The 142,319-nt window shown below is 44.7% G+C and overlaps 10 protein-coding genes, 2 non-coding genes and 1 pseudogene across 15 annotated transcripts; 5 read left to right on the top strand and 8 right to left on the bottom strand.

Moving 5' to 3' along the window:
- Window positions 1-67,900: 67,900 nt before the first annotated feature.
- TRNAD-GUC (transfer RNA aspartic acid (anticodon GUC)) lies at window positions 67,901-67,972 on the top strand. The gene has a single exon. It is a non-coding gene; the product is annotated as a tRNA-Asp (tRNA).
- Window positions 67,973-74,515: 6,543 nt separating this feature from the next.
- Window positions 74,516-78,451, bottom strand: LOC125539861 (uncharacterized). Of its 2 annotated transcripts, XR_015617462.1 has the most exons (4): window positions 77,615-78,451; window positions 75,982-76,253; window positions 75,727-75,860; window positions 74,516-75,185 (listed from the first exon to the last, which is right to left on the bottom strand). XR_015617462.1 is itself a non-coding variant. In XM_048703396.2 (2 exons), the coding sequence occupies exon 1, from the start codon at window positions 78,271-78,273 to the stop codon at window positions 77,605-77,607; it is 669 nt and encodes a 222-aa protein (XP_048559353.2). In that variant the 5' UTR covers window positions 78,274-78,451; the 3' UTR covers window positions 76,120-76,253; window positions 77,599-77,604. The 2 variants fall into 2 exon arrangements, 1 of the variants encoding a protein (XP_048559353.2); XM_048703396.2 differs by lacking the exons at window positions 74,516-75,185; window positions 75,727-75,860 and having other exon boundaries at window positions 76,120-76,253; window positions 77,599-78,451.
- LOC147986921 (uncharacterized) lies at window positions 74,638-75,066 on the bottom strand. The gene has a single exon (XM_087542207.1). The coding sequence runs from the start codon at window positions 75,064-75,066 to the stop codon at window positions 74,638-74,640; it is 429 nt and encodes a 142-aa protein (XP_087398333.1).
- Window positions 78,452-80,957: 2,506 nt separating the features above from the next.
- Window positions 80,958-84,528, top strand: LOC125539860 (uncharacterized). Its single transcript, XM_048703393.2, has 6 exons — window positions 80,958-81,281; window positions 81,373-81,584; window positions 81,701-82,018; window positions 82,094-82,168; window positions 82,671-82,745; window positions 83,804-84,528. Exons 1-6 carry the CDS (start codon window positions 81,080-81,082, stop codon window positions 84,347-84,349), a joined length of 1,428 nt encoding a protein of 475 aa, XP_048559350.2. The 5' UTR covers window positions 80,958-81,079; the 3' UTR covers window positions 84,350-84,528.
- A 4,123-nt stretch (window positions 84,529-88,651) lies between these two features.
- Window positions 88,652-89,618, top strand: LOC125539862 (uncharacterized). Its single transcript, XM_048703397.2, has one exon. The coding sequence runs from the start codon at window positions 88,798-88,800 to the stop codon at window positions 89,458-89,460; it is 663 nt and encodes a 220-aa protein (XP_048559354.2). The 5' UTR covers window positions 88,652-88,797; the 3' UTR covers window positions 89,461-89,618.
- Window positions 89,619-95,324: 5,706 nt separating this feature from the next.
- LOC147986920 (uncharacterized) lies at window positions 95,325-96,917 on the top strand. The gene is made up of 2 exons (XM_087540196.1): window positions 95,325-96,251; window positions 96,369-96,917. Exons 1-2 carry the CDS (start codon window positions 95,325-95,327, stop codon window positions 96,915-96,917), a joined length of 1,476 nt encoding a protein of 491 aa, XP_087396322.1.
- A 3,034-nt stretch (window positions 96,918-99,951) lies between these two features.
- LOC147986919 (uncharacterized) lies at window positions 99,952-101,603 on the bottom strand (annotated as a pseudogene). The gene is made up of 2 exons (XR_015615444.1): window positions 100,206-101,603; window positions 99,952-100,087 (listed from the first exon to the last, which is right to left on the bottom strand). The product of XR_015615444.1 is annotated as an uncharacterized LOC147986919 (transcript).
- A 2,614-nt stretch (window positions 101,604-104,217) lies between these two features.
- TRNAD-GUC (transfer RNA aspartic acid (anticodon GUC)) lies at window positions 104,218-104,289 on the bottom strand. Its single transcript has one exon. It is a non-coding gene; the product is annotated as a tRNA-Asp (tRNA).
- A 2,776-nt stretch (window positions 104,290-107,065) lies between these two features.
- On the top strand, window positions 107,066-112,397 carry LOC125539863 (uncharacterized). Of its 2 annotated transcripts, none has more exons than XM_048703399.2 (11): window positions 107,066-107,270; window positions 108,002-108,113; window positions 108,510-109,320; window positions 109,431-109,483; window positions 109,692-109,769; window positions 109,862-110,160; window positions 110,474-110,924; window positions 111,020-111,319; window positions 111,459-111,638; window positions 111,732-111,823; window positions 111,917-112,397. In XM_048703399.2, exons 1-11 carry the CDS (start codon window positions 107,176-107,178, stop codon window positions 112,119-112,121), a joined length of 2,676 nt encoding a protein of 891 aa, XP_048559356.2. In that variant the 5' UTR covers window positions 107,066-107,175; the 3' UTR covers window positions 112,122-112,397. The 2 variants fall into 2 exon arrangements, with proteins under 2 accessions (XP_048559356.2, XP_048559355.2); XM_048703398.2 differs by having other exon boundaries at window positions 110,471-110,924.
- An 824-nt stretch (window positions 112,398-113,221) lies between these two features.
- LOC147986918 (uncharacterized) lies at window positions 113,222-114,346 on the bottom strand. The gene has a single exon (XM_087540195.1). It carries the CDS (start codon window positions 114,074-114,076, stop codon window positions 113,441-113,443), a length of 636 nt encoding a protein of 211 aa, XP_087396321.1. The 5' UTR covers window positions 114,077-114,346; the 3' UTR covers window positions 113,222-113,440.
- A 1,597-nt stretch (window positions 114,347-115,943) lies between these two features.
- Window positions 115,944-118,894, bottom strand: LOC125527807 (anthocyanidin reductase ((2S)-flavan-3-ol-forming)-like). The gene is made up of 6 exons (XM_048692319.2): window positions 118,660-118,894; window positions 118,336-118,502; window positions 117,931-118,131; window positions 117,684-117,843; window positions 116,251-116,470; window positions 115,944-116,163 (listed from the first exon to the last, which is right to left on the bottom strand). The coding sequence occupies exons 1-6, from the start codon at window positions 118,781-118,783 to the stop codon at window positions 116,016-116,018; spliced, it is 1,020 nt and encodes a 339-aa protein (XP_048548276.2). The 5' UTR covers window positions 118,784-118,894; the 3' UTR covers window positions 115,944-116,015.
- Window positions 118,895-121,247: 2,353 nt separating this feature from the next.
- Window positions 121,248-124,034, bottom strand: LOC125527806 (anthocyanidin reductase ((2S)-flavan-3-ol-forming)-like). Its single transcript, XM_048692317.2, has 6 exons — window positions 123,818-124,034; window positions 123,419-123,585; window positions 122,306-122,506; window positions 122,028-122,187; window positions 121,658-121,874; window positions 121,248-121,557 (listed from the first exon to the last, which is right to left on the bottom strand). The coding sequence occupies exons 1-6, from the start codon at window positions 123,939-123,941 to the stop codon at window positions 121,410-121,412; spliced, it is 1,017 nt and encodes a 338-aa protein (XP_048548274.2). The 5' UTR covers window positions 123,942-124,034; the 3' UTR covers window positions 121,248-121,409.
- On the bottom strand, window positions 123,947-125,145 carry LOC147986917 (uncharacterized). The gene is made up of 3 exons (XM_087542206.1): window positions 124,693-125,145; window positions 124,574-124,661; window positions 123,947-124,020 (listed from the first exon to the last, which is right to left on the bottom strand). Exons 1-3 carry the CDS (start codon window positions 125,143-125,145, stop codon window positions 123,947-123,949), a joined length of 615 nt encoding a protein of 204 aa, XP_087398332.1.
- Between the last annotated feature and the right edge of the window lie 17,174 nt (window positions 125,146-142,319).

The raw sequence follows: 142,319 nt of genomic DNA, 5'->3' as shown, positions 1-142,319 counted from the left end.
TAGGGTGAGTAGGGAGGCTTCCTCTCATGGATTATACCATGTTCCGCACAAAACAGATCAAATTCATTGGAAAAATACTCTCCACCATGATCGGACCTAAGCCGTTTAATTTTCCGATCAAGTTGGTTCTCTGCCTCAGCTTTATAGTTTTTAAAGAAAGTCAAAGCCTCATCTTTTGATTTCAGAAGATACACATAACAATATCTAGTGGAGTCATCAACCAACGTCATGAAGTATCTCTTTCCACCTTTTGTCAACACGCCATTCATCTCACAAAGATCAGAATGTATAAGCTCTAGTGGTGCCAAGTCTCTTGCCTCTGCAGTCTTATGGGACTTGCGAGGTTGCTTAGCTTGCACACATACTTGGCACTTGGAGCCTTTGACAGTAGAGATTTTCGGAATTAAATTCATATTGGCTAACCGCGTCATGCAACCAAAGTTAATATGACAGAGTCGTGAATGCCAAATATCAGACTCATTATTGTGGCAAACATTATTAATAACTTTAGTGCAAATATCTGACAAAGATAGGCGGAACAAGCCTCCGCACTCACAGCCTTTTCCAACAAACTGTCCACACTTAGAAATTACAACTTTATTGGATTCGAAAACCAACTTAAAACCATCTCGACATAAACGGGAACCACTAACGAGATTTTTATTGATGGACGGCACATGATGAACGTTCTTCAGACGCATAGTCTTCCCCGAAGTAAACTTCAGATCGACCATACCAACACCTCGAACGATGGCATGTGACCCGTTCCCCATCAGCACGGGTGAAGTCCCTGTTTCCTGGTAAGAAGAAAACATGGAGGCGTCAGCACAAACATGTACATTGGCACCGGTGTCAATTAACCAATCAGGGGATTGAAATACTGAAAGGATGGTAGGAAAAATACCGTACCCTGATTCCTTCATATCAGTATCACTGATGACAACATTAGCGGACTTCCCGCTCTTCTCATGTTCACGCTCCTCAAAGCGGTTAGGACACTTCGGAGCCCAGTGATTAGGATCACCGAAGACATGGCAAAGTCCCTTCCCCTTCTTATGAGAATTCTTCTTGAAGTTGATAGAATGTGATGGCTTGTTCTTTGTATCAAACTTGCCTTTGCCCTGAGTTTTGTTCTTATTGTTTTTGAACTTGTTGGGCTAGGAGTTCTTCTTCTGTACCATGTGGGCACTAGAACCTCCCTCAGCAACTCGAGCACGTGTGTCCTTTGCTCTCGCCTTCTCTTCAACATCAAGAGTACCAATGAGATCCGCAACGGAAAACTCCTGTCTCTTGTGTTTCGGGGAAGTAGCAAAATTGTTCCACGAAGGTGGAAGCTTGGCAATGATGCCTCCGGCAACAAATTTGTCTGGCAACACACACTTGAAGTACTCAAGTTCTTTTGCGAGCGACTGTATCTCATGAGCCTGCTATACAACAGGGCGCTCATCAGTCATCTTGTAGTCATAGAATTGCTCCATGACGTACAACTCGCTGCCGGCGTCTGAGGCACCAAACTTGGCCTCGAGCGCAGCCCACATGTCCTTGCCGTTGTCAAACGACATATACGAATCCACAATGGAGTCATCAAGAATACTCAGAAGAGCGCCTTTAAAGAGGGTATCGATCTTCTCAAAAGCTTCCAGTTGTGCTGGATTAAGATCGCCCTCAGGCTTGCCCTTGGTGGCATCATAGCAGCCCATGGTCTGAAACCAGTAGACTGCTCTCGTGTGCCATCTCTTATATTGCGCCTCTTAAAGGCAGGCGGCTTCAGATGCGCAGCAAAACCACTCGGAGTAAATTTCCTATAATCTGGTTTTTGGATTGTTGGAAATATGAGTAAATTACTACGAGATTTAATTCGAATAAATAGAAGATAAATCATGACCACAGCAGCAGAGATTAAACTAATCATGCGAACTAGCATCGCAGATGAACATATCACATCTAGGGCACATACTAGAAGCATGAATTCTACCACGATCTCGAACAGGAAGGATAGAATCACATACGGTGCAGCGGGTGCAGCACCGCCGGTGTTGACATTGTCGCCCATGTCGTCGAGGACGAGGTTGCCGAGGTCAGGGAAGAAGTCATTGTTCGCGAAGTCGTCGCTGCCAGCAGTCGCGCGAGTGCGCTCCCCAAAAACCTGATCGCCCCTCTCCCGTACAGGATCACGAGAGGCGGGGTTCCGGAGGCCTGCTGTCCCTTCTCGCGGTGCACGCCGGAAGGAGGGATGGAGAAGACTTGCTTGGCGGTGCAATGATCTGGAACGGTGGTGAGAAACCATACGAAGCGGCGGTGGCTAGGGTAGACGTCTGCCTGACTATATAGTGCGGGCCGGGTAGGTCGTGGGAGTAAACCCAACGTCCGAGTCGTCACGATCCAAAAGAATCGGAAACGGTTTAGTAATCCGGGTAGGTGGTGGGAGTAAACCCCATGTCTGAGTCGTCACGATCCAAAAGAATCGGAAACGGTTCAGTAATTACGCGTCCGTTAATTATTAATTAATGACTCATTAATTTTCCCATGCAACAAAAATATAGACAACGTGCATAGCTCTCTCCTCGGCTCGGCTCAATCCCGCAACCCGCGGCGCGTCGTGATGAGGCGTGGTGTGGCGTGGCGTCGCGAGGCGAGCGAGGAGGAGAGCGCGCGTGTAGGTCTCCTCTTCTCATGCTCATACAAGTGGTGGAAGAGCTCACCTTATAAAGAGGTGCAACTCTCTCTCTCAACTTCCGGGGTGGGACTAAACTTTAGCCTCACTCACTCCACTCACATGTGTGCATGAATGGGCCAAGAGAATTTCAGAATTTTAGTTGGGCTTTGGGCCAAAGGCCTACTAGCAAAATTCCAACACGAGCTCGAAGGTAAACGACGGGGGAGGCACAGGGGAGAGCTTCACGGGGCAAAGGCGACCAAGGGAGCGTAGAGAGAAGGATCCGAACGCCATTAATGCCTTGTCGGTACTGTGCATCCGTGGGCATGCGGCATTTTTGCGTCGGTGAGCAAGCGGGCGGAGGGGGAGAGGGGTCCAGGTTATCGGCGACGACGAGAGGAAGACAATGGACATGCTCACGCGCGCTAAGACAACGAGAAGGGAAGGGCCCCGAGCACAAACGACGTTCTGGTCGCGCACACTGCATGCCAAAGCGGTGGTCACCGTGTGCACTGGTGCACACAGTGGCACACGGCCAGCCAAACAATGTCTGGGGGCTTGTCCTTCCCGGGGAGGTTGCATCTGATGTGGTAGATTGGTTAAAAGTGACACGGTCAAATGGCAGTAAACTTTGAGGAGCACTGGCGATCCACAGGAGAGGGATTGGAAGCAATGGAGTCGTCTGGTAGATTTAGGGTAAGAAGGACTTACATCCTCGTAATTTTGAGAAGAATTGGACCACTAATTAATATAGTTGCTTTACAACTAAGTAATCTGGTCCAGAATGAAGATCATGATGATGCTCTCAAATGGAGAAGCCACTTGAGCTGAACTTTGGCAAGGCAGGCTTATTTGGCCATATGAAGATGCTGCAAAAGGTTTCATACCAATTGAATAAACCAAAATGGTACTTCCTTAACAAACATTTCCACTGACCAGAAACTTGCAAAAATTCTAGATGACAAATGGCTTGATGAAACATGCCCAAAATGGGTGGAGGTAGGTTATATGGATAATAGAAGGCCTAGAAAATTTGGCAGACATAATGGAGCAAGATACAATATACTTGCTTCACAAACTGAAAGTTTGCACAGAATCAAAGAATTGATGGTGAGCTCACATGGAGGCATGAAATGAGCTCTACTTTGGTGGAGAGTGATGATTTGGTGATATGAAGGGGCATGCAAAATTTCAACTCATTTGGGTATTCCTAGCTTGTATTTCCTTCACAGCCAGTTCCCTCAGACAGGAACTTTGGAAAAATCATAATTAAATAATTACTAGGCAAATCAGGTTGCACTTTGGCATGTGGCAATGATATGGATATGAAAAGGTGTCCAAGGAATTTGGGGTCAATTGGGAAAAGATAAATGACACTTGCTTCACATTCTGCCATTTAGGGCAGAATAGGAAATGAATTATTTGAGCATGATGGGGAACATGGAAAATGAAATATTTTGCCATATTTGAGAAAGATGTGACCCAAAAAATTTATGAGAATTATTTGGGAATTTTAGGAGTGGTGGAAATAAAGGTTGCTTCACAACCTAGGGCAAATTAGGTTATTCCTTTAATAGAAAAGGAATATTCCCAATAAAAAGAATATTGGGATTTGGGCTAGTATGAAACTGACAGGGTCTAGGGAAGGATTTGGGTATGACAAGCCACTCTGGAAACAAAGAAGAGGGCATCTTCTTCAGTTTCCAGACCACAAAGCCACGGAAAAAGAAAACTCAAGCAAAAACCTCAGAAAAACAAAAGAAAAAGAAAGGGCCAAAAATTAGGCTGTCGCAGATGGGGCCCTTAGTACGGTTCAGATTTAACCATTTAGCAACAATATCGCCTAAACTGAAAGTGGTGTCCTGAAACAAGGCATGACACAAAATAACAATATCAGGGGCACTAAGGTTTCCACAGTTCCCGCGACCAATTAAGCATCTACTAGCAAATATTGCGAAGTAACGTAGAACAGGAAAATGTATGCTAGTGATTCTCGCATCGGAAACTTTCCTCGTTTCCCCTACAGCAATCATTTCAATAAATCGCTCCACATCAATACGATGTGGTTCATCTATGCTGCCCTCAAAGGGTATCAAACAGACCCGGCAAAAATCATAAAGTGACATCTCCTTATGCTCATCATATAAATAAAATTCCACTGAAGGTGGTGATCTTCTAGCATGGAAATGAAATTTTGCACAAAGATATTAGTGAGTAAGAGGTACTGTTCACGCTAGTCGTGGAGGAAGGCGGTGAGGCCTGCATTCTCAGCCAAATGATAAAAATCTTCATGAATCCCAGCTTCTCTCAAGAACTCATCACAAGGCCATTCACATGGCCGAACCTCCGCAGTACGAGGGAGATTATACTTGGGCTTCTTGTTCTCTTCACTTTGCTTATCCTTCGAGCTTCGGCTCGATGAGCCCCTCAAAAATCTCTTCAGCTTTTTATGAACATTTCTGAAATTTTTAGTAACTTCAAATAAAAGTGAACCAAACTTAACAAAATTGATAGCAACTACTCCTACAAGTGCCTAGAGGCCATATCATGCATTAAAACTACTTTTGACCACATAAATTTGACATGCAAGCTCAAGAACAGGGTCACCTAAGAAGCAAAAATTTGCAATAAATAAAGCACTAGAACAAAAACTAATTGGACCATTGGAGGAGTCACATACCAAAGAATAATCCCCCAAAGCAGTTTTGTGAATGGAGCTTTGGGCAAGGAGATCGAAAATGGCAGCAAGAAGAGCTAGAACTCGGGTTTGAGCTGGCTAGTGATTTTTTTGGGAGGAAGAAGGAGTGTGTGGTGGCTGGAATAAGTGGAGGGCCCACATGGGGTCCACGAGGCAGGGGCGTGCCCAGGGGCTGGGCACGCGTTCCACCCTCGTGGGCACGTGGCTGCTCCCCCTGCTGTGTTCTCAGTGCCAGATGTTCTCAAATATTCTAGAAAAAATCATATTTAATTTTCAAGGCATTTGGAGAACTTTTATTTTCGGGGTATTTTTTTATTGCAAGGATAATTCAGAAAACAGACAGAAAATACTATTTTTGCTTTATTTATTTTAAACTAAATAACAGAAAGTAAAAAGAGGGTACAGAGAGTTGTGCTTTCTAAGTTCATCCATCTCATGCTCGTCAAAAGGAATCCACTAAGAAGGTTGATCAGGTCTTGTTAACAAACTCATTTTGAATAACATGAAACCCGAGAAATTTCGAATAACACTAGGTTACCTCAATGGGGATATGCACATCCCCAACAATAAGAACATCATATTTCTTCTTTACGGTAGGAAGAGGAAATTCGAAACCTCCAATAGTGATTGTTGAAATTTTTCCAATAGAATTGATATTGTGGACTTGACGTTGTTTCCTCGGAAAGTGTACCGTATGCTCACTACCATTAACATGAAAAGTGACATTGCCTTTGTTGCAATCAATAACCGCCCTGCAGTATTCAAAAAGGGTCTTCCAAGAATAATAGACATACTATCATCCTCGGGAATATCAAGAATAACAAAGTCCATTAAAATAGTAACGTTTGCAACCACAACAGGCACATCTTCACTAATATCGACAGGTATAGCAGTTGATTTGTCAGCCATTTGCAAAGATATTTCAGTAGGTGCCAACTTATTCAAATCAAGTCTATGACATAAAGAGAGAGGCATAACACTAACACCGGCTCTAAGATCACATAAAGCAGTTTTAACATAGTTTCTTTTAATGGAGCATGGTATAGTTGGTACTCCTGGATCTCCAAGTTCCTTTGGTATTCCACCCTTAAAAGTGTAATTAGCAAGCATGGTAGAAATTTCATCTTCCGATATCTTTCTCTTATTAGTAACAATTTCCTTCATGTATTTAGCATAAGGGTCCATTTTAAGCATATCAGACAAACGCATGTGCAAAAAGATAGGTCTAATCATTTCAGCAAAGCGCTCAAAATCCTCATCATCTTTTTTCTTGGATGGTTTAGGAGGGAAAGGCATAGGTTTCTGAACCCATGGTTCTCTTTCCTTACTGTGCTTCCTAGAAACAAAGTCTCTCTTATCATAACGTTGATTCTTTGATTGTGGGTTATCAAGATCAACAACAGGTTCAATCTCTACATCATTATCATTGCTAGGTTGAGCATCAACATGAACATCATCATTAACATCATCATTAGGTTGACGTTCATTACCAGATTGTGTTTCAGCATCAGAAATAGAAATATCATTGGGATTCTTAGGTGTGTCTACAACAGGTTCACTATAAGCATGCAAAGTCCTATCATTTTTCTTTTTCTTCCTCTTAGAAGGACTAGGTGCATCAATATTTATTCTCTGAGAATCTTGCTCAATTCTCTTAGGATGGCCCTCAGGATACAAAGGTTCCTGAGTCATTTTACCACCTCTAGTCATAAGTCTAACAACATTATCATTTTTCTTATTATTTAATTCATTGAGCAAATGATTCTGAGCTTTAAGTACTTGTTCTACTTGAGTGGTAACCATAGAAGCATGTTTACTAATAAGTTTAAGTTCACCTTTAACACTAGCCATATAATCACTCAAGTGTTCAAGCATATTAGCATTGCATTTCAATTGTCTACCAACATAAGCATTGAAGTTTTCTTGTTTAACCATAAAGTCATCAAACTCATCCAAGCATTGGCTAGCAAACTTAGTAAATGGGATTTCACATTTATCAAATCTATAGAGAGAATTTACCTTTACTACCTGTGTCGGGTTATCAAGACCATGTATTTCTTCAATAGGTGGTAAATTCTTAACATCTTCAGCTTTAATACCTTTTTCTTTCATAGATTTCTTTGCCTCTTGCATATCTTTAGGACTGAGAAAGAGAATACCCCTTTTCTTCGGAGTTGGCTTAGGGGTTGGTTCAGGAAGTGTCCAATTATTTTCATTAGTCAACATATTATTCAATAGCAATTCAGCTTGATCAACGGTTCTTTCCCTGAAAACACAACCAACACAACTATCCAGGTAGTCTCTGGAAGCATTGGTTAGTCCATTATAAAAGATATCAAGTATTTCATTTTTCTTGAGAGGATGATCAAGCAAAGCATTAAGTAATCGGAGAAGCCTCCCCCAAGCTTGTGGGAGACTCTATTCTTCAATTTGCACAAAATTATATATTCCCCTTAAGGCAGCTTGTTTCTTATGAGCGGGGAAATATTTAGCAGAGAAGTAATAAATCATATCCTGGGGACTACGCACACAACCAGGATCAAGAGATTTAAACCATGTTTTAGCATCACCCTTTAATGAGAATAGAAATAACTTAAGGATAAAATAATAGCGAGTTTTCTCATCATTAGTGAACAGGGTGGCTATATCATTTAATTTAGTAAGATGTGCCACAACAGTTTCAGATTCATAGCCATAAAAAGGATTGGATTCAACCAAAATAATTAACTCAGGATCGACAGAGAAATCATAATCCTTATCGGAAATAAAGATAGGTGAAGTAGCAAAAGCAGGGTCATATTTCATTCTCGCATTCAAAGATTTTTCTTTAAGCTTAGCTAATAATTTCTTAAGATCAGATCTAAAATTGCAAGCTAAAAAGTCTCTAGCAGTTTTTCATCCATAACATAACCCTCAGGCACAACAGGCAATTCATATCTAGGGGAAGAATCTTCATCACCACTTTCATCAGTATTATCAGTTTCAATAATTTCATTCTCTCTAACCCTAGCAAGTTGTTCATCAAGAAATTCACCTAGTGGCATAGTAATATCAAGCATAGAAGTAGTTTGATCATAAGTATCATGCAAAGCAGAAGTGGCATCATCAATAACATGCGACATATCAGAATGAATAGCGGGAGTAGGTGTCACAAGTTTACTCAAAATAGAAGGTGAATCAAGTGCAGAGCTAGATGGCAGTTCCTTACCTCCCCTCGTAGTTGAGGGAAAAATCTTGGTTCTTTGATCTTTCAAGTTCTTCATAGTGACCAGCAGATATAAATCCCAAGTGACTCAAAGAATAGAGCTATGCTCCCCGGCAACGGCGCCAGAAAATAGTCCTGATAACCCACAAGTATAGGGGATCGCAACAGTATTCGAGGGTAGAGTATTCAACCCAAATTTATTGATTCGACACAAGGGGAGCCAAAGAATATTCTCAAGTATTAGCAGCTGAGTTGTCAATTCAACCACACCTAGATAACTTAATATCTGCACCAAGGTATTTAGTAGCAAAGTAATATGATAGTAGTGGTAACGGTAGCAAAAGTAATATTTTTGGTTTTATAGTGATTGTAATAGTAGCAACGGAAAAGTAAATAAGCGAAGAACAATATAGGAAAAGCTCATAGGCAACGGATCAGTGATGGATAATTATGTCGGATGCGATTGATCATGCAACAGTTATAACATAGGGTGACACAGAACTAGCTCCAGTTCATCAATGTAATGTAGGCATGTATTCCGAATATAGTCATACATGCTTATGGAAAAGAACTTGCATGACATCTTTTGTCCTACCCTCCCGTGGCAGCGGGGTCCTATTGGAAACTAAGGGATATTAAGGCCTCCTTTTAATAGAGTACCGGACCAAAGCATTAACACATAGTGAATACATGAACTCCTCAAACTACGGTCATCACCGATAATGGTCCCGATTATTGTCACTTCGGGGTTAATGAATCATAACACATAATAGGTGACTATATAATTGCAAGATAGGATCAAGAAATCACATATATTCATGAAAACATAATAGTTTTAGATCTGAAATCATGGCCCTGGGGCCCTAGTGACAAGCATTAAGCATAGCAAAGTCATAGCAACATCAATCTCAGAACATAGTAGATACTAGGGATCAAACCCTAACAAAACTAACTTGATTACATGATAAATCTCATCCAACCCATCACTGTCCAGCAAGCCTACGATGGAATTACTCACGCACGGCGGTGATCATCATGAAATTGGTGATGGAGGAAGGTTGATGATGACGATGGCGACGGATTCCCCTCCCCGGAGCCCCGAACGGACTCCAGATCAGCCCTCCCGAGAGAGTTTAGGGCTTGGCGGCGGCTCCGTATTGTAAAACACGATGAATCCTTCTCTCCTATTTTTTTCTCCCCGAAAGCGAATATATGGAGTTGGAGTTCAGGTCGATGGAGCGTCAGGGGGGCACGAGGCAGGGGGGCGCGCCCAGGGGGGTAGGCGCGCCCCCACCCTCGTGGACAGGGTGTGGCCCCCTGACAAGGATTCTTCTTCCAGCATTTTTTATATATTCCAAAAATAATCTCCATTGATTTCCAGGTCATTCTGAGAACTTTTATTTCTACACAAAAATAACACCATGGCAATTCTGCTGAAAACAGCGTCAGTCCGGGTTAGTTCCATTCAAATCATGCAAGTTAGAGTCCAAAACAAGGGCAAAAGTGTTTGGAAAAGTAGATACGACGAAGACGTATCAGTAGCCTCTTTGGATAAGTAAGAATGTCAAACCCAACGATGAGCTAAAGGTAGAACAAATATTCCCTCAAGTTCTATCGACCATCGATACAACTCTACGCACGCTTAACATTCGCTTTACCTAGAATAAGTATGAAACTAGAAGTACTTTGTAGGTGTTGTTGGATAGGTTTGCAAGATAATAAAGAGCGCGTAAATAAAAAGTAGGGTCTGTTTAGATGAAGACACAACTAAGTTAGTTTTAGTAGAGAGCTTGTTGTCACACAATAAAGTTATTTGTCCCTAGGCAATCAATAACTAGACAAGTAATCATTATTGCAATTTTATTTGAGGGAGAGGCATAAGCTAACATACTTTCTCTTCTTCGATCATATGCACTTATGATTGGAACTCTAGAAAGCATCTACAACTACTAAAGATCATTAAGGTAAAACCCAACCATAGCATTAAAGTATCAAGTCCTCTTTATTCTCATACGCAAACAACCTACTTACTCGGGTCTATGCTTCGGTCACTCACGCCACCCACCATAAGCAAATCATGAACATATTGCAAACCCTACAACAGGGATCCTTCACGCCTGCGCGACACGGAGAGCACCATAGGACAACACCAATAATAAAACATGCAACTCAAACCAATCACGATCATCAATTAACCCATAGGACAAAACGGATCTACTCAAACATCATAGGATATCCATACATCATTGGGAAATAATATATAGCGTTGAGCACCATGTTTAAGTAGATATTGCAGCGGTTAAAAGAGGGGTTACACCGCTGCATAGAAGGGAGAAGAGTTGGTGATGATGGAGGTGAAGTTGTTGGTGTAGATTGCAGTGATGATGATGGCCCCGGCGGCGTCCCGGCGCCACCGGGAGAGAGGGGGAGAGAGCCCCCCTTCTTATTTTTCTTATTCCTTGACCTTCTCCCTATATGGGAGAAGGGTTTCTGTTGGGGATATTACTATCAGCTGAGACCCGCTCAGGAGGGGCCGGGTCAGCCTTAATGGCGGGTTACCTAAGAAGCCCAATATACAGTCAAGATGATAGTTTATTAGTATATATAGAAAGCCCAAAGGCCTTGAGCCGGCTTAAAAGCCCGTTATTGTAAACCGCCATAGGAGCGGAAAGACTTGTAAAGAAAGGCATGTAGAGGAAGTCACCGAGCCGGACACGATTATGAGCTGGCCGGGACTCTGTAGGCCACCTGGCGTCAACCCGTGTATATAAGGGGACGACCCGATGGCGGTTTAGGGCAAAAAAACAACAAGTCGATAACCAAGCCGACGAGTTAAGCCTCTTGGTGATCAAAACCTCAGCAATACCAAACCCAACTAGACATAGGCTTTTACCTTCATAGTAAGGGGCCGAACTAGTATAAAACTCTCTCGTTTCTTTTGTCCCGATTAACCCCTTTAAGCTTCCTAGTGCGATGGCCCTACGACTAAGTCCTTGCTCTAGGACATCTGCCATGACAAAACCACAACAGTTGGCGCCCACCATGGGGCCAGCGCACGGTGGATTTGAGTTCTTGAAGGGCAACTTCGAAGGGCTCAAGGGATACGCTGTGGGCCGGATGACCAAGAGTCATCGCGGCAAGATCTATATCGACGACGAAGGCTGGGGCCCCGAGGCCGGCTCAATCGAGTACGGGTACCGGGTCCCCTTCGGCGGAATCCACATCTTCATCGGCCGGATCAGCGAGTCAGGCCCTAAGCCGGATGTCCACACCGACCTCATCGAAACGGCTCAGTGTGCCGGGTCTGCCCATGTTCAATCTGTCGTGAAGCATGCCTTCGTAGGCTGCGTCCATGGCAATGAATACTCCAAAGGATCGATGGAAGGCGGGGAGACGGCCATCTGCTCTGATACTGCATCTTCAACGGGTGAGACAGATTCATTGTACCAACTGCAAAACAGCATGCTCAGGGGCTGTTCCGATGGCAGCAGTATTCCGGACCCCCTTGAGCCGCCGAATTCGGCCGGAGTCTTCATGGCAGGGACACAGCCCGGACAGAACTCCACCGCAGCGACAGCGGCGACCACCGGGTCGGCAGCTGCCGGGTCAGGAGACCCCGTGCGCCCCCCGGCTTAGGTTCTCATGGACCTCATGGATAAACTGACGACTCTGTTAACCGCTGCGGTAGAGCCGGCGAATAAAGCCCAGCATGACGCGGAAGTGGCATGCGTGCGGGAGGAGATGGTGCAAGCTAAGGAAAATTTGGCTGCGGAGGAAACCCGGATGGCAGCAGAACGAGAAGCTTTGGATGCTCGTGCTCAGCAGCTTCAAGCAGAAACATTTCGGCTCTCTGTGGATCTCAATGCATCAAGCGAAGTCATGAGGAGGAGGCGTCAGAAAACTCAGTCGCGTCTGCCTCTAACACTGGATCCGAGGAATCTATTCCATACACCCAGAGCTAGAGGGAGCAACCCGCCGGAGGTAAACCGGGTCGAGACGCCCGGAGCACCAGTTCAGCCACGCACCATGGAGCCGCCGCGCATGAATACAGCTCCTCCTCGTTATATATCAACACCCCCGGGTCACTTCTCCAACCCCATGGAGAACCTCATTGCGGCGTCGGCTCGATTGGCAGCTCTCCCGATGGAAGGTGACTCGCCAGCAGCAATTGAAACCCAGAGGGTAAGAGAACTACTTTAGACAGCTTTGGCCCAGCAGGATGCCTACTCCTACAGCCGAGACGGGATTCATTCAACCCCTCGCCCAAGCCGGAGCCCGAGTTATAGTAGGCGCATGGAATCTGCAGAAATGTCAAGTAATGCTCAACATCTCGACCGGCCATATAGGTATGAGCCGGTGCGGGCTGGAGCTCTTAACTTGGCGGATCAGGAGAGGATTCGTCAAGAGGCGGAACAGGCGGCTCAGATAGCAGCAGAGCAGGTGGCTCACCAAACCTTTTCGGCTTATCCAGCGACCTCAGTTGAGGCAGGGGTGGCTACAAGAACTGGGGGCGTACATTGCCTGGTCCCAGCCATACGCAATGAGCGGTTGCCCAAAGATTTCAAGGGACCTCGTAAGGTGCCTAACTACACGGCTGACTTACAGCCGGGGGCTTGGATTGAGAGCTATGAGATGGCTATGGAGCTATTGGAGGTTAGTGATGCTGCAATGGCCAAGTATTTTACCATGATGTTAGATGGAACGGCTCGGACCTGGTTAAAAGGATTACCACCCAACTCCATCGGCTCATGGGCAGAGTTAAAGGAACGGTTCATCCAGAACTTTAAAGACACGTGTAAACAGGCAATGTCGATTGTGGATCTGACCATTTGCAAGCAAGAGGATGGAGAGTCTATAACCCATTGGGTGCGCCGGGTCAAGGAGATAATACATTCATCTGATAAGATGGATGCCGGCTCGGCAGTTTTGATGTTGGAGAAGAATTGCCGTTTTGAGCCTCTGAAGCAGATGTTGGGGCGGCTTAAACGTGACTATAATGACATGGGAACGTTGATGGCGGATCTTGTCAAGTATGCCGATTCTGACACCACCAAAGACCTGGCATCTGACGAAGAAAAATCAACGAAAGGAAAGAAGAACGACAAAGGTCACCAGCACAACCCGGCAAATCAAGGAGGTAATAAGCGTAAGGCTGATGAGTTTGTTGCTAATACTAATGCGCAGGGTGGTAATCAGCGGTGCAAGGGCAGACAACCCCCTCGATCGGGCGGGTCAGGCCCCACCCTTGAGCAGTTGTTGAATGAACCTTGTCCAAAACACGGCACCCGAGAGAAGCCAGCCACCCACTTGTGGAAGGATTGCACGATCATGAAGGAATTTAAAAATTCAAACGCATTTGATGGGGGTCACGGCCCGGGTGGCGGCCCAGGTGGAGGCGGCTTTCAGGGCCCGGGCGCCGGTTCAAGCGGAGGAGGTTTTCATGGTCAGGGACATCCCGGTCACCAGGGAGGATATAATCAGCAACACAACCAAGGGAATCAACAGCAGCAACAATCCGGCTATCAGAGCAACCTGAAGCAGTTGAGTAGCAGACAGTATCATGTCTTTACTACCAGTTTATGTAAGAGAGACCAGAAACTCCACAAGAGGGCCGTCAATGCCATTGAACCGGCAATCCCACATTATCTACATTGGTCGGAGCAGCCTATTGTGTGGAGCAGAGAGGATCACCCGCCCCGGGTTGATAATCCGAGTCACTTGGCTTTGGTAGTGGCACCTTAGGTTGGTGGGTACAAGTTTACTAAGGTACTCATGGATGGAGGCAGTAGCATCAACATCCTTTACTATGAGACGTTCCGCCGGATGGGATTGACGGATAAAAATCTTAAACAATTCAACATTGTTTTTCATGGTGTAGTACCCGGTAAGTCGGCATACCCAGTTGGTAAGATCGAGATGGAGGTAGCCTTTGGGGATGAGTATGAATCCAGGGCAGAAAAATTAACCTTTGAAGTGGTTAAGATCAAAAGCCCATATCATGCTCTGTTTGGGCGACCAGCTTATGCCAAGTTCATGGTTCGGCCGTGTTACGTGTATTTACAGCTCAAGATGACGGGTCACAAGGGCACCATTACAGTCCATGGGAGCCAGAAGATCGCCTTGGAATGTGAAGAGGGGATGCTACCTATGCTGAATCTGTTTGTGCAACAGAGGAGTTGAAATTTTACAAGGATCATGTTGACCCGGCGGACATGACGTCATTAAAGAAGCCAACAACAGAGCATGAGCCGGAGTTAAGGTTCAAATTGGCGGATGACACTAAGATGGTTGACTTTGTGCCTGGCGATTCATCCAAACAGTTCATCATCAGCGCAAACTTGGATCCGAAATAGGAAAGCGCGCTCATCGAGTTCATCCATGAGAACCGGGACATCTTTGCATGGAAACCTTCAGACATGCCGGGTGTCTCGAGGGAACTCGCTGAGCACACTCTTAATATCGATCCAAAGTTCAAACCTGTCAGACAGTTTCTTCGCCGGTTCAATGAAGAAAGGCGCAAGGCCATTGGAGAAGAGGTGGCCCGGCTCTTGGCGGCCGGGTTCATTGTGGAGGTCTTTCACCCAGAATGGTTAGCTAACCCGGTGCTCGTGCTCAAAAAGAATGGCACCTGGCGTATGTGCGTGGATTACACAGATTTAAACAAGGCATATCCGGCTGATCCTTTTGCTCTTCCCCGTATTGATCAGATCATTGATGCTACGGCGGGTTGCGCATAGTTGAGTTTCTTAGATGCGTACTCCGGGTATCATCAGATTAAGATGGTAGTCAAGGATCAAGAGAAGACAACATTTATAACTCCTTTTGGGGCTTTCTTCTATGTGTCTATGCCTTTTGGGCTCAAGAGTGCTCAGGTGACTTACCAACTGTGTGTGTAGAATTGTCTTCATGATCAAATTGGGCACAATGTTCATGCCTATGTGGATGATATAGTAGTAAAGTCCAGGGAAGAGGAAACCTTGGTCACAGACTTGAAAGAGACTTTTGATAATCTTTGGGTTTACAAGATGATGCTTAACCCGGCCAAATGTGTTTTTGGAGTGCCAGTCGGCAAACTTTTGGGTTTTCTGGTGTCCAACCGAGGTATTGAAGCTAACCTGGAGAAGATCAAGGCAATTACATCCCTGGCTAAACCAACCTGCGTCAATGATGTTCAATGACTGGCGGGTCGTGTGGCTGCTTTGAGCCAGTTCATAAGCCGGCTAGGGGAGAAGGCTATGCCTTTGTATCAGTTGATGAAGAAATAGTTGTGTTTGTTTGGAGCGATGCTGCGAACGCCGCTTTTGAGGATCTGAAGGCGCAATTGGCTGAGCCGCCGGTCCTAGCTGCTCCAATTGAGAAAGAGTCGCTACTGTTATACGTAGCTGCCAACTCACAGGCCGTTAGTGTGGCTATGGTGGTAGAGCGCAAGGAGGCTGGCAAGGAGCATCCGGTTCAGCGGCCGGTTTATTATGTCAGTGAAGTGCTAATTGAGTCTAAGCAACGATATCCACATTGGCAGAAGCTTGTTTATGGGGTGTTCATGGCAAGCCGAAAGCTTAAGCATTACTTTCAAGGACATCCAATCACTGTGGTTAGCTCTGCTCCTTTGGGAGACATTATTCAAAACAGATAAGCTACAGGGCGAGTTGCCAAGTGGGCAATTGAGCTTGGGTCTCATGGGCTGAAGTATGTTCCACGCACTGCGATTAAGTGTCAAGCCCTGGTTGACCTCATCAATGACTAGACAGAGATGCAGATGCCAGAAGAAAAGCCGGACAACACATATTGGACTATTCATTTTGATGGGTCCAGGCAATTGGAGGGCTCGGGGGCTGGAGTTGTATTAACTTCCCCACGAGGTGATAAATTTTGTTATGTGTTATGATTGATGTTTCCGTGCACTAACAACGCAGCAGAGTATGAAGCATTGCTCCATGGTCTTCAAGTGGCAAAGGAGATGAGCTTGAGCCGGGTCAGATGTCTTGGTGATTCAGATCTAGTGGCTCAGCAGGTGTCTGGCAAGTGGGATTCCAAAGACCCTCTCATGGCGGCTTATCGCCGAGAGGTCGACGCTGTTGCAGGGTATTTTAAAGGTTATCAGGTGGAACACATTGACCATCGAAAGAACGAAGCAGCTGATGGTTTGAGTCGGCTGGGGTCTCAACGTAAGCCGGTACCACCCAACACCTTTTTAGATGTTTTGCATAACCCCTCTGTCAAGTTGCCCACAGAAGAAGATTTAGCTGTTCCTGACCCGGAGGCGCAGTTGGTGGCGGCTCTTCATGTCATCCCAGATTGGACGGTGTCGTTCTTGGATTACATGACCCGGGGAGAATTGCCAGTAGATGAGACTCTGGCTCGACAGATAACCCGGCGGTCCAAGTCCATGACGATTTCGGATGGAGAGTTATTTCATCGCAGTGTTTCCAGAGCGTTTCAACAGTGTGTTTCCCCGAAGAAGGTCAAGAAATCCTTCGTGAGATCCATGAAGGTGATTGTGGTCATCACGCCGGGTCAAAATCCTTAGTGGCCAAGGCGTTTCGCCACGGTTTTTACTGGTTGACGTCTCATGCTGATGCGGAAGATCTGGTCAGTAGATGTGATGGATGTCAGAAATTCGCACGACGAGCGCATGTGCTGGCTCAAGAGCTCTGGATGATTCCAATCACTTGGCCGTTTGCAGTCTGGGGGCTTGACATGGTGGGGCCTTTCAAAAGGTCTAAGGATAAGAAAATGCATCTCTTGGTGGCTGTTGATAAGTTCACAAAATGGGTTGAGGCGGAGCCTGTGAGTAAGTGTGATGCAGCCACGGCGGTTCAGTTCATGAAGAAAATAATCTTCCGTTTCAGTTTTCCACAGAGTATTATCACAGACAATGGCACCAATCTATCCCAAGGGGCTATGGAAGAGTTTTGTCAGCGAGAGCACATCCGGCTTGATGTTTCTTCTGTAGCTCATCCCCAGTCCAATGGTCAAGCTGAGAGAGCCAATCAGGAAATTCTGAAAGGGTTAAAACCCCGGCTTATGGTTCCTTTACAGCGAACGCCGGGTTGTTGGGTAGAGGAGTTGCCTTCAGTGTTATGGAGCATCAATACTACACCCAACAGGTCTACGGGTTACACACCCTTCTTCATGGTTTATGGGGCAGAAGCAGTATTACCCAGTGACATCCGTCATGACTTGCCCCGCGTGGCGGCTTATGTTGAAGCTAACAATGAAAAAGCCAGACAGGATGCGCTTGACTTGTTGGATGAAGAAAGAGACTTAGCAGCAGCACGGTCAGCAATCTATCAACAGGACCTGCATTGTTATCACAGCCACCGGGTTAAGACTAGGACTTTTCAGGAAGGCGACTTGGTGCTCCGGCTCATCCAAGATCTTTCAGATGCACACAAGTTATCCCCACCTTGGGAAGGACCCTTTGTGGTCAGTAAAAATTTAAACAACGGGTCTTACTACCTCATTGACATTCGAGAGCATGCAGACTCACGTAAGTCGGAAGAGGAGACCCGCCGGCCGTGGAACATTGCTCAACTTCGGCCGTATTATACCTAAGCCACCGGCTCTCATCATGTACATACGTTCATCTTGTATATACGATGATAAGCAATAAAGTAAGACCATTGGTCTCTTTTCTTTTCAAAGATTATGCATCTTTTATTACTTTTTCACAAATGACTATTAAGGAGCTGATCATATTTGAATCAAGTTTAACCTTTTCTAGTCCGGCTTATGATCGTATTCGAATCTAGCTGTAAATATCATGGTCACTTGGGGGCTTCCTGTTCAAACATAGGTCATATTCGAACCAAAGAGAACATAGCTGTCGTAACCCTTTTGATCGGCTCAAAGCCAAACTCACTTGGGGGCTTCTTGATCGTATCCGAATCATAGCTTAACCCCTTTTGAGCCGACTTGGATCTATTCGAATCAGGGTCGTTAAAAACCTCTCAAGGTCATTTGGGGGCTTCCTGTTCAAACATAGGTCGTATTCGAACCAAAGAGAACATAGCTGTCGGTACCCTCTTGATCGGCGCAACGCCAAAGCCACTGGGGGCTATATTGTTGTATTCGAACCTTAGCTTAACCCCTTTGGTCCGGTTTACTGATCGTATTCGAATCAGAAACCCCCAATCTTTTAAATACATAGTTAAAATTATGTTTGTTATCTGTTGCTTGCCTTTGAGTTTTTGTTGTTTCAATATTACAAATGAGATGGCCTGATTCTCTTCGCCGGCTCAATTATTGGACAACACAGCCGCCCGGGTTATCCAAACCGGTGGTCTAAGGATCCGAAGGTACGAGCTACTGAGATATGATGATTATTGAATGTTCAAGGAGTCTTAACTTTTATATTGAATTCTCAAATTCATCACCCGGGTTATTTAAACCGGCGATCTAAGGACAAGGTATGGTTTTACTTACACACGCTTATCGGCTGCGTTAACTTCAGAGTTGGTATTAAACCTTATCCTTTATTTATATTTGTCTCTGTTCTTTGAGGTGCAGATACGAGTTGTAAAAGAGGTGTTTCAACCCAGTTGTTTCTAAACCGCCTTGCCAGGCCTTTTCTTTTTTCCTTGTGTTCACAGGAACAGAGTTTAAACATTTAAAGACAAGCATTAAACGAGGCATAAGAAAAGCATTAAAGCATTGGCACCCGGAAGCACAGTTTCACATAGAAGTGTTTTACGCGCGATGGCATAAGAAGACATACGGTGTTTTTAGCAGCTAAGCTATTACAAGGCTTTCTAAAGCCCATGAAGATGATCATTGTCCTTCCCTCACCGGTTCAACATCTTGAATCTGCTGGAAGTTGGGTTTTGACCAGTCATAGCCGTTCATGGCGACAAATTCAGCTTCGTCATCAATCAGGCCAACCGGATCAACTTCCGGGGAAAATGTGTCTTCTCTCAGTGGTGGGATCAAGTCGGTTACTTTATAGGAAGGAGGGGCCATCTTCTTATTTTCATTATCAAAACCCGGTTGATACTTGTCCACATTGGTATCATCTCCAAGGCTAGTCGCCTGAGGCCGGACTTCACGGACGCAGGCTATAAAGTCATCCTGATCAAAAGGAGACACGTCCTCCTTCATGATAGGATAACCTCTTGCCACGTCTGCCGGGTCTAGATCTGGTACCCAAGCCGTGGAGCAGCTTAGGGCAGTCAATGCTCCGGCTCGTGCATAGGAGCGCTTCACCTCTTGGAATCTGGCAGGGAGAATGGAGAGCTTCTTCAAGACATCACTGATCCGGTTAGACCCTTGATTAGTAGGAGAGATGGTAGCCAGAGCTCGTTGTGCACCGATATACAATTGTGCAGTTAAAGTGTACACGGCTTTCATCTTAATCAACGGGTCTTGGTTTAGATTCTTACTTCGCGGACCTACATGCAGTTTTCACAATCAGTTGACAGATCATATTCCGGTTTGACAAGAAACACATATGAAAGATCAAATCAGGAAGCTTACCAAAGATAGCAGCGACCATCTGAGACACCCGGCCTTTTAAACCGTCCATTTTGGTTAAAATTTCCTTCAGAGCTGTTTCGGCTGTCTCAGCTCATCGGGTCAGAAGTATCTTCTCATCTGCCCAAGTTTTCTCTTTGGAAGCAAAGTCGGTCTTCAACTTCTCCATTTTAGAAAGGCTTATTTGCAGTTGGGAGGTGGAAGATTTAATTTCTGATTCCTGGTTCGCTAGCCGGGTCTTTGTATCAGTCAATTGGGAGTTCAGTTCAGACAATGCATTCTGTGAAAACATTCAGATAAATCAAGACTTGGTTTCAAATTCCAGTATCCAATTTCAAGATTCAAGTCTCAAGTACTTTATGAATAAACCACTTGACACTTGGGGGCTAATGTATGGTAAATCAAACTTTTATGACTCTACCAACATATTTGAAGTCCCAAGTCCTTTACAAAGTAACGGCACTTGGCACTTGGGGGCTAATGCATACAGTTTAGCAAGTTTTTCAAGTTTAAACCGGAGTGTTAAGTATTTTGAAGGCGGTTTTAATTCTAAAAGTACCGATTCATTAATGCTCAAAATAAACCGGTCCTTGGGGACTATGGGTCAAGTTTTGTTTCTATCAGGCAATGATTCAGAGGTAAAAAGTCTCGGCTTATATTTTAAGTCTACAGGTTATTTCGCTTCTCTCATAAAGCTGAAGACTTGGGGGCTGAAGGAATATTGGTAAACCGGAAATAACATACCTCATACTTCAACTGAAGTTGCTTGACCATCTCGATCTCAGACTCACGACTGGAGTGGACATGACTGAGATAGCCGGATAAGATATCACTGGCATTAAGACGGTCGTAGTTGGCAACATCAAAGCGAACCTTTTGCCTTTCCAATGCTTCCTACTTAGCTGTGCACTTAGCTAACACCGTTGGGTTCCCCGGCTCAATGAAGCGACTCCCAGTAATTTGAACATCTTGAACACGTGGAGACGGCTGGTCAGTTGAGCTTGACGGTCCAACGGTGGAAGGATTCATAGTGGTGTTGTCAAGGGACGGCTCTGAAGGATTTGCTTCATTCATAGGCGGGTCTTCGGGGGTGGCAGTTAATGGAGAAGGTGGCCTAGCCGGTTCAGATGCTGGTATTGGCGGGTCTTCCGCCGGTCTAGCCACCTTTGATTTCTTGGATTTAGCCTGGCCACTAAAGAATAAAGAATAATATAGTAGAATTGTCAGCGTTAAGATACAATTGAGCAACCTGGAAGAAAGGAAAAGTTCTGATTACCCAGGAGCAGTCCTGAAAGCCGGCAATTGTGTTTGAGATGAGTCATCTGAAGAACGAGACACCTCCTGAAAGGATAAAGGAAAGAGTTAAAAGAAATGTAAGGAGCCGGATACATCAAAACGGGTTAAAGACAGTAATAATTAAACCTCGTTCGGGAGTTTCCGAGGGGTCTGTTGAAGGACAACAGCCGGTTCATCCTCAATTCCAACTTCACGGCGGCTTTCATGTTGCTCCTTTTTCAAATGAAAGTTGGGATCCAAGTGAGCTAAAGGGTTAGAAAACCTTACTTTACGGATCACTCGACGAACTTTGTGTCTTGATAAGGGCTCTGAGTCAGAGGAAATAATAGTTACCTCTACTTCCTCAGCCTGACTGGCCCCAGTGTCATCCTGGTAAGGATCAGTGTCAATAAGAGTGTTAAAAAATTGGCCAAGGGAGTCAAGGGCTACGTCCGAGTCAGACGAGTCGTCAAGCTTCATTAAATCTTCAGCAGTGGTTTTCTTCTTCTTCTTCTTGGATTTCCGGGCTGTTTTCTTGGCGTTCATGGCGGCGAGTTTCGCCTTCTTGGCAGCTTCGTGGTCATATTTCACCTTCTAGAAGTCAAAATTGACCTGTAAAGACAAGAAGAAAGATCAGTATTAAGTACTAATAGCTGGGCGAAACACAAAGAAAAAGAGATCAGAATGTACTTACTTCTGGTACCCGATTAATTTTGCAGAAGGGACTTAACCCAACAATACTGCAATCTTCGTACTTCCCATTTACCAAAAGGGTCGACATCGAAACAATGTCTTCTTCGGTGAGTTCAACTGAGCTGTGACGAAGAGGGTGGTCCGGGCTACCGTCATATTCATACATCAGTTGAGATCGACGACTTAATGGGATAATCCGCCATGAGATCCAGCAACGGGTCAGATCTACTCCGGTTAGACCATTACCCAATAAGCCATTGATTCTTTTAATGGAGGGAAGAAGCTTCCTACGTTCAGCGACGGTATGCTTATCCGGAAGGGTGAACTTGGAGTCAAGACGGCTAGGCCGATAACCCAGCAGAGGCTTCTCATTTGCTGGAGAAGTATCCTGACAATAAAACCAAGTTTGGTTCCAATCTTTTGGGTGGCTCGGTAAGACGATGAGAGGAAAAACAGCACCCTAACGACGCTGAATTGAAATGCCTCCAAGTTCTAAGCTAGAACCGTTGGTGCATTCATTCTGGCGATTCAGATAAAAGTACTCTCTAAACAATTCTACGGTGGGCTCTTGCTGAAGATACGCCTCACAGAGCACTTGGAAGTTACAAATATTGGAAATAGAGTTTGGTCCAAGGTCCTGAGGATGGAGTTTGAAAAAATGAAGGACCTCTTTGAAGAATTTTGAACCGGGTGGTGAAAATCCCCGGTTCATGTGGTCAGTAAAGATAATCACTTCTCCATCTTTCGGATTGGGACGTTCTTCCTTCGGGTCAGGAGCACGATAAGACATGACATTCTTTGAAGGAAGAAACCCAACGATGAAGAATTCTTTTAACCGTTCCTCAGTTACGAAAGAAGGGACCCAATTATAGACGGTCGGTGACTTCAACGGCATGATGAGCACCGAACTGAAAAACAAATAACAATATGGCGATTCAGTCTATGGTTAATTATAAAGCAAGTAATGGCGGTTTAACTAAGGGCTAATGGTATATAAGGAAAAGAAAGCCGGAGTGGTAAGCCGCCATAACTACAGATTTTCTCAGAAGGCAGAATTCAGTTAATTGTTGGCATAAACAAGTTCCACCAAGTTCTTATTATCATTTTGGATCAAAGGGCTGTTTCAAAAAGGGAAATATTCTAGACCTAAAAAACATAGTACAGAGGAGTTCCTAGACTATAACGAAGCATCTGTACAGGTAAAAGGGATCTACTGATATCAAAAATGAATGCCAAACAGCTACCGCACGAGTTATATCTCTTTTCTGGATCAAAATAAGTTGCGGAGAAGATCTACAAGATGGCCCGTGATGAACAGATGAAGAACGCTAAAGAACTCGTGAAACCTAGAAACGGATCTAGGTGCGGGAGAGAGGAAAGCTTACAGGAAGCAGGCCTGCCGCGAAAAGTCGTCGCGTTCTCTGGATGAACTCAGGGTGATGCAGTGGCCAAGCTTGACGACGACGATGAGAGTTGCGGCGACGGCGGAGCTCAAGCAGCGACGGAGGTTGCGGAGGAAGAAGATGAGGAAGAAAGGAGAATGAGAAAGACTTAAGTTATGCCTATTTATAAGGGAGTGCGCGAACAGGTGGGTGCGAAAATCGAGGAGACCCAATAATGATTATCCAACTGAACAGACGCCTCGATTCCTGGAAAGCATTAAAAATGAAAGATCCGTTGGAAGATGACACCATGAAAGTTTTTTGTGTTTTAAAAAGATGACGTCACGGCGGGTTAAGGAAATTTTCAGACAGAGGATGGATTCTGCCTAAGTATTGAAGATTGACAAAGAACAAAGTTCAAAGTCAACCTGGGGCCTAATGTTGGGGATATTACTATCAGCTGAGACCCGCCCAGGAGGGGCCGGGTCAGCCTTAATGGCGGGTTACCTAAGAAGCCCAATATACAGTCAAGATTATAGTTTATTAGTATATATAGAAAGCCCAAAGGCCTCGAGCCGGCTTAAAAGCCCGTTATTGTAAACCGCCATAGGAGCGGAAAGACTTGTAAAGAAAGGCATGTAGAGGAAGTCACCGAGCCGGACACGATTATGAGCCGGCCGGGACTCTGTAGGCCACGTCGCGTCAACTCGTGTATATAAGGGGACGACCCGGTGGCGGTTTAGGGCAAAAAAACAACAAGTCGATAACCAAGCCGGCGAGTTAAGCCTCTTGGTGATCGAAACCTCAGCAATACCAAACTCAACTAGACGTAGGCTTTTACCTTCATCGTAAGGGGCTGAACTAGTATAAAACTCTCTCGTGTCCTTTGTCCCGATTAACCCCTTTAAGCTTCCTAGTGCGATGGCCCTACGACTAAGTCCTTGCTCTAGGACATCTGTCGTGACAAAACCATGACAGTTTCCAATCTGGTCCATGGCCTCCATGGCATGGGAGGGGCGAGAACCCCTCCGAGATTGGATCTGTCTCTCTGTCTCTCTCTGTTTCTGCGTTGGTTGATTCTGCCCTTTCACCCTTTCTTAAATTCCCGGAGATCCGTAACTCCGATTGGGCTGAATTTTGGACACGATTTTTATCCGGATATTGGCTTTCTTGCAGCAAAAGAAGGGCACAAACCGCCTTACGGGGTGGCGACGAGAGCCCAGGGCGTGCCTGACCCCCTGGGGCGCGCCCCCTGCCTCGTGGCCCCCTCGGGCATCGTCTCGTGTTGATTCTTCTTCCCAAAAATCACATATATTCCAAAAAAATCACACCATTTTTATCCCGTTTGGACTGCATTTGATATGGATTTTATGCGAAACAAAAAACATGCAACAAACAGGAACTGGCACTGGGCACTGGATCAATATGTTAGTCCCAAAAATAGTATAAAAAGTTGCCAAAAGTATATGAAAGTTGTAGAATATTGGCATGGAACAATCAAAAATTATAGATATGACGGAGACGTATAAATCACCCGCCGCGTCCGCCACCGGTTAGTGCGTATTTTTGTGATTTTTGCGAGCGGTATAGTTGATTGACGCGCCGGTATGCATGTAGATGGAGTTGAGCCCGTGCGAGAAATTCTTGCTCTCTGATTCGTCCGATTCGGACGACTCGGATGTTGAGACCATGCTTGCGAACTTTCGGCAGCAGACATTGGTCATGGCACTTGCCATGAAGGAGCACAAAGACGAGAACCGGAAGAGGAGGCGAGCATCGACCGTCTGGCGTCTTTGCATTCCTCGGAATCGTCATCTTGGGAACGAGATGTTGATGTAAGACTACTTCACGGAGAATCCTACATATCCACCGCACCTCTTCCAGAGAAGGTACCGAATGCGCCGATCCCTGATACATCTCCATCGTATCTACTTTTCCAAACACATTTGCCCTTGTTTTGGACTCTAACTTGCATGATTTGAATGGAACTAACCCGGACTGACGCTGTTTTCAGCAGAATTGCCATGGTGTTATTATGTGCAGAAACAAAAGTTCTCGGAATGACCTGAAACTCCACGGAGCGTCGTTTTGGAAATAATAAAAAATACAGGCAAAAGATCAAGACCAGGGGGCCACACCCTAGCCATGAGGGTGGGGGCGCGCCTGCCCCCCTAGGCAGCCCCCTACCTCGTGGGCCCCCTGGAAACCCTCCGACGCCAACTCCAACTCTATATATTTGCTTTCGGAGAGAAAAAAAATCAGAGAGAAGAAATCATCGCATTTTACGATACAGAGCCGCCGCCAAGCCCTAAAACCTCTCGGGAGGGCTGATCTGGAGTCCGTTCGGGGCTCCGGAGAGGGGGATTCGTCGCCGTCGTCATCATCAACCATCCTCCATCACCAATTTCATGATGCTCACCGCCATGCGTGAGTAATTGCATCGTAGGCTTGCTGGACGGTGATGGGTTGGATGAGATTTATCATGTAATCGAGTTAGTTTTGTTAGGGTTTGATCCCTAGTATCCATTATGTTCTGAGATTGATGTTGCTATGACTTTGCTATGCTTAATACTTGTCACTAGGGCCCGAGTGCCATGATTTCAGATCTGAACCTATTATGTTTTCATGAATATATGTGAGTTCTTGATCCTATCTTGCAAGTCTATAGTCACCTAATATGTGTTATGGTCCGGCAACCCCGAAGTGACAATAATTGGGACCACTCCCGGTGATGATCGTAGTTTGAGAAGTTCATGTATTCACTATGTGTTAATGCTTTGGTCCGGTACTCTATTAAAATGAGGCCTTAATATCCCTTAGTTTCCTCTAGGACCCCGCTGCCACGGGAGGGTAGCACAAAAGATGTGATGCAAGTTATTTTTCATAAGCACGTATGACTATATTCGGAATACATGCCTACATTACATTGATGAATTGGAGCTAGTTCTATGTCACCCTAGGTTATGACAGTTACATGATGAACCACATCCGGCATAATTCTCTATCACCGATCCATTGCCTACGAGCTTTCCATATATTCTTCTTCGCTTATTTACTTTTCTGTTGCTATTGTTAAAATCACTACAAAATACCAAAAACATTACTTTTGTTATCATTACCTTTTGCTATGGTTACCACTACTATCATATTACTTGGCTACTAAATACTTTGCTGCAGATATTAAGTTTCCAGGTGTGGTTGAATTGACAACTCAGCTGCTAATACTTGAGAATATTCTTTGGCTCCCCTTGTGTCGGATCAATAAATTTGGGTTGAATACTCTACCCTCGAAAACTGTTGCGATCCCTAATACGTCTCCAACGTATCTGTAATTTTTGATTGCTCCATGCTATATTTTCTATTGTTCTGGACATTATTGGGCTTTATTATCCACTTTTATATTATTTTTGGGACTAACCTATTAACCAGAGGCCCAGCCCAGAATTGCTGTTTTTGCCTATTTTAGGGTTTCGAAGAAAAGGAATATCAAACGGAGTCCAGATGAAAGGAAACCTTCGGGAACGTGATTTTCCCACCGAACATGATCCAGGAGACTTGGACCCTATGTCAAGAAACAAAGGAGGAGTCCACGAGGTAGGGGGCGCCTACCCCCCAGGCGCGCCCTCCATCCTCGTGGGCCCCATGTTGCTCCACCGACGTACTCCTTCCTCCTATATATACCTACGTACCCCCAAATGATCAGATACGGAGCCAAAACCCTAATTCCACCGCTGTAACTTTCTGTATGCACGAGATCCCATCTTGGGGCCTGTTCCGGAGCTCCGCCGGAGGGGGCATCCATCACGGAGGGCTTCCACATCAACACCATAGCCTCTCCGATGAAGTGTGAGTAGTTTACCTCAGACCTTCGGGTCCATAGTTATTAGCTAGATGGCTTCTTCTCTCTTTTTGGATCTCAATACAATGTTCTCCCCCTCTCTTGTGGAGATCTATTCGATGTAATCTTCTTTTGTGGTGTGTTTGTTGAGACCGATGAATTGTGGGCTTATGATCAAGATTATCTATGAACAATATTTGAATCTTCTCTGAATTCTTTTATGTACGATTGGTTATCTTTGCAAGTCTCTTCGAATTATCAGTTTGGTTTGGCCTACTCGATTGATATTTCTTGCAATGGGAGAAGTGCTTAGCTTTGGGTTCAATCTTGCGGTGTCCTTTCCCAGTGACAGTAGGGGCAGCAAGGCACGTATTGTATTGTTGCCATCGAGGATAACAAGATGGGGTTTTTATCATATTGCATGAATTTATCCCTCTACATCATGTCATCTTGCTTAAGGCGTTACTCTGTTTTCATGAACTTAATACTCTAGATGCATGCTGGATAGCTGTCGATGAGTGGAGTAATAGTAGTAGATGCAGGAAGGAGTCGGTCTACTTGTCTCGGACGTGATGCCTATATACATGATCATACCTAGATATTCTCATAACTATGCTCAATTATGTCAATTGCTCAACAGTAATTCGTTCACCCACCGTAAAATACTTATGCTCTTGAGAGAAGCCACTAGTGAAACCTATGGCCCCCGGGTCTATCTTCATCATATTAATCTTCCAATACTTAGTTATTTCCTTTGCTTTTTACTTTGCTTTTATTTTACTTTGCATCTTTATCATAAAAATACCAAAAATATTATCTTATCATATCTATCAGATATCACTCTCGTAAGTGACCGTGAAGGGATTGACAACCCCTTATCGCGTTGGTTGCGAGCAGTTATTTGCTTTGTGCAGGTACTAGGGACGCGCGCGCAACCTCCTACTGGATTGATACCTTGGTTCTAAACTGAGGGAAATACTTACACTACTTTGCTGCATCATCCTTTCCTCTTCAAGGAAATCCAACGCAGTGCTCAAGAGGTAGCAAGAAGAATTTCTAGCGCCGTTGCCGGGGAGGTTCGTGCAAGTCAAGATTTGACTCCCGACAACGAGCCATTTCTGGCGCCGTTGCCGGGTAGTCTACGCAGAAGTCAACATACCAAGTACCCATCACAACCCTTATCTCCTGCATTACATTATTTGCCATTTGCCTCTCGTTTTCCTCTCCCCCACTTCACCCTTGCCGTTTTATTCGCCCTCTCTCTCTATCCTCCCTCTCTTTCTCTATTTGCCTCTTTTTGCCCGCTTGCTTTTTGATTGCTTGTGTGTTGGATTGCTTGCTTGTCGTTATGGCTAGTCCTCTATCCTCTCTGTTATCTCCTGAGAATGAAGTTCTAAATTTTACGCAAAGGGAGGGAGAAAATCTAAAAGACGCTTGGTATAGAATTTGCAATGCTCAAAATAGATCTACCAGGAAGCAATCTACTTCCGTTCTTCTTCGCAATTTTTATGTAGGCCTTGCTCCTTGGTACAGATATGTCCTTGATACCATTATCGGAGGGAAATTCTTGGGTAGCCACACTTTTGATTCTTATAATGCTATGATAGATTTATTTGGCTCACCACCTCTTTTGGTTAATGGAACTGTATTAACTTTGGAGCATGTAATGCAAAGGCTCAAAATTATTGAAAATAAGATTGCTACCGTAGAATCGAATGAAAATTTGGATAAAAAGATCCACAACCGAATCTCTCAATATGGATCTAAAGTAGGAGTCACTTTGAAAAATATTAAAGAGAAGGAACCCATAGTTAATGAGAAAATAAATCATGATTCCACTAGGATCGATAAACATGAAGATATCATTACCAACTTGGGAACCGCTTTTTCTTCCGTAAAGAATACTCCAAGTCCTCCTACTAAAATCGCCAAGCTTCTGTATGTTCCTAAAAATAAGGATGAATCCTTTAGTAAGGAAACTGCGGATCTCAAATCTATAAGTATTCATCCCAATCTTGTTGCTATCATTAAGGAACCATTTGTTACAAATGAATTTTTCGATCTTGTGCCTAAAAGTTTGATAATAACTAAAAAGAAAGAAATTCCTAAAGATGGTAGATGCCTCATTGAAGAATTACCAACCAAAGATGGCAATACCTAGATCTATCCTTGCTTTTTATGCCTAGCTAGGGGCGTTAAACGATAGCGCTTGTTGGGAGGCAACCCAATTTTATTTTTATTCCTTGATTTTTTTTCTCCTGTTTAGTAATAAATAATTTACCTAGCCTCTGTTTTGGTTGTGTTTTTTGGGTTTAATTAGTGTTTGTTCCAAGTAGAACTGTTGGGAAGAGTTGGGAAAGTCTTGATATCTTGCTGTAAAAAACAGAAACTTTAGCGCTCACGAGAACTGCTGCCATTTTTATTTGGAAAGTGATATTTAGTTAATTTTTTTGAAGATGATTAATAGATAAATTACTCACGTCCGTAAATTTATTTTAGAATTTTTGAGGTTCCAGATCTTGCGCTAGCTACAGATTACTACAGACTGTTCTGTTTTTGACAGATTCTGTTTTTCGTGTGTTGTTTGCTTATTTTGGTGAATCTATGGCTAGTAAAATAGTTTATAAACCATAGAGAAGTTGGAATACAGTAGGTTTAACACCAATATAAATAAATAATGAGTTCATTACAGTACCTTGAAGTGGTCTTTTGTTTTCTTTCGCTAACGGAGCTCACGATATTTTCTACTTTAAGTTTTGTGTTGTGAAGTTTTCAAGTTTTGGGTAAAGATTTGATGGAATATGGAAGAATGAGTTGCAAGATCCTAAGCTCGGGGATGCCCATGGCACCCCAAGATAATCTAAGGACACCTAAAAGCCAAAGCTTGGGGATGCCCTGGAAGGCATCCCCTCTTTCGTCTACTTCTATCGGTAACTTTACTTGGAGCTATATTTTTATTCACCACATGATATGTGTTTTGCTTGGGGCGTCTTGTATTATTTGAGTCTTTATTTTTTAGTTTACCACAATCATCCTTTCTGTACACACCTTTTGAGAGAGCCATCCATAATTTGGAATTTGTTAGAATACTCTATGTGCTTCACTTATATCATTTGAGTTATATAGTTTTGCTCTAGTACTTCACTTATATCTTTTAGAGCACGGTGGTGGATTTGTTTTATAGAAACTATTGATCTCTCATGCTTCACTTAGATTATTTTGAGAGTCTTAAATAGCATGGTAATTTTCTTAAATAATCCTAATATGCTTGGTATTCAAGAATAGTAAAAACTTTCTTATGAGTCTGTTGAATGTTATGAGAAGTTTGATGCTTGATAATTGTTTTGAGATATGAAGATGGTGATATTAAAGTTGTGCTAGTTGAGTAGTTGTGAATTTGAGAAATACTTGTGTTAAAGTTTGTGATTCCTGTAGCATGCACGTATGGTGAACCGTTATGTGATGAAGTCGGAGCATGATTTATTTTTTGATTGTCTTCCTTATGAGTGGAGGTCGGGGACGAGCGATGGTCTTTTCCTACCAATCTATCCCCCTAGGAGCATGCGCGTAATACTTTTCTTTGATAACTTGTAGATTTTTGCAATAAGTATATGAGTTCTTTATGACTAATGTTGAGTCCATGGATTATACGCACTTTTCTTCCTTCCACCATTGCTAGCCTCTCTAATACCGCGCACTTTTTGCCGGTATCATACACACACCATATACCTTCCTCAAAACAGCCACCATACCTACCTATTATGGCATTTCCATAGCCATTCCGAGATATATTTCCATGCAACTTTCCACCGTTCCGTTTATTATGACACACTCCATCATTGTCATATTGATTAGCATGATCATGTAGTTGACATCGTATTTGTGGCAAAGCCACCATTCATAATTCTTTCATACATGTCACTCATGAGTCATTGCATATCCCGGTACACTGCCGGAGGCATTCACATAGAGTCGTATTTTGTTCTAAGTATCGAGTTGTAATTGTTGAGTTGTAAGAAAATAAAAGTGTGATGATCATCATTATTAGAGCATTGTCCCAGTGAGGAAAGGATGATGGAGACTATGATTCCCCCACAAGTTGGGATGAGACTCCGGACGAAAAAAAAGAAAAGAGGCCATAAAAAAGAGAGAAAAGGCCCAAATAAAAATGAGAGAAAAAGAGAGAAGGTACAATGTTACTATCCTTTTCCACACTTGTGCTTCAAAGTAGCACCATGATATTCATGATAGAGAGTCTCTCATTTCGCCACTTTCATTTACTAGTGGAATTTTTCATTATAGAACTTGGCTTGTATATTCCAATGATGGGCTTCCTCAAAATGCCCTAGGTCTTCATGAGCAAGCAAATTGGATGCACACCCGCTGAGTTTCTTTTGTTGAGCTTTCATATACTTATAGCTCTAGTGCATCTGTTGCATGGCAATCCCAACTCACTCACATTGATATCTATTGATGGGCATCTCCATAGCCTGTTGATACGCCTAGTTGATGTGAGACTATCTTCTCCTTTTTGTCTTCTCCACAACCACCATTCTATTCCACCTATAGTGCTATATTCGTGGCTCACGCTCATGTTTTTTTTGAATATTTACTGTAGAGCAAAGCTCCACAGCCCTTTATTATGGAAAGAAGTAGCAACTGTACAAGCTAGGGAAAGTTACAAGGAAAAAAGGAAAAAAAATACTCACGCTCATGTATTGCGTGAAGATTGAAAAAGTTTGAGAATGTCAAAAGTATGAAACAATTGCTTGTCTTGTCATCGGGGTTGTGCATGATTTAAATACTTTGTGTGGTGAAGATAGAGCATAGATAGACTATATGATTTTGTAGGTATAACTTTCTTTGGCCATGTTATTTTGAGAAGACATGATTGCTTTGTTAGTATGCTTGAAGTATTATTATTTTTATGTCAATATTAAACTTTTATCTTGAATCTTTCGGATCTGAATATTCATACCACAATTAACAAGAATTACATTAAAATTATGCCAAGTAGCATTCCACATCAAAAATTCTGTTTTTATCATTTACCTACTCGAGGACGAGCAGGAATTAATTAAGCTTGGGGATGCTTGATACGTCTCCAACGTATCTATAATTTTTTATTGCTCCATGCTATATTATCTACTGTTTTGGACATTATTGGGCTTTATTATCCACTTTTATATTATTTTGGGGACTAACCTATTAACCGGAGGCCCAGCCCAGAATTGCTGTTTTTTCCTATTTTAGGGTTTCGAAGAAAAGGAATATCAAACGGAGTCCAAACGGAATGAAACCTTCGGGAACGTGATTTTCTCACCGAACATGATCCAGGAGACTTGGACCCTACGTCAAGAAACAAAGGAGGAGGCCACAAGGTAGGGGGCGCGCCTACCCCCCCCTCCCCAGGCGCGCCCTCCACCCTCATGGGCCCCCTATTGCTCCACCGACATACTCCTTCCTCCTATATATACCTATGTACCCCCAAACGATCATATACGGAGCCAAAACCCTAATTCCACCGTCGTAACTTTCTATATTCACGAGATCCCATCTTGGGGCCTGTTCCGGAGCTCCACCGGAGCGGGCATCCATCACGGAGGGCTCTACATCAACACCATAGCCTCTTCGATGAAGTGTGAGTAGTTTACCTCAGACCTTCGGGTCCATAGTTATTAGCTAGATGGCTTCTTCTCTCTTTTTGGATCTCAATACATTGTTCTCCCTCTCTCTTGTGGAGATCTATTCGATGTAATCTTCTTTTTGCGGTGTGTTTGTTGAGACTGATGAATTGTGGGTTTATGATCAAGATTATCTATGAACAATATTTGAATCTTCTCTGAATTCTTTTATGTATGATTGGTTATCTTTGCAAGTCTCTTCGAATTATCAGTTTGGTTTGGCTTACTAGATTGATCTTTCTTGCAATGGGAGAAGTGCTTAGCTTTGGGTTCAATCTTGCGGTGTCCTTTCCCAGTGACAATAGGGGCAGCAGGGCACGTATTGTATTGTTGCCATCGAGGATAACAAGATGGGGTTTTTATCGTATTGCATGAATTTATCCCTCTACATCATGTCATCTTGCTTAAGGCGTTACTCTGTTTTCATGAACTTAATACTCTAGATGCATGCTGGATAGCGGTCGATGAGTGGAGTAATAGTAGTAGATGCAGGAAGGAGTCAGTCTACTTGTCTCGGACGTGATGCCTATATACATGATCATACCTAGATATTCTCATAACTATGCTCAATTATGTCAATTGCTCAACAGTAATTCGTTCACCCACCGTAAAATACTTATGCTCTTGAGAGAAGCCACTAGTGAAACCTATGGCCCCCGGGTCTATCTTCATCATATTAATCTTCCAATACTTAGTTATTTCCTTTGCTTTTATTTTACTTTGCATCTTTATCATAAAAATACCAAAAATATTATCTTATCATATCTATCAGATCTCACTCTCGTAAGTGACCATGAAGGGATTGACAACCCCTTATCGCGTTGGTTGCGAGGAGTTATTTGCTTTGTGCAGGTACTAGGGAAGCGCGCGCAACCTCCTACTGGATTGATACCTTGGCTCTCAAAAACTGAGGGAAATACTTACGCTACTTTGCTGCATCATCCTTTCCTCTTCAAGGAAATCCAACATAGTGCTCAAGAGGTAGAAATCCCCTATACTTGTGGGTTATCAAGACTATTTTCTGGCGCCATTGCCGGGGAGCATAGCTCTATTCTCTGAGTCACTTGGGATTTATATCTGCTTATCATTATGAAGAACTTGAAAGATCCAAGAACCAAGATTTATCCGTCAACTACGTGGGGAGGTAAGGCACTGCCATCTAGCTCTGCACTTGATTCACCTTCTGTTTTGAGTAAGCTTGCGACACCCAAACCTGCTTCTGCCATTCATTCTGATATGTCGCATGTTTTGATGATGCCACTTCTGCTATGCATGATACTTATGATGAAACTACTTCTATGCTTGATACTACTGTGCCACTTGGTGAATTTCTTGATGAACAACTTGCTAGGGTTAGAGAGAATGAAATTATTGAAACTGATAATATTGACGAAAGTGATGATGAAGACTCTCCCCCTAATAAATATGAATTGCCTATTGTTCCTGAGGGTTATGTTATGGATGAAGAAGCTACTAGAGCTATTTTAGCTCGAAATGATAGATATGATCTAAAGAGGTTATTAGCTAAATGGAAGCAGCAATCCCTTAATGCTAGAATGAAACCTGACCCTGCTTTTGCTACTTCACCTATCTGTGTTACTGATAAGGATTATGAATTCGCTATTGATCCTGATATAATTACTTTGGTTGAATCTGATCCTTTTTATGACTATGAATCTGAAACTGTTGTGGCACATCTTACTAAATTAAATGATATAGCTACCCTGTTCACTAATGATGAGAGAACTCGTTACTTTTATATCCTTAAAATATTCCCGTTCTCATTAAAGGGTGATGCTAAGATATGGTTTAATTCTCTTAATCCTAGTTGTGTGCGTAGTCCCTAGGATATGATTTATTACTTCTCTGCTAAATATTTCCCTGCTCATAAGAAACAAGCTTCTTTAAGGGATATATATAATTTTGTGCAAATTGAAGAAGAGAGTCTCCCACAAGCTTGGGGGAGGCTTCTCCAATTACTTAATGCTTTGCCTGATCATCCTCTTAAGAAAAATGAAATACTTGATACCTTTTACAATGGACTAACCGATGCTTCTAGAGATTACTTGGATAGTGTAGGATCGAGAGTATGTCTAGAGGGGGGTGATTAGGCTACTTGACCAAATAAAAACTTAACCTTTTCCCAATTTTAGTTCTTGGCAGATTTTAGCTATTTTAGGACAAGTCAAGCAATCATCACACAATTCAAGCAAGCATGCAAAGAGTATATTGGCAGCGGAAAGTAAAGCATGCAACTTGCAAGAATGTAAAGGGAAGGGTTTGGAGAATTCAAACACAATTGGAGACACGGATGTTTTTCCCGTGGTTCGGATAGGTGGTGCTATCCTACATCCACGTTGATGGAGACTTCAACCCACGAAGGGTAACGGTTGCGCGAGTCCACGGAGGGCTCCACCCACGAAGGGTCCATGAAGAAGCAACCTTGTCTATCCCACCATGGCCATCGCCCACGAAGGACTTGCCTCACTAGCGGTAGATCTTCACGAAGTAGGCGATCTCCTTGCCCTTACAAACTCCTTGGTTCAACTCCACAATCTTGTCGGAGGCTCCCAAGTGACACCTAGCCAATCTAGGAGACACCACTCTCCAAGAAGTAACAAATGGTGTGTTGATGATGAACTCCTTGCTCTTGTGCTTCAAATGATAGTCTCCCCAACACTCAATTCTCTCTCACAGGATTTGGATTTGGTGGAAAGAAGATTTGAGTGGAAAGCAACTAGGGAAAGGCTAGAGATCAAGATTCATGTGGTAGGAATGGAATATCTTGGCCTCAACACATGAGTAGGTGGTTCTCTCTCAGAACATATGAGTTGGAAGTGTAGATGTGTTCTGATGGCTCTCTCCACGACTGAAGAGGAGGTGGAGGGGTATATATAGCCTCCACACAAAATCCAACCGTTACACACAATTTACCAATCTCGGTGGGACCGAATCAACAAACTCGGTCGGACCGAAATAGTAAACCTAGTGACCGTTAGAGATTTTCGGTGGGACTGACATGCAACTCGGTAGGACCGATATGGTTAGGGTTAGGGCATAACGTAATCTCGGTGAGACCGATTACACAAACTCGGTGAGACCGATTTGGTAATAAGCTAACCAGAGGGTTGGTCAGGCAAACTCGGTGGGACCGATTCGCTCTTCTCGGTGAGACCGAAATGTTACGAAAAGGAAACAGTGAGTTTACATTGCAATCTCGGTGGGACCGATCCGCTCTTTCAGTGAGACCGAAAAGTTACGAAAAGGAAACAGAGAAATTGCAATCCCATCTCGGTGAGACCGAGATCCCTATCGGTAGAACCGATTTGCTTAGGGTTTGGCAATGGCTATGACAAGTGAAACTCGGTGGCGCCGGGTTGAAAGAATCGGTAGGGCCGAGTTTGGCTTTGGGTTTAGGTCAAATGTGGATATGGGAAAGTAGCTGAGGATTTTGGAGCATATCATTAAGCACATGAAGCAAGAGGCTCATTAAGCAACACCTCATCCCTCCTTGATAGTATTGGCTTTTCCTATGGACTCAATGTGATCTTGGACCATTAAAATGTAAAATGAAGAGTCTTGAGCATATGAGCTAGAGCCAATCCTTTATCCTTAGCATTTTGAGGGTTCCACTTTCACCATCCATGCCATGCCAATCATTGAGCTTTCCTGAAATGATCATCTCGGAATAGCATTAGCTCAATGAGCTATATGTTGTTATGAATTACCAAAACCACCTAGGGATAGTTGCACTTTTAGATAGTTGTGTTGGTTCTGTTTTCAGGGAAAGAACACCGGATGAAGCTGAAATTCTGTTAAATAATATGTTGACTAATGAAAATAATTGGACACTTCCTGAGCCTATTCCTAAACCAACTCCGAAGAAGAGAGGTGTTCCATTTCTCAGTCCTGAAGATATGCAAGAGGCAAAGAAATCCATGAAAGACAAGGGTATTAAAGTTGAATATGTTAAGAATTTACCTCCTATTGAAGAAATACATGGTCTTAATTTACCGCATGTCGAAGAAATGCATAATTTTAATCCATCTCCTATTGAAGAAATACATGGTCTTTATAACCCGACACAGGTAGTAAAGGTAAATTCTCTCTATAGATATGATAAAGCTGAAATCCCATTTACTAAGTTTGCTAGCCCATGCTTAGATGAGTTTGATAAATTTATGGCTAAGCAAGAAGACTTCAATGCTATTTTGGTAGAGAATTAAAATGCAGTGCTGATATGCTTGAACACTTGGGTGATTATATGGCTAATGTCAAAGGTGAACTTAAACTTATTAGTAAACATGCTTCTATGGTTACCACTCAAGTAGAACAAGTACTTAAAGCTCAAAATGATTTTCTCAATGAATTGAATAGTAAGAATAATGATTTTGCTGTTAGAGTGGCTACTAGAACGGGTAAAATGACTCAGGAACCTTTGTATCCTGAAGGCCACCCTAAGAGAATTGAGCAAGATTCTCAGAGAAATAATATAGATGCACCTAGTCCTTCTAAAAGGAAGAAAAAGAAGAATGATAGGACTATGCATGCTTCTAGTGAACCTATTGCTGAAACACCTGAGAATCCAAATGATATTTCTATATCTGACGCTGAAACACAATCTGGTAATGAACTTGAAACTAGTGATAATGTTAATGATAATGTTCATGTTGATGCTCAACCTAGCAATGATAATGATATAGAAATTGAACCTGCTATTGATCTTGATAACTCACAATCAAAGAATCAACGTTATGATAAGAGAGACTTTGTTGCTAGGAAACATGGTAAAGAAAGAGAACCATGGGTTCAGAAACCCATGCCTTTTCCTCCCAAACCATCCAAGAAAAAGGATGATGAGGATTTTGAGCGCTTTGCTGAAATGATTAGACCTATCTTTTTGCGTATGCGATTAACTAATATGCTCAAAATGAATCCTTATGTTAAGTACATGAAAGAAATTGTTACTAATAAAAGAAAGATACCGGAAGCTGAAATTTCCACCATGCTTTCTAATTATACTTTTAAGGGTGGAATAACAAAGAAACATGGAGATCCAGGAGTACCCACTATACCATGATCCATTAAAAGAAACTATGTTAAAACTTCTTTATGTGATCTTGGAGCCGGTGTTAGTGTTATGCCTCTCTCTTTATATCGTAGACTTAATTTGAATAAGTTGACACCTACTGAAATATCTTTGCAAATGGCTGATACATCAAGTGCTATACCTGTCGGTATTTGTGAGGATGTGCCTGTTGTGATTGCAAACGTTACTATTTTAACGGACTTTGTTATTCTTGATACTCCCGAGGACGATAGTATGTCTGTTATTCTTGGAAGACCCTTTTTGAATACTGCAGGGGCTGTTATTGATTGCAACAAAGGCCATGTCACTTTTCATGTTAATGGTAATGAGCATATGGTACACTTTCCGAGGAAACAACCTCAAGTTCATAGTATCAATTCTATTGGAAAAATTCCATCGATTATTTTTGGAGGTTTCCTCTACCTACTGTCAAGAAGAAATATGATATTCTTATTGTTAGGGATGTGCATGTCCCAGTGGAGGTAACCTAGTGTTATTCGGAAATTCTGCGGTTCCATGTTATTCGTAATGAGTTTGTTAACAAGACTTGATCAACCTTGTTAATGGATTCCTTTTGATGATCAGAGATGGATGAAGTTAGAAAACACAAATCTCTGTACCCTCCTTTTACTTTCTGTTATTTATATAAAATAAAATAAAATAAAAATATTATTTTCTATCTGTTATCTAAATTATCCGTGCAATATAAAAATACCCCGAAAATAAAAGTTCTCCAAATGCCCTGAAATTTAAATATGATTTTTTCTGGAATATTTGAGAATATTTGGCACTGAGAACATAGTAGGGGGGAGTCCACCTGGCCACGAGGGTGGAGGGCGCACCCTACCCCCTGGGCGCGCCCCCTTACCTCGTGGGCCCACGGTGGCCCTCCTCCACTTACTCCTGCACTCATTGATAACCCACAAGTATAGGGGATCGCAACAGCTTTTGAGGGTAGAGTATTCAACCCAAATTTATTGATTCGACACAAGAGGAGCCAAAGAATATTCTCAAGTATTAGCAGCTGAGTTGTCAATTCAACCACACTTGGAAACTTAGTATCTGCAGGAAGGTGTTTAGTAGCAAAGTAATATGATAGTGGTGGTAGCAGCAACAAAAGTAAAGACGACAAAAGTAATATTTTTGGTATTTTGTAGTGATTGTAACAGTAGAAGCGGAAAAGTAAATAAGCGGGAACCAGTATATGGAAAACTCGTAGGCACCGGATCAGTGATGGATAATTATGCCGAATGCGGTTCATCATGTAACAGTCATAACATAGGGTGACACAGAGCTAGCTCCAATTCATCAATGTAATGTAAGCATGTATTCCGTATAGTCATACGTGCTTATGGAAAAGAACTTGCATGACATCTTTTGTCCTACCCTCCCGTGGCAGCGGGGTCCTATTGGAAACTAAGGGATATTAAGGCCTCCTTTTAATAGAGAACCGTAACAAAGCATTAGCACATAGTGAATACATGAACTCCTCAAACTATGGTCATCACCGGGAGTGGTCCCGATTATTGTCACTTCGGGGTTGCCGGATCATAACACATAGTAGGTGACTATAGACTTGCAAGATAGGATCAAGAACTCACATATATTCATGAAAACATAATAGGTTCAGATCTGAAATCATGGCACTCGGGCCCTAGTGACAAGCATTAAGCATAGCAAAGTCATAGCAACATCAATCTCAGAACATAATGGATACTAGGGATCAAACCCTAACAAAACTAACTCGATTACATGATAAATCTCATCCAACCCATCACCGTCCAGCAAGCCTACGATGCAATTACTCACGCACGGCGGTGAGCATCATGAAATTGGTGATGGAGGATGGTTGATGATGACGACGGCGACGAATCCCCCTCTCCGGAGCCCCGAACGGACTCCAGATCAGCCCTCCCGAGTGGTTTTAGGGCTTGGCGGCGGCTCCGTATCATAAAATGCGATGATTTCTTCTCTCTAATTTTTCTCTCTCCGAAAGCAAATATATAGAGTTGGAGTTGGCGTTGGAGGGTTTCCAGGGGGCCCACGAGGTAGGGGGCGCGCCCTAGGGGGGGCGCCCCCCACCCTCGTTAGAAGGGTGTGGGCCCCCTGGTCTTCATATTTGGCAACGATTTTTTATTGTTTTTTCTAAGATGTTCCATGAAGTTTCAGGTCATTCCGAGAATATTTGTTTTCTGCACATAAAACAACACCATTGTAATTCTGCTGAAAACAGCGTCAGTCCGGGTTAGTTCCATTCAAATCATACAAGTTGGAGTCCAAAACAAGGGCAAAAGTGTTTGGAAAAGTAGATACGACGGAGACGTATCAACTCCCCCAAGCTTAAACCCTTGCTTGACCTCAAGCAATTCAGTTGACAAACTGAAAGGAAGAAAGAAAAACTTTTACAAACTTTGTTTGCTCTTGTTGTTGTAACTATGCCAAGCCAGCATTCAAGTTTTCAGCATAGATCATAACTAACCACATTTGCAATAATTCTCAGGTCTCATGATTACTCATATCAATAGCATAATCAACTAGCAAGCCATAATAATAAATCTTGGATGACAACACTTTCTCAAAACAATCATAATATGATATAACAAGATGGTATCTCGCTAGCCCTTTCTGAGACCGCAAAACATAAATGTAGAGCACCTTTAAAGATCAAGGACTGACTAGACATTGTAATTCATGGTAAAAGAGATCCAATCATAGTCATACCCAATATAAATTAACAGTGATGAATGCAAATGACGGCTGTGCTCTCTAGCTAGTGCTTTTTAATAAGAGGGTGATGACTCAACATAAAATTAAATGGATGGGCCCTTCGCAGAGGGAAGCAGGGAATCGTAGAGGTGCCAGAGTTCGGTTTTGCAATAGAGATAAATTGTATTTTGAGTGGTATACTTCCATTATCAACGTAACAACTAAGAGATGGCGATATCTTCCATGCTAAACGCATTATAGGAGGTTCCCAAACAGAATGGTAAAGTTTATACTCCCCCTCCACCAACAAACATCAATCGATGGCTTGCTCGAAACAACGAGTGCCTCCAACATACATCAGGTCCCAGGGGGAGTTTTTTTTGCAATTAATTTTGATTTAGTTTGCATAAAGCATGGGACTAGGCATCTCGGTGACCACCCATTTTCTCGTGAGTGAGGAGCGGAGTCCACTCCTCTTGAGAATAACCCGCCTAACATGGAAGATAAGGACAGCCTTTGTTGATACATGAGCTATTCGAGCATACAAAACAGAATGTTTATTTGAAGGTTTAGAGTTTGGCACATACAAATTTACTTGGAATGGCAGGTAGATACCGCATATAGGAAGGTATGGTGGACTCATCTGGAATAACTTTGGGGTTTAAGGGATTGGATGCACAAGCAGTATTCCTTCTTAGTACAAGTGAAGGCTAGCAAAAGACTGGGAAGCGACCAACTAGAGAGCGACAATAGCCATGTACATGCATTAAAATTAATAAACATTGGATGCAAGCATGAGTAGGATATAATCCACCATGAACATAAATATCGTGAAGGCTATGTTGATTTTGTTTCAACTACATGCGTGAACATGTGCCAAGTCAAGTCACTTAAATCATTCAAAAGAGGATACCACCCCATCATACCACATCATAATCATCTCAATAGCATGTTGGCACACAAGGTAAACCATTATAACTCATAGCTAATCAAGCATGACACAAGCAACTATGATCTCTAATTGTCATTGCAAACATGTTTAGTCATAATAAGCTGAATCAAGAACGAGGGACTCATCATATTTACAAAAACAAAAGAGGTCGAGTTCATACCAACTTTTATCATCTCAATCAGTCCATCATATATCATCTGTTGGGGAACGTAGTAATTTCAAAATTTTCCTACGCACACGCAAGATCATGGTGATGCATAGCAACGAGAGGGGAGAGTGTGATCTACGTACCCTTGTAGACCGACAGCGGAAGCGTTAGCACAACGCGGTTGATGTAGTCGTACGTCTTCACGGACCGACCGATCAAGCACCGAAACTACGACACCTCCAAGTTTCAGCACACGTTCAGCTCGATGATGATCCCCGGACTCCGATCCAGCAAAGTGTCGGGGAAGAGTTCCGTCAGCACGACGGCGTGGTGACGATCTTGATGTACTACCGTCGCAGGGCTTCGCCTAAGCACCGCTACAATATTATTGAGGATTATCGTGGAAGGGGGCACCGCACACGGCTAAGAATATGATCACGTGGATCAACTTGTGTGTCTAGGGGTTCCCCTGCCTCCGTATATAAAGGTACAAGGGGGAGGTGCGGCCGGCTAGGAGGAGGGCGCGCTAGGAGGAGTCCTACTCCCACCGGGGGTAGGATTCCCCCCCTTTCCTAGTTGGAATAGGATTCGGGAAGGGGAAAGAGGAGAGAGAGAAGGAAGGGGGGCGCCGCCCCCCCTCTCTTTGTCCTATTCGGACTAGGGGGAGGGGCGCACGGCCCAGCCCTGGCCACCTCTCCTCTCTTCCACTAAAACCCACTAAGGCCCATATACCTCCCGGGGGGTTCCGGTAACCTCCCGGTACTCGGGTAAAATCCCGATTTCACTCGGAACACTTCCGATATCCAAATATAGGCTTCCAATATATCAATCTTTATGTCTCGACCATTTCGAGACTCCTCATCATGTCCGTGATCACATCCGGGGCTCCGAACAAACTTCGGTACATCAAAATGCATAAACTCATAATATAACTGTCATCAAAACCTTAAGCGTGCGGACCCTACGGGTTCGAGAACAATGTAGACATGACCGAGACACGTCTCTGGTCAATAACCAATAGCGGAACCTGGATGCTCATATTGGCTCCCACATATTCTACGAAGATCTTTTATCGGTCAGACCGCATAACAACATACGTTGTTCCCTTTGTCATCGGTATGTTACTTGCCCGAGATTCGATCGTCGATATCTCAATACCTAGTTCAATCACGTTACCGGCAAGTCTCTTTACTCGTTTCGTAATACATCATCTTGCAACTAACTCATTAGTTGTAATGCTTGCAAGGCTTATGTGATGTGCATTACCGAGAGGGCCTAGAGATACCTCTCCGACAATCGGAGTGACAAATCCTAATCGGAGTAATGATTCTAACACCCATGGAGTTTTGGTTCTGATCATGTTTTTCTCGTGGAAGAGGCTTAGTCAATGGGTCTGCTATATTCAGATCCGTATGTATCTTGCAAATCTCTATGTCTCCCACCTGGACTAGATCCCGAATGGAATTGAAGCGTCTCTTGATGTGCTTGATTCTCTTGTGAAATCTAGATTCCTTTGCCAAGGCAATTGCACCAGTATTGTCACAAAAGATTTTCATTGGACCCGATGCACTAGGTATGACACCTAGATCGGATATGAACTCCTTCATCCAGACTCCTTCATTTGCTGCTTCCGAAGCAGCTATGTACTCCGCTTCACATGTAGATCCCGCCACAACGCTTTGTTTAGAACTGCACCAACTGACAGCTCCACCGTTTAATGTAAACACGTATCCGGTTTGCGATTTAGAATTGTCCGGATCAGTGTCAAAGCCTGCATCAACGTAACCATTTACGATGAGCTCTTTGTCACCTCCATATATGAGAAACATATCCTTAGTCCTTTTCAGGTATTTCAGGATGTTCTTGACCGCTGTCAAGTGATCCACTCCTGGATTACTTTGGTACCTCCCTGCTAGACTTATAGCAAGACACACATCAGGTCTGGTACACAGCAATGCATACATGATAGAGCCTATGGCTGAAGCATAGGGAACATCTTTCATTTTCTCTCTATCTTCTGCATTGGTCGGGGATTGAGTCTTACTCAATTTCACACCTTGTAACACAGGCAAGAATCCTTTCTTTGCTTGATCCATTTTGAACTTCTTCAAAACTTTGTCAAGGTATGTGCTTTGTGAAAGTCCAATTAAGCGTCTTGATCTATCTCTATAGATCTTAATGCCCAATATGTAAGCAGCTTCACCGAGGTCTTTCATTGAAAAACTCTTGTTCAAGTATCCTTTTATGCTATCCAGAAATTCTATATCATTTCCGATTAGTAATATGTCATCTACATATAATATCAGAAATGCTACAGAGCTCCCACTCACTTTCTTGTAAATACACGCTTCTCCAAAAGTCTGTATAAAACCAAATGCTTTGATCACACTATCAAAGCGTTTATTCCAACTCCGAGAGGCTTGCACCAGTCCATAAATGGATCGCTGGAGCTTGCACACTTTGTTAGCTCCCTTTGGATCGACAAAACCTTCCGACTGCATCATATACAACTCTTCTTGCAGAAATCCGTTTAGGAATGCAGTTTTGACATCCATTTGCCAAATTTCATAATCATAAAATGCGGCAATTACTAACATGATTCGGACAGACTTAAGCATCGCTATGGGTGAGAAGGTCTCATCGTAGCCAATCACTTGAACTTGCCGAAAACCTTTTGCGACAAGTCGAGCTTTGTAGACAGTAACATTACCGTCAGCGTCAGTCTTCTTCTTGAAGATCCATTTATTCTCAATTGCTTTCTGATCATTGGGCAAGTCAACCAAAGTCCATACTTTGTTCTCATACATGGATCCCATCTTAGATTTCATGGCTTCAAGCCATTTTGCGGAATCTGGGCTCATCATCGCTTCTTCATAGTTCGTAGGTTCATCATGATCTAGTAGCATGACTTCCAGAACAGGATCACTCTGGCGCGGATCTTACTCTGGTTGATCTAAGAGGTTCAGTAGTATCTTGTTCTGAAGTTTCATGATCATTATCATTAGCTTCCTCACTAATTGGTGTAGGTGTCGCAGAAACAGGTTTCTGTGATGTACTACTTTCCAATAATGGAGCAGGTACAGTTACCTCGTCAAGTTCTACTTTCCTCCCACTCACATATTTCAAGAGAAACTCCTTCTCCAGAAAGTTTCCGAACTTAGCAACAAAAGTCTTGCCTTCGGATCTGTGATAGAAGGTGTATCCAATAGTCTCCTTTGGATATCCTATGAAGACACATTTCTCCGATTTGGGTTCGAGCTTATCAGGTTGAAGCTTTTTCACATAAGCATCGCAGCCCCAAACTTTCAGAAACGACAACTTTGGTTTCTTGCCAAACCATAGTTCATAAGGCGTCGTCTCAACGGATTTTGATGGTGCCCTATTTATCGTGAATGCGGCCGTCTCTAAAGCATAACCCCAAAACGATAGCGGTAAATCAGTAAGAGACATCATAGATCGCACCATATCTAGTAAAGTACAATTACGACGTTCGGACACACCATTACGCTATGGTGTTCCGGGTGGCGTGAGTTGCGAAACTATTCCGCATTGTTTCAAATGTACACCAAAATCGTAACTCAAATATTCTCCTCCACGATCAGATCGTAGCAACTTTATTTTCTTGTTACGATGATTTTCAATTTCACTCTGAAATTCTTTGAACTTTTCAAATGTTTCAGACTTATGTTTCATTAAGTAGGTATACCCATATCTGCTTAGTTCATCTGTGAAGGTGAGAAAATAACGATATCCGCCACGAGCCTCAATATTCATCGGACCACATACATCTATATGTATGATTTCCAACAAATCTGTTGCTCTCTCCATAGTACCGGAGAACGGTGTTTTAGTCATCTTGCCCATCAGGCATGGTTCGCAAGTACCAAGTGATTCATAATCAAGTGGTTCCAAAAGTCCATCAGTATGGAGCTTCTTCATGCGCTTTACACCGATATGACCTAAACGGCAGTGCCACAAATAAGTTGCACCGTCATTATCAACTCTGCATCTTTTGGCTTCAACATTATGAATATGTGTGTCACTACTATCAAGATTCAATAAGAATAGACCACTCTTCAAGGGTGCATGACCATAAAAGATATTACTCATATAAATAGAACAACCATTATTCTCTGATTTAAATGAATAACCGTCTCGCATCAAACAAGATCCAGATATAATGTTCATGCTTAACGCTGGCACCAAATAACAATTATTTAGGTCTAATACTAATCCCGAAGGTAGATGTAGAGGTAGCGTGCCAACTGCGATCACATCGACTTTGGAACCATTTCCCACGCGCATCGTCACCTCGTCCTTAGCCAATCTTCACTTAATCCGTAGTCCCTGTTTCGAGTTGCAAATATTAGCAACAGAACCAGTATCAAATACCCAGGTGCTACTGCGAGCATTAGTAAGGTAAACATCAATAACATGTATATCACATATACCTTTGTTCACCTTGCCATCCTTCTTATCCGCCAAATACTTGGGGCAGTTCCGCTTCCGGTGACCAGTTTGCTTGCAGTAGAAGCACTCAGTTTCAGGCTTAGGTCCAGTTTTGGGTTTCTTCTCTTGAGTAGCAACTTGCTTGTTGTTCTTTTTGAAGTTACCCTTCTTCTTCCCTTTGCCCTTTTTCTTGAAACTAGTGGTCTTGTTGACCATCAACACATGATGCTCCTTCTTGATTTCTACCTCCGCAGCTTTCAGCATTGCGAAGAGCTCGGCAATAGTCTTATTCATCCCTTGCATATTATAGTTCATCATGAAGCTCTTGTAGCTTGGTGGCAGTGATTGGAGAATTCTGTCAATGACGCAATCATCTGGAAGATTAACTCCCAATTGAATCAAGTGATTATTATACCCAGACATTTTGAGTATATGCTCACTGACAGAACTGTCCTCCTCCATCTTGCAGCTATAGAACTTATTGGAGACTTCATATCTCTCAATCCGGGCATTTGCTTGAAATATTAACTTCAACTCCTGGAACATCTCATATGCTCCATGACGTTCAAAACGTCGTTGAAGTCCCGATTCTAAGCCGTAAAGCATGGCACATTGAACTATCGAGTAGTCATCAGCTTTGCTCTGCCAGACGTTCATAACATCTGGTGTTGCTCCAGCAGCAGGCCTGGCACCCAGCGGTGCTTCCAGGACGTAATTCTTCTGTGCAGCAATGAGGATAATCCTCAAGTTACGGACCCAGTCCGTGTAATTGCTACCATCATCTTTCAACTTTGCTTTCTCAAGGAACGCATTAAAATTCAACGGAACAACAGCACGGGCCATCTATCTACAATCAAACATACATAAGCAAGATACTATTAGGTACTAAGTTCATGATAAATTTAGGTTCAATTAATCATATTACTTAAGAACTCCCACTTAGATAGACATCCCTCTAATCCTCTAAGTGATTACGTGATCCAAATCAACTAAACCATGTCCGATCATCACGTGAGATGGAGTAGTTTCATTGGTGAACATCACTATGTTGATCATATCTACTATATGATTCACGCTCGACCTTTCGGTCTCCGTGTTCCGAGGCCATATCTGTATATGTTTGGCTCGTCAAGTATAACCTGAGTATTCCGCATGTGCAACTGTTTTGCACCCGTTGTATTTGAACGTAGAGCTTATCACACCCGATCATCACGTGGTGTCTCAGCACGAAGAACTTTCGCAACGGTGCATACTCAGGGAGAACACTTCTTGATAATTAGTGAGAGATCATCTTATAATGCTACCATCAATCAAAGCAAGATAAGATGCATAAAAGATAAACATCATATGTAATCAAATATAAGTGATATGATATGGCCATCATCATCTTGTGCTTGTGATCTCCATCTTCGAAGCACCATCGTGATCACCATCGTCACCGGCGCGACACCTTGATCTCCATCATAGCATCGTTGTCATCTCGCCAATATTATGCTTCCACGACTATCGCTACCGCTTAGTGATAAAGTAAAGCATTACAGCGCGATTGCATTGCATACAATAAAGCGACAACCATATGGCTCCTGCCAGTTGCCGATAACTCGGTTACAAAACATGATCATCTCATACAATAAAATTTAGCATCATGTCTTGACCATATCACATCACAACATGCCCTGCAAAAACAAGTTAGACGTCCTCTACTTTGTTGTTGCAAGTTTTACGTGGCTGCTACGGGCTTAAGAAAGAACCAATCTTACCTACGCATCAAAACCACAACGATAGTTTGTCAAGTTGGTGTTGTTTTAACCTTCGCAAGGACCGGGCGTAGCCACACTCGGTTCAACTAAAGTTGGAGAAACTGTCACCCGCAAGCCACCTATGTGCAAAGCACGTCGGGAGAACCGGTCTCGCGTAAGCGTACGCGTAATGTCGATCCGGGCCGCTTCGTCCAACAATACCGCCGAACCAAAGTATGACATACTGGTAAGCAGTATGACTTATATCACCCACAACTCACTTGTGTTCTACTTGTGCATATAACATCAACACATAAAACCTAGGCTCGGATACCACTGTTGGGGAACGTAGTAATTTCAAAATTTTCCTACGCACACGCAAGATCATGGTGCTGCATAGCAACGAGAGGGGAGAGTGTGATCTACGTACCCTTGTAGACCGACAGCGGAAGCGTTAGCACAACGCGGTTGATGTAGTCGTACGTCTTCACGGCCCGACCGATCAAGCACCGAAACTACGGCACCTCCGAGTTTTAGCACACGTTCAGCTCGATGACGATCCTCGGACTCCGATCCAGCAAAGTGCCGGGGAAGAGTTCCGTCAGCACGACAGCGTGGTGACGATCTTGATGTACTACCGCCGCAGGGCTTCGCCTAAGCACCGCTACAATATTATCGAGGATTATCGTGGAAGGGGACACTGCACACGGCTAAGAATATGATCACGTGGATCAACTTGTGTGTCTAGGGGTGCCCCCTTCCTCCGTATATAAAGGTACAAGGGGGAGGTGCGGCCGGCCAGGAGGAGGGCGCGCCAGGAGGAGTCCTACGCCCACCGGGAGTAGGATTCCCCCCCCTTTCCTAGTTGGAATAGGATTCGGGAAGGGGGAAAGAGGAGAGAGAGAAGGAAGGGGGCGCCGCCCCCCTCTCTTTGTCCTATTCGGACTAGGGGGGAGGGGCGCGCGGCCCAGCCCTGGCCACCTCTCCTCTCTTCCACTAAAGCCCACTAAGGCCCATATACCTCCCGAGGGGTTCCGGTAACCTCCCGGTACTCGGGTAAAATCCCGATTTCACCCGGAACACTTCCGATATCCAAATATAGGCTTCCAATATATCAATCTTTATGTCTCGACCATTTCGAGACTCCTCATCATGTCCGTGATCACATCCGGGACTCCGAACAAACTTCGGTACACCAAAATGCATAAACTCATAATATAACTGTCATCAAAACCTTAAGCGTGCGGACCCTACGGGTTCGAGAACAATGTAGACATGACCTAGACACATCTCCGGTCAATAACCAATAGCGGAACCTAGATGCTCATATTGGCTCCCACATATTCTACGAAGATCTTTTATCGGTCAGACCGCATAACAACATACGTTGTTCCCTTTGTCATCGGTATGTTACTTGCCCGAGATTCGATCGTCGGTATCTCAATACCTAGTTCAATCTCGTTACCAGCAAGTCTCTTTACTCGTTTCGTAATACATCATCTTGCAACTAACTCATTAGTTGTAATGCTTGCAAGGCTTATGTGATGTGCATTACCGAGAGGGCCCAGAGATACCTCTCCGACAATCGGAGTGACAAATCCTAATCTCGAAATACGCCAACCCAACATGTACCTTTGGAGACACCTGTAGAGCCCCTTTATAATCACCCAGTTACGTTGTGACGTTTGGTAGCACACAAAGTGTTCCTCCGGCAAACAGGAGTTGCATAATCTCATACTCATAGGAACATGTATAAGTCATGAAGAAAGCAATAGCAACATACTAAACGATCAGGTGCTAAGCTAATGGAATGGGTCATGTCGATCACATCATTCTCCTAATGATGTGATCCCATTAATCAAATGACAACACATGTCTATGGTTAGGAAACATAACCATCTTCGATTAACGAGCTAGTCAAGTAGAGGCATACTAGTGACGTTCGGTTTGTCTATGTATTCACACAAGTATTATGTTTCCGGATAATACAATTCTAGCATGAATAATAAACATTTATCATGATATAAGGAAATAAAATAATAACATTATTATTGCCTCTAGGGCATATTTCCTTCATCATCATAATTGCCTTTCACTTGCACGACCGAACGGTGTGAATAATAATAAGAGTGTACGTACCTTGGACTAAGTTGGAATCTGCGAGCATTCAATAAACAGGAGAAGACTAGGCAATATGGGCTCTTGGTTAAATCAACAATAATGCATATAAGAGCCACTTCAACAATTTAATTATGGTCTTCTCCTACTGACCCCCAAAGAAAAGAAAAGAAATAAAACTATTTACACGGGAAAGCTCCCAACAAGCAAAAGAAGAACGGGAAATATTTTTGGGTTTTCTTTTTAGTTATTACTACTACAGCAGAAAAATAAACTACTACTAATTTTTTTGGTTTTTCTTAAGGTTTAACAAACACACAAGAAGAAAGCAGGAAAAAGAAAATAAACTAGCATGGATATTACAGTGAAAAAGTATGAGCACCGACATCTAGCAATGAGTGTGTGTGAACATAAATGTAATGTCGGTGAGAAATACGTACTCCCCCAAGCTTAGGCTTTTGGCCTAAGTTGGTCTATGGCCACGGCTGGCCTGGCGGATATCCATAATAATAGTTGTTGGGGTCGTACTGTGATGATGAAGAATAGTTGGGATCATACTGTGATGAAGAAGAAGACTCTGACTGCCACTGGCTGACAGTCATCTCTGGATCCCAAGAATAAACAGATTGTCGTGGAGGCTCATCTTGTGGTTCCTGTTTCGGGGCTGGTGCAGGATTCTTGTAAGCTTGGACGGTAGCCCACGTAACGAGGTAGGGTCCTACAAAATTAAACAAATAAGGAGCAGGCAACGTAATAGTTTCAGGATGATGTTTGTTAAAGAACAATTGATACTTAAGCTCACCTGCCCTATTCTTAACAATAAAATCATGTGCCACCATAATTTTATGATCTAGATAAACACGGGGCAGCACCTTTTCTTCCTTCTCAGCATGCCTAATAGGTATGTTAAAATGTGCAGTTAGGCGTGTGGCATAGATGCCTCCAAAGATGGGACCCTTAGTACGGTTCATACTTAACCGTCTAGCAACAATACCACCCATACTAAAAGTGTTATCACTGTATTAACCATGGTGCAAAATAATTATATCAGGGATACTCAGGTTTCCATTGTTTACGCGTCCAATTAAACTATGACTAGCAAATAATGCAAAGTAACGTAAAACAGGAAAATGTATGCTAGTGATTCATGCATCGGAAACCTTTCTAGTTTCTCCTACAATGATAGTATCAATAAACCCAGCCACATCATCATGATGTGGTTCTTCTGCCTTTCCCTCAAAAGGGATTAAACAAATCCGATAGAAATCATAAAGTGACATCTCCTTATGCTCATCATATAAGTGAAACTCCACCGTAGGTGGTGAGTTCCTAGAATGAAAATAAAAGTTTTGCACAAAAGTATTTGTGAGTAAGAGATACTGATCGCATTGGTCGTGGAGGAAAGCGGTGAGGCCTGCATTGTGAGCCAATTCATGAAAATCTTCATAGATACCGGTTGCTCTCAAGAAATCTTCAGAAGGCCATTCACACGCCCGAATCTTCGCGGTGCGCGGCAAATTATACTTAGGCTTCGGTGCCTTTTTGAAGGAAATATGCCCTAGAGGCAATAATAGAGTTATTATTTATTTCCTTATATCATGATAAAAGTTTATTATTCATGCTAGAATTGTATTAACCGGAAACATAATACATGTGTGAATACATAGACAAACAGAGTGTCACTAGTATGCCTCTACTTGACAAGCTCGTTAATCAAAGATGGTTATGTTTCCTAACCATGGACAAAGAGTTGTTATTTGATTAACGGGATCACATCATTAGTTGAATGATCTGATTGACATGACCCATTCCATTAGCTTAGCACCCGATCGTTTAGTATGTTGCTATTGCTTTCTTCATGACTTATACATGTTCCTATGACTATGAGATTATGTAACTCCCGTATGCCGGAGGAACACTTTGTGTGCTACCAAACGTCACAACGTAACTGGGTGATTATAAAGGTGCTCTACAGGTGTCTCCAAAGGTACATGTTGGGTTGACGTATTTCAAGATTAGGATTTGTCACTCCGATCATCGGAGAGGTATCTCTGGGCCCTCTCGGTAATGCACATCACTTAAGCCTTGCAAGCATTGCAACTAATGAGTTAGTTGCGGGATGATGTATTACAGAACGAGTAAAGAGACTTGCCGGTAACGAGATTGAACTAGGTATTGGATACCGACGATCGAATCTCGGGCAAGTAACATACCGATGACAAAGGGAACAACGTATGTTGTTATGCGATCTGACCGATAAAAGATCTTTGTAGAATATGTAGGAACCAATATGGGCATCCAGGTCCCTCTATTGGTTATTGACCGGAGACGTGTCTCGGTCATGTCTACGTTGTTCTCGAACCCGTAGGGTCCGCACGCTTAAGGTTTCGATGACAGTTATATTATGAGTTTATACGTTTTGATGTACCGAAGGTTGTTCGGAGTCCCGGATGTGATCACGGACATGACGAGGAGTCTCGAAATGGTCGAGACATAAAGATTGATATATTGGAAGCCTGTGTTTGGATATCGGAAGTGTTCCGGGTGAAATCGGGATTTTACCGGAGTACCGGAAGGTTACCGGACCCCCCCCCCCCCGGGGAGATATATGGGCCTTAGTGGGCCTTAGTGGAAGAGAGGAGAGGTAGCCAGAGATGGGCCGCATGCCCCTCCCCTCCCTTGGTCCGAATAGGACAAGGAGAGGGGGCCGGCCCCCCTTCCTCCTCTCTCTCCTCCACGAATCCTATTCCAACTAGGAAAGGGGGGAAGTCCTACTCCCGGAGGGAGTAGGACTCCTCCTGGCGCGCCTCTCCTGGCCGGCCGCACTCCCCCCCTTGAGCCTTTATATACGGAGGCAGGGGCACCCCCTAGAGACACAAGTTGATCCACGTGATCATATTCTTAGCCGTGTGCGGTGCCCCCTTCCACCATAGTCCTCGATAATATTGTAGCGGTGCTTAGGAGAAGCCCTGCGACATTAGTACATCAAGATCGTCACCACGATGTCGTGCTGACGGAACTCTTCCCCGACACTTTGCTGGATCGGAGTCTGGGGATCGTCATCGAGCTGAACGTGTGCTAGAACTCGGAGGTGCCGTAGTTTCGGTGCTTGATCGGTCGGGCCGTGAAGACGTACGACTACATCAACCAAGTTAACGCTTCCGTTGTCGATCTACAAGGGTATGTAGATCACACTCTCCCCTCTCGTTGCTATGCATCACCATGATCTTGCGTGTGCGTAGGAAATTTTTTGAAATTACTACGTTCCCCAACACTTTTCCTTCGAGCTTTGGCTCGATGAGCCCCTCAAAAATCTCCTCATTATTTTTCTGAAACAATCTGAAATTTTTAGTAACTTCAAACAAAAGTGAACCAACTTCAATAATATTGATAGCAACTACTGCTACAAGTGCCTAGATCCTAAATCAAGCATTAGAACTACTTGGAACCATATAAATTTGACATGCAAGCTCAAGAACATGGTCACCTATGCAGCACAAATTTGCAAAGAATAAAGCACTAGAACAAAAACTAATTAGACCAATGGAGGAGTCACATACCAAGGAACAATCTCCCCAAGCAGTTTTGCGAGAGGTGCTTTAAGCAAGGAGATCGAAAATCACAGCAAAAGTGGCTGGAACTCGTGCTTGAGTTGGTTTTTCGGGTTTGTGTGAGATAGAGGAAGAAGATGGGTGCTGGGATAAGTGGATGAGGGCCACCGTGGGCCCACGAGGCAGGGGGCGCGCCCTATAGGGGGCGGGACGCGCCCACCACCCTCGTGGCCAGGTGGCAGCTCCTCCCGCGGTAATTTTTGCACAGTAAATCCTCAAATATTCCTGAAAAAATCATATTAAATTGGCATGGCATTCTGAGGACTTTTATTTTCGTGATTTTTTATATTGCACGGATAAGCCAGGAAACAGACTGAAAATATTATTTTTACTTTATTTCTACTAATTAACAAAAAAATATAGAGAGGGTACAGAAGGCTGTGCTTCTAGTTTCATCCATCTCATGCTCATCAAAAAGAATCCACTAACAAGGTTGATCAAGTCTTGTTAACAAACTCATTCCGATAATCATGAAACCGGAGAAATTTCGAATAACACTAAGTTACCTCAACAGGGATATGCACATCCCCAATAATAAGAATATCATATTTCTTTTTGACAGTAGGAAGAGGAAATTCAAAACCTCCAAATATAATCGATGGAATTTTTCCAATAGAGTTGATACTATGAACTTGAGGTTGTTTCCTCGGAAAGTGTACCGTATGCTCATTACCATTAACATGAAAAGTGGCATTGCCTTTGTTGCAATCAATAACAGCCCATGCAGTATTAAGAAAAGGTCTTCCAAGAATAATAGACATACTATCATCCTCGGGAATATCAAGAATAACAAAGTCCGTTAAAATAGTAACGTTTGCAACTACAACAGGCACATCCTCACAGATACCGACAGGTATAGCAGTTGATTTATCAGCCATTTGCAAAGATATTTCAGTAGGTGTCAGCTTATTCAAGTCAAGTCTATGATATAAAGAGAGAGGCATAACACTAACACCGGCTCCAAGATCACATAAAGCAGTTTTAATATAATTTCTTTTAATGGAGCAAGGTATAGTAGGTACTCCAGGATCTCCAAGTTTCTTTGGTATTCCACCCTTAAAAGTATAATTAGCAAGCATGGTGGAAATTTCAGCTTTCGGTATCTTTCTTTTATTAGTAATGATATCCTTCATATATTTAGCATAAGGATTTGTTTTGAGCACATCAGTTAATCGCATACGCAAAAAGATAGGCCTAATCATTTCAATAAAGCGCTCAAAATCCTCATCATCCTTTTTCTTGGATGGTTTTGGAGGAAAAGGCATGGGTTTCTGAACCCAAGGTTCCCTTTCTTTACCATGTTTCCTAGCAACAAAGTCTCTTTTATCATAACGTTGATTCTTTGATTGTGGGTTATCAAGATCAAGAGCGGGTTCAATTTCTACATCATTGTCATTACTAGGTTGAGCATCATCATGAACATCATCATTAATATTTTTACTAGGTTCATGTTCATTACCAGATTGTGTTTCAGCATCAGACATAGAAATATCATTTGGATTATCAGGTGGTTCAGCAATAGGTTCACTAGAAGTTTGCACAGTTCTATCATTTTTCTTTTTCTTCTTTTTAGAAGAACTAGCAACATAAATATTATTTCTTTGAGAATCTTGCTCGATTCTCTTAGGGTGGCCTTCAGGATACAAAGGTTCCTGAGTCATTCTACCAGTTCTAGTAGCCACTCTAACAGCATTATAATTTTTCTTACTATTCATTTCATCAAGCACTTCTTTTTGAGCCTTAAGTACTTGTTCTACTTGAGTGGTAACCATAGAAGCATGTTTGCTAACAAGTTTAAGTTCACCTTTAATATTAGCCATATAATCACCCAAGTATTTAAGCATATCGGAATCATATTTCAATTGTCTACCAAAATAAGCACTGAAATTTTCTTGTTTGACAATAAAATTATCAAACTCATCAAAGCATTGCCTAGCAGGCTTATAGTGAGGGATATCACCTTCATCAAATCTATAGAGAGAATTTACCTTTACTACCTATGTCGGGATATCGGGATCAGGAGGTTCTTTAGTAAATAAATAATTAAGATCATATGTTTCTTCAACAGGCGGTGAATTAAGACCATGTATTTCTTCAATAGGAGGTAAATTCTTAACGTCTTCAGCTTTAATACCTTTTTCTTTCATAGATTTCTTTGCCTCTTGCATGTCTTCGGGACTGAGAAATAAAACACCTCTCTTCTTCGGATTTGGTTTAGGAATAGGCTCAGTAATTGGAGAAGGAGATGGCTCAGGAGCTGGCTCAGGAGGTGCCCAATTATTTTCATTTGTCAACATAGTATTCAATAGAATTTCAGCTTCATCCAGTGTTCATTCCCTGAAAAGAGAACCAGCACAACTATCCAGGTAATCTCTGGAAGCATCGGTTAGTCCATTATAGAAGATATCAAGTATTTCGGGTTTCTTAAGAGGATAATCAGGCAAAGCATTAAGTAACTTGAGAAGCCTCCCCCAAGCATGTGGGAGACTCTCTTCTTTAATTTGCATGAAGTTGTATATTTCCCTCAAAGCAGCTTGTTTCGTATGAGCAGGGAAATATTTAGCAGCGAAGTAATAAATCATATCCTGGGGACTACGCACACAACCAGGATCAAGAGAAATAAACCATATCTTAGCATCACCCTTTAATGAGAACAGAAATATTTTGAGTATATAAAAGTAACGCGGTCTCTCATCATTAGTGAACAGGGCAGCTATATCATTTAACTTAGTAAGATGTGCCACAACAGTTTCAGATTCATAGCCATAAAACGGATCAGATTCAACCAAAGTAATTATATCAGGATCAACAGAGAATTCATAATCCTTATCAGGAACACATATAGGTGAAGTAGCAAAAGCAGGGTCGGATCTCATTCTATCTCTAAGTGATTCTTTGTTCCATTTAATTAATAACCTTTTAAGCTCATATCTATCTTTGCAAGCAAAAATAGCGGCAGAAGATTCCATATCAAAAAGATAACCCTCAGGAATAACAGGCATATTTTCATCATCACTATCATCATCGTATTCAGATTCAATTATTTCTTTTTCTCTGGCCCTAGCAATTTGTTCATCAAGAAATTCACTAAGGGGCACAGTAGTATCAGGCATAGAAGCAGTTTCATCATAAGTATCATGCATAGCAGAAGTGGCATCATCAATAACATGCGACATATCAGAACGAATAGCAGAAGCAGGTGTAGGTGTCGCTAACTTACTCATAACAAAAGGTGAATCAAGTGCAGAGCTAGATGGCAGTTCCTTACCTCCCCTCATAGTTGAGGGATAGATCTTGGTTTTTGGATCTCTCAAGTTCTTCACAGTGTCCAGCAGATATAAATCCCAAGTGACTCAAAGAATAGAGTTATGCTCCCCGGCAACGGCGCCAAAAATTGGTCTTGATAACCCACAAGTATAGGGGATCGCAACAGCTTTCGAGGGTAGAGTATTCAACCCAAATTTATTGATTCGACACAAGGGGAGCCAAAGAATATTCTCAAGTATTAGCAGCTGAGTTGTCAATTCAACCACACTTGGAAACTTAGTATCTACAGCAAGGTGTTTAGTAGCAAAGTAATATGATAGTGGTGGTAGCAGCAACAAAAGTACAGACAGCAAAAGTAATGTTTTTGGTATTTTGTAGTGATTGTAACAGTGGCAGCGGAAAAGTAAATAAGCAAGAACCAGTATATGGAAAACTCGTAGGCACCGGATCAGTGATGGATAATTATGCCGGATGCGGTTCATCATGTAACAGTCATAACATAGGGTGACACAGAACTAGCTCCAATTCATCAATGTAATGTAGGCATGTATTCCGTGTATAGTCATACATGCTTATGGAAAAGAACTTGCATGACATCTTTTGTCCTACCCTCCCGTGGCAGCGGGGTCCTATTGGAAACTAAGGTATATTAAGGCCTCCTTTTAATAGAGAACCGGAACAAAGCATTAGCACATAGTGAATACATGAACTCCTCAAACTATGGTCATCACCGGGAGTGGTCCCGATTATTGTCACTTCGGGGTTGCCGGATCATAACACATAGTACGTGACTATAGACTTGCAAGATAGGATCAAGAACTCACATATATTCATGAAAACATAATAGGTTCAGATCTGAAATCATGGCACTCGGGCCCTAGTGACAAGCATTAAGCATAGCAAAGTCATAGCAACATCAATCTCAGAACATAATGGATACTAGGGATCAAACCCTAACAAAACTAACTCGATTACATGATAAATCTTATCCAACCCATCACCGTCCAGCAAGCCTACGATGCAATTACTCACGCACGGCGGTGAGCATCATGAAATTGGTGATGGAGGATGGTTGATGATGACGACGCCGACGAATCCCCCGCTCCGGAGCCCCGAACGGACTCCAGATCAGCCCTCCCGAGAGGTTTTAGGGCTTGGCGGTGGCTCCGTATCGTAAAACACGATGATTTCTTCTCTCTGATTTTTTTTCTCTCCGAAAGCAAATATATAGAGTTGGAGTTGGCGTCGGAGGGTTTCCATGGGGCCCACGAGGTAGGGGGCGCGCCCCCCACCCTCGTGAGAAGGGTGTGGGCCCCTAGGTCTTCATCTTTGGCGAGGATTTTTTTATTGTTTTTTCTAAGATGTTTTGTGAAGTTTCAGGTCATTCTGAGAATATTTGTTTTCTGCACATAAAACAACACCATGGTAATTCTGCTGAATCTGGGTTAGTTCCATTCAAATCATACAAGTTAGAGTCCAAAACAAGGGCAAAAGTGTTTGGAAAAGTAGATACTACGGAGACATATCACTCATACACTTCTTCCTCCCAAAAAAATCACCATCCAGCTCAAGCACGAGTTCTAGCTCATTTGGCTGCGATTTTCGATCTCCTTGCTCAAAGCACCTCTCACAAAACTGCTTGGGGGGATTGTTCCTTGGTATGTGACTCCTCCATTGGTCCAATTAGTTTTTGTTCTAATGCTTTATTCATTGCATATTTTTGCTGCTTAGGTGACCCTGTTCTTGAGCTTGCATGTCAAATTTATATGGTTCCACGTAGTTTTGATGCATGATATAGGCTCTAGGCACTTGTAGGAGTAGTTGCTATCAATTTTGTTGCGTTTGGTTCACTTTTATTTTGAAGTTACTAAAAATTTTAGAATTTTTAGAAAATAATGAAGAGATTTTTGAGGGGCTCATCGAGCCAAAGCTCAAAGGGAAAGCAAAATGAAGAAGCAAAGAAGCCCAAATATAATCTGCCTCGCATCGCGGAGGTTCGGCCATGTGAATGGCCTTGTGATGATTTCTTGAGAGCAGCCGGGATTTATGATGATTTTTATAAATTGGCTAAGAATGCAGGCCTCACCAACTTCCTTCGCGACCAACGCGAACAGTATCTCTTACTCACCAATAATTTTGTGCAAAACTTCTACTATTATCCTAGGGAATCACCTCCTTCAGTAGAGTTCCATTTATATGATGTGGTTAAGAAGACGTCACTAGATGAATTTTGCAGGGTTTGCAAAATACCTTTCGAGGGTAGCCTAGAGGAACCACATCGCGGCGATGTGGATGGGTTTATTGATACCATCACTGTAGGGGAAACAAGGAAGGTTTCCGATGCACGAACTACTAGCATACACTTTCCTGTTCTATGTTACTTTGCTATATTTGCTAGTAGATGCTTGATTGGGCGCGGAAACTATGGAAACCTGAGTGCACCTGATATCGTTATTTTGTGCCATGCTTTATTTCGTGATGATACATTCAGCATGGGTGCTATTATTGCAAAGCGGTTAAATCTTAACCGCACTAAGGGCCCCGTCTTTGGAGGCATCTTCGCCTGACGCCTAGCTGCACATTTTAACATACCTATTTGGCATTATGAGAAGGGAGAAAAATTGCTGCCTCCTGTTTATTTAGATTATAAGAGTATGGTAGTGCATGATTTTATTATAAAGAATAGGGAAGGGGAGCTTAAATACAAATTGTTCTTTGATAAACGTCATCCTGAGACTATCACCTTGCCTGCTCCTTCCTTGTTTGATTTATCTACAAGCCAGTACCTCGTCTCGCCGGAGGACATTCACACTTACCGGAACCCTACATCAGCCACAGAGCCAGAGTCGGAACCAGAAGTTGATCCTCCATGACAGTCTAATTACCAGTGGGATCCGGAGATGATTGCCAACCAGTGGCAATCAGAGTCTTCTTCTTCACAGTACGACCCCAACTATTACTATGGATATCCGCCAGGCCAACCGTGGCCATAGACCAACTTAGGCCAAAAGCCTAAGCTTGGGGGAGTCGTATTTCTCACCCACATTACATTCATGTTCACACACTCATTGCTAGATGTCGGTGCTCATACTTTTTCATTGTAATATCCATACTAGTTTATTTTCTCTTTTTATGCTTTCTTCTTGTGTGCTTAATAAACCTTAAGAAAAACAAAAAAATTAGTTGTAGCTTTTAGCTAGTTTTAATTTCCATGCTTGTAGTAGTAATTAAAAAGAAAACCCAAAAAGATTTCCTGTTCTTCTTTTGCTTGTTGGGAGCTCTCCCGTGTAAATAGTTTTATTTCTTTTCTTTTCTTTGGGGGTCGATAGGAGAAGACCATAATTAAATTGTTGAAGTGGCTCTTATATGCATTATTGTTGATCAAACAAAAGAGCCCATATTGCCTTGTCTTCTCCTGTTTTATTGAATGCTTGCAGATTCCAGCTTAGTCCAATGTACGTGCACTATTATTATTATCCACATCGTTCGTTCATGCAAGTGAAAGGCAATTATGACGATATATGATGGACTAACTGAGATGAGAAAAGCTGGTATGAACTCGACCTCTCTTTTTTTTGTAAATATGATTAGTTCATTGTTCCTGATTCAGCCTATTATGAATAAACATGTTTGCAATGACAACTAGAGATCATAGTTTCTTATGCCATGCTTAATTAGCTATGAGCTTATAATGGTTTACCTTGCGTGCCAACATGCTATTAAAATGGTTGTGATGTGGTATGATAGGGTGGTATCCTCTTTTGAACGATTCGAGTGGCTTGACTTGGCACATGTTCACGCATGTAGTTGAAACAAAATCAACATAGGCTCTACGATATTTATGTTCATGGTGCATTATATCCTACTCATGCTTGCATTCGGTGTCAATTAATTTTAATGCATGTTCATGACTGTTCTCGCTCTCTAGCTGGTCGCTTCCCAGTCTCTTTCTAGCCTTCACCTGTACTAAGCGGGAATACTGCTTGTGCATCCAATCCCATAAACCCCAAAGTTATTCCATATGAGTCCACCATACCTACCTATATACGGTATCTACCTGCCGTTCCAAGTAAATTTGTATGTGCCAAACTCTAAAATTTCAAATAAATATCCTGTTTTGTATGCTTGAATAGCTCATGTATCCACTAGGGTTGTCTGTATCTTCCATGTTAGGCGGGTTATTCTCAAGAGGAGTGGACTCCGCTCCTCACTCACAAGAAAATGGCTGGTCACCGGGATGCCCAGTCCCATGCTTTATGCAAATTAAATCAAAATAATTGCAAACAAAACTCCCCCTGGGACTCTTGTTAGTTGGAGGCACTCGTTGTTTCGAGCAAGCCATGGATTGATGCTTGTTGGTGGAGGGGGAGTATAAACTTTACCATTCTGTTTGGGAACCGCCTATAATGTGTGTAGCATGGAAGATATCGCCATTTCTTGGTTGTTATGTTGACAATGAAAGTATACCGCTCAAAATATTATTCACCTCTATTTCAAAACTGAGCTTTGGCACCTCTACAAATCCCTGCTTCCCTCTGCGAAGGGCCTATCTATTTACTTTTATGTTGAGTCATCATCCTCTTATTAAAAAGCACCAGTTGGAGAGCACTGCTATCATTTGCATTCATTACTGTTAGTTTACATTGAGTATGACTTGACTGGATCTCTTTTACCATGAATTACAATGTCTAGTCAGTCCTTGATCTTTAAAGGTGCTCTGCATTTATGTTTTGCGGTCTCAGAAAGGGCTAGCGAGATACCATCATGTTATATCATATTATGATTGTTTTGAGAAAGTGTTGTCATCCGAGATTTATTATTATTGCTCGCTAGTTGATTATGCCATTGATATGAGTAAACATGAGACCTAGGCGTTATTGTGAATATGGTTAGTTTATAATCTTTGCTGAAAACTTGAATGCTGGCTTTACATATTTACAACAACAAGAGCAAACAGAGTTTGTAAAAGTTTTTCTTTATCACTTTCAGTTTGTCAACTGAATTGCTTGAGGACAAGCAAAGGTTTAAGCTTGGGGAGTTGATACGTCTCCATCGTATCTACTTTTCCAAACACTTTTGCCCTTGTTTTGGACTCTAACTTGCATGATTTGAATGGAACTAACCCGGACTGACGATGTTTTCAGCAGAACTGCCATTGTGTTATTTATGTGCAGAAACAAAAGTTCTCGGAATGACCTGAAACTCCACGGAGAGTCTTTTTGGAAATAATAAAAAATACTGGCAAAAGATCAAGACCAAGGGGCCCACACCCTAGCCACAAGGGTGGGGCGCGCCTGCCCCCCCCCCTGGGTGCCCCCTACCTCGTGGGCCCCCTGGAGCTCCTCCGACCTCAACCCCAACTCTATATATTCACTTTCGGGGAGAAAAAATCAAGGAGAAGGATTCATCGCGTTTTACGATACGGAGCTGCCGCCAAGCCCTAAAACCTCTCGGGAGGGCTGATCTGGAGTCCATTCGGGGCTCCGGAGAGGGGAATCCGTCACCGTCGTCATCATCAACCATCCTCCATCACCAATTTCATGATGCTCACCGCTGTGCGTGAGTAATTGCATCGTAGGCTTGTTGGACGGTGATGGGTTGGATGAGATTTATCATGTAATCGAGTTAGTTTTGTTAGGGTTTGATCCCTAGTATCCACTATGTTCTGAGATTGATGTTGCTATGACTTTGCTATGCTTAATGTTTGTCACTAGGGCCCGAGTGCCATGATTTCAGATCTGAACCTATTATGTTTTCATCAATATATGAGAGTTCTTGATCCTATCTTGCAAGTCTATAGTCACCTACTATGTTTTATGATCCGGCAACCCCGAAGTGACAATAATCGGGATACTTACCGGTGATGACCGTAGTTTGAGGAGTTCATGTATTCACTATGTGTTAATGCTTTGGTCCGGTACTCTATTAAAAGGAGGCCTTGATATCCCTTAGTTTCCTCTAGGACCCCGCTGCCACGGGAGGGTAGGACAAAAGATGGCATGCAAGTTCTTTTACATAAGCACGTATGACTATATTCGGAATACATGTCTACATTACATTGATGAATTGAAGCTAGTTCTGTGTCACCCTAGGTTATGATTGTTGCATGATGAACCACATCCGGCATAATTCTCTATCACCGATCCATTGCCTACGAGCTTTCCATATATTGTTCTTCGCTTATTTACTTTTCCGCTGCTATTGTTACAATCACTACAAAATACCAAAAACATTACTTTTGTTATCATTACCTTTTGCTAGCGTTACCACTACTATCATATTACTTGGCTACTAAATACTTTGCTGCAGATATTAAGTTTCCAGGTGTGGTTGAATTGACAACTCAGCTGCTAATACTTGAGAATATTCTTTGGCTCCCCTTGTGTCGAATCAATAAATTTGGGTTGAATACTCTACCCTCAAAAACTGTTGCGATCCCCTATACTTGTGGGTTATCAATCCCTCTTTGTCAAAATTGTTCAAGCTTGCGAGGAAAATTGCCGGTATTTTACTCAAAGAAGAAATACTGCGAGATTCAAGGGATTTAGTGCGTATCAAAAAATCTTTGTGGCAATGCGGGTGATTGCGTATGGTGTTCCGGCTGACTATGTCGATGAGTACCTTCGCATTGGTGAAGATACTACAATTGAGTATGTGCGTAGATTTGCAAAGGTGATCATCCGTGTCTTTGGTCCTGAGTATCTTCGGGTACCCAACAAAGATGACACAAAGAAATTGATGGCATCTAATGAGAGGAGAGGTTGGCCTGGCATGCTAGGTAGCATTGATTGTATGCATTGGACTTGGAAAAATTTGAAGGAAATATGCCCTAGAGGCAATAATAAAGTTATTATTTATTTCCTTATATCATGATAAATGTTTATTATTCATGCTAGAATTGTATTAACCAGAAAATTAGTACATGTGTGAATACATAGACAAACAGAGTGTCACTAGTATGCCTCTACTTGACTAGCTCGTTGAATCAAAGATGGTTAAGTTTCCTAGCCATATACATGAGTTGTCATTTGATTAACGAGATCACATCATTAGAGAATGATGTAATTGACTTGACCCATTCCGTTAGCTTAGCACGATGATCGTTTAGTTTGTTGCTACTGCTTTCTTCATGACTTATACATGTTCCTCTGACTATGAGATTATGCAACTCCCGAATACCGGAGGAACACTTTGTGTGATACCAAACGTCACAACGTAACTGGGTGATTATAAAGGTGCTCTACAGGTGTCTCTGATGGTACTTGTTGAGTTGGCATAGATCGAGATTAGGATTTGTCACTCCGATTGTCAGAGAGGTAACGAGATTGAGCTAGGTATTGAGATACCGACGATCGAATCTTGGGCAAGTAACATACTGATGACAAAGGGAACAACATATGTTGTTATGCGGTTTGACCGATAAAGATCTTCGTAGAATATGTAGGAACCAATATGAGCATCCAGGTTCCGCTATTGGTTATTGACCGGAGACGTGTCTCGGTCATGTCTACATAGTTCTCGAACCCGTAGGGTCCGCACACTTAACGTTCGGTGATGATCGATATTATGAGTTTATGTGTTTGATGTACCGAAGGTAGTTCGGAGTCCCGGATGAGATCGGGGACATGACGAGGAGTCTCAAAATGGTCGAGACCTAAAGATCGATATATTGGACGACTATATTCGGACATCAGAAAGGTTCCGAGTGATTCGGGTATTTTTCGGAGTACCGGGGAGTTACGGGTATATGGGGAAAGAAGTATTGGGCCTCATGGGCCAAGTGGTGGAAGAGAGGAGGCAGGACAAGGCAGGGCGCGCGGCCCCCCTAGCCCAAACCGAATTGGACTAGGGGGCCGGCCCCCCTTTCCTCCTTTCCTCCCTTTCCTTCCTTCTCCCTCTCCTCCTTCATTTCCCCCTCCTAGTAGGAGTAGGAAAGGGGAGTCCTACTCCTACTAGTAGGTGGACTCCTCCTCCTGGCGCACCCTGCAAGGGTCGGCCGGCCTCCCCCCTTGCTCCTTTATATACGGGGGCAGGGGGCACCCCAAGACACAAGCTGATTGTTCCAAGCCGTGTGCGGTGCCCCCTCCACCATAATCCACCTCGATCATATCGTAGCGGTGCTTAGGCGAAGCCCTGCGTTGGTAGCAACATCATCACGGTCATCACGCCGTCGTGCTAACGGAACTCTCCTGTGAAGCTCTGTTGGATCAGAGTTCATGGGACGTCATCGAGCTGAATGTGTGCTGAACTCGGAAGTGTCGTATGTTCGGTACGTGGATCGGTCGGATCGTGAAGACGTACGACTAGATCAACCGCGTTCTCATAACGCTTCCTCTTATGGTCTACGAGGGTACGTGGACGATACTCTTCCCTCTCGTTGCTATGCATCACCATGATCTTGCGTGTGCGTAGGTATTTTTTTGAAATTACTACGTTCCCCAACAAAATTGCCCCAAGGCATGGCAAGGAATGTATTGTGGCAAGTCTCGTGATGCAACAATTGTGCTAGAGGCCGTAGCATCCGAGGATTTATGGATTTGGCATTGCTTTTTTGGTATGCCGGGCACTCTCAATGATATCAATGTGTTGCAACGGTCTCATTTGTTTGCTAGGCTTGCTAGTGGTGATGCTCCTGCTTGCAACTACACAATCAATGGGCATGAATACACAAAGGGGTACTATCTTGCAGATGGTATATACCCTCCTTGGTGCACATTTTTCAAAAGTATCAAAGAACCCAAAACTTAAAAACAATGTGAATTTGCAAGGGTGCAAGAGGCAGCCCGAAAAGACATTGAAAGAGCATTCGGTGTTTTGCAATCTAGGTTTGCCATTGTCCGTGGTCCTGCTCAGTTTTGGGATAAGAAAACCTTGAAAAATATCATGACATGATGTGTTATCCTGCACAATATGATTCTTGAAGATGAGAGATGAATGAACTTGGAATTCTTCCACGACAATACGGGTAGCCGTGTCAAACCAGCTAGAGACCCTAACCGCATTAGAGCTTTTCTTCAGACATACAAGGAGATTGAAAATGCAAACACACACTTTCAACTTCAGGAGGATCTTATTGAGCACCATTGGCAAAGGGCTGGACAATGACTCATTTTTGTATTCATGACAAGTTTTGTATTGCATTATTTAAGTTTGCTATGGTGATTTGAATAATTATGTGTAATGTGGATGATTATTGTATTATGTTTGATTTGAATAATTTAGTTTTGTTTCCGATTGTTGTATTATGTTGGATTTGATATTTGCGGGCCGATGAGATGCGGGATGCAGCGGTGCAAAGAGCGGACCCCGCAAAGCCGACCCCTAAAAAACATATTCCGCGAATATGCTTTTTTATGGGTCCGTTTGAGGGGTCTGCATCTGTGGCCGTCCGCGCCGGCCCGCAAAGGCCATTTTGCGCGACAAACGCGTTTTGCGGGCCGGCGGGATGTGGGGTCTGCTAGAGTTTCTCTTAGTGATCCGGTAAAGGAGCAGAAAGGATTCTCACCTTTTTCCCTATAGGTGACCCTGAATTATCGAATCCACGAGAGAACAGTACCCTTTAAGTCAAGCGTTTCTCACAAGCTTTTGTAAGAGAATTAGATTCCAGCTTTTAACCGGATTGAAATCAAGTTGACACTAGAAACACTTATAGAGAAAATAGGCATGAGTATAGGGATTTATGCTTACAACCATATATTTTTGTCGATACCATTATTATCTTAATTTGTGCCCTGAAAGTCATCTACCAAGATTTGCTTGCTACGTATCAAAGTAGGGGATGTTTCCAAATTACATATTGACCAGTGTGCATCCTGACTTAAGAGTTAGTTGTCCAACCAAAGGCTCTATCTGCCGCGCGGGGTTGCCCCAGTAATTAAGATAGGAATAATCAAACAAAAGCATTTGTCATTTAATGGCTACATCTCTTGTATCCCCAAAGATAGGATCCATGTTACCTTACTAAACCATTATGTCACTGATGTTTAGAATAACATATCATGGTCTCTCTGCCCTTAGGCCTTAGCCTCTATGTGGCTAGTTTTCCATAATCCTGATTACCTGCAAGGACGAAGAACACGAACGAGACGAGAGACAACTACGAAGAAATTTTATGTTACACATATGCGATGTTAATTCAAAGTACTTCCATCGACCCCTCCAACAAATACATCAAGTTGCAAGACCTTGCCTCAACCCATGACCTTACTGAACTACTCACATATGGAGATCGGATCACAGAAAAAAAAAATCATTGAAGAACACATCATAAAGATTGATTGATTGATAATATATATTACAATAGATGCCGGATGTGATGCACGGTTACAAAGTATGGGTAGATGGCTGAGAACTATGATGATGATGAAGGTGGTGGCTATGAAGATGTAGATGAGAAATGACAGTGGCTAAGGTTGATGAACATGACTCTTGCGAAGATGACGATGTATGTGAATGGTTGTTTCTCATTTGGCATCGGGCCTTTTATAAAGGTTGATCTAGTGGATGAGGCGGCTCCATTGGCAGGACACCACCACCACGACCACCACCACCACCAACCAGAAACGATGCCAAGGCGGGGTGAAAGCTAGCCGCAAGACAAGGGAAAATGAATCATAGGTAGTAGGGTATAACTAGTTGAGTTGCTAGCCTAGCGATCCTCCACATGTCATGTGGCTATTCGATAAGAACAATAGTATCAACAACAACATTGATTGTCGAGTTTAGTACTAACATCATTCATTTCGCTGAATAGATCATTAAAAACATATTACATGTGAGAAAAAGAATTGTCGGATTAATTTTCTCCATGCCGTGCCTCCGGAAAAATATTTTGCACCTCAGATTCGTGGTTCACGGAAATCCCTTAAAATCGTGAGCTCATATGAGCTATGTAACGTGATTTCGAAATTAATTTCAACAAGTCGTTGTAGTATAGTGGTGAGTATTCCCGCCTGTCACGCGGGTGACCCGGGTTCGATCCCCGGCAACGGCGCAATTTTTTTTTAACCCGCACACGCTGTGCATCTTCTCTTCAGATTAATTGCCCACAAGTGTTCTTCTTCTGTTCCTCTGAATCCAGCTCTTCCCTTGCTCCATCTCTCTTATGAATGGGCCAACTATGCACGAGATAGATGGAATGCAAAAAAGCTCTTCTTGTTCGATTGATCGATGACAATGTCACATGGGGATCCCTTGAACGATATAAGTAGGAACTAATGATTCGATCCGACTTACTCAAGAGGTTGTCCATGTCCGAATCAAACTCCGACTCCGGTTCCGACTCCGACTCTCTCCCCCAATAGTCTCTTTATATAGTCTTGAGAAAATGCTATTCCCCCTCAGATCTCGTGGCGCGTTGTCTGAGGCTTCCTCGGGAGATCAGATCAACCGACCAATGGCCCGCGAGGAGGGTTCGCCCATCACAGCGAACATGGCGTTGGATGAGAGGGCGGCCAAGCACGCCGTGGCCGCCGGCGCCAGCGCCAGCGCCGGCAAGGTGAAGCGGTGCCATCGTGCTTCGACGGAGAAGCGCCCGCTGAAGCCGTGCGCCGCCAAAAGGAAGGCGGAGGCAGACGACGACGACGAGCTGCTCGCCGCCAAGAAGAAGGCCTTCTACACCAAGTCAGGTCCAAGCAGAAAGATGAAGCAGCTGCCGCGGGCGGAGGTGGCCTCGATCCTCTCCAGCCGGACACATCCCGATCGCGCCCCTTCCTGCTACAAGGCGCTGAAGCTCCAGAACCCGGACCTGATTCCCTCGCCGGAAGAGGAGATGGACGAGCTCAAGGTGGCAGAGTATGCTGATGCGCGCGACTTCTATGAGGCTGCAGAGGAATTCTCCAGGTTCCAGGCCTGGGTACGAAGCGAGTACGCCAAGTATGGCTACGTCGAGGTCGACGACGACTACCTGGCTCACAGGGAACAGGTCCGAGCTTGCAGCGACACAGCACGGGAGGCTGCGCTCGAAGCGATGGACTTCTCTGATGGAGACGAAGATCTCAAGATGTTTTTTAGGAACAGGCGGCACTGAACCCATACATATTGCCTAGATGAGCAATCTGCGACCGCAAGTTCTAAGTTTAGTCGTGTGTTACTGCTGTCATGTTAACTGTGGTCCATCGATATTATTATGGACGCTTTGTATATTCAGTTATTCACTATGCTATACCAGTCAGTTTTCCTGGAGGTTGCGGTTCTGTTCTTACATTTGCATAAATGTGTGTTTCCCTGCAGCTGCCAAGATTCTTCAGTTTTTCATGATATTTCCAAGTTTCAGTGTTAGGCGTTTAAAACCTTATTGGTTTAATGGCCATGTGAGTTATAAACCTTGTGATGAACAACGTGCTCTGCCCTTTAAGGATGCAACCTTACACTAGAGGTTAGAACACTGGTTAAAAATACTCGGTTTTGCCTCTTTTGTTCTCCATCGGTTGTTAGTATGTGAACAATTGTATCATGATTGGGTATGATCTAAACAAAACAATGTCACCTGCTTATTTATAAATGCCTTGGGTGATATTTACTGAGTTGTTTCTTAAATGGCGTGCCACGAGCTTAGCTGGATGCCGCCTCTGGGTGCGGCTAGATCTGAGTCTTCGAGATTCGAGTCAATTGCAAGAAACCACCACATTTGTGGCTAGGTTTGCAGGAAACTACCAAGTCATTAATCTGTTGCAAAAAACACCATAAAATCTCTTAACCCATTGCAAAAAGCATTGAACAGCCGTTTAGCCTCGTTTGATCTCTTTTCTGACAGGTGGGCCCCGAAAACGTTGACATGGCATGACGGACAGGCAAACGGCGCCGTTAGGAACAAAACGCTCAAGACGCCGCGCCGGTCGGTCCTTGTCAGACAGTCCCCCCCTCCCCCCCCCCCCCCCCCCCCGCGCCCCTGTCCTCTCTCTCGCCCCGCTCCCCTCTCCTCTCTCGCACCTGCTCGCCGCCGATGATGGCCACCTCGCGTGGCGGTGATGATGGCGGTGGCGGTGGTGCTGGCGATGCATCTGGGTGGCAGTGGTGCTCCTGCAGATCCAACAGAGGTTTGCGGCAGTTCAAACCCATCTCAGGCTCCGCCTCTTCCACAGCCGTCGTCGCCGTCTTACTGTGTTGAGTACGCAGCGGCGAGGGCGTTCGCCAAGGCTGTGAAGGAAGATCCAGAGGGGAGCCATCACTACGCATCCTCCTTCGGCGGTGTCTCGTAATTTTTCTCTTTCCGTACCCGGATTTGGTTTCTAGGGTTAGGGTTCTAGGGTTAGGGTTCTGAGTGTTTGTGAATCTAGTGTTATAGGATTATTGTTGTAGGTTGTTTATGTGGTCAGACATGTAAGTGAAGTGTTTATGTAGTTCTAGGGTTCTAAGTGTATGTAGTAGGCACCTAAACATTAACTGAAATTACTGAATGTTAAACTCAATTTGAACCTACTCAATTACATGAAATTACTGAATGTTGAACTCAATTTCAACCTACTCAATTACTGAATTTACAACTGAATATCTAAATGAAAATGTTACTGAATTTATAACTGAATCCTGTACTGAATTGTTAAGTGAACAGATTAGTTTAACTATATTTTGGACTGAAACTTTAACTGAATTTTTAACTAAAACTGTAATTTTAACTTAAACTGTAATTTTAACTTAAACTATAATTTTAACTTAAACTGTATTTTTAACTGAAACTTTAGTTAAATCTTTAAGTGAAACATTAACTGAATTGTTTGTACTAACTGAATCTTTAACTTTTAACTGAATTTTTAACTGAAACTGTAACTTTAACTTAAACTGTATTTTTAACTGAAACTTTAGTTAAATCTTTAAGTGAAATATTAACTGAATTGTTTCTACTAACTGAATATATAACTGAATCTTTAACTTTTAACTGAATTTTTAACTGAAACTGTATTTTTAACTGAATCTTTAACTTTTAACTGAATTGTTTACTTGAACTGAATTGCTTTACTTGAACTGTAGATTGAATGATGAAGTGTGGGAAGTCATGTTCCATTTCCATGACAGAGATAATCTTGAAAGAAGCCTAAATGTGGATGATATCACATTTTACAATCTGATTACACTAATAGAGCTTGAAGGTTATGGGATGACAGACTTTATGTATTATGTCAGAGATCCAGGTGTTGGGGTTTCAGGTATGGAAGAACTGACAGATGATGATAAGGTGGAGGAAATGTTGGATGACCTAGTTATCAAAGGTCAGAAGGTGGTGAACATAACAGTCATCAGAAGTGATGCTCCAAGACCTAGTGATTTGAACATTGGACCAGTTTGTGAGGAGCAGGTTCCATTATCTGAAATAGGTGTGCCAGTGGTGTATGAGATAGATACAACAGGAGTACTGTTTCCTAGCCCAACAAAGCCACAACCAGTGCAGGTCATTAACACACAGGAGAGTTCATTTTTGAAGCAGAAGTGTGCACCAGTACCAGAATTTGCAATGGAGATTAGTGAAGAGAGGCATGAGTATTTCATGGAGCAAGACCAAGATCAAGAGCAAATTGAGCAACTGATGGAGCAGAAGAGGAATGAAGAGATTGAGAAGTTCAGGAAAAAGGGGAAAGAAAAAGAGAAATACAAGGCAGCTAAAAGAAAACTTCCAGAGCTAATGGCTGAAGATGACAGTGACACAGATTTACTAGCAGATGAGGATGTAATTGCTAGGCTTGAGGCAATGAAGAAGCATAGAGATGATCCACTTCACCATATTGAAGGGGACACTAATGTGGATGAGCCATATGAAGTAGATGAGGAGGAGGAGGAGGAGGAGAAGGCACCAGAGGAGGAGGAGGAGGAGGAAGGGAGCATCATAGGAGGAAGTAGCAGAGGAAGTAAAAGAAAGGGGCCAACTACAAGATCTCATGCTAGTTTGGATGAGATTATTGAGGAAGATTGGTTTCCTTCATCTGATGAGGAGAGCAACCCTGGTGACCTAAGTCAGGAGGACAATGATGGGGCTCAAATACCATGTGTGAAGCTTCCAACTGATAGGAAGAGCAGGGCTAAAAAGAAGAAGCCTAGAGTTTGGTATGATGAGCAAAGGGAGAACCCAGAAAAGCAATTTATGAAGAAGCTTTGTTTCCTAGATGTGACCCAGTTCAGGAGGGCACTTCTTAATTTTCACATCTCACAAAATAGGAACCATGCCTTCCACAGGAACTGTCCAGACAGGATTATAGCTGTCTGCAAATTTGAGAATTGTCCATTTTTCATTGCAGCTTCTCAGATAGCACATGAGAAGACATTTTGTATAAAGAAACTGAACTTGCACCACAGCTGCCCAGTAGTAGGAGAGAGCACAAAAGTTACTGCTAAGTGGTTGGCACATGAATGTGAGCAACAGTTGAGGACAGACCCCAACACACCTATCCAGACTATAATTTCAAACTTGAAGCAAAAGCATGGAATAGAGGTATCTATACATACGGCCTATAGGGCAAGAAAGCTAGCCAAAAATGTAGTCATAGGAGATCAGAAGGCACAATATCATAGGATAAGGGATTACCTAGAAGTTGTGCTAGAAACCAATCAAGGAAGTAGATGCATTGTCACAACAAAGCATCTGAAACTACATCCAAGCAAAAACCCAAGATTCCATGGCTTGTTCATCTGCCTCAATGCTTGCAAAGAGGGTTTCCTTAATGGTTGCAGACCATTCATAGGTATGTGCACACCTACTAATTAACTAGTGACTCTACATTTATATGTGCACACCCACTAATTTGTTGGTAATCTACTCGTGATCTTGTATGATAGGTGTGGATGGTTGCTTCATAAAGTTGACCACAGGGCAGCAAATCTTGGCTGCCACTGGAAGAGATGGAAACAATAACATATTTCCCATTGCTTTTTCAATAGTGGACAAGGAAAACACAACAAGCTGGTCTTGGTTTCTTACTCAATTAAAATATGCCATTGGTGGTGAGTCAGGCAAGTTTGGCTACTACACTATTATATCTGACAGGCAAAAGGTACTACTATCTCTACTCCAATCATTGCTTGCATTGCTTATTAATTGTCTTTGTTTATTAATTTCATACATGGCATTGTTGTAGTATTCTCAAACTGTAGTTCATTCAAACAGGGCCTTCTTACAGCCATAAACAATGTATTCCCCAATTGCAAACAAAGATTCTGGCTTAGACATATTTATCAAAACTTTCAAACAGCTGGTAGCAAGAAGAGCTCCAGCACCACCAGCTCGAAGGGCTCCAAGGGTAGCAAGAAGAGCTCCTTCTGCTCCTGCTTCAGCTCCTAGTGCACCAAGGAGAGCTCCTTCTGCTCCTGCTGCAGCTGCTGCTCCTCCTGCTACAAGGGCAACAAAGAAAGCTAAAACTACATGGACTGCAACTTCTACTGCTGGTGCTGGTCCAAGTTCTTCTACTGCTGGTGCTGGTCCAAGTTCCTCTATTGCTGCTGGGCCAAGAGGAAGAAACAAGTTCATCCCCCCCAAGAGTTGCAGGTAGTGGAAGAGTGAGGAAGCCATCCTTTAAGATGTCTGAGTAGTTCAACTGTTCTCAAGGGAGCAGGTGAAGTTGTGTTAATTTGTGGTGAGCTGATGATGTTCAAAACATTTGCATTTTGGTTGTGATGACACCTTTCATGTAAGGTACCTAGTGGACTTATTGGGCTGTGATGAAAACTTGTGTTGCTTCTGGTTAGTTGTTGATGTTCTAAACATCTTTATTCTGGTTGTCATGAGTACTTTCATGTAAGGTACCTAGTGGAATTGTTGGGCTGTGATGAAAACTTGGTGTTGCTTCTGGTTAGCTATGGCTTAATTTTGGTTGAGTACTTTCTGGTTAGTTGTGGCTCCTAATTTTCTTATTGTTTGCTAATAAGTGTGATGAATGTGGCTACTACTGTGATCCAAGATAACCTAATTTGATCATCTAGGGTGCCTCGGCGTCGACGGCATCCAAGATAACCTAATTTGATCATCTAGGGTGCCTCGGCGTCGATGGCATCCAAGATAACCTAATTTGATCATCTAGGGTGCCTCGGCGCCGACGGCATCCAAGATAACCTAATTTGATCATCTAGGGTGCCTCGGCGTCGACGGCATCCAAGATAACCTAATTTGATCATCTAGGGTGCCTCGGCGTCGACGGCATCCAAGATAACCTAATTTGATCATCTAGGGTGCCACGGCGTCGACGGCATCCAAGATAACCTAATTTGATCATCTCCGGTGCCTCGGCGTCGACGGCATCCAAGATAACTTAATTTGATCATCTACGGTGCCTCGGCGTCGACGGCATCCAAGATAACCTAATTTGATCATCTACGGTGCCTCGGCGTCGACGGTATCCAACATATCCTCATTCCATCATTTAGGGTGCCATAGTTAACATCAATGACATAGTTAACACCATACTTAACAACTCTAGTCACTAACATAGTTAACATCATACTTAACAACTCTAGTCACTAACATAGTTAACATCATGACACCATAGTTAACATCATACTTAACAACTCTAGTCAACAACATAGTTAACATCATGACACCATAGTTCAAAGCTTACAAGACATAGTTCAAGGCTACACCCTACTTCAAATACTACAAACTGCCACTAGTTCACACATTACAAGCCATAGTTCAATGCTTGAAACTTAAGATAATGACCCACATGGTCAGATTACAAATCACTCTTCATCACAAATATCCTTGATGTCCTTCAGCTTTCTCTTGTTCTTGTCACTAGCTTTGACAAGATCAGCAATGTGAAACTCCAAATTCCTCCTCTCGGTGCTCAACTTTTCCTTCTCCTTCAAATGAGCAAACTTCAGATTCCTAATCACATTACCTTGGGCAACCTGAATGCTCCTCAACTGGTCAACCTTTTGCTTCAGTTCTTTGTTCTCAGCATCCATTGCACCCAGCTGTTCCTTCAAAGCTGAAATATTGTTGTCCAAAGGAGGAGTGATCTCCTCATGTTCACCTTGTTGGACTTCATTTTCCTTGGGAATATTGTCCTGGGTATCAAGTAGGTTATTCACATCCTCAACAAGCTTCTCATAAGTCTCCTGTAGCTTGTTCTTCTGTGATGTGAGATTGTGGACAAGTGATGACATGCCATCCTATTAGCACGCCGGCAATCCTCATACAAAAGCCATAGTTTGTGCAGAGCATTTTGCAGATGCTCTGGCCACTCCTCATCTATCCACTGAACAACACCACAGCTGCTTGCTTCCTGCAAAACAACAAGTACAAATGCATTTACTTCCTTTTTCACTTCACTTCTATTCAGTCCAATTCAAAACAACTATAGTATACTGCACATGCACAATTCTGCATTTATATCTGAATTTTTAACATCATACTACACTGAATTTACTTCATTTATACCTTAATTTTTAACAGCACAATACAATTCAGTTCAATTCATTTACTTCATTTATATCTATGAACAATGCACTATGATACTTTTTAACAGCACAATTTACTTCACTCAGTCACTATGGATACCTTAATTTTATATCTATGTACTTAATTTTTAACAGCACAATTTAATTCATTTACTTCATTTATATCACTGTGGTGTTGTTCATTTATATGTATGAACAATTCATTTACTTCACTCAGTCACTATGGTATGGTACATGACAGTACCTTTAACTAAACTACTAGGTGAACAATGAACAGTGAACATGAACAATGAACAGTGCATATGAACAATTTATAGTTTCTTCACAAAATTAGCAAACTACAGATTTTTGCTAGCTAACACTCACATCAAGTCCACAGGCGAGGAACCTCCTCCCAGTGCTAATCCCTCAGAAGCAAACATGCCTCTTTGCCGGCTGGCCATCACTATCACCTCATCGTCAACACCAGAGTAGTTCGGGTCCTCGATTGTAGTCGGGATCTACATCAACAAAAGAAACACACAAAATCCATCTCACGGGTTCGAAATGAGCAGGAAAAACAAAATCCCCAAACCAAAACCCTAGCTCAGAGATCCCTAGCTACGAGTACACATCACTGACCTTGATAGGGGAGCCGCCTGAAGAGTACTCGTAGCCCGATTCCTCGTTGTCGTCGCTCCACGAAACCATGGCGGACGGCGGCGAGCTGGCTTCTCACCGACGGCGACCAGAGCCAGAGAGAAGAGACAGAGGAGAGGGGCGAGAGAGAGAGGGCGCGGGGGATCTGTCTGGCGAGCACCGACAGGACCGACGGGCGCGGCGTCTTGAGCGTTTTGTTCCTAACGGCGCCGTTTGCCTGTCCGTCATGCCACGTCAGCGTTTTCGGGGCCCACCTGTCGGAAAAGAGATCAAACGAGGCTAAACAGCTGTTCAGTGCTTTTTGCAACGGGTTAAGAGATTTTACGGTGTTTTTTGCAACAGATTAACGACTTGGTAGTTTCCTGCAAACCTAGCCACAAATATGGTAGTTTCTTACAATTGACTCTCGACATTCAGCATAGCAAACTTGTTTAAACCTAGGAGTTTATAGAAGCAGCGGCTGGGAAGTCGTCGATGTAGACCAGATACGTCGACGACCGCGATCTGCGAAGCAAATCACCAACCAGGAGAAGAAACTGCGAGAAAGGGCGTGTAGAAAACTCCGAAGACCGTGAAAGCCCGCCGAATCCAGACAATCCACCAGAAACCAAAACCAACCGAATCCAGGAAGACCCGCCGGCGACGATAAACACACCATTGGAACGGGGAAAGGGTGGGAATGACATGATTTCTACCCATGGTTTAGCCTTGTGTTTCTTCTGTCAAAACCTTGGTAGTTTAGCCATGGCAATGTGAGTTACCTCCGATGCTATGTGCTACCTTCTGATACAGCAGCCAACCCTATGTGCGATCTAGAACTTGATCTCATGTAGGTGTGAGGGATACAGACTCTGCAGTTGGAAATTCTTATCTCTTTTTTCCTAGACTTCCGGGTAGGATAAACTCCCTAGTTTCATTGCCAAAACAGAACATCGTCGCCTGTCTAGGCCAGGCACTGGTGAATGCCTTGTTGTATCCCTCTGTCTTTCATGATGATGAGAAATGTGTCTCTGCAGTTTTATCCGCACTGGCAGTCACGTTCAATGTCATGTACTGGCTTGTGACAAGTAATTGGAGATCGAGCTGTTAAAACAAACTTGCATTTTCACCTTCAGTGTTATGTAGTACTCCATACTTGTTATGATCCATCCGTACTATATTGTCATCCATGTCAACTGTGATAAGCTAAGAACTGATGAACTTGACTAACAGGACTAGGTACATGATTTTTTTTTTACAATAGAAATATTATCATACTAATAACTTGACTAACAGGCCTAGATTCTTTTGCTAGTTCACATGTTCTATCATAACCTGCTTTCATGATTGTTCTTTTCTTGGAACCCGCAAGTGCACGAGTTTTCTGGTTTAAATAGGTACAGGTAACACTCCATCTAGATTTGCTTTGCTGTGGATGATGTGCTACATCCATCATTCATTGTCGAATATAGGATTGAAATGTTTGCAATTGCTGTTAGATGTTAGGTTTGAGTACTCCATAAATTAAGTATTTTGCTGAAAGACTGATCTACCCGCAAGAAAACTTCAGAAGGAAATGCCTCCCAATCTACCGACAGAATCAATAGCCACCAATCGTACCAATCACTAGCAGTACCTGCTCGCCGGAGCGAGCTTGCACTTGACCTTCTGGAAGACGACGGCCGGCGTGCCGGGCGGCGCGAGCTGCAGCTTGAGCGGGCATTTGGCCTGGAACTTGCACTTGGTGAAGTGCGCCTGGTACCTGACCTCGCCCGACAGCGCCACCTCCACCTGGAACACCCCCGTATTGTTCTCCCCCTTGAACTCGGCCACGCCGGCGTTGCCGAGCGCGACGTAGGCGCTGTCGGCGCCGGAGACGAGGTGGTGCACCTGGGTCTTGCGGGCAGGGTGCTTGGAGCCCTCGTCGGCCAGCCTGACCCGCTCGAAGCGCTGGCCGTCGAAGCTGTAGTCGGCCTCCAGCGGCTCCGTGTTCTTGACGCTCATGGCCCAGTTCCTGTTGCGGACGGTGAGCGTGAGCGAGAGGTTGTAGGCGAAGGCGGTGGCGGTGGCGGGGGACGTGGCCAGCGCGAGGCGCGTGAGGGAGGCGTCGACGACGGCGACCTCGGCGTGGCGGATGAAGCAGTAGGCCAAGAGGAGGACGAGGAGGAGGACGACGCCGGCGAGGACGGCGAGGCAGCACGCGCAGGAGAGGATGGTGTCGCGCGCGCCGGAGGAGACGCAGGGGCAGCAGCGGTCGAAGAATGCGTCGTAGCAGCCGCACTCGCTGCACCACATGGCTGGCTGTGGCTGAGCCTGCCTGGATCTTGAGCTGGTTTCTTGGGCTGGCTCTTGAGCTGAGCTAGATCTTGGATGACACTGCCGGACTGACAGGAGGACGAAGGCAGGAGGTAGGAGGTGGCGGCTTTTTGGAGTTTCAGCTACCAGTCGATGCGGATTGGGGGATTGGGTCTTATTTTTCACTTCATATGAACGTGGATCCCTGACAGCAACGGCAAAAAAAAGCCGGGCATAGCAACGAGTGGAGGACCAATGTTCAATCAACGGGTCAACTGGTCAAGTTGTCGAGCATAATTGTGCGTGACTTTTCTTTAAAACTAATAATTAACCCTCCCTCCCCATGTCCTCGTGTCGCCCCGCAAGGTGACTCGGGGCGACAAGGGTTTCCCCCGCTACCACCTTCCCTTTCCCCCTCCTCCCTCGTTGCCGACGGTCGTCGGGGCAAGCCCATGCCGGCGTCGGTGACGGTGGCAATGAGGATTGTCTTTGGAATGTCAATGCGGGAGTATATTGTGACTATATAATTTTTGCTATCAACCAGCCCTTGAAATGTCAGTCTTCCTCAGTTCTCTATCTCTGATTGTCTTGTGAAGGCACTGCCCATAAGTGAAAGCGTTGAATATGTTACATCACTGTAAACTCATTTAAATATTGAAATTGTGCGTTCTTTACTAATTCTTTCATTGCTGCCATCTTGTAGGAGGATGAAGAAATGGCGTGTAAAGACTGAAGAGTGAAAATGTTTCTGCTTATTATTACGTATTTTCATTTATGTCAATAATTTGAACTGAGTGGAGCTTGCGGGTATGTTGTTTGTGTACTTGTTACCAAGTTAAACACTTAAGCTATTCTGAAGACTTATCTAAATTCTCTTGTGTTTTTATTATGTATGGAATAGCTTATTTGTATACAAATTCACATAGGTGACCGCTATTCTTTTTTTCCCTCTTGTGGATCGGGAGGTTTCGTACACTGAAATCTTATCTTATACTCTCTTATATGGATCAGGTGGTTTCGTACAACGAAATCTTTATCTTCTACTCTCTTATATGGATCATGTAGTTTCACCCATCGAAATATTGTCTTATTTTCCCTACAAGCCCAACGTCAATCCTTGAAGTTGGATTACTCTATCCATCTGCACCTACTGCTGTTGGATCAATCACACGAGGTGCGCCCATCCTCTCTTCGCACATATCTCGTCTATATATATACTACTTGAGTTGTTCACGTCAACGTGTACCCTCAACGCTGAGGGTGATGCATTATAACTCACGTTGAAATATGCGTGTCCGAAAGCGCGATACGCAAGATATCAGATGAGTGCTTTTATAAAGCCGCAAAACCCGCTTGCGTGGGAGGGACCTGTTAGAGCTCACAACGACTGCGGACTTCTCCACGTCAATTCGCTCACCTAGGCCGCGGTCAGCGGCCACCCACTGTTGGTGTTAATGGTGTTGGAGTAGTGTTAATTTTGTTGTTGTTCATATGTGATCACTGTTGTGAATAGTGTTGTATTTGGGTGGTATGACGATCACATTTGGAAAAATGGGTGCTCAGAACAACAAAATAGACAATGCAAACAACTGCAGTTTGCATCTGGTTACCTCTGAAGCACAAATGCAGGCCACCAAAATAGCAGTGATAATCTGCACACTGATACAATGCAGGCTACCTAATGATGTTCACGATATAGTTTCAAGCCTAGTTGAGTCACACATGCAAGGGCCCAAAACGATGCAGGATACCAAACACGGCAAGTTTGGGATTGTAGTGTGCCGGGTAGGTTTTCTGTTCAATTTTCCTTCTCGCACGTAGCTTCGACCGCGAAAGATATGCCTTGACTAATGTACGCCTGTCATCATTGTGTCGTGGCCCGACGGTAGGACCTCTTGGTGCTACGGTTTTGGAAAACCTTGCATGTGATTTTTGAAAGGTCTCGTCTAGTTTTTTTTTACCATTTTTCGGTTTTCTTTTTGGGTATTTTCCGGTTTTGCTTTCTAAATTTCACTGATCGTATTTTTATTTTTATTTTTTACCTTTTCTCCAGTTATATTATTTCTTTATTTTTCAAATATATGCAGACATTTGTACAAATACATGTCGGGTATATTTTTAATACATGTTAAACATTTGTTTGAATAGACGTTGAACATATTTAAACACATATTGAACATTTTTTGAATAGATGTTGAATATTTGCTAAAAACACGTTCAACATTATTTAAATAATCGGTGAACATTTTTTAAATAGACGGTGAACAATTTTCTAAATACAAATTGAACATGTAATACACAATGAACATTTAAATATAGCATTTTTAAATACATGGAGAAAAATTTATAAATAAATGATGATTTTTTTAACACATGATGATCACTTTGTAAACACATTATGAACATTTTTTAAATGTCATGAACATTTTGTGTGTTGTATGAACATATTTTTAAATTTCAGAAGAATTTTTAAATGAGGAATTTTTGAATTGTAGAAATATTTTTTTTCACTTATGAATATTATATTATTTATAAACTGTGATGAACGCTAAAGAAACTAGCAAAAACCAACGTCGGAAACCAGCAATAAAACCAGAAAAAACACAGATCCAAACCAACGTTACAGGGAAACTGTATAATGGGCCGGGCCATGAAGGAGCCCCTATAGGCGAGCGGGGCAATCGAGCTCGCTGCGGCCAATACCTAGACGCTCCCAGCTTCGATTCCCTCCACCCGCCGCCGCCGGAGACGCCACACCCTCCGCCGTCGGCGACCTGCCGGAGATACTCGAAGGAGAGGCGGAGAGATGTGGTACCTTTGCGTCTTCTACCACAGGCTCCTGGACTACCGGCGGCCGGAAGTGCAATCGCTCGCTGAGCTCTTCGGCGGCCCCGGCGCCGGGGACGCCGTCGAGTGGCGTATGCCCGAGAACCACCACGAGGACTCCCCCTTCCACCTCGTCCGCCTCCCCGGCGACGAGCGTCTCGCCGCTCAGATCGCCAACCGCAGTAAGCGAGCTCCCCTCGCCATCCTTTATTGATTTATACTGTAGTACTGTACCTAGCATCTCGCGTTTATGCCGGACACCGCATGTGCCAGGCCTGCTCGTGAAGGGGATCTTTGAACTGTGGGGGCAAGGCGCCACCTACGACGAACTGGAGAAGGCGATACGGCAGTACCCCGACGAGAGGAAGCTGCCGTACCTGACGCCCGAAAGCTCGTTCAAGATTGTCGTCGACAGCTTCGGCAAGGTGATCAGCTTCGAAGAGCAGAATGAGATCATAAAGGGGTTCACTTACATCCCATTCGAGGTTGCTGCCACAGTTCTTCTACTACCTTGTAGTTGTACTATTAATTTCAGAGGTAGGCATTTGTGGATGCCAATTGTTCGTTCTTTTTATGATGAGTGTTGTTTCTCATGTTTTAGGGCCGTGTTAATTTGAAGAAGCCCGAGCACAAGTTCTTTGTTTTGGAGACCGATGACTATGGGTCACAAAATGGCCTCCCGCCAGTTGTCCAGAAGACGGTATTCTTTGGCCGGGAGGTTGGAGCAGCAGATAGGCATCTATTGCCGACGTATCAGTTGAAGAGCCGGAAGTACATTGGTCCGACTGCAATGGATTGTGAAATGGCGTTTCTCATGGCCAACCAAGGGCTCGCACGGCCTGGGAAACTTGTGTATGACCCTTTTGTTGGCACTGGGAGTATTTTAGTCGCTGCTGCGCATTTTGGAGCCATGACTATGGTTTGTGCTTATTGCAGAAATATATACATAGCTGTGCTTTTGCTAGTCAATGTCTCGCTTATAAAGTTCTTTCAGGGTGCAGATATTGATATAAGGGTTGTGCGGGATGGCCGTGGCCCTGATTGCAACATTTGGAGCAACTTTGAGCAGGTAATTAGGTGGACTTGACCAAATTTCAGTTCAGAAAGCTTCTTGCATGTCTGCCATGAGACTTGTCTGAATCATCATTATTTGAGGCTAATTGGTTTGATGCCAAAAGTTGGCATGCCAATTTTTGGGGCGATGCTTCGGTGCCTTAAGGCACCTACCTTTGTGTCTATGACATGTGGGCTCAACAGGTGGCTGGCCCACATGTCAGTGACCCGAAGGCAGGTGCCTTTAAGGCACCGAAGCTGCGTCCCAATTTTTGACAACCGCCAAATGTTGGCTAGAGATTGGTTGCATACGAACTTTCGTTCCCAATGTCACAAAAGGTTGCCAAATGTTGGCAACTTTTAATTTTGCCAAATGTTGGCTTGCCAAATATTGGCAATGCCAAATGTTGGCAGCAAACCAATCAGCCGATCTTGAAGTAGTACATCTTTTTATTTAGTTTGTGAGTTGGTGGATACCTATAATTCATCTAATGTATTGACCATATTATCTTATTCAGTACAAGTTGCCAGAGCCTTTGTGTGTGCTGCGAGCAGATAACAACCTGCCACCTTGGCGTCCAGGCTTGAAGGAGGTACACTAGCCTACATTTTGTGTTGTTTGTGCAATGTTTCAGTGCATCACTGTTGCAGTTTTGGAATTGTTCATTAGTGGCTGGTCGGAAATGAAGAAAATCATCAGCAACTATGTCTCTTTTGCTCAAATGCATGTTGCCAAATGTTTGTAGTTGTGCTTGAGGTCTTGCATGGATGCGCATGACATGATATACTCACATAGTCGAATGCTGATATGACCTTCATGTGATTGGTATGTCTATCTTAATTTGTAACAAATTCACCATGAAATGTTTGTTTTTTAGTCCCATGAGAAAATTAATTGATGGTTATTGTTTGATTAATACTCCTTAAAAGCATAGTTAAAAAAGTCACGCCTAGGCTCTAGGTGATAGCAAAACGCCTAGCTTAATCTGCGCATAATTGCGCATAAGCGTGCGCCTTGGTCAGAAAAGCGCAAGGCACTGACAAAATGCACATTTGCCTACCGCTTTTTTTAATTATGCTTAAAAGCAGTACCTGGAGCATACTGTATAAACTACTGCATGATATATCACCTGAATTACTATGTGAAAAAATCTTTAGAATATTGTGAGATAGAACAACTGTATTATGTTAACATTGCTTTGTGATTTTGATTTCAATTGTGCTTATATGATACAGTCACATAGTGGAATGTTTATATGACCTTCATATTGTTGGTATATATCCATATTTAATTTGAAACAAATTCACCATGAAATTTGATTTTTAGTCCCATGAGAATATTTGATGGTTGTTATTTGCTTAGTACTCCTTAAAAGCAGTACCTGGAGCACACTGTAGAAACTACTGCAAGATATATCAACTGAATTACTATGTGAAAAAAATCTTTAGACTATTGTGTGATAGAATAAATGTACTATTTTAACATTGCTTTGTGATTGTGGTCTAGAACTGAACATTGCATCTTTCCTTTGGTGCTAGTATTATGAGGTTATCTTATGTGTAAGCTGCATGCTGCTACTCCTCGGATACTGTCTAATTCTGTTGTCTTGGCCACAAGAAATGATAAGCTACTGCTGCTTTTGTCCATCAGATATTTGATGCAATCATTTGCGACCCCCCATATGGTGTCCGAGCTGGTGGGCGCAAGTCGGGTGGTCGGAAGCTCCTAAAAGGAATCATCCCTCCGTACACAGTTCCGGACGAGAAGAGAGAGAACCACATTCCATCAACCGCACCATATAGTCTTGCGGAATGTGTTCATGACCTGCTCCACCTTGCTGCAAGAATGCTGGTGGTTGGCGGCAGGCTCGTCTTCTTCTATCCAATGTTGCGGGAGGATGATGCTGCTGGTGTGGCGAAATTTCCGGAGCACCCTTGCTTCAAGCTGGTGTCCTCCTGCGAGCAGATCCTAAGCCTGCGGTACAGCCGGGTCCTGCTGACCATGGTGAAGGTGGGGCCCTACACGGAGGAGGTCGAGAGGATGGGCGAGGAACGGCACCAGGAGTTCAGGGAGAACCACCAGAAATGGATGGAGGAGGGCAACCTGCACACTGCCGTGTTCAGCCCGGCGGAGCATGATAAGAAGCCCGAATCTGATAGAGGTTCCAAGCCCAAGTACAGAGGCAAGTACGTGTAGTGGTGGAAACACTCTGGGATCGATGATGACAATTTTGTTGATCTTCTGCTGTTTGTATCTTTTAGTAATGGCTCTTGTATGGCCTGTGCTAGGTTTGCAAGCTAGCGCCAATTAGTGCAAGGAACTGTATGATGAACTCTCAACTTGATATCATGCGAGGCTGGCTCCTTTTGATGATGAACTGTAGTTTTCTTACTTTTTTTTCCTTGTTTGATGATGAACTGTAGTTTTCTTGCTTGTTTTTCCTGGTTTGCGTCTCGAGCCACTGCTTTTTTCTAGAACATAAACTGCTCTGCTTTATTCAGATAAAAATTATACAAATGTAGTTTTACATAACAGACTTTGCAAGACAGAAAAATGAGAATCCCTAATACCGAGGAGTTGCTTTTGACGAGAATCATCCACACCGAGAAGGGCATCGCTGTAGCAAGGAACCATACATAACAGACTTTGCAAGACACAAAAAAAATAGCAATACCTAATACCGATGAGTTGCCTTTGACGAGCATCTGCATCATCCACAGTGAGAAGAGCATGTTGTAGCAAGGAACCATCTGCGCCGTCGTGAGGACTCCACCATGGAAATTCTCCTTCAGGTTTTTTTAAGTCGGTTGAGCCACCTGAGCTATCCGGTATATGAAACAAGTGAATGCGTCTTGGCCGTGACGGCAAAGTCCTTGGATCAGCGAGGTCTTCGTTGCCGAAGAAAGAAACCAAACTGTAGCCAGGCTTGTGCTAGGTCAAGCTAGCGCTTATCAGTGCAAGGTGTTGTATGATGAACTCTCTACTTGATATCATGCCAGGATAGAGGCATTTTGATGATGAGTTGTAGCTTTTTTTACTTCTGTTTCCTGGCTACTCCCTCCGTTTCACAATACATGTCTTTTCTTTATCAAAATATACATGTATCTAGACATGTTTTAGTATATAGGTATATCCATTTTTGGACAAATAAAAGTCAAGTATTTTGAAACGGAGAGAGTACTACTTAGGGCGTGTTTGGATGCTCTCCGCTCCGGAGTCGACAGAGCGACGCCGAACGGGTAAACTTGTGGAGTATAAAATGGGGAGTGGAGCCGGTTGCAGGCGAAAAATGTGGAGCAGCTATTTTTGAGATCTCAGATCCTTAAATCAAGGAGTTGATAAGATTTATGACGAAACTGCCATCGCTAAGTGAAAACGGTTCGCGTGCGCACGCCCAACTCCTTGTTCCTGTTTCCCCGCCCAGCTCCACCTGAATCAGGAGCAAAGCTGCCTGCCGAACATCTTTGTAGTAGCGCTATTTTCTACATGGAGCGGTTCTGATGGAGAAGCGGGAGTTAGTCCCACGTATTGTAGCTCTAATCAATCCAAAAAAAGCTTTACTACCAAAATCTCGTTGTTTTTTAAGTTAACACACTCTAACATATCCCCAGTAGAGCTTAAAATCCAAAAGAAAATGGGGCCCCTCCATCCCGAAACATTGGCCAAAACGTTCCCGTCCGAAAATCAACCCAACCTACGAAATTCAGGTGGGAAGTCCTCTCGGTTTCTGTCCGCTGCCGGCCATAAAAATACAAATGAAAACAAGTCTAAGAGCATCTACAACCAGACTTGCCTAATATGGGTGCATATATGTCCGCGAGCGCGTCCATGGATAGCGCCCGCTCACTCCTCATTTGTCTGCACCCGCAGCCGCCCCTCTTGTATTCAAACCTCCAAATCCATACAGTCACATGCAACGTAGATCAACACAACCTAACTTTATCACATAGGATATTATGGGACATAGCAAGTTCATTACAACAAACACAAAACAAGTTCACAAAGATTAGATAGTTCGTTAAACTAGCTACGTCTATGAAAAATATGACTAGGAAGGTGTTGGAGTTCATCACTTCCTTGTCGGGCCCTTCCCCTTGGCGTCTTTGGAGTGGCGGTAGTACTACTTTCCATATGCGTTGGTGGCCGGAGGGGCATCATCGTCGTCGTCACTAGTGGTGCCGACGACGAACGAGGAAGAGGAGGGGAGCCCCACTAGACGTCGGGCAGTGCGGGCATGCTCCTTGGCAAGCCGCACAACTTTCGCTGTGTTGGTGGCCTTGTCCTTGGCTAGCCGCTCGGACACCTCGAGCTCGAGCCCCAATGCCTTGGCATTTTTGCGGCGGCGATGGCAGGTGTCTGTCTCGGCCATGGTCAACGACTGGGGGATGACGTTGCGAACGAGCTCCTTTTTCGAGTCGGAGGGCAGGGGAATATAACTGATGTGGATCTGCATGACCTACAGCCGAACATGCTAGATTCGGCATGTGCCCTCTGCCTCGCGTGACGAGGCCCATGTGTTCGACTCAAAAAGCCGTTGTCGCGGGCTAGCCAGTGTCGGCACCAGCACCCATCGCCGGTAGGAAGGAGTGGGGGCAGAGGTGATGGCCCAGAGCTCCAAGAGCCTCGCGGGGCCACCGGGGTGGGAACGGATTTGGAAGAGTCTATGTCGGCTTGCACAAAAGAGGAGGAGCTCCGACATGGCACCAGAGAATGCACGGAGGAAGAGGAGGAGCCTCCCCTATCCACTGGCGAATGGTAGAGGGCAACCCCAATCGAGAGTTCCTCATTTGAATCCGCCACGAGGGCATTCCAATGGACAGGGTCAACCTTAGACGAGGAGCTGTTGCCAATCTAACCATGGTACGGTGAGGGGAGGAGAGTAAGGGGGGGGGGACTGTGGAAGCGGGGCGGACAAGGAGCTAGGGTTTGATCTAGGTGGTGGTTTTGTAGTGTCGAGGTGGGCCAGATCCTACATGGTTGTTGTGTTCGAACCACCTCATTACTTCCCCACATGTGAGCTAGATACGTGGGGTGTTAGATAGCAGGGTTTGAGGGGTCCGGTTGGATGACATTTTTGGGTCTAGGAGGTGTCCAAGCTGTCCGCCCAGACATATGGGGGGTGGAGGGTCTGGTTTTGGCGCTCCATTAGAAAAGGAACTATCACCCTACACACAATAAGATTAAGCCCACATGGAAGTGTATGATAAAAAGCTTGAGCCCACATCAGTCGTAGCTACTAAAACACGATGAAACCAACCAATTCGAAGTTTTCCCCAACGAAAATCACTATTTTGACCTTATTAGCAAAGTCAGGTATGCTCTAACCCCCTTCTGAATTTTTTCCATGATCCGACCCTCGATTCTACCGCCAACCGACGCTAGTAGGGTTAATGAGTTACCACCATGGTCAACGGCAGTAGCCCTTGGACCACGTTCGGTTTGTAGCTGCTTACCATGCTAACATGGCAGAAGTCTACCATTGTCGCCCATGTTGGCGATGGGTTAAAAGGCTACCTCCAAAGACGTCTTTGGTAGGGCCTTAAGGCTACGTCCAACCGTGTTAGATAGGGGCAGAGCTAACTCCCAGCATCCCGGGGCAATTGCCTAAGCTGCTCTAGCCATTCTTCATCAAATAATACAAAGACACTAAGGTTAGTATGCATAGCCGCATAGGCTTTGTCCAGACGGAGCCTCTGTTTGGTGGTAGGGTCTTGAGGGTACCTTCAAAGCAGTGACAAGAGCTTGGGCTAAATTCCTGGAGGGCGGTTGGGGTGGGGTGGGGTGAGGTGGGGTGGGGGGATCTCAAGGCTACCTCCAAAAACGTCAGAGAGTTAGGCCCTGTTTGGTTCATAAGTCCTAAGACTTTTTTTAGTCCCAACTTATAAGTCCCAAGTCCCTAAAAAGTCCCTACATGTTTGGTTCCCGAGACTTATAAGTCTTTATAAGGCCATATTACAACTATAAGTCTCTATAAGTCCCTCCTTGAGAGTCTTATTTCATAAGTCCCAAATATCCACTTTAAGTCCCTATAAGTCCCTCCTGTTTGGTTTAGATGAGATTTATAGGGACTTATTTAAGTCCCTAGACCAATAAGTCCCTGGAAACAAACACCCTTTTAGACATGTGTCACGTAAAAATGGTCAGCGGACATGGTCCGATTGTGGACCGAGGCTATCGTTGTTCACCATGGCGGTACGCCCGGTAACCATACCACCTGCGGTAGGTTGAAGAGTCACATCATGGAAACTTTTAAAATGAAATTATTTCATGCTAAACTCGTGATTATAAACATTAAAACAGTGATTTTGGCCTATCTCTCTCCCGGACCAGTTGAAGCCTTCCTAGCCGCAAATACGCTCGACGACTTGACCCATTGACTGGACATGGGTCCTCCACTGGTTGCCATTTCCATCTCTGTCAGGTATCGGGTCCCTACCTCCATTCCAGCAAAGGGGGACAGGACAGGTTCACATTCACATCGAGTGAAAAGTAAATCCGCAATTCCCCAATCCGCATCGACTGGTAGCTGAAACCCCAAAAAGCCGCCACCCCCTACCTCCTGCCTTCGTCCTCCCGTCAGTCCGGCAGTGTCATCCAAGATCTAGCTCAGCTCAAGATCCAGGCAGGGTAAGCCACAGCCAGCCATGTGCTGCAGCGAGTGCGGCTGCTACGACGCATTCTGCGACTGCTGCTGCCCCTGCGTCTCCTACGACGCGCGCGAGACCATCCTCTGCTGCGCGGCCTGCCTCGCCGTGCTCGCCGGCGTCGTCCTCTTCGCCGTCCTCCTCGCGGCCTACGGCTTCATCCGCCGCCCCGAGGTCGCCGTCGTCGACGCCTCCCTCACGCGGCTCGCGCTGGCCACGTCCCCCGCCACCGCCTTCGCCTACAACCTCTCCCTCACGCTCACCGTCCGGAACAAGAACTGGGCCATGAGCGTCAGGAACACCCAGCCGCTGGAGGCCGACTACAGCTTCGACGGCCAGCGCTTCGAGCGGGTCAGACTCGCCGACGAGGGGTCCACGCACCCCGCCGGCAAGACCCAGGTGTACCACCTCGTCTCCGGCTCCGACGGCGCCTACGTCGCGCTCGGCAACGCCGGCGTCGCCGAGTTCAAGGAGGAGAACAAGACGGGGATGTTCCAGGTGGAGGTGGCGGTGTCGGGCGAGGTCAGGTACCAGGCGCACTTCACCAAGTGCAAGTTCCAGGCCAAATGCCCGCTCAAGCTGCAGCTCGCGCCGCCCGGCACGTCGGCCGTCGTCTTCGAGAAGGTCAAGTGCAAGCTCGCTCCGGCAGACAAGAACTGCTAGTCATTACTAAGATTCGTGGATTTCTTTCTCGAGCAATTTTAGTAGTGATTTCAGTAGTGATTTCTGTTGGTAGATTCGGAGGAACCAACTGCAGGTAGATTGACCCCATTGGTATGCACTTTTCTTCTGAGTTTTTTCTTCCAAGTAGATTAGTGTTTCAGCAAAAAAAAGTCATGAAAAAAATCCCTTGATTGTTCTTGTGCCTTACCATCTTGGCTATCTTGCTGAATATCTTGTGCCTCATGAACACAGATTATGATAGAACATGTGAACTAGCAAACGAATCTAGGCCTGTTAGTCAAGTTAGTATGATAATATGTCTATTGTAAAAAAATCATGCACCGAGTCCTGTTAGTCAAGTTCCAGGGAGCACCAACAGAGGCAGCAACAATATCTCTTTAGGATAGTTATTAGGATCTCTAACTTAAAACTAGGATCGAGAGTTCTGTTTTCCCATGAAAACATGACAGTTATTCAGTAGTACTTATCTCACTACTGCCACTAAACATTGCCCAAATCCATAATTTCACCAGTGTCACCATGGCAGACAAGAAACTATGCCAATGTACGTTTCAGATGGAATAACGCAAATGTACAGTCCACTTATCAGTTTAGAAACTCTGCTTATCAGAAACAGAATTCGATGTATTGCTCATAAGGCTTAACTGACAACTATATGGATGAAGTCATCAAATATTCCCCGCAATTTAAAACATACAGAAATTGACTCAAGGCCAGCACACTTTGATTAATCTCTAACAGAAACAATATAAGAAGAGCAACAATTGGGCACACACTTTGTTATCACAGACCAATTAACTCACTAGGAGTTGTCCAAATGGCCCAAGCAGGCCCTCCAAAACCTGCCCAGCCGACCAACATTTTCTTTGCCCCCAAGACTGTGCACTCCAGCAGGCTACAGGCATGAACTCGTCAAAACTCATTGGTGGACTTCCCAACTAAAAGCCGAAGGGGACAAGTAAAAACCTATTGCAACCTGGAACTTGGTGGCCATGTTTTGTATTTGTAATGAAAACAGAACCGGTTGGCAAACTAACAAAACCGATGAAGAAGCGAAATCAAGGCACACAACAGCCATAAAACTGCAAAAACACATTTTTGCAAACCTCCTTTTCTAAAAAAAAAAACATAACACTGAAGGTGAAAATACAAGTTTGTTTTAACAGTTGGATCTCCAATTGCTTGTCACAATGTAGGAATCATGTCATGCCCACCCTTTCCCTGTTCCGATGGTGTGCTTATCGTCGCCGGCTGGTCTTCCTGGATTCGCTCGGCTTTGCTTTTTGGTGGATCCGTCTGGATTCGGCCGGATTTCATGGTCTTCGGAGTTTCTATATGCTCTGCCGCGCATTTTCTTCTCCCGGATGGTGATTTGCTTCATAGATAGCGGTCGTCGCCGTATTTGGTCTGCATCGACGACTTCCCAGCCGCTGCTTCCACAAACTCCTAGGTTTAAACAAGTTTGCTCTGCTGTAGCGGAAACCCAAAGGCAGCATCGAGCTCGGCTCATGGCACGCTATTTAAGAAACAACTCAGTAATCAGATGGAAAGAGATCAGATTCAACCGGCTGATTCTGTCGCCCGCGGAGCCATCCGAGCATGCGCTAAATATCACACTAGGCATTTATAAATAGACAGGTGACATTGTTTTGTTTTGGCAATGAAACTAGAGAGTTTATCCTACTTGGAAGTCTACGAAATAAGAGAGGAGAATCTGCAACTCTGAATTCCTCACACCTATTGGACAAGTTCAAGTTCTTGATCGCGCCCAAATCATGATAAAATTGTTCACACACAGCAACCGATGAAGAATAAAATAGTCAAAACCGAGCATGTTCTAACTTCTAATGTAAGGTTACAGGGCATATCACCTTGTTTACCAAGGTTAATTACCAGTGAACAATCAGAGGGCTTGCTATTTCCTGAAGAACACTGCGTGTGATTTGGCATAACACCAGAGGTAACTCGGAGTAGCCACTAAACTACTCCCTCCGTTCCTAAATATTTGTTTTTCTAGACATTTCAAATGACTACTACATACGGATGTATATAGACATATTTTAAAGTGTAGATTCACTCATTTTGCTCCGTATGTAGTCACTTGTTGAAATGACTAGAAAGACAAGTATTTAGGAACGGAGGGAGTACAAGAAATTGAACTGCAAAAACCGTCTTAAATATTTAGAAACAGAGGAAGTAGCATTTGGTGACGACTTGGAAATACAACGAAAGACTGAATCTTGGCAGCTGCAAGGCCAACTCACGTTTCTGCAATGTAAAAACAGCTGAATCACAAATAGAGTACTACTGTACTAGTAATATGGATGGGTTCAGTGCCGCCTGTTCCTAAAAAACATCTTGAGATCTTCGTCTCCATCAGAGAAGTCCATGGCTTCGAGCGCAGCCTCCCGTGCTGTGTCGCTGCAAGCTCGGACCTGTTCCCTGTGAGCCAGGTAGTCGTCGTCGACCTCCACATAGCCATACTTGGCGTACTCGCTCCGTACCCAGGCCTGGAAGATGGAGAATTCCTCTGCAGCCTCATAGAAGTCGCGCGATCGGGATGGGTCCAGAACCCGGAAAGGATGGAGGGGCGCGATCGGGATGGGTCCGACTGGAAAGGATGGAGGCCACCTCCGCCCGCGGCAGCCGCCTCATCTTTCTGCTTGGACCTGACTTGGCGTAGAAGGCCTTCTTCTTGGCGGCGAGCAGCTCGTCGTCGTCGTCGCCTGTCTCCGCCTTCCTTTTGGCGGCGCACGGCTTCAGCGGGCGCTTCTCCGTCGAAGCATCTCGGCATGGCTTTAACGGGCGCTCCTCGCCGGCGGCCAACGCATGCTTGGCCGCGCTCTCGTCGGACGCCATGCTCCCGGTGATGCGCGAACCCTCCTCGCGGGCCATTGGTCGCTGATCTGACCTCCCGAGGAAGCCTCACACAGCGCGCCGCGAGATTTGTTGGAGACTCGAGGAACCCTGCTATCGAATTGAGGGAGGAGGAACCGGCATTTTCTGCAGACTACTCCCTCCTTTCCGGTTTATAAGGCTCAATTCAAAAATCTCACCAACCAAGATAGATGATGAGTGGTGGAATATTTTTTGTAGTTTGCAAAAACATCCAATTAATGCTCTTGTTTTTCTCAAAAAATTATGTTTACGAATGCATTAATTGCAATGCATGCATGCATTGGTCAATTTTCTCTTAATACTTGCATGCAATGATTTAATGTACCTTGAAGTCTAAACATGTGATGGAGAACAACAAAATTGAGCCTTATAAAATGAAAAAACTAAAATTTTGAGATAAGCCCTATAAACCGGAAGGAGGGAGTATATAAAGGCACAGAGCCTCGGTGAGTCGAAGTCGAAATCGGATAAATAGTTCCCGCTAGCTTTGTGTGGCTAGCAGTACGGAGTAATCATTAGATTCGAATTCGGTTACGTGACTGCGCCGAATATGAACTGCATGCCTCTTGATTATTAAACGTTGGATCCAATCATTGAAATCTTTTTTTTAACATTGAAATCGTATCTGTCCTTGCACTTTTCAAGATAATTAAGACTTCTTGTAAACTTCCCAACTGTCCTCAAGAGATCCAATGTGACATTGTCATTGATCCATCGGAAAAAAAAGTTTTCGCTGTTTTGATCTGAATTGGTTACAACTCAGCGATGACGATGTTTTTTGCGTTGTTTTCTTGTTAAATGCATTGCTTAGATTTACACGGGCTGGTTTTCTAGGTGAAATCCTAGAATCTGTTCTTTGGGGGTCGGATTCGGTGACGGCGGCGCTTGAGAATTGCGTCCTTATTATTTCAAGGCGTTGTTGTTGAAGTATCTCGTCGTTCTTGTGATGTCATGAGATGATTCGTGTGAATATGGTTATGGTTAGAGCATCTATAACCACATATGACAAATATGGCCCCTCAAATGCCCGCAGAACCTACGTATTGATGTTAGAGCATCTAGGATTTGAGGGGTAATCCTTTTTTTTATATGCCTGTGTTGACCGGAGGAAAGGATGACTGTGTATCTGATCAGTCATCCATCTTGTAAGATTGTCACCTCTATGTTAATAGACCCATTAGCTTGCTCTGCTTTATGAGGGAACACTGCTACTGCAGATTTCAATAATGGTCGCATGAGTTGACCAGCACTTCCATGTACATGTCCTGCTAGCTTGCTATGCATTAGGACTGAACACTCTACTGCTGCAGCTCTATTAAATGTATTTTTTAGCAACTGGCGCTCATGTGGACTGCAGACAAACGTTAATTAAAAACTAAAACAACTGATTAGTGCGCAAACTCATGCCTCAACCAGAGGAGGTGTTGACTAACCCTGCACCAGAGGAGGTGGATGCTGCCAACGCACCAATAGGCAGCTCCAGAGTAGGGGGAGCTGCTGCCACTGTTGTTGGTAGTTTCATAGGCAAATGAGTTAGGGGCAGAAAGCTGGTAGCTGGCTCCATTGCAATTGTTAAAGCATGGCAATGGCTGGGGTGCCTGAAATCATAGGCACCCAAGCTTATAGTAAGATGATGGGATCATAGCTGAAATTGGCGAATAGCTATCAAATTATAGAATGAATTGATCTAAATCGGATCATAGCTGCACAGGCCTTAGCAGAACAGAGTTTCCATATAGACAAATAAACCAACAAATAATATTTGCAGCCTTGCGATAACACATCATATTTCACACATGATTTAGCATGTAGGTCTGACCCTCTCACTAGACTGCACCCACAAATAAACCAAGGCTTGTGACTGCCACCAGAAAGCTACATTTTAGGTGCAGTAATACATATTAATCATGGAATCGAAGATATGTCACTTGAGAGATAAAGTGCAAGATTGAAGTATAAAATTTTGTCATCAGAAATTTCATAGGATTAATTCCTAATCTCGGGTCTATGTGCCCCTGGTCAAATATGCAAAGACATATAGTATAATAGGTATAAATACAATCAATAAAGACTGCCAACAATAGATAGAGATAATAAAAAAGAAGTTCTCCGGGCATAAATAATAAAAACTACTCCAACAAATAATAGTTATTCCACAACTAGCTCAACCTTATGAGCAAAATTAAGCACTAGTACCGTTTTCTTGTCAAGCCTTAATACTTGGCTACAGGTAGCAAATGTTTGGGATCATTAATTTAACCAAGGTCACCAGCCATTACATACAGGCCCTCTAGTCTAGATAAATATAAGTTTCACCACCACCAAAATACAACTAATATAGTCTAGATAAATATAAGTTATACACCACCAAAATATACAACTAATTGCAGCTTCCAAAAGATGCCATGCAAGCAAGGTTAGAGGTTACAAACATTGCATGCTGGGAACATATAAATAATAATAGGGCAACTCATGCATGCATGCATGCATCCATCACAGGCCCTGTTTGGATCAAGGGGTTAGAGTTAGTATGGGTTAGTTGAGATAGAAATAACCCTAAAATATCCAAACATGTGGGTTAGAGTAGAGTTATTTGCATCTAACCCAGCAAAAAAAACCAACCCGGTGGGGAGCTGCTTATTGGGGTTAGATGTGGTGGGTCCCATTAAAAAATATCCATCGCCCGCATCTGGATCGCATCTCGCTCCCCGCATCGCACCACATCTCGCATCACATCTCGCTCCTCGCCGCCGCCGTTCGCTCCCCGCCCTCCGCCCCGTCCTCCGCCCTTTGGCCCCGTCCTCCGCCCTCCGCCCTCTGCCCCCGTCCTCTGCCCTCCGCCCTCCACCCCCTACCTCTGCCCTTCCGCCCCTCCCGTTCCCGTTCGACACCGGCGCCCCCAGGCGCGCACTCCGGCGGCCACCGCACTGGTCGTCCCACCTGCCATGGATGGCGACGGCTTCGAAGGGTGGGGTTCGCAGCCCTTTGCAAGCGGCCCAGCTACCCACGCCAATCTCGACCTCAACTCGCAAGCTTCGCCGTCGGAAGGGTTCCCAGGGCTTGGGTTGTACGGAGCTTTCCTCCAGAGCGACAACGAGCAGGTCCTCCCTGGGCGCGGCAAGGGCTCCGGGCTCCCTCACTATTGCCCACCACGTGCTGGAGCAGGAGATGGATGGGCAAATCCGTCGCCACCCTTCATTCGGCAACTGAACTTTGGCGGCTCCTCGTCAGCAGCAGCCGGTCGTGGAGGAGGAAATGGTGGCGTGTTCCTCAGCGGGTCGTCCACGGGGACAGGCGGCGGCTCCTCGTCAGCGGGTGCCGGTCGCGGAGCAGGTGGCGTTGTTCGGCAGCGAGCCAACTCGGCCGCCGCGGCACCCGGGCGCCGTAACCAGCGCACCGGCACGACGAGTCATGGCAGTGGTGGCGGCTATCGCGTACCGCCTCCCCGGGCACCGCGGAGTGCCCTCCATGGGCAAGCATCCGGCTCCGGCGCTCCCTTTGACAATGGTGATGAAGAATTGGAGGACGATGTGGAGGAGTTAGAGAGCTCCGGAGGTCCCCTGGTGAGCCAAAGCAATCGAGCCCACTGGAATGATACTAATAGTGCTTGCTTGTTAGAATTGTGCATTCAGCAACGTGCAGCAGGAACTTATAATGGTACAGTGATGAGTGGTGAAGGGTACCAAGCCGTTATCGACGGCTTACTTGCTAGAAGGGGGTTGGTATATAGCCGTTTGCAGGTGAAGAACCAGATAGTCATACTCAAAAACACTTACACTTTCTGGCGATACATGCAAGTGCATACAGGGTTGGGGAGGAAACCAGATGGAACCATTGATGCCGACTCTGAGTTCTGGATAACACACACAAAGGTAGTCTTTTCACTAAAGCTAGTTACTTGAATTTTGGTGTGTGCTCTCATATCTTAAATAGTTTCTTTCGCAAAAATAATAATATCATAAGTAGTTTATTTGTTCATTATCCTGCAGAAGAAACCATATCTACGGAAGCTGCAGTGGGGTCCTCCAGCAAATGAGGAGTTGCTTGATCAATTGTTCAGAGGTTACACTGTGGATGGAAGCACAGCCTTTGTGCCTGGAGATGATTACGGTCAGAATCAAGGGCAAGATTTAGGTGCAGGAGAGGAAGAGGAGTTTCAAGGAACACCTACAAGCAACCAGAGGAGCCAGAGATGCAAGAGGTCAACAAGCACTTCGAGCACTTTGACCGGTCCATTGAAGAAGAGCAAGAGCCCAATGGTGAAGATTGTGAAGGACATAGCTAGTACCTTCAAGGAGTCTGTCGCAGCCAACACTAAGCAAATGTTGAAACGTGCAAATGAGAAGGCTGCATTTTCTGTGAAGAGGTGTCAGGAGGTAGCATTTGAGTGTGGCATTGAGCAAACAATTGACTCTGTCTATGCTCTGTCCAAGATGTTCGAAACGGAGTACCAAAGGGAGTTCTTCTGTGGCCTATTAACACACGAGCTTAGGTTGGGTTACTTCAAGAAATGGTGCAGGGACAACAATTTGGAGTAGTTCTTCTGTGGCTGAATAGTTGCTTGGGAATGTGTGTGTTAAAATGTTGAACCTATTTACATTGCTGTATGCTAAACCTATTTACATTGCTGTATGTTGAACCTATATGTGTTTGTGAGGTGTTGAACTATTATCTATGTTACGTGCGGGCAAAATTATTTTTATTTGGTGAACCTATTTTATATTATATGCGGGCCGAATTAATTTTATTTGGTTAAACTATTTTATAATATATGCATGCTGAATTATTTTTGTTTGCTTACACTCCTTCAAGTAGTATGCTATGTGCTGACAATTTGGTACATGTATTTAAGCAGGAAGATGATCATGGCCCCATGACCGAGAAAGAATATGATGGAGGTAGCACAAGTGAGGATGAGATCATATCCATATGCCGCAACAATTTGGTGCAGTCCGGAAATTTAATCTTGCAGTTGGTTCCTATCTTGAGTATGTACTCTGATAACTACTTTGTGAAACTACCTAGGAGGGTCAGTGGATATTCTAGTTTGGATTGGGTGCATGAGACACTAGCCCGAGATACCCAATGCTACAACATGTTTAGGGTTGAGAGACCTTTGTTTAACAGGCTACATAATACTTTGGTGCAATCATATGGGTTGAAGTCCAGTAGAAAAATGACATATGTAGAGGCTCTAGCTATGTTTTTATGGATTGTTGGATCACCACAGTCAGTTAGACAGGCTGAGAATCATTTTAGGAGGTCTATGGAGACAGTAAGTAGGACATTTAACAGAGTTTTGGCATGCCTCCTTAGGTTAGCACATGACATAATTGTACCCAAGGACCCAACATTTGCAGAGGTGCATCCAAACTTAGAAAATCCAGCATTCTGGCCACACTTCAATGACTGCATAGGAGCTATAGATGGGACACATGTGAAGGTTGTGGTGGATAAGAGTAAGAGGGTTCCATACTTGAACAGGCACAATGAAACCAGCCAGAATGTGCTTGCTGTTTGTGATTTCGACATGAGATTTACATTTGTGATGTCGGGATGGCCTGGATCAGCACACGACATGAGAGTTTTCAAAGATGCCATAACTACTCATCGTCACAAATTTCCACATCCACCATCATGTTTGCTACTTGAACCGTCTTGCACTAATTTGTATCCAATTACACTTGTTCATCTTAGTCTCATTGTGTGCCTTTGCCAATATGTAGGAAAGTATTATGTGGTTGATGCGGGGTACCCAAACCGTCCGGGCTACCTTTCACCATACAGATGTACAAGGTACCATGTGGAGCAATGGCAAAACGGCCCGCCGCCACAAGGTATGAAAGAAACCTTCAACCATGCACATGCCAAAGTTAGGAATGTCGTTGAGCGATCCTTTGGAGTGTTGAAGATGAAATTTAGGATTTTGTTGAACATGCCAAAATTTCCAGAGGACAAGCAAACTAGAATTATTGTTGCTTGTATGGCTCTTCATAATTTCATTCGAGAGAGCAGAATTCTGGATAGGGAATTTGATGCATGTGATGCGGATGAAAACTATAATCCAATGCCTAGTTCTGCTGCATCTGCATGGCCAGAAGACGAACCTCTTGTTGAAGATACCAACATGAATGACTTCCGTGAAGAGTTAGCTCGTGCTTTGTTTCATGGAATGTGATTTTTTTTAACCTTGATTGAGGACTTGTACGTTTAAGTGGGACGTCTCATTTGTATGGACAAAATAAAATCTTGGGTACTATCTCTTTGGAGCAAATAAGTTACTGCTATACAGTTTTGGTATTCTATTTTGAACACATCTTAGTTTTTTGCTGTGAGCAATCTCTGTTTATTTGCATGTGTGTTGCTCACCTGTCCACTGATTTTTTTGCACCAGATAGTCGTCTCTCATGCAATGTGAATTATTCAGTATAGGTTAATTACATGATTTTTGGATTGAATCTGTCCGGAGTCTACGTTAAGAACTGGTTATATACTAACTTTGTGCCGTGCTACGATGATTTTTTTAGTGGAAGGATCAGATACCCAAATTTGAGATACATCGTTGCAAACTGACCATAATGCTTTGTATGGACAAAATAAAATTTATCATGTTTTTGATGCTTGATTTGTAAAGATAATTTGTTTATGTCATTTCTGAGCGGGAGGAGGCCACACAAGAGCCGACCACAACGAATCCGGCTGAAAAGAGGGCCAAATGATTGAGAAAGTGCATTTATTGTCAATCCAACCCTCTCATCCAAACATCACCAAAGTTAGAGTTAGTTTAGGGTTAGACACAAGTTAGAAACTAACTCTAACCTCTAACTAAGTTAGAGTATCCAAACAGGGCCACAAACAAGACGGAGCTAGAGCGCAAAGCAGCATCTGGCATCGACGGCTTCCTCGTGATGTATGAAACGCGTGACACAGTCCACGGGGGCGACTCGCACTGGTTCCCTTTTCTCGCTGCTGTTTGTTGCTTTAGTCTTAACCTGGACAATGGTGATCTGTACATCATGCTTGGGCGGACGATATCCACCTAGCAGCATATTCGTACGTACACATATGTTAGTACATACAGCAACACTATATATCTCTTCCATGAACTGACTGATCACAAAAACCATGCAATGCATGCACAAATGACATCAGAGATCGAGAGAGACAGAGAGTTATATATACTCACTTTGCAGTTGCACCACGTAAAACAAAATAGCACCAGAGTCCACATCTTTGCAGTTGTGAGCCAGCTTGGCAGATGATAAACAGATCTTTGTTGATACTTGTTGTTGTAGCAACCGGACGCCTTTCAAAAGGGACTCGGTGTTGCATTGAAGCACGGCCAACCAGCGTGCGGTGAGGCATTGCCGGCAAGGGCTGCTGTGACGGGAGAGAGCAGTCGCGGGCAACGTGACCTTTGGTGCCGCAGGAAAAGCAAAGGCGTGGACAGTCTTTCATTTCGAGAAACCGTCTGCAGCAAGAACCAAATTAAACATGTCATCACTCCACTCACCAAGAGAAACTTACTAAGAAAGATGTAATAAGCTAGGTTAAACATGAATCTAAACTAATTCAGATCAAGCAAGACCTGCAACAATCAAGCATCTTGGAGGGTTTGTCGACGTGTTGCTGGGAACAGCTGGTTAGATCCTTCTCTTGCCCTTCTTGGTGTTGCAGCAGCACCGGACAGTCCTTGTCCTCGTACTCCCTAATTGATCCATGATTAGTTGACAGTAGACAACAAATACGTAAACAAGGCGACCACAAAAATAAATGGTCGAATAATCTGTGCATGGAAAAAGTAAACTAGCTAGTTTGCTGCTTACTGTAGAAAGCAGAATTCCTGGTCCCCTGGATTCCTGAGCCGGATCTTGGAGGTTGAAGGTGGTGACAATGGCATGTAGGTTGTCACACCGACAATCTTCTAATTGTTGACGTGGTGCCAGGCTGATCCAGACGGAGCACATGAGCCGACCGTCGAGACGGGTGAGGAAGCCACACCCATGACAGTAACTGTAAGGACATACAGAGTCGATGGTGATGGGCGGATCCAGCCTGAGCCTCCCCCTCCCCTGATCATCACCCTGATCCTGGTGTATGTAGCTGAGCTTGTAGGCATAGATGGTGTTGCCACGGAGCATGTAGATGGCATTGTCTTGCTCCATGTAGACGCCGCGGCCGACGATAGGGACGTAGTCTCGCGGCGGCCTTGTTTCGTCGGTGAGCACCGGGGTCCAGTCGCGGGAGCCGGAGCCAGGGGCGAAGGTGAAGAAGCCGCGGTCTTGCTTCAGGGAGACGAGGATGAGGGGGCCGGGGAGCACGGCGTAGCCCTGGAGGAACCCGCCGCCCAACCACCGGTACTTGTCCTTGTCGTGTTTGTCTTGGCCGACCTGCTCCCATTGGCCCCCGCCCTCGGGGAGCGGATGCAGGGGTCGCATGAGGAGGCTCAACTTGACGGCATACTCGACGATGGGGCACAGAACAAAGATGTGGCCAGCGGCGGAGATGGGCATGCAGTTACGGCTCCTCCCTGCTTGAATCTCCGGCGGCAAAGGAAGATGCTCCGGAGATGTGTCTGTCTGGGGCTGCTGCAGAGTTAGGTGCAGGGCATGGGGTTGCTCGCCGGCACCGTCGTCCTCCTGGCGCAGGATGCAGAGCGAGCGGCCGTCGGGAGCCAGGGCGGCGCTGGCGTCGAACCTGCGGCCAGTCGGCGTCTTGATGTCGTGGAAAGCCTCGAGCGCGTCGTCGCTCCGGCCGAGGATCCGCCCGGACCGCGCCACGCGGAGGCGTTTGAGCCGTAGGACGGCGCCGTCCTCGAGTCCGACGAGCAGCGACCAGGCGGGCCGGTCGGCGCCGTCACCGGCGGCGGTGGAAGAGTAGTCCCTCCCGGGGGCCACGCGGGGGATCCGGGGGGAGCAGAGACGACGCCAGCGGCACTCGCAATTGCGTAAACGGCACTCGGACTCACGCGCCAGCTTCCACTCCTCCGCCGTCTCCGTCTCCGCCGCCATCATCGACCGCAAGCGCTCCCCCTCCGCCTCCATCCTCCTCCTAGCTAGGGTTAGGGTTAGGGATTTGGTCTCGCTGTGGTTCGCTCGGGACTCGGGAGTTCAGATGGGCAGCAAATTCACTCGGAATAAATCTATATCTATACTACCTATTACTCACTCTGTCTGGAAATACTTGTCAAAGAAATGGATAGAAATAGATGTATCTAGAACCAAAATACATAGATATATCCATTCTTCCACGACCTCGGCAACCTCTTTTTCAGTGACATGGGTCACCTCTTCCATGTCACTGAGGAAAAGGTTGCCGAGGTCGTGGAAGAGGTCGTCATTGCCAGGAGTCTAGGGTAGACGTAATGATCTGAAACGACGGTGTGAAACCATACGAAGCGGCGGTGACTAGGGTAGATGTTTGCCTGACTATATAATGCGGGTCGGATAGGTCGTGAGTAATTAGCCCGTCCGCGATAGGGTGAGCGAGGAGGAGGAGCATGCATGTAGGTTTTCTTTTCTCATGCTCATACAAGTGCTAGAAGAGCTCACCTTATAAAGAGATGCAACTTTCATTTAACTTTTGGGATGAGACTAAACTTAGTATAACTCACACCACTCAAAGCCATATATGAATGGACCATGAGAATTTCAGATTTTTTAGTTGGGCTTTAGGCTAAAGGCCTACTAACAAATTTCAACACCACTGACAACAAGCGTGCTGTTCTGTTAGACACTGATGGAAGACGATCAACGAGATGGCAAAAGGAAGATAGAAGAACCAAAACAACCATCAGCAGATGCCTGTGTGGAACATGATTCAGTGATTTCTATAAATGTCCATGAGATGTTGTTTCACCTAGCAAGAAAACACGATCAGGACTCAAGTCAAGTAGCTTTAGGATAGTTGATGCTTTGTTCATTTTTCTTCAGATTTTTATTCTCAAGTCAAGTAAGATAGGATAGCTGATGCAGATTGTTGAGCTTCTCTGTTGTATAAATGAATTTATGTACATTTTGAATAAAGACTCCTGGTATCTGCAAAACTGTTCTTCTATTTGTGATATTTGCAGTCAACTGAAGAAAACATCCCAGGCCACATCTTGTATCAGAAGTTCAGAACAAAATTCAGAAGAAAAGGAGCTGCCTCTGTTCAGTTTTCACAGTCAAGCGTTCAGATCTTCGTCATCCATTGCCTCGAACGCAGCCTCCCGCGCTCATCACAGATTACATTACATGGGTTCAGTGCCGTCTATTCCAAAACAATGCCTTGAGATCTTCGTCGTCGATTGCCTGGAACGCAGCCTCCCGCGCTCTGTCGCTGCAAGCTCGGACCATGGCCCTGTGAGCGAGGTAGTCCTCGTCGACCTCCACATAGCCATACTTGGCGTACTCACTCCGTACCCAGGCCTGGAATATGCAGAATTCCTCTACGGCCACATAGTAGGCGCGTGCACGAGCATATTTTGCCACCTTGAGCTCGTCCATCTCCTCTTCCGGCGAGGGAATCAGGTCGGGGTTCTGGAGCTTCAGCGCCTTGAAGAAAGAAGGGGCGCGATCGGGATGGGTCCGGCTGGCGAGGATCGAAGCCACCTCCGCCCGCGGCAGCCGCGTCATCTTCTTGCTCGGACCTGACTTCTCGTAGAAGGCCCTCCTTTTGGCGGCGCGCAGCTCCGCGTCGTCGGCCTCTGCCTTCCTTTTGGCGGCGCACGGCTTCAGCGGATGCTTCTCCGTCGAAGCATGCTGGCACGGCTTGAACGGGCGCTCCTCGCCGGCGGCCAACGCATGCTTGGCCGCGCTCTCGTCGGACGCCATGCTCCCGGTGATGCGCGAACCCTCCTCGCGGGCCATTGGTCGCTGATCGATCTGATCTTCCGAGGAAGCCTCAGACAGCCGCCGCGAGATCTGAGGGGGAACAGAGGAACCTTAGCTATCGAATTAAGGGAGGAGGAGCCGGCATTTTCTCGAGAATATAAAGGCGGAGGTCCTTTGCGCGTGGGAGCTCGAAGAGTCGAAGTCGGAGTCGGATAATAGTTCCCGCTTATGTTCTGAGTAATCGTTTGATTCAGTTTCAGTTGGACTGCCTCTTGATAATTCAACTTTGAATCGAATCATGTCCAACGACCACCGGAATTTTTTCTATCCTTCCCCCATCGATCAATCGGACAAGAGGAGCTTATCGAAATCCATGTATCTCCAGGTTTTGATTCCATCTATTTCGCGCATTCGACGGAGAAGCTTTCTGGTCTTTTACGATATCGGCAGAACATGTAGTTTGTAGTTCGCCATTCATAAGTTGCAATCGTGGCTGAGTTGCATACATAAACAGACAGATAAATTCAGCTCCTAATTCTGTTCTGAGCTAGTAGAGTGCTGGATTCAACTCCCCCGAGAAGCTTGCTGGTCTTTTAGGAATCTGGGTATCGGGGGAACATGTGTCATGCCCTTTGCCTATTCGCAAGTCCTTATGAATTCCAGTCATTTTTGTTAAGCCTGAGTTCCATAGACAGATAAATTCAGCTGCGTAATCTGAAGAAATGTTCCATGCTGAGGTACTAGAGAGCTGGATTCAGAGTAACAGGGGAATACTTGTGGGCTGTTATAATCTGAAGAAATGATCCACAGACCACAGTGCATGCGGTTGGTAGTCTTTTTTGTTTATGTTTTTTGGGTAGTCTTAGTGGTAGTGGGTACGTGCATTTCATCTAAAAATGAGTTGCACCGTGAAATCAGTGCCCGTTCATGTTCATATCTGTAGCCCCTAGCAAAGAACAGTAACTTCTAATCTAAATAAGAAAAAGTACAGAGTATTATAGAAAAAAATGGGGTTAAAAAAATACGCCGTTGCCGGGGATCGAACCCGGGTCACCCGCGTGACAGGCGGGAATACTTACCACTATACTACAACGACTTGATTGAATAATTTCGTAAACCGGCTCTATTATTCGTATAACTTGCCATTTTTAAGGCGCAATGCACATTTACGGAAGCCCGGCATGGCCAGAAGTCCAGAACTAATCCGGCAAGTTGACCTCAGATGTGATACGTTTTCTGAAACGATACGATCTATTCAGCGGAATGAATGATGTTAGTACAACCTGGAGAATCAAATGTTGTTATTGGTATTTGGTGGGCAATTTGTCCTCACATGTAATACAGTATGTTTTATTGAAACGATCTAGTTAGCGGATTGGATGATGTTACAACTAAACCGGAGAGTCAATGTTGTTATTGATATTTATCATTAGTTGTAATCGAATAGCCGCGTAATACGTGGAGAATCTCTAGGCGTGCAATTCAACTAGATGTGTGGATCCATGTTTGCTACTAATACTAAAGTCATACTAAAGTTTAAACATTTATTTTGGACGGAGGGAGTATAATTCCCCGTCCCCCCCTCTTTCACAACTAAGGTTTATTGTCCTCTCGTCAAAACCTCTTGGACACACATCATCTTCTTTTACCATCACCGTGCCGAGAAGCAGGGTTGGAGCATAGTGGTGATCATACCGAGCCACAGTATGTCCTTTTTACCACATTTGCTCTTATGATTTGGTATATGAATGACCCACTGACTAAACTCCCGACTTGTCCCTGGCCCGTTCTTTACAGGGTAATGTTTGCTTCCGACCGACCGGCCGAATGAGCACGCCGGTCACACCTGCGTCGTTGGATCAGAGTAGATCTACGACACTTATTCAGCTACAACACTACTCACATCCTCTCCGCACGGTCCTTATCCTTTCACACGTTTTTCTCGGCCCCGCGTCCTTTTCCTCATATGATCTTCCTCTCGCTCCCTCGAGACGTGATAGATGAGGCGGCCCGAGCTGATCCATTCCTCTCCTCCTTCTCTCCACTTCCCCACAGACTGCCCCTGCCGTGTGATGCCCTCGCTGCGAGCGGAGGCCTTGGCTGGCTTTGAGCTGTCTAGGTAGACGCGCCCCTTGTCTGGCGAAGCCGGTGACCAGTGGTGTTTTTTGTATTCTTTGACGAGGAGTTGTAGTTGGCACTGACGGCTGCAGATGCTATAACTAGCCCCTAGAGGTTGTTGGGGTCATGGTGCAAGCTCCCGACAGAGAGAGACGCCATGCTCGAAACATCAAGGCGCCTTGCTGCAACCGCTCGTACTAGGAGCTGAAAACATGCGTTGCCGGTGCTTCATAGGCCGACCACACGACTCCAATGCTGGAACCGGTGACGAGTTTTATTGAAACAATAGGATTTTTTGTTAGAATCTTTTTTGCACTGTCGGTGGTGCGCATGGCAACCACGCGATCCCAATGCTGGAACGGTTGACAAGTTTTGTCGTAACAATCGACGTATTTTGATGGAACTCTTAACTGTCGGTGCTACGCATTGGCGACCACGCGACCGTAAATGCTGGAATTGTAGATGAGTTTTGCTCGAACCCGTGTTCGATTTTGTTGCGTACACGGAGAACACGCGACGCAATGCTGCAATCGGCGAGGTAATTTGCTAGAATCGACACTACGTTTTGCTGTGTTGGCAGACAATCGATGTGGGCGGACCCTGATGAGGCGACGAGCGTCAAATAGTCGTGCCGCGTCCAGCTCACGGCCGTGCTTTACCTACCGCGCCGCAGTGCTACGACCAGGGGGTGGGACCTTGATGGAACCATCATTGGAATTCTGTTCCAATAGTTAGTGGAGGGAGATGCGCACACCACGACGTGCCGCTGCAGCGGCCGTGCAAGCGGACTTGTAGACAGGGGCGCGGCTTTGCTGGGCCCTGTCATCGGGGTTCTGGCGAGCAGTGTCAAGGGGAGCGCCGCGAGGCGTGCTGCAGGGGCTGCAACAACGCGTTGAACTCGAGGAAGGATGCCTTTTTCACGAGCATGGGGAAAGAAACCAGTCGGCTATCATCGTAGCAATCAGACGGCGTCGGACCACTACCGAGAATCACACTGCACATGACATCTACTTCCTTCGTTTCTAAATATAAATTCTTTTTTTTTTAGAAATTTCAATGCAGAATAGATAAGATGCATGTAGATGGATTTTAGAGCGAGATTCATTCATTTTGCTTCGTATGTAGTCCATATTAAAATTTCTAAAAGGACATATTTAGGAACAGAGGGAGTATATCCAAGTCAATATAAAAAGACCCAAAAGAGCAGATACAACTAATCTCAGCCATCAAACCATGTCTATCCAACAATTTAGATTGCTCCAATGACGCGCTCAACATGCTTAGTGTGTAATTAATAGCGTATCAAAAATACAAATATCATCATTAATTACATGGAGTAATTAGCACCCAATTGATATCCTACATAATACTCGTATACTTGTACTAGTACATGCAATTAATATTCTAGTACTCCCTCCGTTTTTAAATATAAGTCTTTTTAAAGATATCAGTATGGAATACATATAGGTGTATATAGACATATCTTGGAGTGTAGATTCACTCATTTTGATATGTATGTAGTCCATAGTAGAATCATTAAAAAGACTTATATTTAGGAACGGAGGGAGTAGCAAATATCAACGTGCATTACACATGCAAACATTTACTAGTGGAGAGAAAGAAGTGTGCTGCTTGAAACTTGGTCCAAAGTAAAAACCATCGGAAAATCAAATCACCCAAAAATTGAAATTCATTGGAAAACAATAAAAGCAGGCAGCACAAGTGGACGCCGCGAGGCACGGTATAAAAACCGGCTCGCTTCCGCGAAGGAGCGACAGCGACCGCGTTCCCAAGCCCCCACACGGTCCCTTACCTCGCACGCCAGCAGACTCGCCGTTACCCGCCGCCGCGTCGAGGAACTCCGATGGCCTCCACCGTCGGCCGCACCGGCGGAGGCGGAGCCCGCCACTGGCTCGAGGACGAGGCGCCCGACCTCCGCTCCCGCATCCGCCAAACCCTGTGAGCAGCCACCACTCCCCCCTCCCCCCCTGTCCGCGCACCCCCGTCCCCAGCCCGTACCGCGTCCCCCGCCGGTTCCCGCCCGCGGTCGGTCGCCTGAGGGATCGAATTTCTGGTCGATCCTCAGGCCCCGCCCGGATCTGGGGGTTGGGTCGAATGGAATTGAACGGATTGGTTGAGGGCTTTAGGGGTTTCGCGTAGCCGACGGGGGTTCAAGCCTTCCTTCCTGTTCCTGGTCGTTTTTTTTTTGTGCAACCACGCATTCCTGCTTGCTGCTGCTGCGATGCTATTTAATTTAGACAGGTCGGGAATCGGTGAATCCATCGGGTGCGTGCGTGCGTGCGCCGATGACGGCTTTGTCAGTGCTGACTGCTGAGTACCACTGGAGCTCAGCTTGGTTTTGATCCGGAGGCAGTAGGGTGTCTATTAATTGACTTTTTGGGTGTCCATTAGCAATGCTGCTTTGTTGGTTAGCTCCCCTGCTAAATACATTGTTAATGGTCAATTTGATGGTGTGTCTCAACTGTCGACACACCTTTTCATATGCACCTGAGACTAATTTTCTTCTTCACAAGCTGGAAACTGTTCTCGGATGAGTTTGTTAGTATTTATGCTTAATTGTGGGGCTAGGTTCCACATGTATATCTTGTGCACAGAGCTTCAGAGTGTTGTTGTAATAGGAGCTCTTGCTTTGAAGTATCTTAACCTCATTTCTTTCTAATTCTATTCAGAACGAGCAAATTGGCCCGATATTATCAGCCTAGGTATGCCCCTGATTCCCAGGAGGCCCAGAGATTTGTTGCCAACTTCGAGGAGGTGGCATTCAGGGGGACCAACAGTAAGGTGTGTTTATCGCTCATGCTTCCTTTTTTTTTCCCGAGAAACCGCAAAAGAGCTTGTGTTTCATTGTATTGAAAAGAGGGGGTTAATAGTTACAATCCTCCTGGGAGGCGGTTACAGCTCGGGATGGTAGTCAATGGACGTCCCAGGTTTGCGGGATGATAGCTCGTGCTTCCTTGCACCAGTCAGCTAGCATTTTCCTGTTATGTTTCAAATCAAGGGAATCTAGAATTTTTCATATCGTGTATCCAATTTATATGTTTCTGCTACTTATTTGGACAATGTGAGGAAGCAACGTTACACAGCTGCACTGGTTGTTTTCTTTACTCGGCTCACGTCTGAATTTTATTCACTTTGTGTCATACTGTAAGGATTTAATTTATTTTTTTATCTGTCCAGGAAGACTACATGAGAAACATATCAAGCAAGTTGCTCATTATGGAGAAAAAAACAAGTGGACTTCTAGAACGACGAATGCAGTTACGTAGTCAATTGCAACTTGCTAATACAGCTCAAGCTTTACAGGGAGGCAATCCTTCTGTAAGGCCAGAGGCAGGGATGATGGCTACTCCAGGGCCAACTTCTCAGCCCATGACGCCTCAAACTTCAGGCCTAGTGCCCAACCAGCACATGGTTTACCCTCGCAACACAAACTTGCAGACCGAGGTTGAGCAAAAGCACCCTGGCATCAGGACAATTCCGGATCAGCGTCCAAAGTTTCAACCCAAAGGGATCACTACAGTAGGGCCAGGTGTCAGTCTGTGGCAGATGCAATCAGGAGCCAATCAGAGTCAGAGCCAACACGCGTCCAGGCAAACACAGACTACAAACTTTGTAGGTTGCAGCCCACCAAGTGTGTCAAAGACAGCTGGGGGACCAAATTCTCTGCAAAATCACCTACTTGGCCAAAATGGTAGTTCCGTTGGAAAGCAGCAGCCACAGCTGACAAGGATGAATCAGCGAAGTTCAAGAGCCAACCAACAAGAGAGGGACATGCAAAAGTACCAAATGCTTGGAGCACAACAAACTGATATCTCCAAGATGCAGCCCAATCAGCTTGGAGGATGTAATAATCAGAAGGATACCAGGCAGACAAATCTGTTACGGTCACCGGTCGAGGCATCTGAACATGAGCCTATGACTCCACCTCTACAACAGATTGCCGGTGCTCAACAAAGCACTTTGCTTTGTCAGAACTCCCAGAATACTGGTACTGACTGCTGCTTTCTTTAATAAAAAACTGTGAATGCCATAAAATTTTGCTCAATGTTTTCCTTTGCATTGGTTGTTGTTCATAAGTAACAGTATTTGTTATTTCAGCTATGATGGGCAGTGCTAGAGAATGCGATCTAATTGAGGGGATGTTTTCGCAGGTGAGAATCCTCTATTTCATACGTGTTGAGTAAACCCTGATTAGTCATTTAAGGTTCTTGTATATATAATGGGTGTTGGTTTTCCTGTCCTTGTATTTAAACAAAGTGTTACTAGCTGAATGACTGAATCAAGTTGAGGTTGTTGATGGTTGTTTTGTTAGATTTGTACAGCTCGGCCTAATTATATTGTTGCAATGTTTCATTGCAGATCAAGTCTTGGAAGGATGCTTATTTTTCGCAGTTTGTGGAACTGGAACGTCGAGTTGTTATTCCAACACTAACAGAGGTCCCTGTTCTTTTTCTAGAGATGAATCTTCATTCATTGATAATTTGCAGCGCATCTCTGTCGCTTACAACCTTTGTTCCATCTCCATACAGGAACAATTCTTGTCACTACCTGCAGCAAAAGCTAATGAATACAAACGTAAAGCATATGCCAAGAGATCAATCAGAAAGATACTGAATTTCTTGCTGTTGGAGAAAAGTGATGTAAATGAGGGTTTGAAGTCGGACTTCCCCAAGTACAAAGAAGACGTACAGAAATTGGTGGCTTATATAGAGAGGGGTAAAGCTCACAATGCAGAGATGAATACAGGATATCAGTTGCGGAATTGTCGTGAGGAGCCTCAAGTAATTAATCTTACTGGCAATTCATCCTCAATCAGTGGTGGTAAAAGGTAGGAAAAAAGCGGTAGCTTGGAAAAATCTGGAGATATTAAGATCAACTCTTTTGTTTGATGCAATTCTATGTATTTATTCTGAAATATCGAAATAGAATGGTAAGAAATATCAAAACAGAATGCTAAGAAACATTTATTCTGAACAATATGTCGTCCTTAATAACATGAATTTTATTTCTGTTTAACATTTTTATAGTAACCAAAGTCTAGCAATTCTGTTCACTCATACTCCCTATTCTTCAGAACTTGACATGACAAATGTGTGTAATTCCCTTTATTTAATGTGTTTCTCCTATTTCATTTGCAGTAGACAGCAAAAGCAACCTGCAGACACAAGCATTTTGCCGTCAAGGCAAACAAATATGGCTAGAACACCACCACCTCATGAACAGAGCAATGGCAACCACTTGCTAGGAATAGCAAGTCCTTTCTCTTCACCAGGATCATTGCCGTCTTGTTCTTCCAGTATGCTTGAGTCCTTGACCCCCTCACCAGTTGTAAATCCAGTGATAGCACCAGCATCACGTTGTGATCCGCTGATCCCAATGGACGTTGACAGCATATCTGCCTTCTTGTTGCACGGCAATTCAGCAGCACCAGCACCAAAAGCAAACGATTCTAACCAAGTCACTCCTACTAAACCGACATTACCAGCCTCGCCACGTCAGGCAGACATAGCAGCTGGTCAAGCAGAGGTTCAGGCGGGAGGTGGAGACAGAACACCGGTGACTGAAAAGCCCATCGACCGACTAATGGCTGCGGTAAGTGTACCACATGGCTGAGCTCAGTCCAAGTTCATGAATTGTTGCAATCACTTATACTGACGGTTCTGTGCTTATTTTGTATGTAACATCAGATACGATCTTCATCACCGGCAGCTCTACGCAGCTCAGCTAATTCAATTTGGTCTGTCCTCAGCATCAGGGACACTGTACCACATGGGCAAATTGGCACAGTTTTGGATGGCACATTCTCTCAGCAGCAGCGGGGTGGATCTAATACTGCGAGAAAAATGAAGCGAGTTTTCAATGATACAGCAGCACACTCTGAATCGCTACTTCTCGGAAGCATGGATGGCAGTTGCATGACATTTGAGTGTGACGCCTCAGACTCTGGATCCAGCAGCGAGCAGAACATTAAGCGGCTGAAAACACAGGTAACACGATTGGTCATTAGTTTCTTATTAAGTTTCCAATCCAATGCCCACATGTTCTTTTATCTATTGAAGCCCACTTGACTTTCTGTTTGTCATCACCTCGTAACAGTGTTAACATACCTTGAACATTTCTTGGCAGAATGCTAATGATGCTCTGTTGAAAGAAATTAAAACTATTAATGACACACTGATCGACACAGTGGTCAGCATATCTATGGATGGGATCGTCCCTTACGATGGCGGGACAACAATCAAACTGTCTTACAGCGCCGTGTCGCTTTCACCGACCGTGAAATCACTCTTTGCAACATCTGAAATGGTACTTTATATTTCAAAGTTCAGACACTTTGCCGCACGTTACGCCACATCCCATAGTTACCCCGATGTACTGACTGATTTTCTCCTGATGCAGTACCTTGTCTTGCCCGTGAAGTTTTTCGTCCCAGCAGATTATCCGAGCAGCTCTCCGGTGCCTATCAGTGACGAAGGAGATGAGGTGCCAAGGTGAGTTGAGCCTGTCCATGCTAGTCTACTACTACTGCATCATCAGGATGCCCAAAGTTGCCCCTGCTTGACAATAGCTTTGCCTACCCACAGGAGGAATTCCAGCACCATCTCAGCCTCGGTAGACGTGGCATTCCGGCACGCCCTTCGTGGTCTCCTGGAACCCTGGTCGATTGAGGCGGTGGCCAGGGCATGGGATGCCTGCGTGCGAAAGGCCGTGACGCAGTTTGCACAGCAGCTCGGCGGGGGGACGGTCAACTCGATATTTGGCGGGTGGGAGAGATGCACTGCCGCATGAGAAATGGATCAGATATAGGAAAGAAATTAGTGGGGATCACAACCATCTTGGGCACAGGGCAGTAGCAGAAATGTAGAGACTTGCGTTTTTGACATCTGGGGCATATTTGTAGATGTAAAGTGTTGTTTTGGAAGGGATAAATGTAGAGTGGTGAACACCAATGGATGACTGCAGATATGTGAAATTTGTTGTGCAATTGTAGACTCTGAAATGAGGAACAATACAACCGGAACTGTAGATATGTGTTTGAAAATTAAAATTTGTTCTGGCTTCAAAGAGTGCAAAAATTGTTTTTGTTTCCAATCTTATTCTGATGGGGCAAGAAAGCCGGCCTTTTACTGTATTGGCACCTTATTTTGTTGATTCTAACAAGTAGTCAGAGCTTGATATATATGTATGATGACCATCTGATGCGAACGTGCAACTGTAGATATGTGTCTGAATAATGATTTCTGTTCCAAGTTCTAGGCTGTTACAAGCTTTGACAAAGAGGCATTCTTCTGTTGATGGGACAAGAAAGATGGTTAACCACTATGATCTGCTTGTGAAGTGAAGCTTTCAGAAGCTGATGCGTAGTTGATTGTTGAATAGCTTCGAAGGACCTGAACACCTGATCGACCGGCGATGTTGATCTGAGCAATTTGTACGCTGTACTAATACTTGTTCTCTGTTTGCCCACGCTGCTTTTAAGTTAGTACGGCTACCCGTTTCAGTTTCATATTATTTTTTTGGCATGAACGGCGTTGGTTAAATTTAAAATTCATCAAGTTTGATACCTCATGTTTTGAAAAAGCTTGATGCACATAACCACTACTCCATCCGTTCCAAATTACTCGTCGCAGAAATGGATGTATCTAGAACTAAAATACATCTAGATACATCCATACCTGCGACAAGTAATTCGGAACGGAGGGAGTACTACCAAAGAAAACATAGAAACTTCCCTCAGTTTTATACTGCGTCCTCTGCTTGCTGTTAGGTCGGTCTTGTGCAAGCTCACCGCAAAGGGATTTGCCAGCATCTGTGAACAGTTTTGCCTTGTAATGGATGTAATAACCTTGACGTTTCCCTTTGTTTATAGGCCTGTACAATGTTCTTGAACTGAACCTGAACTTGGTTGCCAAAGGTTTCATTTTCGTATTGAAAATGTAAACAGTCTGCCAACTCTGATAAACCATGATGAGACCTGCAAGTTCCCGATAGATAAGGACTGCTCACCGACTAATCAACTGAAGAAGAAATGAAAACATGGCAGACGGCAAAGCATAAAACTGCAACATGTTGATCACCGCGGAAGACAGACAACGTGGGGTAGTTCTTCAGGGCCATGTCTTTTCAAAGAAACGCTTGAGATCTTCGTCGCCGCCGGAGAAGTCGATGGAGTTCATGGCCTCCACCCGCGCCTCGTCCATCCACGCCCGGGTCTGGTCCCTGCCGGCGATGTACTCCTCGGCGACCTCGACGTAGCCGCGCTCGGCGTACTCGCTGCGGACCCAGGCCTGGAACCTGCCGGCCTCCTCCTGGGTCTCGATCTGCGCGCGTGGGCCGTACACGTCCGTCTTCTCCTCCTCCTCCAGCGACGGCCACAGGTCGCGGCTCAGGCGCCTCAGGGTCTTGACCTCGCGAGGGTCGTGGTCGGGGTCGTCGGCGTGGTCCTGGGCGAGGATCCAGTCGACCTCCTCCTGCGGCAGCCGCGCCAGCTTCTTCCCGGACGCCATCGCCCCCTCGTACAGCTCCGAGAAGCCGATCCCGGCGCCGGCCGCGGCCGCTTTCCTTTTGCTGTTGCGCACCTTGAGTGGACGTGGAGCCTTCTTTTTGGCGGTGCCACGCTGCAGGTGCCGCTTCTGCGCGCGCTCATTGCCGGCGGGCGCCGCTTCCTTGGCGGCACGCTCGTTCGCCGTCATGCTCCTTGTGGTGCGCCGGGAGGACGAAGACGAAACCTCCTCGCCGGCCATCGTTTTTGGTCGATGTGATCTACCACAAGCCGCGATATTTTGGGGAGGATTGAGGAGCCCTACAGAGCCTGCAGTGGGGGAGGAGCAGCCAAGCCGGAGCCGGTGTTTTTATAGAGCCCGAAGTAGGACCGGCCGGAACGATCCTATATATTCCATCGGCGGATCGTGCGGGAATGTCGGCCCTCGTTCGGTTCGCAGAAAAAGGATTCGTCCCGCGCGCGTGGTCGCCATCGTACTTCGGCGCCTCTGTCTTTTCCCAACTAACTTAGACAGAACCAGAATCTTGAATGGTTATAGAGACTGTGGTATCCCAGCCCATCATGATTAAATTCTGATGAATTAAATCCTGATGTTCATATTTATTTCTATATTTTCGGTGATAATGTGCGCATAGGGGTAAGTGTATGCGCGTATATATGAGCGCTTGTGCCATTTTTTTTACAGCTGCTCTTCGTCACAAAGAATTTTTGGACTCCTCGCGTCATAGAATATTTTGCGCTCGGGTCATTTGGTTTATCTTATATTTTTATATTTTCTGGGATAAATTACATTTGCTACAACTTGTTGTAACTCAAAAAAATGGTGCCAAAAAACGGTGCTAAAAATTTGTGTGTCATAGGTTAGGGGACCATTTGTAGGAATGTGCCACCAAATTTTATCCCAATAATTTGGTGTGTCATAGGCTAGAGGACCATTTGTGGGCATGGGCCACCAAATTTTTAGTTATAAGTGAGTATCGCAAAATTCCAAATTTCCCTAAAACCAAAATCCCAATCATCGTGAAGCCTTGTCTTTGGCAGGGTTTATCACTTAAACATAGTTTTTGGACTAGCTAATTTAAACTTATTTGGTCATGGTCTAGTAGGTTTGACATGTTTGTTGGCAGTTGGTTCACTTCAGGTGATGTGGCGTTAGTAGTCGCCACATGTGCATCTAATTTTTCTTGTGAAAAGGCCGAAGGCCATAAATTAAAAATAAAGCCAACCCTTACTAGAACTTCCTTACAAAAATAAGAAACTAAAAGCAAGTTTTTTAAGAAATCATCACCATCTTCCTCTGTATCCACCGGCGAAGCTCCGTGTGAGAGAAACTCGTTGCCTCCTCTAGGCCTTTGTCTCACCGGAGAAATCTTGTTGAAAGTCATGATCTTCTAGAAGCAACAACCGGGAAGCCATCGATGTAGGCAAGAAAACGATGGCAACCACAAATTGAAAAAGATTGTCATTCGAGAGAAGCACACACCAAGGAGGGCCAAGAGATAATCTCGACTCTAGCTAGACATTAGAGGGGGACAAAATCTCAGACGTCCCTCGATGGAGTCACGTCTGGCTGAGCTTCATCGGACGGAAATGGAACCGTAGAACAAAAACACGCTGCAATGACTACCACTTCTCCTCTTATGTTACACGCCACACTCTATCATAGTGTTGGGACTTGACATGCCTCGTCGTGGCAGATGCTGGATCTGGCTCAGGCTAGTCGGCCCAGACAACCCATCGTTCCATGCCAGCAAGAGTGTTTAACAAGAGGTCCAAGCACGATACAAAATTGTACGTACCACAAGGGCAGGGCGGGGGCGGTCCTCCGTGTCAATCCCTAGTGGAAACTTTTAGGGGCAGGTCACCCTCACACCAGTCCCACCAATGAACGAATATTTTTTTTTACTTTGCAAAATCAGATGAATCTCTCAAACATGAGATTTAGATGGGTTGAGATTCCCTGCTCCAAACATGTGGTTATGCAACAAAAAACTTGAAAGTTGGCATTTTGGTGATACAATAACCCCAAAGATTGAGGTTTTGCGCTATCCCGTCTATTTTTTTTCACACAGGGAAGAACTAGCATCTTAAGGCATCAAAACAGAAGCGCGAGTTTTTAAGGCTCGTTTTAGATGAAATTTTAGTTCTAATCACATATTGATCAGCAGCCCACATACATATCAGTAGGGGAGAATCCCTGTGGTCCTGCCGTACTCGACGAGGTCATCGAAGATTTCACTCAGGTCATTGTACTTGAACGTGAATTCTTCCCCAATAAGCTTCTCGGACGACAGACACACTCTCGGCTTCTCTGGGCACCCATCAAAGCTGCAAAACATACATGGATGCTTTTAAGCCAACAACAAAAATATGCATGAGTGCGTGTCGAGTAGTTTAGACTACCGATTCACATACCGTTCGGGTTCCAAGTTGTATTGTGGGTACTTCTCCGCAAGGAGACGAGCAAGTTGCAGGATGGTGGTGTTGTTGCTGCAGCAGATGTACCTGCCTGCCGAGGGCTCGTTCTCGGCGAGGAACACCTTGGCGCGGCAGAGGTCGTCCACGTGGCATATCGCCATGGAGTCATCTGTGACCGCCTGCAGGCCCAACAGGATGCCCAGCTGTTTCTTGTCACCTGAAATATGCAGACGTGTGTCACCAGTCAAACTAACACTTGCTTGAAAAACCAAAAACTTGCCTTCCTGCATCTTCCAGTCAGCAAGTGCTGACCAAGCTGTAAAAAAAAATGAATTGCAAAAAACCATCACATTTTAAGTTCACATTCGGATTTGCCACCAGATTCCTTGGACGCCCCAAAAATCTATCACTTTCCTTGCTAATTTTTTCAATAAACACTAACGATCAATTTGGGATGATTTAATCCAATTTCTGACAAAAAGGGCCCACCTGTAAGCGCTGTGGTGGCACTAAAAGTCAAAGAAAATGGTGTTGACTGTTAAATTAGACAAATGACCCACTAGTCAGGAACCCCTCACTCCCCACGATCCCACGTGGTCCACCTCTCTGGAGCCGCCCGTGTGTCCTCGTCGAGATAGCCGGCGCATCCCAGCCACCTCTCCTCCCGTGCTCCGCCCCTCAACCATCCGCCATGTCTTCTCCCTCCGAGCGCCGGCGAGATCCACCGCCCTACGTCCCATCCCGCACAACCATGTACCGGACCCCGCAGCCACCTCTCCTCCCGTGACGAGGTTTGTCCTCCTCCTCTCCGGCGTGTTGCGAGCCGGTCCCCAACTCCGAGCTCTTCGGCTGTGGCGGCGCTGCAGTTCCTGATTGAGGCTTGGGTGCCCGCCAAGGAGCAACCGCGTGTGCTGCAACCGCCGAACTCTTGGCCCGGGCCACCGCAACAAGGGAAGCCTCTCCTGTGGCCGCTGGCATGGCCGCCGAGGTTGGCTTTCCGAGCCCCTCTGTCCACGCCTATCTCCCCTCCGACGGTGACAGTGCTCACAGGCACAACAACCTCCCTGCAAGGGGTCAATTGTAATCTAATTTTGTTTCTAGGGCAATTTTTGCAAATTTTCAGGGACCCTTTTGTGAGTTCAGCTGATGACTGGTGGACCCTACGTCTAACTTAACGGTCAACAAACAGTTTTGACCGTTTATGCCATGTCAACGCTTACAGGTGGGCCTTTTTGTCAGAAATTGGATTAAATCATCCCAAATCAATCATTAGTGTTTATTGAGAAAATTAGCAAGGATACTAATAGATTTTTGGGGCGCCCAAGGAATGTGGTGCCAAACCTGGATGTGAACTTAAAATATGGTGGTTTTTTGCAATTCACTCCTGTAAAAAAAACACTGAGAAATACAAGCACGGATGCCTCTCTCACCGGACAAGAGGGAAAGGGTGATGGGGACGCTGGTTCTGGCCTTGGAGTCCGGCGACGCACCCAAGGTGTACACGGGCAACATGGTGACAAGGCTAACGTTGTTCTCCTCCGCGAATTCGTTCGCCGCCTTCTCCAGAACCACCTTGGACACCGCGTATCCCTACCATGCAAATTACACATGACCAATACTGCCTTCTATGGATTGTAAATGTCCTTGTGAGAGGACAGAATAAAAAGAATTATGTACCCAAGTTGGTGGCTTGTTGGCTCTGAGGTACTCAACGTCGGACCAGGAGCTCTCGTCCAGCACGTGGCCGCCGCCGTGCAGGGGTCTCCTCGACACCGCGGCGTCTGACGATGTCAGTATCACCCGCTTCACCGTCCCCGCTCTCACGCAGGACCTCATCACGTTAAGTGTTCCTTGGACGCCAGCTTCGATCAGATCTCTCTGCCGTCGAACACCACATGATGAAAATGTCAACTGTGGGGTGAACTGAAGCTTTTTATGGCCGATAATAATTTGTCATGGCTGACAACTTAAATGGTGTCCCGACTCTCTCCTAACAATCTTGCAAATGAAAAAGAAACATGGTATCCCTGCAAAAGAAAATAAAAGAAAAGAAAAAGAAACATGGTAGAAATGTCTGTTTACCTCAGGATCTGCTGATCCGAGGTTCGTCGGAGCTGCGACGAGGAAGACGTAGTCGCAGCCGGAAACTGCGTTATCAGAGCTGCCTTCTTCATCCAGCTGAGCATTGATGATGTCCAAGGGGCCAAGTGTTTGCAAGTCCATGAGGTGGGAGTTCTTCTCCACGTTATCTTCATACAAAATACAGAATCATGAGAGTCCTGGGAAATTTGGATCAAAACACAGAAATCTTTATCCAGTCGAGTCTGAACTCTCAAGAACCTAACATTTTCAGCTCAAATTCTACAAGATAGAACTAAAAACAGAAAAAGGAAACAATAATCCAACCGGGGTCTCTGACAGTCGTCTTGACAGCGTAGCCTTTCTGGAGCAGCAGCTTGATGAGCGCTGAAGCGATGTAGCCGCTCCCTCCGGTGACGCACGCCGTCTTCCTCCCCTCGGCCGCCGACATCTCGATCAGCACCTCTCGATCCTGGCAAAGATCGAGAACGACGATTCGCTCGCTCACCTCACTTCAGGCAGCGAGGTCTGCTCCGGTTGTTCGTTGCCACTCCGTAGAGAATCTGCATTTATACTGCACATACCGAGACAAGTTGCAGGTTCGTGACGAGTGACAGAGAAATTTCTAGCAGCTGAAAGTGATCTGCACGCTCATCGATGACGCAGTGACAGTAGGTAAGGTCGATGCGCGCTGTACGATACGATACAATACAATACAAACGTTTGAACTTAGAATTGTTGACGCTGCCGTCGAGCTCAACAGCGAGCAACTGCTATGGAAAGGAGGGGTTATATGATTTGGCTGGCGGCGGGCGAGGAGTTGACTGCGAAATACTGTATTGTTTTTTCTGAGCCTTAGAAGTCAGATCCTTCTACATTTTTCTGGCATTAGGTTGAATTTTTTTTGATAAATTATTACAACACAGTGAACTTGACTGTAAATACTCTCTCAGTCGCATAGTATTTTTTTTCAAAACGGAGGCAAAAGATTTGCCTCATTTATTAAATAAGAGAGAAGTGTTTTAGAGTGTTATAAATGACCCGTATGCCCGGCATGGCAACTACTCGCGCACAAGACCAGTTTTTTAGCTCCTACAATAACCCAAAGCTTGACGTCGTTGATGATAGTACGGAGAAGGACCGGAGGCGGTGCGCTCTTGTGTCGGAAAACCCGAGCATTACGCTCGTTCCAGATCGTCCAAGAGACTAGCATTGTAAGTGAGGCCAGGGCTCGTTGGTTTGGGTTTTGCAAGCAGGTTCGCATAGTATAAGAGCACACCAATGTTTCAACATATTTGTGCTTTATGGGGATATCAATTATAGTTCTATTTGCAGTGCGTCGCTTGCATTTGAGGCCCAATCTATATTTATACCTACTAATAAAGCGATTTGTGCTTTTGGCCGTCTATTATTAAATTACCCTGAAACTTTGCTAAAAAATTACCCACCATGTCAGGTGAACCCTCTTTGACGCTCGCATGCGTCCAACTGCTGCCGCTTCGCTGAAGCGCGCTAGGGGGGTCGCCCCACTATGAGCGTTTTAGCAGTGCGAGGCAAACCTGTTCCCTCAATCGGTTTTCTTCTGTATTTTTTTCTTTTGCAGGTTTTCGGTTTTTCCAGGTTTCTTTTCTTTTTTAATTTCTGTTTTTGTTTTAATTTCTTTTCTTGTTTCCTTTTCTCTTTATTTTATCCTTTTTGTTTATATTTTTAACCTTTGTTTTCAAAAAATGTTTGAAATTCCAAATTTTGTTCATGTTTTCAACAATTGTTCATGGTTTTCAAATTTCTTCACTTTTTAAAAATTTGTTCACAATTCAAACTTTGTTTAACGCATATCACTAAAATATTCAATGTGTATTTAAATATTGTTCAGCGTATATAACCAAAATGTTCAATGTTTAGTTAAAAATTGTTCAGCTTATATTACAAAAATGTTCAATGTATATTTAAAATTTGGTTTAGCATATATCACAAAAATGTTCAGTGTGTATTTAAAAAATATTCACCGTCTATTACAATTTTTCAATGTATATTTAAAAGCAGTTCAACATATATAAAAAAGAAATGACTGTTCAGAGTTTCATGTGTTCATGTTTTTCATTTTTATGTTCATCTTTTTGATATTTTTTTAATTTCAAAATTTGATCATGATTTTTTTTTAAAAGTAGGAGCTCCCCGCGACGCCATCCATAAATAAAAAAAGGTTCGTTAAAAACAAGAACCTTACAAAAATGTCATCCGGCATTAGGCCTATTTCAGCCTACCCTATCCCCGTGCTCTACGGCTCGCCCCTGTCCCCATGTAGTGATCGTCTTCCCTCCACTGTCGCACTGACATATGCCAGCTCCGTGGCGCCGCTTCACCTGCCCACCATCAGATGCTACCGACAAGACAAGGCAAATCCTCAGGGCAACTTCAATGCGTTGACGCATTTGGTTCACGAGTGTCTGTTTTGGTTGAAACGGACGAAAACGCCGACCCAACCCATAGGCGCAAACCAAACCACGTTTGCTCACTCTCCGCCTGGACGCATTTCCGGTCCAAATTTGCACCTGATGTGCGTCCACACGACACGTCCAAATTACGTCAAGCAGAGCACGTCCACACCATTCATGAGCGCTCGTGTTGTGAAAGATAATAGGGAGGGGGTGGGTGTCCAAAGAGATCTTGTCAGCAGTGATGATGACAGTGGTTTTACCCAGGTTTAGACCCACGTATGTGTAGAGGCTATGGCATGCCTACCTATGTTTGTTGATAATATGAAAGAATTGCAATGGAGTTTTCTGATCTATCAAATTTTGCACCCGCGTGACCTTCTCTTCCAGTGAAAACTTGTTCACCTTTATATAAGTCGCCAGGGGCCGGTGGTTAGGTAGTTGTATATTCGATGGATAGAATATGTTGGGGTGATCCCGTAGTTGTAGAAAACATATTTCCTGTAGCCTGAGGATCCTCGGGATAGTGCAACTCGGGTACTAACATCTTATTTTACAAAAACACAAGCACGGAGCTTCTGGCTTATTTGAGACAACAATATTTTGTTCCGGTCACATATTGATCATCAGCCGGCGTACATATCAGTAGGGAAGAATCCCTGTTGTCCTGCCATACTCGACGAGGTTGTCAAATATCTCACCCAGGTCATTATACTTGAACACGAACCCTTCCCCGATGAGCTTCTCAGAAGACAGGCACACTTTGGGCTTCTCCGGGGATCCATCAAAGCTACATAAGCATACTTGGATGTTGTTAAACCCACATAAAAGATAAATATTTGCGTGCCTGCATTCGAGCAGCCCAAACTTTAAACAGCCGACTCACGTACCGTTCAGGTTGCACATTGTATTGTGGATACTTCTCTTTCAAGAAACGGGAGAGCTGCAGGACTGTAGTGTTGTGGCTGCAGCAGATGTACCTGCCGGAGGAGGACTCGTTCTCGGCCACGAACACCTTGGCGCGGCATAGGTCTTCAACGTGGCTTATCGCCATGGAGTCGGTGATCAATTGCAGGCCTATCAGCATGTTCAGGAATGTCTCGTCGCCTGGTAAATGCACATGTCAAGCGGACACCATGTCAGAAGAACACCGGATTGGAATGAGAGCTTGCTTGCCAGTCGCCACATCTCTCAGTTGGCAACCACCGACCGAGCTGTAAAAACAAGTGAGAAATGCTATAGCATGGACGCCTTTCTCACCGGACAACAGGGAGAGGGTGAGGGGGACGCTGGTTTTGGCCTTGGAGAGCGGCGCTGCACCCAAGGTGAACACGGGCAACACGGTGACGAGGCTGATGCCGTTCTCCTCCGCGAATTCACTCGCCGCCTTTTCCAGAAGCACCTTCGAGACCGCATACGCCTGCCATGTAAATTACGTACATAAAACGGATACCAACGTTACGTGATTTTGCACATGTAAATGTCTGGAAGAGAGATAGCAGATGCACACACACACACACACACAAAAGATTATGTACCCAAATTGGTGGCTTGTTTGTTCTGAGGTACTCGACGTCGGACCATGAGCCCTCGTCCAGCACGTGGCCGCCACCGTGCAACGGCCTTCTGGACACCGCGGCGTCCGACGACGTCAGGACCACCCGTTTCACCGTCCCAGCTCTCACGCACGACCTCATCACGTTGAGAGTTCCTTGGACGGCGGCTTCGATCATATCCTTCTGCCGCCAGACACAAGACGATATTAAATTAAAATAAAGTTAAGTAAAATACTCCATCATGACTGTGTGCATCGCTCGATGTAGAGTTGAGCTGACTGGTTGTGTCCCACTACTCAGTTTTGCCATTAGAAATTTCAACTGCTCAAAAATGCCATCGCGTCATTAGACACATGCTCAAAAATACCACTAAACATCATCATTGTGATCTTAAATCTCTTTTGCCATGTTATAGTGACATAAATACTTATGAACCAACATGCCAGCTCTCTCTCTATCTCACTACAATAAAGTATGGGGCCCACTTGATCCCAATAGCGTTCTTATTTTCCTGTAAAATTATTCGCTTGGTTACTCCTGAAAAGTGGGGCCACACATATCATTGTGAGATAGAGAGAACTGACATGTGGGTCTAGGCTTATTTTTGTCATAGAACATGGTCAACGGGTTTGACGTAAAAATAACAATGTCTAATGGCATTTTTGAGCAAACATCTAACAGAACGATGTCATTTTTAAGATATTTAATGGCATTTTTAGCAAGCATCTCACGGATTGATGGCATTTTTGAATAGTTGTAACTTTTAATGGCAAAACTGAATAGTGGGACACAACTAGTGACATAAATGATAAAAATCCTTGAAAAAAAGACCGACATCACGTTTTCTGTCAGCTGCGGAGTGCACCGTTGGCTTTTGATCAGAAGGCCACGTGAAGGATGTGACATCAGGGTGAACAAGGTCCCAAGTCTAATTCTTTGGCTGAGAATAATTTGCCAGAGATCACGTGATATATAGCTGACAACATAAATTTGTGTCCAAGTCCCAACTCCGTACATCACCGTCAGATATTCAGATGCCAGATCGAAGAGCGATCGTGCAAATGAAAGCAAAGATCGCTGGAGATGGATGTTTACCTCAGGATCTGCTGCATCGATGTTCATTGGGGCAGCGACAAGGAAGGCGTAGTCGCAGCCAGAAACCGCTTCGTCGAAGCTTCCTTCCACGTCCAGTTGGGCACCGATGACCTCCAAGGGGCCAAGCGCTTGCAAATCTTTGAGGTGGGAGTTCTTTTCCATGTCATCTTCATACAAAATACAGAATCTTCAGAGTTTTGGGAATTTTGGATCAAAAACAGTTTCCAGCAGTTTCAGCATAAGTGATAGTACGCAAAACACTTTGATTTGGAACTTGGAAGGCATGTTTTGCAGTCATAAAAAGAACATGTCAGAGTCCAAAGAACCTAACTCTGAATGGAAGTTTGCTGGAGTGCATAAGAAACAGAACTAGTAGAAACGAAGAAACAAGAACCAAACCGGGGTCTCTGACCGTCGTCTTGACCGCGTAGCCTTTCTCGAGCAGCACCTTGATGAGAACCGCAGCGATGTAGCCGCTCCCTCCGGTGACGCACGCCGTCTTCCTCCCCTCGCTCCCCGACATCTCGATCAGTACCTCTCACGGCGAAGAGAACGACGATTGGTTACCTCACTGCTCCGGATGTTGCCACTGTGTAGAGAACCTGCATTTATACTGTGTACATACAGATAACTAACGACGGAGACAAGTCCCAGGTTGGTGGTGAATGACAAACAATTTTCCAGCAGTTGAAACTTGAAAGTGTCCTTGCACGTCATCGCTGACGCTGAAGTGACAGTAGGTAAGATTCTTGTGCATGAAGACTCTTAGCCGGCTGTATTTATGCATGGCTGCTAACGCTAAAGTTACAGTAGGTAAGGTTGATGTGCACTGTACGATATACTACTACCAGAGGGAGTACAATACAAACATGTGAACGTGGAGCTGTTGACGCTGGCTGCTATAGAGTGTTAAGAGCATCCCAACAGCCGCGCAACGCGCCGCGCGCTAAAAGTCACGATACAGCGTCGGGTTAGTCAGCTTTTATGCGTAGCGGTGCGCTGGCTCCAGCGGCCGCCGCAAATTAAAGCGCGCCCACGCCGCTCCAGCAGGCGCGCTATATTTCAGTTTTTTCTACTACATATTTGGTTTTGTAGATAGTTCTCCTATTACACATTTGGTTTCGTAGATAGTTCTCCTACTACTACTCGTCCGACTCGGACTCTGTCTCAGTGATGTCCTCCTCCGACGTCGGAGCGTAGGCGTCAAGGAACCGCTCGTCGCCGGAGTTCCAGGAGGACGCATCTCCTAGCGCTTGGTTGTATTTAGCGACCGCCTTCCGCGTTCGCTTGTCCTCGCGATAGTCGGCTCGCTCCTCTCTCCTCTTCGCCCTCCTCGCCCTCCTCTGGGCGAAGAACTGTTCCTCGTTGGTGTCTTTCGGGAAGCGATGACTCCACAGCGCCATGGCTTGCTCGTCCATCTCGGCCAGCCTGAGACGATGCTCCCGCCTCCGGTGCTTGCGATGATCCTCGTAAGTGAGAAGCCGCGGGAAAGGCGCCAACTCCTGTGCGCGCTCCCGTGTCGCCACGTCGGCGAAGTTCATGTCCCGACGGGACCGCAGGAGGCGCCACGCCGCAGCGTCGTACGCGCGGGCGCCCTCCTGAGCGGTGTCGAAAGTTTCGAGACGGAGCCGCATGCCGCCAACCGACCGAATCTCGACGGAGTAGGTGCCGGACGGACGCACGCGGACGCCGCGGTAGCCCGTACCTCCCCGGCGCCGAGGCGGCATCATGGCGCGGTGGTGGCGTGTCGGCGGCAGAGCGCGGCAGGGGGGCGATGGAGAGACGGAGAGAGCGGCAAAGGGCGTTGGAGAGAGCGGCGGAGGCGCTGCAATTTATAGGCGCGCCGGACGCGGCGCGCCAAATGTAGCGCGCAAGCGGCCGCCTTTTCCCGCGCGCGCTAGTTTCGCGCCACCGCTGGAGCGCTCGTAAACGTCCCGCGAGCGCTATAAAGTCAATTTATCGCGCGCGCGTCTTTTGGCGCGGCTGTTGGAGATGCTCTAAATTACGATACGAATTCTACTACAGTATTGGACTAGACGTAGTACAGACGGTGTGGGGCGTTGCGTTTATGTCGATGGGAGTACAACTCATTTACTTGTCCTTTAAGGACTCTTATATATTGTCTCTCATATAGACCACATGTAGTCACACCTAAAGACGGTCTGTTATCTCATGCTTGTAATACTTCCCCGTCATAGTGAATTGCGCCTTCGTGTATTCGTGGTATTTTTAGCAAGTGTTTTCCACATTAAACCCGTGTTTCTCGTGTCTCATTTATTCTTGTTTTATATTTTTTTTGATAAATGATGGATTTTATTGACTCAAAATGAAGTATCAAGAGGATATTGTCACGATGAGCGCACACCTGGCCTCTGCATAGGTAGGGTGCACACAGCCAACACCAACACACTTAACAAAACGCCGGCTAATAGCAAAGTCATATAAGACTAAAGCTATGCGTAGGCGAGGAAAAAACCCAAAGCGATGAATGTTGCGATTGATAAACTACAACAACGACCTTATCCACACCAACCATCTCATGACACCATAAAGATACCGATATTCTTTAACAGCAACACCTTCAGGAAGGGAGTGCCGCTCAAGCGCCACTCGATCTACCCATCAAAGGTCAAATTCTAGGTTTTTGTCCTGAAGAGTCAGTTCGAGCATATCCGAACAATGCCTTGAACAAGATAGCAATGCAAAAAATATCGCATTTGCTAGGTATACCAAATCGGGTCGGACCTAGGTCTTCACCCTAGAGCTCGAAACCGGGTGCTTGAGTAGCACCACATCAAAGTTACTCAAATATTATCGCCGCCACTTTTCCGCTATCCCAGCAGCTACATGCCATTTGCGACCGCCGCCGCTGCACAACTATACCCTCTGCGTCAAGCCGTCATTCGTAGATTGCATCTCATCGTCGAAGATAACCACGATATGAAAGGAGAACCCCCATGAAGACTTTTAGTGGCCACCGCAATCCGCAGTGAGGCCGCCGCCGCAGGCCGGAGTGGTCACCACTCGGACCAACACTGAAGGCAAAGCACAACACCGCCGACACCCCATATGGGCCAACATGGCCAGATCTAGAGCACGAAAGGTAGATCTCCATCACCGAGACGCGCCCACGTGAAGTGCATCCGCCCGCTAGATCAGCGGTGCATCGACCGCCAAAACGACGACGTGCCTCCTGACTGGAGCACTATGCATGGCCCGAGCATGCCCACCGCCATGCCTCAACCATGCCTTCATGTCTCCGTCTCGCAACTGCGCCTCCGATGGAGCCCTTGATCGCGAGCCTTGAGGGCTTGCCCTTCGGCCCTCTCTAGCGGCAACGAGGAGGAGGAGGGGGAGGGGGAGGGGGGAGAAGGGCAGCGTCGGCAAGGCTGGTTGCCACTAGACTTGCTCGTGGGGAGCAACGCGGGGGCCTCCGATTTTTAGGATCAAACGTTCTTGTTTTATCTAACAAGTGGTATAAAGAGGACGCATGCTACGCGTCATCCGGCTGTAGCGGGCCAAGCTGCAGCCGGCTTGATGGCCGTTAGATTGCGATGCGTGTAACCGATGATTGATTTGCCTAGTTCGCCTCACACGTCCGCTCCTTTACAAAACACTGCAGCCTCACGAAATGCTTCAAAAGTATCGATGACAATCGCAGTGCTGTCACACGTCGTCGTGGCACCTTCGCCCACACGCGTAGCACCCGGTCGGCTACAGTGGCAACATCGCCCAGCCCGGCCATTCTAGCTTTGCCGCCGGACTCTCAGTACTGTTCATGAGCTCGCAGCAGGCCTGACAACATCATCGGTCGGTCGTCTTGCGACATAATTTGAAGCATCATTGTCAGCATCGCATCACTACCTGCATCACCGCGGGGCTATGGCTCACAGCTCTGCCATCACGATAGCATCATTGTTGTCATCGACGATGTTGTTGATGTCGTGGCTGTTGATGAAGGAAATATGCCCTAGAGGCAATAATAAAGTTATTATTTATTTCCTTATAAATCATGATAAATGTTTATTATTCATGCTAGAATTGTATTAACCGGAAACATAATACATGTGTGAATACATAGACAAACAAAGTGTCACTAGTATGCCTCTACTTGACTAGCTCGTTAATCAAAGATGGTTATGTTTCCTAACCATGAACAATGAGTTGTTATTTGATTAACGAGGTCACATCATTAGTTGAATGATCTGATTGACATGACCCATTCCATTAGCTTAGCACCCGATCGTTTAGTATGTTGCTAGTGCTTTCTTCATGACTTATACATGTTCCTATGACTATGAGATTATGCAACTCCCGTTTGCCGGAGGAACACTTTGGGTGCTACCAAACGTCACAACATAACTGGGTGATTATAAAGGAGCATTACAGGTGTCTCCAAAGGTAGATGTTGGGTTGGCGTATTTCGAGATTAGGATTTGTCACTCCGATTGACGGAGAGGTATCTCTGGGCCCTCTCGGTAATACACATCACATAAGCCTTGCAAGCATTACAACTAATGTGTTAGTTGTGAGATGATGTATTACGGAATGAGTAAAGAGACTTGCCGGTAACGAGATTGAACTAGGTATTGGATACCGACGATCGAATCTCGGGCAAGTAACATACCGATGACAAAGGGAACAACGTATGTTGTTATGCGGTCTGACCGATAACGATCTTCGTAGAATATGTAGGAGCCAATATGGGCATCCAGGTCCCGCTATTGGTTATTGACCGGAGACGTGTCTCGGTCATGTCTACATTGTTCTCGAACCCGTAGGGTCCGCACGCTTAAGGTTACGAGGACAGTTTCATTATGAGTTTATGCATTTTGATGTACCGAAGGTTGTTCGGAGTCCGGATGTGATCACGGACATGACGAGGAGTCTCGAAATGGTCGAGACGTAAAGATTGATATATTGGAAGCCTATGTTTGGACATCAGAAGTGTTCCGGGTGAAATCGGGATTTTACCGGGTTACCGGGAGGTTACCGGAACCCCCCCGGAAGCCATATGGGCCTTCATGGGCCTTAGTGGAAAGGTGAAAGGGCTGCCCATAAGGGCTGCGCGCCTCCCCCCTTCCCCTAGTCCTATTAGGACTAGGAGAGGTGGCCGGCCACCCTTCTCCCCCTTTCCCCCTTGGGAATCCTAGTTGGAATAGGATTGGGGGGGGGGGGAGTCCTACTCCCGGAAGGAGTAGGACTCCTCCTGCGCCTCTCTCCCTGGCCGGCGCCCCCCTCCCCCCTTGGCTCCTTTATATACTGAGGTAGAGGCACCCTAGAACACACAAGTTGATCCACGTGATCTATTCCTTAGCCGTGTGCGGTGCCCCCTGCCACCATATTCCTCGATAATACTGTAGCGGAGTTTAGGCGAAGCCCTGCTGCTGTAGTTCATCAAGATCGTCACCACGCCGTCGTGCTGACGGAACTCTTCCCCGACACTTTGCTGGATCGGAGTCCGGGGATCATCATCGAGCTGAACGTGTGCTCGAACTCGGAGGTGCCGTAGTTTCGGTACTTGATCGGTTGGATCGTGAAGACGTACGACTACTTCCTCTACGTCGTGTCATCGCTTCCGCAGTCGGTCTGCGTTGGGTACGTAGACAACACTCTCCCCCTCGTTGCTATGCATCACATGATCTTGCGTGTGCGTAGGAAATTTTTTGAAATTACTACGAAACCCAACAGTGGCATCCGAGCCTAGGTTAATTATGTTGATGTTATATGCACGAGTAGAACACAAGTGAGTTCTGGACGATACAAGTCATACTGCCTACCAGCATGTCATACTTTGGTTCGGCGGCATTGTTGGACGAGACGACCCGGACCAACATTACGCGTACGCTTACGCGAGACCGGTTCCCTCGACGTGCTTTGCACAGAGATGGCTTGCGGGCGACTGTCTCTCCAACTTTAGTTGAACCAAGTATGGCTACGCCCGGTCCTTGCGAAGGTTAAAACGGAGTCTATTTGACAAACTATCGTTGTGGTTTTGATGCGTAGGTGGGATTGGTTCTTACTTAAGCCCGTAGCAGCCACGTAAAACATGCAACAACAAAGTAGAGGACGTCTAACTTGTTTTTGCAGGGCATGTTGTGATGTGATATGGTCAAGGCATGATGCTGAATTTTATTGTATGAGATGATCATGTTTTGTAACCGAGTTATCGGCAACTGGCAGGAGCCATATGGTTGTCGTTTTATTGTATGCAATGCAATCGCGATGTAATGCTTTACTTTATTACTAAACGGTAGTGATAGTCGTGGAAGCATAAGATTGGCGAGACGACAACGATGCTACGATGGAGATCAAGGTGTCGCGCCGGTGACGATGGTGATCATGACGGTGCTTCGGAGATGGAGATCACAAGCACAAGATGATGATGGCCATATCATATCACTTATATTGATTGCATGTGATGTTTATCTTTTTATGCATCTTATCTTGCTTTGATTGACGGTAGCATTATAAGATGATCTCTCACTAAATTATCAAGAAGTGTTCTCTCTGAGTATGCAACGTTGCCAAAGTTCGTCGTGCCCAGACACCACGTGATGATCGGGTGTGATAAGCTCTACGTCCATCTACAACGGGTGCAAGCCAGTTTTGCACACGCAGAATACTCAGGTTAAACTTGACGAGCCTAGCATATGCAGATATGGCCTCGGAACACGGAGACCGGAAGGTCAAGCGTGAATCATATAGTAGATATGATCAACATAAACGATGCTCACCATTGAAAACTACTCAATCTCACGTGATGATCGGTCATGGTTTAGTTGATTTGGATCACGTAATCACTTAGAAGATTAGAGGGATGTCTATCTAAGTGGGAGTTCTTAAGTAATATGATTAATTGAACTTAAATTTATCATGAACTTAGTACCTGATAGTATCTTGCTTGTTTATGTTGATTGTAGATAAATGGCTCGTGCTGTTGTTCCGTTGAATTTTAATGCGTTCCTTGAGAAAGCAAAGTTAAAAGATGATGGTAGCAATTACACGGACTGGGTCCGTAACTTGAGGATTATCCTCATTGCTGCTCAGAAGAATTACGTCCTAGAAGCACCGCTGGGTGCCAGGCCTGCTGCTGGAGCAACACCAGATGTTATGAACGTCTGGCAGAGCAAAGCTGATGACTACTCGATAGTTCAGTGTGCCATGCTTTACGGCTTAGAATCAGGACTTCAACGACGTTTTGAACGTCGTGGAGCATATGAGATGTTCCAGGAGTTGAAGTTAATATTTCAAGCAAATGCCCGGATTGAGAGATATGAAGTCTCCAATAAGTTCTATAGCTGCAAGATGGAGGAGAACAGTTCTGTCAGTGAGCATATACTCAAAATGTCTGGGTATAATAATCACTTGATTCAATTGGGAGTTAATCTTCCGGATGATTGCGTCATTGACAGAATTCTCCAATCACTGCCACCAAGCTACAAGAGCTTCGTGACGAACTATAATATGCAAGGGATGAACAAGACTATTCCCGAGCTCTTCGCAATGCTGAAAGCTGCGGAGGTAGAAATCAAGAAGGAGCATCAAGTGTTGATGGTTAACAAGACCACTAGTTTCAAGAAAAAGGGCAAAGGGAAGAAGAAGGAGAACTTCAAGAAGAACAGCAAGAAAGTTGCTTCTCAAGAGAAAAAACCCAAGTTGGACCTAAGCCTGAAACTGAGTGCTTCTACTGCAAGCAGACTGGTCACTGAAAGCGGAACTGCCCCAAGTATTTGGCGGATAAGAAGGATGGCAAGGTGAACAAAGGTATATGTGATATACATGTTGTTGATGTGTACCTTACTAGAGCTCGCAGTAGCACCTGGGTATTTGATACTGATTCTGTTGCTAATATTTGCAACTCGAAATAGGGACTACGGAATAAGCGGGCACTGGCAAAGGACGAGGTGACGATGCGCGTGGGAAACGGTTCCAAAGTCGATGTGATCGCGGTCGGCACGCTACCTCTACATCTACCTTCGGGATTAATATTAGACCTAAATAATTGTTATTTGGTGCTAGCATTGAGCATGAACATTATATCTGGATCTTGTTTAATGCGAGACGGTTATTCATTTAAATCAGAGAATAATGGTTGTTCTATTTATATGAGTAATATCTTTTATGGTCATGCACCCTTGAAGAGTGGTCTATTTTTATTGGATCTCGATAGTAGTAATACACATATTCATAATGTTGAAGCCAAAAGATGCAGAGTTGATAATGAAAGTGCAACTTATTTGTGGCACTGTCGTTTAGGTCATATCGGTGTAAAGCGCATGAAGAAACTCCATACTGATGGACTTTTGGAACCACTTGATTATGAATCACTTGGTACTTGCGAACCGTGCCTCATGGGCAAGATGACTAAAACACCATTCTCCGGTACTATGGAGAGAGCAACAGATTTGTTGGAAATCATACATACCGATGTATGTGGTCCGATGAATATTGAGGCTCGTGGCGGATATCGTTATTTTCTCACCTTCACAGATGATTTAAGCAGATATGGGTATATCTACTTAATGAAACACAAGTCTGAAACATTTGAAAAGTTCAAAGAATTTCAGAGTGAAGTTGAAAATCATCGTAACAAGAAAATAAAGTTTCTACGATCTGATCGTGGAGGAGAATATTTGAGTTACGAGTTTGGTGTACATTTGAAAAACTGTGGAATAGTTTCGCAACTCACGCCACCCTGAACACCACAGCGTAATGGTGTGTCCGAACGTCGTAATCGTACTTTACTAGATATGGTGCGATCTATGATGTCTCTTACTGATTTACCGCTATCGTTTTGGGGTTATGCTCTAGAGACGGCCGCATTCACGTTAAATAGGGCACCATCAAAATCCGTTGAGACGACGCCTTATGAACTGTGGTTTGGCAAGAAACCAAAGTTGTCGTTTCTTAAAGTTTGGGGCTGCGATGCTTATGTGAAAAAACTTCAACCTGACAAGCTCGAACCCAAATCGGAGAAATGTGTCTTCATAGGATACCCAAAAGAAACTGTTGGGTACACCTTCTATCACAGATCCGAAGGCAAGACATTCATTGCTAAGAATGGATCCTTTCTAGAGAAGGAGTTTCTCTCGAAAGAAGTGAGTGGGAGGAAAGTGGAACTTGACGAGGTAACTGTACCTGCTCCCTTACTGGAAAGTAGTTCATCACAGAAAATTGTTTCAGTGACACCTACACCAGTTAGTGAGGAAGCCAATGATAATGATCATGAAACTTCAGATCAAGATACTACTGAACCTCGTAGATCAACCAGAGTAAGATCCGCACCAGAGTGGTACGGTAATCCTGTTCTGGAGGTCATGATACTAGATCATGATGAACCTACGAACTATGAAGAAGCGATGGTGAGCCCAGATTCCGCAAAGTGGCTTGAAGCCATGAAATCTGAGATGGGATCCATGTATGAGAACAAAGTATGGACTTTGGTTGACTTGCCCGATGATCGGCAAGCAATTGAGAATAAATGGATCTTTAAGAAGAAGACTGACGCTGATGGTAATGTTACTGTCTATAAACCTCGACTTGTCGCAAAAGGTTTTCGGCAAGTTCAAGGGATTGACTACGATGAGACCTTCTCACCCGTAGCGATGCTTAAGTCCGTCCGAATCATGTTAGCAATTGCCGCATTTTATGATTATGAAATATGGCAGATGGATGTCAAAACTGCATTCCTGAATGGATTTCTGGAAGAAGAGTTGTATATGATGCAACCGGAAGGTTTTGTCGATCCAAAGGGAGCTAACAAAGTGTGCAAGCTCCAGCGATCCATTTATGGACTGGTGCAAGCCTCTCGGAGTTGGAATAAACGTTTTGATAGTGTGATCAAAGCATTTGGTTTTATACAGACTTTGGGAGAAGCCTGTATTTACAAGAAAGTGAGTGGGAGCTCTGTAGCATTTCTGATATTATATGTGGATGACATATTGCTGATTGGAAATGATATAGAATTTCTGGATAGCACAAAGGAATACTTGAATAAAAGTTTTTCAATGAAAGACCTCGGTGAAGTTGCTTACATATTAGGCATTAAGATCTATAGAGATAGAACAAGACGCTTAATTGGACTTTCACAAAGCACATACCTTGACAAAATTTTGAAGAAGTTCAAAATGGATCAAGCAAAGAAAGGGTTCTTGCCTGTGTTACAAGGTGTGAAGTTGAGTAAGACTCAATGCCCGACCACTGCAGAAGATAGAGAGAATATGAAAGATGTTCCCTATGCATCAGCCATAGGCTCTATCATGTATGCAATGCTATGTACCAGACCTGATGTGTGCCTTGCTATAAGTTTAGCAGGGAGGTACCAAAGTAATTCAGGAGTGGATCACTGGACAGCGGTCAAGAACATCCTGAAATACCTGAAAAGGACTAAGGATATGTTTCTCGTATATGGAGGTGACAAAGAGCTCACCGTAAGAGGTTACATTGATGCAAGCTTTGACACTGATCCGGACGATTATAAATCGCAAACCGGATACGTGTTTACATTAAACGGTGGAGCTGTCAGTTGGTGCAGTTCTAAACAAAGCGTCGTAGCGGGATCTACATGTGAAGCGGAGTACATAGCTGCTTCGGAAGCAGCAAACGAAGGAGTCTGGATGAAGGAGTTCATATCCGATCTAGGTGTCATACCTAATGCATCGGGTCCAATGAAAATCTTTTGTGACAATACTGGTGCAGTTGCCTTGGCAAAGGAATCCAGATTTCACAAAAGGACCAAACACATCAAGAGACACTTCAACTCCATCCGGGATCTAGTCCAGGTGGGAGACATAGAGATTTGTAAGATACATACGGATCTGAATGTTGCAGACCCGTTGACTAAGCCTCTTCCACGAGCAAAACATGATCAGCACCAAGGCTCCATGGGTGTTAGAATCATTACAGTGTAATCTAGATTATTGACTCTAGTGCAAGTGGGAGACTGAAGGAAATATGCCCTAGAGGCAATAATAAAGTTATTATTTATTTCCTTATAAATCATGATAAATGTTTATTATTCATGCTAGAATTGTATTAACCGGAAACATAATACATGTGTGAATACATAGACAAACAAAGTGTCACTAGTATGCCTCTACTTGACTAGCTCGTTAATCAAAGATGGTTATGTTTCCTAACCATGAACAATGAGTTGTTATTTGATTAACGAGGTCACATCATTAGTTGAATGATCTGATTGACATGACCCATTCCATTAGCTTAGCACCCGATCGTTTAGTATGTTGCTAGTGCTTTCTTCATGACTTATACATGTTCCTATGACTATGAGATTATGCAACTCCCGTTTGCCGGAGGAACACTTTGGGTGCTACCAAACGTCACAACATAACTGGGTGATTATAAATGAGCATTACAGGTGTCTCCAAAGGTAGATGTTGGGTTGGCGTATTTCGAGATTAGGATTTGTCACTCCGATTGACGGAGAGGTATCTCTGGGCCCTCTCGGTAATACACATCACATAAGCCTTGCAAGCATTACAACTAATGTGTTAGTTGTGAGATGATGTATTACGGAACGAGTAAAGAGACTTGCCGGTAACGAGATTGAACTAGGTATTGGATACCGACGATCGAATCTCGGGCAAGTAACATACCGATGACAAAGGGAACAACGTATGTTGTTATGCGGTCTGACCGATAAAGATCTTCGTAGGATATGTAGGAGCCAATATGGGCATCCAGGTCCCGCTATTGGTTATTGACCGGAGACGTGTCTCGGTCATGTCTACATTGTTCTCGAACCCGTAGGGTCCGCACGCTTAAGGTTATGATGACAGTTTCATTATGAGTTTATGCATTTTGATGTACCGAAGGTTGTTCGGAGTCCCGGATGTGATCACGGACATGACGAGGAGTCTCGAAATGGTCGAGACGTAAAGATTGATATATTGGAAGCCTATGTTTGGACATCAGAAGTGTTCCGGGTGAAATCGGGATTTTACCGGGTTACCGGGAGGTTACCGGAACCCCCCCGGAAGCCATATGGGCCTTCATGGGCCTTAGTGGAAAGGTGAAAGGGCTGCCCATAAGGGCTGCGCGCCTCCCCCCTTCCCCTAGTCCTATTAGGACTAGGAGAGGTGGCCGGCCACCCTTCTCCCCCTTTCCCCCTTGGGAATCCTAGTTGGAATAGGATTGGGGGGGGGGGGAGTCCTACTCCCGGAAGGAGTAGGACTCCTCCTGCGCCTCTCTCCCTGGCCGGCGCCCCCCTCCCCCCTTGGCTCCTTTATATACTGAGGTAGAGGCACCCTAGAACACACAAGTTGATCCACGTGATCTATTCCTTAGCCGTGTGCGGTGCCCCCTGCCACCATATTCCTCGATAATACTGTAGCGGAGTTTAGGCGAAGCCCTGCTGCTGTAGTTCATCAAGATCGTCACCACGCCGTCGTGCTGACGGAACTCTTCCCCGACACTTTGCTGGATTGGAGTCCGGGGATCGTCATCTAGCTCAACGTGTGCTCGAACTCGGAGGTGCCGTAGTTTCGGTACTTGATCGGTTGGATCGTGAAGACGTACGACTACTTCCTCTACGTCGTGTCATCGCTTCCGCAGTCGGTCTGCGTTGGGTACGTAGACAACACTCTCCCCCTCGTTGCTATGCATCACATGATCTTGCGTGTGCGTAGGAAATTTTTTGAAATTACTACGAAACCCAACAGTTGAAGCATTGCCGTGGCCGCCTACGCTGTGGCAACACGCCTGATCATCGTGGTCGTCGAAGCACAACCGTGACCGCCAACACAATTGCAGCACATACATCTCGTCGTCGTGGCGGTGCAAGCATCACCACGGCCATTGAAGCACGCATCACAGCGTCGAGGGTTGTCGACGTCATGGCCGTCAAAAACATTGTTGTTATGGCCGTCGAAGCATGCGTCGCAGGACGGTTGCCGACGTCATGGCTGTTGAAGCAATGTTGACATGGCCGTCGAAGCATCGCCGCGGCCGTCAACTCCATCGCGGCACGTACACCTCGCCGTCGTGTCCATCGAAGCAATGTTGCTATGGGCGCCAAAGCATCGCCGCGGCCGTCGACTCCATCATAGCACGTACACCTCGCCGTCGTGGCCGTCGAAGCAATGTTGCCATGGCCGTCAAAGCATCGCCGTGGACATAGACTCCGTTGCAGCACGTACGCCTCGCCGTCGTGGCCGTCGATGCGTCGCCGCACCCGTCAACGATGTCATGGCACGTACGCAGTTGAGGCATGCATCACATCATAGCCGTCGAATCACGCGTCGCAACCCCAACCACCAAAGCATCACCGTAGCCGTCGACGCCGTCGCAGCATGTACGCCTCGTCGTCATGGCCGTCGATGCACATACGCCGTGAAGCATGCATCACAGCATCACCGGAGCAGCTGAGACGCCATCACAACATCTGTCGAAGCACGTGGAGCAACCGGGCCGCCATCCGTGCACCTTCATTGTCGTCGAAGCACGTCGTCACAACATCGCCGAAGCAGCCAAGATGTCGTCGTAGCACCCGTTGGAAGCACGCTGTTTGCAGCAACACATGTTTACAGAATGCTCCGGCGATGCTGCATGCAGTTTGCTGGATCGATCGCTTGGTTTAGTATGATGTGGTACTAGTAGCATGCATCAGTTTCCGGAATAGTTCCAGCGATTAATCACAATTAATTAATACTACTAGTGGCCAATCTATGAATCCAACCACACGCACGGGTTTCTAGTTTGACTCGCTACATGAGTAGGAGACACGTGTCATGAGTAGAAGGCGGCTGGCGTGAAAATGTTTACATCCGACTGAAAACAAGCAATTCCCTATAAAAAGCCAAATTTTTATACGAGATTTGAGTTCAAGAAAAGTTAGGGTTGCGTCTGTCCGTCGCCGCAGCCTTCCAATCTTCCGGATCGAAGATTGATTCCGCTGCAGCCGTAAGAAGCCAAGAATCGACAGGAGTTCCTTTTCTCCGTTGGATCGCCGATCCGAGCAGCCGCCGTACACTGTTGTAGTACGAACCGAGACAAGGCCAACTACTGTATCAAGGGCCAGTTTGGTTGGTGTCCTCGACACCGTGCCTGACAAAAAGTGCGCCTGAGATTAACCTGAAATATTGTTCTTTACTGCCTAGCCATGCATGCTACATAGTGTTGTTTGGTATTGTCGATTTTTCTCAGTATTCTTAGTTTTTTTTCCTTTTTGCTTTGTTTTTCACCAAACTTTTTGTTTCACTGGTTTTTTTTCTTTGATTTACTTTTTATTTGTTTGTCGCTTTTTATTGGTTTTTTGAACACATGCCTATTTTTTAAAAAACGTTGAACATTTTTCACATAAACAGCCAAGATTTTTCAAATACACAATGAATATTTTTTATATATACATTTAACATTTTCAAATACATGATTGATTAATATTTCTTAAAACTTATTTTTATGTCTAATTTCAATAAACATTGTAATTTTTTTGTATAGATCAAAAATATTTTTATATACACATTTAACATTTTCGAAGTACATTATTACATTTTTTTTAAAATAATTGTTTTATGTCTACTTTTTCCATACACATGCAATATTTTCTGTATACATGAACATTTTTTATATGCACATTTAATATTTTCCAAGTACATGATTAACATTTTTTACCAATATAAGGTGTAATGTCTACTTTTTTTATATAAGGTGTACATTTGCCGTATACATTAGGAATATTTTCTTATACGCGTTTAACATTTTTCTAAATATATTTTTGATATCTACTCTTTCATACACATTTTATGTTTTATGTGTACATTTTCATATATATCAAAAACATTTTTTATACACATTTAACTTTTTAAAATGCATAGTTAACTTTTTTCAAATATTTATGTGCTTATATATATATATAATATTTAGAAAAATAACTAAAAGTAAAATAGCAAAAAATGATAACAAAAGAATGTGAAAAAAGAGCGAGCCCTTCAAGGCCTATGGCCTCCCACATGCTGGGGTAGCCCAGTCTAATGCTCGCTTCAGGCAAGCCTACTTGTTTCTGTCTCGTGTGAACGTGACATAGCGTCGCCCATAACATTATGTGAAATAATTAACTCATGGATATCGCTTGTAAAGGCCACTCCCACAAGTGGTGCACTGCACGTGCATCACTTGATGCAACATGAGAGTTTTCCTTTATTTCATAGATTTGTTTTTTCAAAAAAAATATCTTTTAAATCGTGCATCCAAATACCTAACCGTTTTCACCATTGAATTTCTCGCATCGAGATCTTTAAAACTAAATTCCATGTTAATAGGTTTTGACAAACTTGTTTAAAAAAAAGACCAGAAAAATCGGATTGGAAGAAATTAGAGCCGGAAGCACGGTTTTTTTTCCTTTCCGAAGAGGCACTTGCGAAGTAAATCTATGTCTCCACGAGAAGGAAATATATGCCTCTTGCAGAAGAAAACAATATTTTCCTTTTCTAAGAGACATAGTTGTGCCTCTTATGGAAGCAAACCTATGCCTCCATGAGAACCAAATTTGTGCCTCTCGCGAAAGAAAGAAAAACATGTTTTTTTCCTCTCGTGGGAAAAAATAAAACACGTTTTTTCCTTTTCTTAGAGGCACAACTATGCCTGTTGTGAAAGAAAACATGTGCCTCGATGAGAAGCAAATTTGTGCCTCCATGAAAATCAAATTTATGTCTGTCGTGGAAGCCAAAAAACACGCAATTTTTTTATTATTTTTTGGGTCCAAAATCTAGAGAAAACCAGGCAAAATTTGAGAAGCCGAAAAACCCCGAAAAATAAAACCATCTAAAACCTGAAAAGGCATACAGAAAAATAAAAAATAAAATTTTGAGGAAGCGCCCAACACGCAAGATATGGCGGCGGCAGAGAGTCTCGTCCCACCAAAAGTGGCCCTTGTAGGGCTCCCGCGAGGTGTACCCATTGGTTAGTTATTTTTGAGGCAAACCTCCTTGATTAGTTGCTCTCTTGCCTTTGTGTGTCATGCTTTGACCAAGCCACTTTGTCATGTTTCGTGTAGGCCCAAAAAGAGGGCCTTTTCCATGACCACAAGGACGGCCACGTGAGGCATCAACAAACATGGGAAGTTGACAGCGAATGGGAAAAACCAAATGCTAAGGCTTGGCTGTTCACAATGATTGAGACACCATCGCATGATGTGTTGATCAAAACGACAATGACACTATGGCCTATTTGGAAGGCGAAAAGGAAGCTTATTCACGAGAGAATCAGTGAGAGTCCTTTCTCCTTTGTCGACTCACCTTTTGGTTTCAAATTTTCTTATAGATTTGGTTGAGATAGACCGGTTCGGACATGTGCAGGGTTCTCAAAGTAATATACGAGGCAAAGAAACAGGAAAGAAATGGATCACCCCGCCACCTAGGATGTATAAAGTCAATGTGCACGTGGCTGTATCGATCCAAGGACACTTAGGAACAGCTGCCCCTGTATGTCCAGACGAACATGGGGTGGGTGTACAGGGGTTCTTCAGTTTATGTGATATAAGGGGCATGACAGATTCCACATCCCTCGAAGCAGTGGCATGCCGTGAGGCTCTATCTCTAGCGGAAGACCTTGGACTACAACAACTACATATCGCTTCAAATTGCAAGACGGTAGTAAACCATATTCGTGAAGCTATAGGAGAAAGCTACGGTGGGGTGATCAAGGATATCAATTCTTGGACTAGTTCTTTCATTTCCTGTAATTTTCTTCGCGAGTCTAGGGACTCAAACTTTGAACCTCATAATCTGACTAGGCACGCTCTTTTTTTATTAGATCAAGGGAGGCATGTAAGGTTGGTTGCTCCCCGTGATCAGGATGTTTTACCTGTATTTTTGAACATTGATCAATAAAGCCTAGCCGATTTTGCTCCAAAAATGATATGGGAAGTTGCCCGATCCGACCAAATCACGTGTACCTCGAGGGAAGGGTGTGTGAAGACATGGACATGGTCCTCCTCCATGTCAATCGCCCTAGACCCTAGTGGCAACTTCCAGCAACGAGTAACTCTTTTTGGGAAATCAAGGATCAGGGGTACTTGAGATGAAACAAGGGGGATTTGCTGATCTTCCTGGTTGTAAGATTTCAGACTTGATGAAATCCTCCATCTTGGATGTAAGTACAATGCTGCTGAGAAGGATTACGACATTTGCGAGGTGCGAAATTAATATGAGACGGGCGACTAGTGGGGTGACTCGGGGGTGGCTTTGGGGCCGTCTCCGGGGATCACCGGCGCTACCCCTTCCGGCGGGAGGAGGCGCGTGGAAGGCGGTTCTGGGCATTGGCCGATGAAGTCACCGGCGACTTGGACGACGACGACAACGACTCAGACGGCGGGCCGGCGAGCGTGCTGTCTCCCACCCCTTCTGACGCGATTTGCGAAGCCCTTAGGGTTGGATACCCTGAGGACGAGGTGGCTCTGCTTGTGGATCAGGCGATTCCTTCCGCCAATCCGGCGAGGCTAGGTCTGCGGGCGGAAGACAAGATCGAGATTGTCCGACGCATTGTTCATCGACGTACGGCGGCCACAGCGATCCGGCCTTGGAAGGGGCCTTTACCTAAGGTTAGTCTACCGAAACCGATTTGAACAGTTCTGGCCTATCTATGTTATTAATGTAAGTTTCAAAATTTTCACCAAGGTCGGGACTAATAGGCTTAAGCAAATTGCGCACTCTGTGGTGCAGCCGTCTCAAATTGCTTTCATGCCGGACAGAAACATCCTAGAAGGGGTTGTAGTCCTGCATGAAACGCTCCATGAAATCCACACGAAAAAACTAGACGGAGTTGTTTTCAAAGTGGACTTTTAGAAAGCATACAATAAGGTCAAATGACCTTTCCTTCAACAGGCTTTGCGTATGAAAGGTTTTGATCGGGCCTGGAGAAGCCAGGTAGACTCTTTCATGCAAAAAGGGAGTGTTGGGATTAAAGTGAATGATGACATAGGTCACTACTTCCAAACACACAAAGGACTAAGACAAGGAGTAGTGGTCGATATGTTGACAATTCTTATAGGAAGGGCTAAGGAGGCGGGCCAGGTAGGAAGCCTCGTCCCGCACTTAATTGACGGAGGTGTATCCATCCTGCAGTACGCTGATGATACTACCATCTTCATGGAGCATGACTTGGCAAAAGCGTGAAACATGAAGCTGGTTGAAAGAACATGTGGTGCCTCCATGTTTGGTTTTAGTAATTGATGACAATCTCTATTTACTAATGGTTGCATTGAGTTATATTTGAAGGATTTGTCCATAGGCATTTCTTGAAGCCCATGTGTTGGTTTCAAGGAGTTTAACCAAGGTGATATTAAGGAATTATTCAAAGTTTGGTCATGTGAGTGTTGGGCTTGTTGCAAGTATGTCTTGAAGAAGAAGATTGTGTGATCATTCATGCTTACCTTCATGGCATCATCCAAATGAAGAGAATTGGAAAGGTTCAAGGTTGATCAAGACTAAGTCAAGAGTGAATAAGTTGATCAACTCACAAAGCGCAGAAGCTGTACCGAGAGGGATCAAGTGATCCCATGGTATGGTAAGCATTGTCAATTACGCTTTGTGTACTAGCCCATGGTCTTTGTGAGAGTTCTTTGTGGGGTTAGGTTGCCGTGTGCAAGTTCAAGTGATGCATCACGGAGAGATCAAGTGCTTGAAGCTTGCCGTCCATTGTGGTGACAATGGACTTGTGAAGATGTGCGGAAGAGTGGCTCACCCATAGTGGAGTATGGGGGAGCAATCTACTAGTCTTCACCAAGCCAACGCAAACAAGAAAGGAGGTCCAACTTGAGGAAGTCAAGATCGTCTACATCTAGCTCAAGTGGACTTTGTGCAAGGCAAAGGTTTGCCCTTGATAGGTTTTCTATTTTACCGGTCTCATGGTGGTAGTTGGGAGACCAGGTTATAGGATCGAT

Source organism: Triticum urartu, chromosome 2A (genome assembly GCF_056163025.1).
Source record: "Triticum urartu cultivar PI428250 chromosome 2A, HENAU_Tu73, whole genome shotgun sequence".
In the NCBI taxonomy this organism is placed as follows: Eukaryota; Viridiplantae; Streptophyta; class Magnoliopsida; order Poales; family Poaceae; genus Triticum; species Triticum urartu.
Note: the sequence above shows the minus strand (reverse complement) of the source record. Positions and strands in the feature narration are given on the sequence as shown.

What these genes read in the sequence shown, in the direction of transcription:
- LOC125527807 (XM_048692319.2), bottom strand. Translation starts at nt 118,783, where the DNA reads ATGTCGGCGGCCGAGGGGAGGAAGACGGCGTGCGTCACCGGAGGGAGC. An exon ending in TCGGATCAGCAGATCCTGAG is followed by an intron (nt 118,132 to 118,335) that starts GTAAACAGACAT and finishes GTTCGACGGCAG; the next exon opens with AGAGATCTGATCGAAGCTGG. An exon ending in CACCCTTTCCCTCTTGTCCG is followed by an intron (nt 116,471 to 117,683) that starts GTGAGAGAGGCA and finishes TGCATATTTCAG; the next exon opens with GTGACAAGAAACAGCTGGGC.
- LOC147986921 (XM_087542207.1), bottom strand. Translation starts at nt 75,066, where the DNA reads ATGTCATCACTTGTCCACAATCTCACATCACAGAAGAACAAGCTACAG.
- LOC125539862 (XM_048703397.2), top strand. Translation starts at nt 88,798, where the DNA reads ATGTGCTGCAGCGAGTGCGGCTGCTACGACGCATTCTGCGACTGCTGC.
- LOC125539861 (XM_048703396.2), bottom strand. Translation starts at nt 78,273, where the DNA reads ATGTGGTGCAGCGAGTGCGGCTGCTACGACGCATTCTTCGACCGCTGC.
- LOC147986920 (XM_087540196.1), top strand. Translation starts at nt 95,325, where the DNA reads ATGGATGGCGACGGCTTCGAAGGGTGGGGTTCGCAGCCCTTTGCAAGC. An exon ending in TCTGGATAACACACACAAAG is followed by an intron (nt 96,252 to 96,368) that starts GTAGTCTTTTCA and finishes ATTATCCTGCAG; the next exon opens with AAGAAACCATATCTACGGAA.
- LOC125527806 (XM_048692317.2), bottom strand. Translation starts at nt 123,941, where the DNA reads ATGTCGGGGAGCGAGGGGAGGAAGACGGCGTGCGTCACCGGAGGGAGC. An exon ending in TCGATGCAGCAGATCCTGAG is followed by an intron (nt 122,507 to 123,418) that starts GTAAACATCCAT and finishes GTCTGGCGGCAG; the next exon opens with AAGGATATGATCGAAGCCGC. An exon ending in CACCCTCTCCCTGTTGTCCG is followed by an intron (nt 121,875 to 122,027) that starts GTGAGAAAGGCG and finishes TGCATTTACCAG; the next exon opens with GCGACGAGACATTCCTGAAC.
- LOC147986917 (XM_087542206.1), bottom strand. Translation starts at nt 125,145, where the DNA reads ATGCCGCCTCGGCGCCGGGGAGGTACGGGCTACCGCGGCGTCCGCGTG. An exon ending in AGGACAAGCGAACGCGGAAG is followed by an intron (nt 124,662 to 124,692) that starts GCGGTCGCTAAA and finishes AAGCGCTAGGAG; the next exon opens with ATGCGTCCTCCTGGAACTCC. An exon ending in ATCACTGAGACAGAGTCCGA is followed by an intron (nt 124,021 to 124,573) that starts GTCGGACGAGTA and finishes GTATAAATGCAG; the next exon opens with GTTCTCTACACAGTGGCAAC.
- LOC125539860 (XM_048703393.2), top strand. Translation starts at nt 81,080, where the DNA reads ATGTGGTACCTTTGCGTCTTCTACCACAGGCTCCTGGACTACCGGCGG. An exon ending in ATTTTGGAGCCATGACTATG is followed by an intron (nt 82,019 to 82,093) that starts GTTTGTGCTTAT and finishes AAGTTCTTTCAG; the next exon opens with GGTGCAGATATTGATATAAG. An exon ending in GGCGTCCAGGCTTGAAGGAG is followed by an intron (nt 82,746 to 83,803) that starts GTACACTAGCCT and finishes TTTGTCCATCAG; the next exon opens with ATATTTGATGCAATCATTTG.
- LOC147986918 (XM_087540195.1), bottom strand. Translation starts at nt 114,076, where the DNA reads ATGGCCGGCGAGGAGGTTTCGTCTTCGTCCTCCCGGCGCACCACAAGG.
- LOC125539863 (XM_048703398.2), top strand. Translation starts at nt 107,176, where the DNA reads ATGGCCTCCACCGTCGGCCGCACCGGCGGAGGCGGAGCCCGCCACTGG. An exon ending in TTATTCCAACACTAACAGAG is followed by an intron (nt 109,770 to 109,861) that starts GTCCCTGTTCTT and finishes ATCTCCATACAG; the next exon opens with GAACAATTCTTGTCACTACC. An exon ending in GAAGGAGATGAGGTGCCAAG is followed by an intron (nt 111,824 to 111,916) that starts GTGAGTTGAGCC and finishes GCCTACCCACAG; the next exon opens with GAGGAATTCCAGCACCATCT.